The sequence below is a fragment of the Aethalodelphis obliquidens genome, unplaced genomic scaffold, assembly GCF_003676395.1.
Source record: "Aethalodelphis obliquidens isolate GAN/ISIS:26980383/991018 unplaced genomic scaffold, ASM367639v1 scaffold18, whole genome shotgun sequence".
Taxonomy (NCBI): domain Eukaryota; kingdom Metazoa; phylum Chordata; class Mammalia; order Artiodactyla; family Delphinidae; genus Aethalodelphis; species Aethalodelphis obliquidens.
Window position 1 is genome coordinate 2,973,931 of NW_020837962.1, and position 144,179 is coordinate 3,118,109.

General features: G+C 44.6%; 1 protein-coding gene across 5 annotated transcripts; it reads left to right on the forward strand.

Annotated features, from left to right (window-relative positions):
• Window positions 1-2,794: 2,794 nt before the first annotated feature.
• On the forward strand, window positions 2,795-117,248 carry CPPED1 (calcineurin like phosphoesterase domain containing 1). Of its 5 annotated transcripts, none has more exons than XM_027117355.1 (4): window positions 2,795-2,985; window positions 27,012-27,230; window positions 77,523-77,945; window positions 105,866-106,709. In XM_027117355.1, the coding sequence occupies exons 1-4, from the start codon at window positions 2,916-2,918 to the stop codon at window positions 106,000-106,002; spliced, it is 849 nt and encodes a 282-aa protein (XP_026973156.1). In that variant the 5' UTR covers window positions 2,795-2,915; the 3' UTR covers window positions 106,003-106,709. The 5 variants fall into 5 exon arrangements, with proteins under 5 accessions (XP_026973156.1, XP_026973158.1, XP_026973157.1 ...); XM_027117357.1 differs by lacking the exon at window positions 105,866-106,709 and adding an exon at window positions 79,410-79,712 and having other exon boundaries at window positions 2,796-2,985; XM_027117356.1 differs by lacking the exon at window positions 105,866-106,709 and adding an exon at window positions 79,210-79,381 and having other exon boundaries at window positions 2,796-2,985.
• Window positions 117,249-144,179: the final 26,931 nt, after the last annotated feature.

Sequence of the window (144,179 nt, forward strand, 5' to 3'; positions counted from 1 at the left end):
ACTGTCAATAGAAGGAACCGAAAAGGCAAAGAGGGGAATGGATTTTCATGTTTAAGGAACATGTTTAAGGAAGACAGTGACTGCAAAGTTAGTGGGTGAGAGGCAGGCTGGATCTCGCAGGGCCTAGAGGCCAACATGAGGACTTTTGATCCTCACTTACTCATTCCTTCCTTGAACATTTCCTGAGAATTTCCTGCTGGACCAGGCCATGGGCAGTGAGTAGGGATACAGTGATTAATAATGATGATAATAATAATGGCCAATATTCATTGAGTACTTACCATTTGCTATTAGAACTATTGTTTTAAGCACTTTTTCATTCTAGTACACTTATTTTTTTTTAATTTATTGGAGTAGAGTTGCTTTACAATGTTGTGTTAGTTTCTGCTGTACAGCAAAGTGAATCAGTTATACATATACATATATCCACTCTTCTTTAGATTTCCTTCCCATTTAGGTCACCACAGAGCATTGAATAGAGTTCCCTGTGCTATACAGTAGGCTCTCATTAGTTGTCTTTTATATATAGTAGTGTATATATGTCAATCCCAATCTCCCAATACATCTCACCCGCCCCCCACCTTGGGGTGAAAACATAAGTCGGTGTTCTACATCTGTGACTCTATTTCTGCTATGCAAGTAAGTTCATCTGTACCATTTTTGTTTTAAGCACTTTGATGCACCAACTCATTTAAGCCTCCCAGCAACTCTATGACCAAGATACTACCATTGTTTTTGTTTGACAGATAGGGAAATTGAGGCATGGAGAAACTAAGTAATTTTCAAGATCATACAACAAGCAAGTGGTAGCAGTTTGACTCCAGAACTCCTAGGCACTTATATTCTTAACCGCTATGATTTACTGCCTCTTATCTAAGATTAGAGGACAGTTCTCCCGGTCATGTTAGCCACCCAAACAATGCTTCAGATGCAGGCAGCTAGTTAAGAGAATTTCCCACACTTGGCATGTCGTAAGAACTCCCTGAGGAGTTAGAAACAGAAGCTTCTCCTGGAGATTCAGACTCAGTAGGTCCACCCTGGATTTTGTATTTTTAGCAAGTTTGACAAACGCTGGCTTAGTAGTTTAGTTCAATGGCTTTTTGCTGGACAGATTCCAGTTTGGGTGGGTGGCTGCTTCACTACTTTACTGGATGTGTGTCACCTTGTGCACACAATCTCACCCCTCTGGGCATCAGTTTCCCCTTCTGATAAATGAAGCTAATGGTAGTACCGTCTTCTAAGGCTGTGAAGTGGATTAAGTGAGCTGGTGCAAAGTGCTCAGAGCAATGCCTGATGCTTAGGGAGCAATGATGACAGTACCGTGGCACCAAGCAGGGGCTCCTGTGCCCGTGGCACAGAAAGCCACACTCTGACATCAGGTGTTTGCAGCAAAGTCAGGGTTTATTTGCAGGGCGCCAACCAAGGAACTCATACCCAGAAGACCTGAACTAGCCAATGGTTTTCAGGCAAGGGATTTTAAAGACAGTGTTAGGGGAGAGGGTCGTAGGATGTGTGATCAGCTCGTGGACTTTCTTCTGATTGGTTGGTGAGGAGGTAACGGGGTGATGTTTCTGGAATTTCAACCTTCTGGTTCCAACCAGTTTGGAGTCGAGGCTTGTGGTCAGCTTGTAGTTACCACCCTCCACCTGGGTGGGGGGTCTTGCAATCCATCAGATTGTTATCTATATCCTTCCAGAAGGAACTAGGAGTTCTGTGACTCTATTGTCTTAATCATCAACTGCTTGAGCCTGCTCTTTGGAACTCAGGAAAGGCATAGGAGTCTAAAGCCTTTTTTTCTACAAACAAGAAACAGGGGAGGGCTTCCCTGGTGGCACAGTGGTTAAGAATCCGCCTGCCAATGCAGGGGACACAGGTTCAAGGCCTGGTCCAGGAAGATCCCACATGCCGCGGAGCAACAAAGCTCGTGTGCCACAACTACTGAGTAAGCCTGAGCTCTAGAGCTCGCGAGCCACAACTACTGAAGCCCGCACGCCTAGAGCCCGTGCTCCGCAACAAGAGAAGCCACTGCAATGAGAAGCCCAACGCAGCCAAATAAATAAAGAAATAATACAATTTAAAAAAATGTTAAAAAAAAAAAAGCAACAGGGGACACAGTGGGGCTTTTGTACCCGGTAAGGCCCTACAGTGTCTTGCTTGGTTTCCATCTCCCCTTTTCTTTGACAGTCCTCAATCCTGAGGGGAACAGGGGCCAGACAAGAAAGAGAATAAAATTTGGCATAGTGAGATTAATCATAATTCAGTAAGGGAGCTCAGTTTTAGGGGGACTTGGTTTGAAATGGAATGATGGTGATGATGACTAGGGAACTGAATATGCCTCAGAACTGTGACAGAGATCACACCTGGTGGCTCGGAGGACTGTCCTGTCGAGTGCTCCAAGGACAGGGCCGGGTCCTTTGGACCGTAAGGTACGATTCCCAGATAAAATACAGGTCCCCACTTAAATTATTTCAGATAAGCCACAAAAAATTTAGACAAGCATCTCCCAAATTGCATAGCACATACTTATCATTTATTGCTTATCTGAAATTCCAATTTAACTAAGCGTCCTGTATTCTTATTTGTTAAACCTGCAGACCCCACTTTTAGGGAATGGCTGCCCCCCCCCCCCCAAACCTTGAGTCCAAAGACGCTCACTCTGCTCACGCAGGCGCCAGGCAAGTTGGCTCCCTCGCCAGGAGCCCCAGTCGATCCTAGAGGGGCCCCTCACGCTTCCGCCCGTTCAGGCAGCACTAGTGGCGCCCCGAGCGACCGAGCCCCGCGCGCCCGCCGGCCCCGTCCCGCCCCGAGCAGAGGGCGCAGCCCCCAGCCGGGCAGGCCCCAAGCGGCAGTTGGGCGGTTAGGAGTGGCGCCGCTCCCTCCTACGCAGTGGACTCCTTCGAGGCGGAAAACTTGCCATGTCGGCTGCGGAGGCGGGAGGTGTTTTCCGCAGAGCTCGGGGCAGGACCCTGGACGCGTTTTCCTCAGGTACTGCCTGCCCTTCGCCTGGGAAGGTGATGGTTTCAGGGCTGCGGAACCTTCGGCGGGAACGTTCGGTCGGGATGTGCGCCTCCAGCCGGACCCCAGCGGGGGCTGCACCCGGGGGCTGGGGACCGCAATAGAGGCCGCACCGCCCGCACTTGGGGCTTCCAGGGGCGCTTTTGAAAGAAGAGTGTCTGGGCAAGGGGTACGGTCGTGGAGTCTCGCTGGCCTTGACCAAGGTTCCCTGAGAGAAGATAGAGTGAGGCAGCAAAGCATAGTTAATAGCGTGGGCTCTGCAGTTGGACTTGGTTTCCAAGCCCTGCCTTGGACACGTTGCTCAGCGAGTATTGGTCTCAGTTTCCTCATCTGTAAAAGGGGAATAATCGCAGCGAGGTTGTGTGTGGCACAGGATAAGCGCTGGGTGCACGTGAGATGCGGTTATTTTTATTATGGCCATTCACCACGATGTAGTTTATACTCCATAATCATGGTTACCTTCTATAATATGAGTCATCCACCAAAATGTTAGCAGTGCCCATCACAACTGGAGACGGGAGGCAGAAGAGCCGTGTGAGGTTAAGTGCTTGGATTTTGGATTTAGATAATCTGCCTCGCTGTGAAAATGGGTTTGTTAATACTTACCGCATAGGGGAGGGTTAGCAGATTAAAAGGATTTCTGTATCCAAGTGCCTGATAGGCTAGGTGCTAAGTGAATGTTAGCCCTAGAGCTATAAAAGGGACCATTGTTGCCCGTTTTATTGGTCCTCCCTGCGTCTTTTGCTGCGTGGTCAAATTCCAGTTTTTGTCACCCCGGGGCAGTCACCCCAGACAGGCTGCGTGATCTGACTTGTACTCACCTTTCTTGCTTCATGCTCACCATTCTTCCCCTTGCCCAGTTCTCCTGCTTCACTGGTTTTCTTAACTCCAATTTTAAAGGTCCAAGTCCTTTATTTCCGTAGGGCTTTTGTGCTTGCTCTTTGCTCGCCTAGCTAATAGCACTTTCTGAACCTTCACACTTTATTTAAAGTTCAGTCACTTTCTCAGACAGATTTTCCCTGGCTACCCTTACTAAAGTGGGTTTCTCCTGTAACTCCTGTCCGAAAGCCTTATTCTTTTCTTTCTTTGCAGCTGTTGGTGGGGGGTGGCAAGGTTCTGGAAGAGCATGTAAGGCCAGAAATCTAGCAGAGGTGGATTTTAGAAAATAGTCTGTTGTGGTGACCATTCTCTAAATATTTTAATATGCCTTTTTCAACCTGTTTTCAAACCCAAGCTTGTGTGCCCCATGCACAGTGAGGCCAAACAAACAAAATATCAGAGTTTGGAGCAGAGAAAGGTTTATTGCAGGGCCAAGCTAGGAGAACAGGTAACTTGTACTCAAAAGACCCGAGCTCTCCCTGTAGTTTTCAGGGAAGAGGTTTTTGTTTTTGCCATGCTACGTGGCCCGTGGGATCTTAGTTCCCGAACCGGGGATTGAACCCGGGCCCCGACAGTGAAAGCACAGGGTCCTAACCACTGGACCGCCAGGGAAATCCCCAATGGAGAAGCAGGGAAGAGTTTTAAAAGGCAACATTTGGGGTGACAGCTGCAGGGTGAATGACTTTCTTCTGATTGGTTGCTGGTGAGGTAACAGGATGGTGGTCCAGGAATCTCAAGCATCAGCCTTCTGGTTCTGACCAGTCTGGGGTCTCAGCAGGTACTTACCATCCCTCACCTGGGTGGGGGCCTGCAGAACTTGAAGACTGTATCAGATTGTTAGGCACATCTCTTGAGGGAACTATAAGACTAAGGAATTAAGACTCTTTTTTTTAAAAAAAACATCTTTATTGGAGTATAATTGCTTTACAGTGGTGTGTTAGTTTCTGCTTTATAACAAAGTGAGTCAGCTATACATATACATATATCCCCATATCTCCTCCCTCTTGCGTCTCCCTCCCACCCTCCCTATCCCACCCCTCTAGGTGGTCACAAAGCACTGAGCTGATCTCCCTGTGCTATGCGGCTGCCTCCCACTAGCTATCTATTTTACATTTGGTAGTGTATATATGTTAATGCCACACTCTCACTTCTTCCCAGTTTACCCTTCCCCCTCCCCACGTCCTCACGTCCATTCTCTACGTCCGTTCTCTACTTCTGCGTCTTTATTCCTGTCCTGCCCCTAGGTTCTTCAGAACCAATTTTTTTTTTAAGATTCAATATATATATGTGTTAGCATACGGTATTTGTTTTTCTCTTTCTGACTTACTTCACTCTGTATGACAATCTCTCGGTCTATCCACCTCACTACAAATAACTCAATTTCGTTTCTTTTCATGGCTGAGTAATATTCCATTGTATATATGTGCCACATCTTCTTTATCCATTTATCTGTCGATGGACACTTAGGTTGCTTCCACGTCCTGGCTATTGTAAATAGAGCTGCAATGAACATTGTGGTACATGACTCTTTCTGAATTATGGTTTTCTCAGGTTATATGCCCAGTAGTGGGATTGCTGGGTCGTATGGTAGTTCTATTTTTAGTTTTTTAAGGAACCTCCGTCCTGTTCTCCATAGTGGCTGTATCAATTTACATCCCCACCAACAGTGCATGTGGGTTCCCTTTTCTCCACACCCTCTCCAGCATTTATCGTTTGTAGATTTTTTGGCGATGGCTGTTCTGACTGGTGTGAGGTGATACCTCAGTAGTTTTGATTTGCATTTCTCTAATGATTAGTGATGTTGAGCATCCTTTCATGTGTTTGTTGGCAATCTGTATATCTTCTTTGGAGAAATGTCTATTTATGTCTTCTGCCCATTTTTGGATTGGGTTGTTTGTTTTTTTGCTATTGAGCTGCATGAGCCGCTTATAAATTTTGGAGATTAATCCTTTGTCAGTTGCTTCATTTGCAAATATTTTCTCCCATTCTGAGGGCTGTATTTTTGTCTTGTTTATGGTTTCCTTTGCTGTGCAAAGCTTTTAAGTTTCATTAGGTCCCATTTGTTTATTTTTGTTTTAATTTCCATTTCTCTAGGAGGTAGATCAAAAAGGATCTTGCTGTGATTTATGTCATAGAGTGTTCTGCCTATATTTTCCTCTAAGAGTTTGATAGTGTCTGGCCTTACATTTAGGTCTTTAATCCATTTTGAGTTTATTTTGTGTGGTGTTAGGGAGTGTTCTAACTTCATTCTTTTACATGTATCTGTCCAGTTAGGAACTGAGACTCTGTTATAGCTGAACTATTGTTTGTTGACTGCTTTTCCTTTGTTTCTGCATTTCCTCACTTCCCTAATTAGTAACCCCTTGAATCTGCCCTTTGGAACTCAGGGAAGGTTTAGGATACTGAAGCCTTTTTCTGCAAACAAGAAATGGGAGACGTGGAAGGGCTTTTGTGCCCTGGCGGGCGCCACAGGGTCCCACTCAGTTTCAAACCAATGTGAGGTTTTGGGGATTTATCCATATTGGTCTAAGTAGCTCTAGTCTGCTCATTTTCCTGCTGGGCAGTAGCCGTTGTATCAGCATATATTGATACATTCTGTTGCTGGATATGCCGAGGATCTTCTTGCTTCTCCATATCCACTCTCTCCCTGCTCCGCCATGCCCCAGGAGGTTGACATCTTTGGGCTTCATCCAGGGGCACCTTGCCCTCTGGCCTGCTGTTGGGTTCAGCTGGTGGGAAGTCCTGACTGGAGATTAGAGGGTGGGGAAAACAATTGTCAGTGTGTTTATTCCCCTGGTTTAGTCCCTGTGGGGTTGCCTCAACCTGACTGTATTCCTTACCTGAAATTCACTGCTGCTTTCAAGGTAGGCTTTCTGCTGGAACTCTTTTCAGATGTAGTTCTGCTTTTCTGTGTTGGACTACTGAACTGTCCTTTGGTGTTTTTCGATACTCAACTCATCCCAAGTAATTAAACGCTCCTTTAGTTATCCTGATTTGAGTATGCCAGCTATTTCCTGCTGGGATCCTGATATGATGGACATTCAGTTATTTCTGTTTTCCACTCTTGGTAACGGTGCTCTTATGAACATTCTGGTACAAGCCTTCTTGTGGACACAGGGAAACATTTCTCCAGGGCATGTACCCAGAGGAGCGAAATTCTGAGTTGTAGGGTATGATCTTTTCCAGCTTTGCTAGATCTTGTCAAATCTCCTTCCAGAATGTTTGCACCAACTTATGCTCCCACTAGCGGGCTATGAGAGATCCTTGTGACTCTGCACTGTCTCTTTTCAGTTCAGGAAGTATTTACTGTGTTCCTGTTGCACTCTCTAGTATCTTGTGATGAGTAAAAAAAAGTCAAGGGGAAGGCAAGGGCTCATAATCTAAGCACAGAGCTGTGGCACAAAAAATAATTCTTGGCAACTGGTGGGCTCTGTAGGCCACTGCAGTGGGAATCGGGATTTTTTTTTAAGCTTTTTTTTCTTAATTAATTTATTTTATTTATTTTTGGCTGTGTTGGGTCTTCGTTGCTGTGCGTGGGCTTTCTCCAGTTGCGGCGAGCAGGGGCTACTCTTTGTTGCCGTGCGCGGGCTTCTCATTGCAGTGGCTTCTTTTGTTGCAGAGCACGGGCTCTAGGCGCGCGGGCTTCAGTAGTTGTGGCTCACGGGCTCTAGAGCGCAGGTTCAGTAGCTGTGGCGCACGGGCTTAGTTGCTCCGCGGCATGTGGGATCTTCCTGGACCAGGGCTCGAACCCGTGTGCCCTGCATCGGCAGGTGGATTCTTAACCACTGCACCACCAGGGAAGCCTGGGAATCGGGATTTTAAGCATTGGTCCTGGGTGATGGTGAGACTGTTAATTGAAATCAGGGAGTAAGGAGTAGGGCCAGGTTTGATGAGATTAATTTGGGAAGTGGTGGCTTTGAGTTGCGGTCAGGAAATCTGAGGCAACTTGCAGGGTGCGGCGCACAGCTGGGGATGGAGGTGTGGGTGCCACCCACAGAGAGGCAAGTAGATGATATCGCTGTAGGAGTCGGCGGCATTCCTGAGGGGCAAGGTGTGGAGTAGTGGACGGGGTGTGTGTGTGTAACCTTAGGATGTGCCATCGTTTAGGGGGTCAGAAGAAGGAAAAGACACACTGAAGGCCTCAGAGCAGGAAACAACCAGAAATTTTGGAAGATAAATCCAGGAGCCAGCCTTGGTACCAAAGTTGGGGAGGAGGGCTTAAGGCAGGGTGGTCCGCAGGCTCAGATGCTGCAGACATCTAGGTGAGTGTTAGCTGAGCAGAGGATGGCAGGTTTGTTATGTCGCCTTCAGGACAGTTTCAGTGCAGTTTGTAGGAGGAAGCCTGGTGCATGGCTTTTGAGGAATGGTGGAGATTGAGGATGTGCAGTCAGCGAAGGCAGGATTCTGTTTGGAGCCGTTTGGTGATCCAGGGTAGACATAGGGTTGTAGCAGTTTGAAGGAGGAGCAATGCTGAAGGAGGGCTGAAGGGTTTGCGGTAGTACTAATGGTGATAAGAACAGCAGGAGCATCTAACGTTTATCAGGTGTTTACGGCGTGCCAGGCACTATCCTCTGTGCTGTGTGTGGATTATCTCATGTAATCTTCAAAGTAGTGCTGTTGAGCTAGCTATTAGGGTTACCCTCTTTTTACAGTGGGAGAAAATCAATCTCAGGAAGGCTAGGCAACTTGCCCAAGGTCACATGATTGGTCGGAGATGGATCTGGGGTTGAAAAATGCAAAAGGCAGGATAATTGTTGGAGAGCAATATCTGAGGAGATGGGAAAAGCTGGCATTGAAGGCTCAGAAGAGGGGTTGGCCCTGGGAACAAATTTCTTCTTCGACCATCTCTCCCTCCTTCTATCTAACTGTTTTTCTGTCTATCCATCTATCTACCAGACGGTCCATCCACCAGTCTGTCCATCATATGTCCATCTTTTCATCTGTCTGTCCATCCATTTGTCTATTGGTTCATCCACTTGTCCACTCATCAAATGTACTAAGCACCTCCCTTGTCCCAGGCATTGTGCTAGATCCCAGAGTGCAGTGATGAGTGAAAACCAGATGTGATTCCTCACCTCTGGCCTGTAGCTACTTGGAGAGCCTACCATTAACCTGCCAATCACACAAACCATCATAAATCCCAGCTGTGGCAAGTGTCAGGGAAGTGAGGAATGTCACTTGTCAGGAAGTGAGGGGCATCTTAATAAGGCCCTGCAGGGAGGGCTCCCCTGGGGAAGGGGTGTGTCATCTGATTGCTGAAGGATGAGTAGGAGGTACCTGGGCTCTGAAGGGAGGGGGAGGACCGTTGTAGACCACAGGTGGAGCAAGTGTGAAAGTCTGACATGGTGGGACAGGAAAGGGAAGGGTGAGAGGAGAAAGAAGCCCCTGAGTCTGGAGCTGGGTGGTGCAGGATGAGACTGGAGCATGGGGAAGGGGTCATTGGGGAGGTTTTGTCTTTAAGCTGCATGTGTGAGGACACAAGGACACATGATCTGATTTCCATTTTGGAAAGAATGGTCTGGCTGCAGCAGTAACAACAGAAGAGTCTCTGCTTGCGAGGAACTTGGGGTGCAATCTGATTGGAAGCTGGAGCTCAGCCACTCGTCTTGAAGCAGCATTTCCAAGGCACACATTGTTCACTTTGAATTTGTTGACTTCCAGCAGCTGGAGGGGCGTGTGGTGGTGGTGGGGGGCTTCTGGTGGAGGTGATGGGGGCGCTGAGGTGTGAAGCTTCCTAGCCCACTGGAGCTGCCCCAGGGCTGCCGTGGGACCAGAGAGCAGGAGAGGTGCTCACCTGGAAAAGAGTGGTGTGGAGAAAAAAAAAAAAAGAGGGGGTGGAGAGAGACTCCACCCGCACGAGGGGGTGGAGAGAGACAGAGAAGATAAATTGAGATAGGAGGAGGGAAAATGACCCTGGACTTCTAGAAGTGGGGCCTGCACTTGGTCTCCTCTGTGGGTTGAGCAGCCCCAGTGGGCATGCCCAGTATGCGTCATACAGCTCAGGGCTTCTAGAGGCCTGGCCTTGGAGGGTCAGGCTCAGAACCCTTCACTAGAAGTTGAGCACCTAGTCTACCCCTGAGCTGCCTCTACTGCTGTCACTGACTTACCTGGGTCCTAGTTCCCTATTAGTGTTGCTGGTGACTTTGAGCGATCCTCTTGGAGGGTCCATGGCCAGTTCAGGCTCTGTGGGCAGGTGGTAAGCTGGTAGAGCTGCCCCAAGGGCAGGCTTGGAAGAGAAAGGAAAGGAACTGGCTTTTTCTCTCTTGCCAAAATACACATTGCCTCTCAAAGAGGTTTTGGTGAACTCAAGCAACTGTGCCTCAAATCACAACCCTGATCACCCTCACACTCCCTCCTGGAAGCCCCCTCCAGAATTAAACAGTTTGTTTCTCAAGTGAAGCTTGTCACGTAAATGAAAGAGTGCTGTCTTACCCAGCTCAGGCTGCTATAACAGAACACCATAGGCTGGATGGCTTAAAAACAACAGAAATATATTGTTCACACTCTGAAGGCTGGAAGTCCAAGGTCAAGGAACCTGCAGATTCAGTGTCTGGGGCGAACCCTCTTCCTGGTGCATAGATGGCTGTCTTTTTTTTTTCTTTTTCTTTTTTTTAAGACTTTATTTTTTAGAGCAGTTTTAGGTTCATAGCAAAATTGAGCGGAAGGTACAGAGAGTTCTCATACATCCCCTGTCCACACACGTGCACAGCCTGCCCATCATCAGCATCCCCCGCCAGAGTGGTATGTTTGTTACAACTGAACATACAGTGACACAACATAATCACCCAAAGTCCACACTTTACCTTACAGTGCACTCTTAGAGTTGTACATTTTATGTACAATGTACATGTACTGTATAATAACATGTGACCATCATTGTAGTAGATGGCTGTCTTCTTGCTGTGTCCCCCCATGGAGGAAAGCGGGAGTGAGTGATCTAGGGTCTCTTTCATAAGGGCAGTAATTCCAGTACTAAGCCCGCAGGATTTAATCACCTCCAAAGTCCCCATCTGCAAATATCATCACATTTGGGGTTAGATTTCAATGTAAGAATTTTGGGGGGACACAAACAGTCCATGGCAAGCACTTTAAGACCATTTCCCCCGATAGTTTTTGAGTAACAGTATTCCCACGCACTTCTTCCGGGAGTGTTGTATGTGAAGCCTGGCTTCAGTCATCCATTTCCTGTTAACACAACCTGCTAGGCTCTGTCAACAGATGTTTATAGAAAGTAAGTTGTACGTGTCTCACCTGAGAAGGCTCACAATCCTCAGGCATGTTCAAATATTCATTTTAATTAGGCAAATTAATAATTATATTTCCTTGACGTATCCTAATTAAGACTACTTTCTCCTAACAAATAATTGTCTTTCTGAAAAGTTTACAACATCAGTTTTGAAGAAATTCTCAAAGGGAGAAATATCAAGATAAAATATGTTTTCAAAATTACCTATCTTTTAATTGTTTTCAGGTCCTAATCAGTTTTTCCAGTTCATTTTACCACTGGAATATTTTCCCCCTTAGAGAACAGGGATCTTCAGTGGTTTACCTAAAATGATGATTTCCTTGGACATTTTAAACCTCCACAGCTGTTTCAGAGGAGCCAACTCTATTCACTGATTCTGAATGTTTCTTGGTCCCTTCTGGAAACCGTCTCGCAGAGAATAAGTGAAATCTCTAAAGAATAATGTACTTTATCCCTTCCAGGTCTCACCTAAGAACCTCTCTAGAAACAGTAGGCCTGGAAATGTTTGTTCAAGTCTGAAGAGGGTTGAAAATATTGTGGCGTAAAAAATTCAAACTTATCAATGAAGGAAATGAAATGAATGCTTTTAATTAATTTTTTAAAGTAATTAATTTATTTTTGGCTGCGTTGGGTCTTCGTTGCTGCGCACGGGCTTTCTCTAGTTGCAGCGAGTGGGGGCTACTCTTCGTTGCGGTGCGCGGGCTTCTCATTGTGGTGGCTTCTCTTGTTGCAGAGCATGGGCCCTAGGCGCATGGGCTTCAGTAGTTGTGGCTTGCGGGCTCTAGAGCGCAGGCTCAGTAGTTGTGGCACATGGGCTTAGTTGCTCCGCGGTATGTGGATTCACTAATTTCAAGTTTCACTGGTTTTTAATAAATTTACAGAGTGGTACAACATCAGAATTTTAGAAGCTCTCAGTCTCCCCCAAAAAGGATACTTTGTGTCCATTTTCAGTCTCTTTATGTTTCCAATCCCAGCACAGTCAGCTACTAATTTACCTCCCTGCTTTGCCTTTTCTGGACGTTTCATATAAATGGAATCATATAATCTGTGGTTTTTTGTGACTGGCTTCTTTCCCTTAACATAATCTTTTTAAGATTCAGCCATGTTGCAGTGTGTATCAGCACTTTGTTCCTTGTTACTGAACAGTATTCCAGTGTATGGATTACCACATTTTGTTATCCGTTTACCTGTTGGTGAACATTTCGATATTTTTTGGACATTGATGGACATTCCCCCATTTGGACACTGGCTATCATGAATAAAGCTGTTATGAACATCCACATTATAGGTCTTTTTTTTTTTTTTTTTTTGCAGTACACGGGCCTCTCACTGTTGTGGCCTCTCCCGTTGCGGAGCACAGGCTCCGGATGCACAGGCTCAGCGGCCATGGCTCAAGGGCCCAGCCGCTCCGCGGCATGTGGAATCTCCCCGGACCGGGGCACGAACCCATGTCCCCTGCATCGGCAGGCAGACTCTCAACCACTGCGCCACCAGGGAAGCCCTAGAGGTCTTTTTGTATGGACATATGTTTCATTTCTCTTGGGTAGACACCTAGGATTGGAGTTGCTAGGTCGTATAAGTAACTGTGTTTAACATTTTAAGGAACCACCAAACTTTTCCAAAGCAGCTGCACCATTTACATTCCCAGCAGCAGTGCATACAGGTTCAAATTTCTCCATATGCTCATTCACACTTGATATTGTCTGTCTTTTTGATTATAACCAAGCAAATGCGTGTGAAGTGGAATCTCACTGTGGTTTTTTTTTTAATAAATTTATTTAATTTATTTTATTTTTGGCTGTGTTGGGTCTTTATTGCTACGCGCAGGCTTTCTCTAGTTGTGGCGAGCGGGGGCTACTCTTCGTTGTGGTGCGTGGGCTTCTCACTGCAGTGTCTTCTCTTGTTGCAGAGCACGGGCTCTAGGTGCACGGGCTCAGTAGTTGTGGCTCACGGGCTCAGTAGTTGTGGCTCGCGGGCTCTAGAGCGCAGGCTCAGTAGTTGTGGTGCACGGGCTTAGTTGCTCCGCGGCATGTGGGGTCTTCCCAGACCAAGGGATCAAACCCCTGTCCCTGCATTGGCAGGCAGATTCTTAACCACTGCACCACCAGGGAAGTCCTCATTGTGGTTTTGATTTGCATTTTCCTAATGCCTAATGATGTTTAACACCTTTTCATGTGCTTGTTGGCTATTTGTAGTCTTTGAAGAAATGTCTGTTCAGATCCTTTGCCTGAGTTATTTATGTTTTTATTATTGAGTTGTAAGAGTTCTTTATGTGTTCTGGGTACAAGTCCCTTGTCAAACATATGATTTGAAAATATTTTCTCCCATTCTGTGGCTTGTCTTTTCACTTTCTTGATGATATCATTTGTAGGACCCAAGTTTTTAATTCTGATGAAGTCCCAGTTATCAACTTTTTCTTTTATTACTTGTACTTTCGATGCCATATCTAAGAAATCTTTACCTAAACCCAAATTGTGAATATTTACTCCTGTGTTTTCTTTTAAGAGTATTATAGTTGGAGCTGTTACATTTAGGTCTGGGTCCATATTGAATAAATTTTTACGTATGATGTGGAGTAAGCGTCTTATTAGAAGTTTTCCTTTTTTTTTTTTTAACTACAGTAGAAGCCTGGTAGTTTGTCAATGAATAGAAAAAATTAGCTAAAGAGGGGAATCATTAAAAAAATTACACATTTTTGACATTTCATTTTAATGTAAACTATAAATGTAAATTCAGTTACTGATCTTTTGAGGTCAGGCCAAGGTCATGTCTTGGAGCATGGGTTTACAGATGGGCCTGCCCGGGAGCCTTTCTTGCATAAACAACACCCATAGCAAATCTTTTCCAGTTTGGGTTTTTTCCCAGTGGAGCAGTCGGTTAAAAATCACCTAGAGAGCAGTCTGAGCGAAGGATTCTTCTAGCTTTACACTTTCTCATCAGATCTTTCACACTTGCCTCCCCGACACCTAATTCAATAGTATTTTATTTTTACCAGCTTGCTTTTATTGAGTCTTCCCAAAGCATCCGTCGTTGCTTTATTAGAAACAACCCTTTTTACGTTTGTATTTCTCTGGCTTACATTTTTTTTTTTTTAACATCTTTATTGGGGTACAATTGCTTTACAATGGTGTGTTAGTTTCTGCTTTATAACAAAGTGAATCAGTCATACATAAACATATGTTCCCATATGTCTTCCCTCTCGCGTCTCCCGTCTCCCTCCCTCCCACCCTCCCTATCCCACCCCTCCAGGCTGTCACAAAGCACCGATCTGGCTTACATGTTTGATTAAATTAGGCGATTTAAAACTAAGTGCTGGCATGAACAGACTCGGGGGCACCTCCTGACAGACACTCCATGAGGGGCGGGGCAGAGGTGCGTAGAGCATGGGAAGGCCATCAGCTTGCCCTGGGCCACGGTCAGAGCCTTCGTGGAGGCATGGAGAGTGTTGATGACTCCTTCACATTGGTCTAGTGGACGTCTGTTAAGAAAGTATCTTCTTCACAGAGAGGACTAACTGACAACTTTTTATATTTGTGCAGTGTGTGAGTTTTAACTTTGTCAAACCCTCCAAAGAGCAAGGGGCGGTAACACGGGGCCAGGGCATCTGGAGACTCCAGAAGCCCCAGAACTGCTGCCAGCCACTCTCAGGACCAAGAGAATGTGGAGTCAGACACCCAGGAAATATTTGTTGAGCGAAAGAACGTCCAGACTCCCCCACGTAGCCTTGTTTAAAGGAAAAGAAGAAAATTCTTTGTCAAGCTAATGGCGCAGGTCCTCATTTGTAAGAAGGAGGCCGAGTGTTGGCTAGATCTGTCTTAAGGAGCAGCCAGGATGACAAGTGCATCGATTTCATCTATGTGGGGGCGCTTTGGTGATTTCAGGCCCCAAACTAGTAAGTGGGAGGATCCAGAGGAGGACGCAGCTCTTCAGGCTTCCTGCCCTCTGGCCCCGCCCCCAGAATACAGTGGAGCAGGACGGAGCACCTCATCTTCCCCCCAGTCTGCCCCTTCCCAGTCTCCCCTAGCGCTGTCCTACCAGCAGCCTGGGAATCGCTCCTGACCTCTGCTTCGCCCTGCTCTCCGTGTCCCGGCTGCCCACAGTCCGATCCACGCACCCCCAGGGCACACCTGGGCTTCATCTACTTCGCTGCTTCCCGGCTCCCACCACCGTGAGCCCGGCCACCCCACCTACCCTGCCTCTCAGCCGGACAGTCCCAGCAGCCTCTGAGTCCCTCTTGTCCCTCCAGTCTCTTCCCTGGACAGCATCCAGAGTCATGTCTTTGAAACAAAAACTGGGTCTGTCAGCCCTTGCCGTGGCTTTTCTCTGTCCCCCTCCTCTTCCCTCTCTTCCTCATTCTTCAGGCCTGTGCTGCTTCTCCTATTCTAAGTTAGGTTCTCTGCCATTCGCCTTCACCCGTTCTTTTCCTTTATGATACTTGTTACAACTTAGAGTTGTGTCTTTACTCCTCTGACTTTGTTGTCCTTTCCTGCCCGTAGGTGATAAATTCCTTGGGGGTGGAGCAGGAAGCCCAGGCCTAGGACGGTGTCTGGCAGTAGTGGACCTTCAGTGGCCTTTCATTATGTGAATAAATGAATGAAAATGAGTACAATGCCCACAGGATCATGTGTGTGTATCCACCTAACCCACAGCTTACACACATCATGTTTTCTCTGGACAAAACCAACAGAAACCAAGGTATTGAGCCAATCAACAGGACCCTTGCAAACCACGCACCACTGGGCAGTTGGTGCCTTACTCAGAGGCACCCGCTGGGGCCGGTGCTTGTTCGCAGGCGGGTCCTTCCTCTCCTTGCCCCCTCTCGGAGCTGCATCTGCCCCAAGTAAGGGTGGCCTTCTCCTCCCATCCAGGGCCTCCGTTTGCTCAGCCTGTGCCTGCAGGGCTGCCTCTGTCCAGAGCGAGCACCTTCTTCCCGTTCTCCCCGAAGCACCACCCCCTGGGTCAGCAGCCACAGGCTCTCTTGGCAGTGAAACACGGGGAATGGCGCAAAAGTCATAGCAGACCTCCACCCAAAACATGCAGACCCTCAATGGAGTTCTGCTTTTGAAAAGTGAGAGAGGGATGGAAAATGTCTTTTTCCCCGCTTAGACGTTGTCCAGAACAGCGTTGGCCAAAGCCAGGGACGCTGAAAGCCGCCTGGCCAAGTAGTCCTGGCGCATCTGCCTTCTTACTTCTCTGAAGGGTTGCAGATAAAGATGCTGGCAGGCCCCTCATCCCCAAACGGCAAGTGTGGCAGCCAAGCTATGGCTCAGAAGCTTCTGCGTATCTCAGAATGCTACCTTTTGGGTGCATGTGGGCTGAGAAGGGGTGGGGTGAATTCACTTTGGTACTTAGGGGACGCAACTTGGAGACGCTGAGTATTTTGCTGTCGTACTGAATTATTTTGGGGGCGGAGGGGCCCTGAAGGACACTACTTTTTTAAACAGCTTCACATACCGCGCAATTCACCCTTTCAAAGTGAACGATTCGGTGGCTTTTAGTCTATTCACAGAGCTGTACCACCATTACCACAAATTTTGGAACACGTTCACCACCCCAAAAAGAAACCCCACACCCCTCAGTTGTCACCCCCCGACCCACCCCCAGCCCCCCAGCCCTAGGCAACCACTAGTGAAAGACACTGTTAACTGCTGCATTAAGTTCTGGCAGTCTTACCTTTGGGACATTTGGATTGTTAAACCAGAAGGAGTCCCAAAGCGGTGAAGATTGTTTTGCTACTGTTGTGTGTTTTTGTTTTTTAACCACTGAAATAAGATTAGTCCCCAGAGAAGATGAGGGGCATTGCTGAAGACATTTAGATTGTGATTCACTGTGCAGATTGCTGCTGTGAGAAACTGCAAAAATTGCATTTCGTTGGCGTTTGCTCTTTAGCTAGAAAGCTTCTGGGCAGCTGTAAAGCAACCCATCTTTGCCATTTTATAACCAAAGCAATATCCACAGTATATAAAGGAAAAGATGTTAAGACCAAAGCATACACACACACACACACACACACACACACACACACACACACATATACACATATATACCATCAGATATTTTCTGAGCCCCACTATGTGCTATGGGAAACAAAGAAATGGGTAAGATTTTGAGAACGCTGTCTGCTAAGACAGGGTAGGAGTTACCGTGGATAACAGTCATGGTAATAGAAGCGCACACTTGACTGCTTAGTATGTGCTAAGTCCAAATGCTTCACATGTATTAACTCAGTTAATTCTTCACAACAACCCTTTTGAGGTAGGTGAGTTATTCTTACTTTACAGATAAGGAAACTGAGGCCCTGAGAGGTTAAGGAACTTGCACCATGTCACAGAGTTGGTAAAGGGTGGAAATGGGATTTGATCCTGGCACTCAAGCCTCAGAGTCTGGGCTGTCCTGGGACAAGGTTAGGGCTTTGGGAGATGGAGGCCCAAAGTGGTACAGGGGCTTGAAGCCCTTCCCCAAGCCCACATGTCTGGGTATGATCTGTTTTATCCCCAGTATTCATATTTACCCCTGGTCTCAGGGTCTGGTCCTTGCTGTGCCCTCTGTCTGGGGTGCATCTCCCCAGCCCCCCGCCTGGCTTTGTCTCGTCCTCAGATCTCATCTCCTGTGTTGCCTCACTCCTCCATCTACCACAGAGCTCTCCCACCCAACAGTTGCTCCGTCCGTGATCACCCTGATTACTTCTGCGGTACCAAGGAGCACAGTGTGTAATGAGCTTAGTTGTTGACCTGTTTGTTGTCTGTCTCACCACCATTCTGAAGGTCTTTTCTTTTAAATTAATTAATTTATTTTTATTTATTATTTGGCTGCATTGGGTCTTCGTTGCTGCGTGCGGGCTTTCTCTAGTTGCGGCGAGTGGGGGCTGCTCTTCATTGCAGTGTGCGGGCTTCTCATTGCGGTGGCTTCTCTTGTTGCGGAGCACGGGCTCTAGGTGCGTGGGCTTCAGTAGTTGTGGCTCGGGGGCTCTAGAGCGCAGGCTCAGTAGTTGTGGCGCACGGGCTTAGTTGCTCCGCAGCACCAGGGATCGAACCCTTGTCTGCTGCATTGGCAGGCAGATTCTTAACCACTGCGCCACCAGGGAAGTCCTTGTAAGGTCTTAAGGAATGGGACCTGTGGCCTTGCCCACTAGTTGAATGTCTGGTGACTAATATGACACCCATCCTCAGAACAAACTTTCTGAATGAGGGGAAGAGTCAGAGCTGCATCCGCTTGCCCGGGAGGAGGAAGTGGCATGTGAGCTGGGCCCGGAAGGACAGACAGCACCTCAGCAGGAGGAGCTGGTACAATGGAGAGCACCCCCTGGAGGAAGGGGCGGGAAAGCATGGGGCGTGTTTGAGGAGCAGGGAAGGGTCCATGTGGTGGGATCCTGTGGTATGTCTTGTGCAGGGTTCTTCAGTCTCGCTGTTGACATGGGCTGGATTCTTTTGTGGGGCTGCCCTGTGTAATGTGGGATGTTTAGCACCATCCCGGCTTTTGTCCACTGGACGCCAGAAGCACCATCCCCCTCCCAGTGTGATATCCAGAAATGTCTCCAGACATCAGATGTGCCCTGGGGATCAAAATCATCCCCGGTTTAGAGCCACTGGTCTAGTGGGAACAGTAATCGGTACAGTTGGGAAAATTTCGGGCTGTGTTTTAGCACCAGGTGCCGGAATGAGCGAGGGGCCACTGACATCTTCATTTATCCCTTCACCAGATGTTTACTGAATGCCTCCCACCTGCCAGGGACCAAATGGTAACATGCTGACAGAATACTGGAAAGGGAAAGCAAATGTGGGCCTTTCCTTATGGAGGTTAGAAGGTAGTGGCCCTTCAGCGAGGGAGTTTGATGACCAGGGTGAGCATTTTCTAAAGAGTCACGATGGCAGTGATGGACTGAGATGGATCCGAGCAGGGAGTCCTGCATGGAGCTGTCTTGGTAGCTCCAGGTGGGGCTGGTGGACGCCTGACCCAAGACAGTGACGCTCTCAGTTGATGCTGAGTTAATTCTCTAACTTTACAGTCCAGTGGAGAACCGTGGCCTCTATAGTCCCAATTTATGTATTATTTTGAGTCAGATTCGTTAACAGGAGCCAGAACATTGAATTCTTAAACATCCTTACAATGCAGTGATGTGTTGTAGCTCTCACACTTCTTAACCACTATCTTGTGATTTTAATTCTGTCTTCCGAAAGTCAAACTAGATTTAGAAAATGAGACTCTTATTTATAAAAAGTAAATGAAGAAAGCTGTTTGTCATTGTATTCCACCTTGAATTATTTGGGGTTGCCTATAAGGTGGCAGGTTTAGCACATCATGAAAATATAAATTATTAGAGTATTAGGTGTTGATTAGTGACATGGCTGACTCCCGTAGGCCTTTTCCTAGTTGGGCGATGGAAGTAGTGATTCATTTGCTTTTGTGGGGGGGTGCGTTCGTTATAGTTAGTTATTGATTAACTGGTAAGAATGAAAGGATCAATGCGATTTCTAATTCTTGGTGTATATTAAAAAGTCAACTTTCGTTAACAATTGAAAAATGTGCCCAAAAGGTATAATAAAAGTGAGTGAGAGGAAATATATTGTCAGAGACAAATTCAAGAAAACATTTAGTTCGTGATATTAAAGGTGCAAACTGTAAAGAACAATTGCAATTTGAATGTCTGTTTTTCAGGCAAGATATTGGCACATAAACAGAATCTCATAGGAAGGCTTAATGGTAAAGAATCATGTGAATTTTAAAAGGTTTTTAAGATTCTTTTCTATGTACAGTTGCTTTGTACTCAGTAATGCTTAAAGGAGACTCACAGGCCTTTCCTGATCATGATTTAATACCAAATCCAGTGTCCTTTTTATCCCTCGATTTTGAAAGATTGTTTCTATGACAGTCTCTATCCATTAGCTGAAAATGGGAAGTGGCCAAGTCTTGTTACTCTGTATATGACGGATGAGTCAGATTTCCTTCTAAGGCCCATTTTTTCTTTAAAAAGTATTTTTCAATTAATCTTAAATTTTGATTCAGGCTATGGTAACATACTAAATTATGACAATTTATTTTGGTAGCTTGGGGCTTGTTTTCTTCCAGCTTGTCATTTGAGCAGACCTTGGCACTCCTAGCCGATGAGTCTTCTCTTTAATCTCACTTGTGTGATCACCTGCCCTGAAGTCAGGGCTCTGTGGTGTAATTGGCCTGGTTCTGCCCCTCACGCCTTGTTAGTCTTGATCAAGTTATTTACCCTTGACCTTGTGAGTCTCCTCTTCTGTACTTCTAAGCAAAATGGAAGGGTTACCGTGGATAAGGGCTTCTCATCCCAGATGTCTTCAGGGGCCAGGTGGCGAATGGGGCCAGGTGTGGACCGCAGTGAATTCCAGAGCATTCATGCCAGTAAAGGGGCAGTTACTGCTCAGTCCCAGCCAATCGTTGGCACACTCCATTTGGGCCTGGTGTGGCCAGATTTTCCATGAGAATCCAGAAAGCCAGTTGTATATATGAAACTCATGCATTTAAATTGTTGGCAACAAATTCAAAATTTTATAAACACGGCGTGTGCCAAACAGAATACACCTGCTAATCAGATCTCATCGAGAGACCTGAAGTTTGTAATGTCTTGAGGAGATCACCAGTTAGCATCCCACAGAAAATAGATGTCCTGGGCCCTTTGCTGTTGGCAGGGTCTGTGAGCACCTTGTCAGCATTATCTTTGTGTGCTGTCTCCGCACTCATCAAGATGTGCCATTTAAAGGAAACTTTTTGGAGACAAAAAATGTCTTTATGGAGGTGGGCAACTTGCAGGCAGCCTAGGGAACATTCCGTCTTCTTCATGGCTCTCTCCTCTCCAGGCCAGCCCGGCAGCACTGAGATGCTGAACAATAGAGGCTGCTGCTCATAAACTGTAACCTTGAACTTGAGCCATGACTGAGATCCCTAGCCAGGCCTCAGTATTCCCTCCTTGGTTAAATGAGAGTGTTGGTTAAAGTAACCCTGAGAATCCCTCCGGCACAATTTCCAGTTCTTTAGGGGGAAAAGGTGGGCTTGTATAAGGTGAGCCTTCAGCCTTCATAGGATGGGCTGCAACAAATGAGCTCACTCAGCTCAGTACAGGAGGGTCACGTTAAACTTGTGGTTACCTGAGATTAGTTAATTATGTTAGTTAATATTATCATCTGTGGCAGACAGGACCTGCCTCCCTGCATGAGCCCCTGCTTTTGAGCGTGGGCTGGCCTAGTGACTTGGTTGTAATGAATTGAACCTGGTAAAAGTGATGGGCAGTCACTTCTATTATCATGTTACATGAGATCGTAACTTCCGTTTCCTAGCAAACCCTCTTTCTTGCCGCCTCTGATGAACAAGTTTCCACGTTATGAGCTGCCACGTTGGAGAGGCCCACGTGTCAAGGAACAGGTGGCCTCTGGTTGACAGCCAGGAAGGAACAGGTGCCCTCAGTCCCTCAGTCCACAGCCACCTAAGTGAGCGGGGAAGCACATCCTGCCTGACCTGAGTCTTCAGATGAGACTCCAGCCCCAGCCAACACTTTGATTGCAGCTTTTGAGAGATGTTGAGCAGAAGGTCCAGCTTAGCTGTGCCCAGATTCCTGACCAACAGAAACTGTGAGATAAATCATGTGTCTTGTTTCAAGGTGCTGCATTCGTGGTGATTTGTCACATAGCAGTAGATGGCTATTACACCGTCTCTTTGAATTTGTTTAAAAAATTAACATTGAAAAAATTACATTCACTGTAGACATTCTTATTCATAGCAGATTGAAGTGTTTTAGTTAAATGAATGTATGCATTATTGTGTCTTAACACTAAGAACCATATAGGCATTATCCAGAGCTTTGTGTCAAATGTTTCAAAAGATTACAATCTGGTTTTAGCACCATCAGGGTCAGAAATGAGATCTTAATTTAAGCAACTCACTTTATTCTTTAATCCATTCATTCAAAATACTTAGTTTATCTCAAAAATTTGACCTTGGTCTTATCATAGTTGTCAATTAGAGTCCCTGACTGCATTCTTGTATCAAATTTGGACAAAGGAAAATTACCTCTCTGTTGTGCTTTTGAAAACACACATTTGTGTATGCTGCACACACACAGCTGCTAGCAGGTGCTTTCACTGTATGTCATGATGTCATGTGAAAATCTAAAGTGTTAGAACTCACTAATTAGTAATGAATTCCCTGAGTAAGTTCTTACCTGGAATCTTGGAATTCTTACCAAGAAAACTGAATTGATTTTGAAAGGTGATTTAAAGGGAGTTGATTAGACAGTAATGGATAAGACCAAGAAATGTTTAGGACCAAATACCTGAGCTGGACATAGGCAGGACGTCAGAATGAATAGGAAAATATGCAAAACAAAGTGAAACAAAAAACACAGCCACTAACAACAGCAAAACCCCTCCCAGACGTTGTTTCAATTTAGGGAAACAATCACTTTACATCTGTTTGATATAAAACACATTTAAACAGGTCCTTGATTAGTTGCATGCCAGTACTTCTCACACTTGGATTTGCATAAAATCACCTGGGAATTTGTTAAAGTGCAGCTTCTGACTCAGTAGGTCTGGGGCGGGCTTCCTAAGCTCGCAGGTGATGGTGATGTTGCTCGTCCGTTGCCACACCTTGAGGACGGAGGTGGAGGCCCAGCCCAGCCCCCTGTGCCCAAGTACGGCCTGCATAATGCTGCTCTCTCGTCATCCTCAGCTTCTCCCTCAGCCTCCATTTCCAGGTACTTCTGCTCCAAATGGGTTGTCAGTCACTTACCAGGCTGTCTCACCTTTAGGCTCTTTGACTAGGAAAATTAAAAACAAAACAAAACAACAAGCAATAAGCCACCAGACCCTTAAGTGGTTTTTAAATGCCCTGATTGTGTATCAGGTTGCTTTAGGGATGGTCCTTACCACATCTAGACTTCCACAGTTAGAGCTGCCAGCACAGTGCTTTCCCGAGTCTAAAGAGAGAAGCTGGGGCCAGACGTTTGCTCTGCCCCGGAAGGGAGGCGTCATCGTGAGCATTCTCAGGCCCTTGTAGGTGTCAGTCAGCTAATGCCTATGCCCTGTCCTTGGGGTGATTCTGGACTTCGGGGAAATAATCTAATGCAAATGTTTTTAAGCATTCGCTTTCCTAAGATAAAAGTCTGCCCTTCCGAGGGGTGGGGGAGGTATAAGTTTACAAAAGATCCCTCCATCTAGTACTAAGTCTTACCAGCCTCAAATATCTTAAATTCAGCCTTGATTAAAATTAAGATGAGGCCAAACACCACAGACTTCTGTAGCAGGAACTTTAAGAGGCTCCAGGTGCTTTTGAGAACGCAGAACCCTGAGTCATCAGGTTGCCTTTATTAGATAGATAAGGTAGATGGAACAGTGACATGGAGCTGTCATTCATTTTAGGTCAAATCTGTTTATTTTGTACCTTGTCATCATAAAATTGAGATTCTTTCTGAGATTTTACTTAGTAAACCAGTAAAAATGAAAGATTTATAATACCTCCAAGGACAACTTTTCGAGACTATGACTATTTGTGATAGGCAACTATAACTGTTAAAAGGTTCACTGTAGAAAACCTTCTAAATTCTGGTTGTTGTAGCAGATTGATTTATGCCCCAACTTTGGGGTGACAGTCATCTCCCTGATTAATTTAGCCAGTTTAAACAGCTTTGCAAACTGCCTCAGAAACATAGCTAAAAGCATTCATCAGTGCAAAATGGTTATTATTAAAGTAAAATAAATGAACAGTGCCAACAATTAACTTTAAAACTCAAATCAGAATCTCAGTTTTTTTCATGACACCAACCTTGAGCTCTTGAAGAAGTTTTGCTGACTCCTTCCTGGCCCTTTATCTTTAAGTCGGATCTGTGTAACAAATGACCCAGAAACTTGGCAGCTTGAGAAAACTAATGTGCATTATCTATCTCCCAGTTCCATCAGGCATCTGGGTGCAGCCTAGCTGGGTCCTTCTGCTGCAGGGCCTCATGAGGGTTCCGTCAAGGTGGCACCTGGGGTGTGGTCTCATCCAAAAGCTCACCTAGGGCGAATCCTCTTCCAAGTTTACTCCCATGCTTGTTGGCAGAATTTGGTTTCTTTCAGGTTGTTGCATGGGGGGGGGCGGGGGGCTCTGTTCTTCACAGGCTGTTGGCCAGAGCCCTCCCTCAGTTCCTTGCCGTGTTGGCCTTTCCAGGAGGCTACTCATCATGACAGCCTGTTCCCTCCAGGAGAAGGGCTCCGAGAGAGAGTGAGGGAGAGTGAGCAAGGTGAAAGTCAGGGTCTTTTTTTTAGCCTTCTCTCTCTCTTTTTTCAAAACCACTGTATTGAGATATGATGACATGAAATGCTGTACATATATAATGTGTACAACGCAGTGAGTTTGGGGATAAGTACAGACCTGTGAAACCATCACTGCCATCAACATCTGTCATAAACGTCCATCTCCTCCTGAAGTTTCTTCCCGCCCCCTTTACTGGTGTGTGTGATAGGAACGCTTAAGATCTTCCTTCTTAGCAAATTTTAAGTGTCCGATACAGTATTGTTAGCTACAGGTACCATCCTGTGCAGTAGATCTCCAGCACTTATCTTGCGTAATTGAAACTCTGACCCTCCCCTCCCCATTTCCCCTACCTACCCCCCAGCCCCTGGAAACCATCGTTCTACTGTCTGCTTCTATGAGTTTGACTGTTTGGATTCTGCATACAAGCTGAGGATCAGGCAGTATTTGTCTGTCTGCGACCGGCTCATTGCAGGTAGCTTAGTGTCTCCAGGTTCATCCATTTTGTCCCAAATGGCAGGATTTCCTTTTTTTAAATCTGTTGTATGTATATACCACCTTTTCTTTATCCATTCATCCACTGAGGAACATTTAGGTTGTTTCCATATCTTGGTCTAGCCAGTCTCTGAAGGCACATCCCATAACTGTACTCTGCTTATTAGAAGCAGTCCAGCCCACACTCGAGGGGAGGGGATCACACAGGATGTGAGTATCAGGACTCAGGGGTCTTGCGGGGGCGTTTTGGAGTCTTTCTGCCACATGTAGTAAGGGCTCAGTGAGTATGAGTCGGATCCGTTGCAGTGCTGGATCGCTGTCCTTGGCACTGAGATGCACACAACAGGGTTTCATTGCAGTCCTTGTTCAGGGTGAGTTTAGGTAGGTTGTGATTTGACTGAGCAGCTAGCATTTTAAGCTGTAGTTCAAGAACTGGCAGGTTAACACACATACATAATTGATTCTGGAAAGTACGGATAGGTAATTTTGTTTGTTTACATGCTTGTCTTCTTAAGTTCTGGAAGAGGAATTAAGGAAAGGAGGCCTAAAGCCTGAGATCCATTCTGAGATGATAGTAAGCTAGGCATGGTGGGTGGGAGGGTGGTCGTGGAATTTTAAAAGCTTATGTGCTACATCTAGATCTCAGCTTAAATGACCCCACCTCAGAGAGGCCTTCCCGGTGCATCCAATTTAAATTAACCATTGCTTTCGCCGTAATCCTCGCAGAGCCCTTAGCACCCTTGGCTCTGTTCTCTGCGAATTTCCTTGTTTGCTCTCTCTCCCTCTGTGAGAACTAAGCCCCCGAGAGCCAAGACCTCACCTGTCTTGGTCCACTTGTGTGTCATCAGCACCTCGCACGGGGCCCGGCAAACAGTAGGCTTTCGGTAAATACTGAATAAATGAGTGAAGTGAACACAAAGATGTGAAATGACTTCAAGGAGCTTTTGGGAAATTCTAGTATCTTCATGACTTCCAAAGGAAATGCCATTTATTCAGCTCACCTGCAAAATACGTTCATTTGTTAAAGAGAAGAAAACAGTCTCAAGGTTGTGGGGTAGTTAGTTTTGTCCCTGCAGCTGATGGCTGGTGTCCATGAGGCAAGTCACGTCACCTCTCTGGGCTGAGGATAAAATCTGGGCTGATGAGTGGGTGTGTTCAGACTGCTCTGTCCCCAGAGCCCACTCAGGCAGAGGAGGCTACGTGTTTTCAACACTGGTCAGCCCCTTGCGGTTTTGTTTGAAGAAAAGATTCTGTGGCCAAAGAAAAGTTTGAAACCCACGCACCCACTGATGGGCATTGCAGCTCTGTAAATGCAGACACTGGTGGCAGTGTTTTGGGCAGATCAGGGTGGAGACCCGTGGCCCTTGAAGCTTTGGCAGAACCAATAGGAAGAGCAGCCTGCTAGTTTACCTTCAGGTGACCTAAGTGCTTTCCAAGGACATAAAGAATGAAAGAGTCTCGTCCCCCCAGCCCTCCCCTGCAGCCTCACACCTCACCTATGCCCACATCATGCTGCCTTGGAAATGTTAGCATCATTTTTTTTTTCCATATTAAGATTTCATTTCTGGCCCCGCCTTTCCCACCAGATAGCCGGAGCTTCTGAGCTCCAAGTTTTTCTGTCACATCCCCAGAAACAGTGCAGATTGTGCCATTAAGCCTGGCGTAAACGATTTGAAAGCGCTTCACCTCGTCATTTAAACATAATACTTCTGACAGCTTTCAATTTGGGGTATTTTTAATTCTAATTAAAAAACTATTGAACATTAATAGCCTCTATATAGCGTGCCGTGGTGCCTCTGTGCTCCATTTTGGCCATCTGGCTTTTAAACAGACAGCTTGGTTGCATAGCTGTTAACGGCCCATGTGGTTTTTCCCTGGCCTTTGGGAATCACCAGGTCCAGGCATAATTAGTATAAATCAAAATCCTCTGGCTGATGACAGGAAAATGGTGTGTTTGAACAGCAGCTTATTAAAATGACCTACTTAATTTAAGAAAAATATTGTATCCACTCGCAGGGTAACCTGGGTGCTTTCCCTGACAGATCTTATAGTATTTCTTCCTTCCTCCCTCCCTTCCTTCCTTTCATTCGTTTTTTTTTTTTTTTTTTTTTTTTTTTTTTAATTAAAGAAAAGGAAAGGGAATGGAAAGGCCCGTTCTACTTCATCCAAGGTGCAGACCCACAGTTCGGACTGATGAAGGCCTGGTCCACTGGGGACTGTGACAGCGGCGGCGACGAGTGGCAGCAGGAGATCCGTCTGACTGAGCAGGCCGTCCAGGCCATCAACAAGCTGAGCCCCAAGCCCAAGTTCTTTGTTCTGTGCGGGGACCTTGTCCATGCCATGCCCGGTAAGACTGGGGTCGTCATTGTGACCTTGTCTTCTCCCCACAGCCAGAAAAAAATCATTTGTCTTAAAAGAAGACTCTATTCAGTAACGGCTCATTCTTTCTCTTCACGACGGTTGCAGTATCATCAAACATCAGAAAATACACGCTCATTTTATTTTTAGAATTTGGCAAGATTAATCACAGTAATTAGGCAGAGCTACAGTTCTTATGGTCTGAGCTTACCATGAAAAATGGAACAGTTTCCTATGTGTCACCTTTCTTCATTTCCAGGGGGCAAACTTGAACTGCTTTCAGATCCCATATCCATAAACGTAATCTTCTCCTTTCGTTTCCCTTCTTCTTGTGCTTTTATTTCTCCTGTATTTGTTAGTGCTTTTTCAGTTTCAAATGACAATCTAACTCGAACTAGATTAATTTTTTTTTTAAAGTTTGTGTTACCCTATGGGACTGTAAAGTCCAAGGGCAGATTTGGGCTTCGGGTGCGGCCGGATCCAGGGGCTCAGAGGTTGCTGTCAGGGCTTGGTCTCTTCCTCGCTCAGCCTTGCTTTCCTCTGGGTTGAATTTATTCTCATGCAGGCTCTTTCCAGGTAGTCGCTCCAGGGAGCTTTAGGTTTATGTCCTTCTTACTGAAACCACAACAGAAAGAAAGTGCCTTATTCTTTTTTTAAAAAAAATAATTAATTTATTTTTGGCTGCATTGGGTCTTTGTTGCTGTGCACGGGCTTTCTCTAGTTGTGGCGAGTGGGGGCTACTCTTCATTGCAGCGTGCAGGCTTTTCATTGTCGTGGCTTCTCTTGTTGCGGAGCATGGGCTCTAGGCACGCGGGCTTCAGTAGTTGTGGCACACGGGCTCAGTAGTAGTGGCTCACGGGCTCTAGAGTGTAGGCTCAGTAGCTGTGGCCCACGGGCTTAGTTGCTCTGCGGCGTGTGGGATCTTCCCGGACCAGGGCTCGAACCCGTGTCTCCTGCATTGGCAGGCGGATTCTTAACCACTGTGCCACCAGGGAAGCCCCTGAAAGTGCCTTATTCTTAGTGGTCCAATCAGAGTTACAGACCAGCACCCATCCAGCTCACGTAGCCCCATGAAGCCGGGGTGTGGGATCAGCTCCCCTGCAGCCAAGCGGTCAGAAGAACAGGATGGATCCCCTGAAGAAAAGTGAGATAGTAGGAACGGGAACATAACAGGTCCTTTTTAGAGCTCGCTTCCTTTATTTATTCCCCTTTCCTTTGATATCCTTCTCTCCCAGGCAAAGATAAAGCCCAGTGAGCAAGTATAAGAAAGTGGAAACCGCCCCTGCCCATCTGGGAGGCAGAGCAGGCACCCAAGACCACTCTTGTCTGTGTCTTGGTCTCTGCTTAGTGGACAGAGATGACCCAAAGACCATTGCAGAAAACACTCTAGTTGCTGTGGGTGTTTGTTTTTGGCTAACGTTACCTTGTAAACCAAGACTCTTGAGTCCTGCTATGATTTCTAATGTCTTTAGAAGCCAAGGCACTCTGCAGGAAGCCTGGGTACATTAATTCCTCCCCTCCAGGACTCACTTGTCTGGTAACCCACCTATCTAGAACAATCCCAGAGTGAACGTGTGAGGATGGAGAAGGGGCTGCTCAGAATGGCTCTCCTTGAAGTCTAGGGAGTATGGCCAGCAGGGAGAACCCTCAGATTCCAAATTTACTGCTTTTCTGTCCAGTGTTTTTTTTTTTTTCCTTTGAAAATAGAATATTATGAGACTCACTAGAATTATATAACATGTTCTTGTAGATGTTTACTGACTTGTTCTGAATTATGTTAATGTATTCAGTCATATTTCAAAATAAGGTTTAAAATAAAAGCATTCCGTGTGATGACACTGCTTCTTAAATAAAGTGTACTGAACATAAGTAAATTAAAAGATAGAGTTTTTATGATCCACCCTACCAGTTGGTCAGAAGACCTCGAAAATGTGAACTAGCAAACTTTTGAGAACTTGTTTTATATTCATTGTGACCCGAACAGAATTCTGAAGATTTGGACTGTTTTGTGGGATTGTAACTGACCCAATGAAAGGATTGTAACTGTTTTGAATATTGTGGTCTGAGGTTTAAACAAAACATTTTGAATCTAGTTACCATTTTTTTTGCATTTAATTGCATTTTTTAATATGCAGTTAGTGGCTTCCCCCTCATTTAGCTCATATGCAGGGGCAGACATTAGAAAAGTAATTATTTGCTTTGACTGCTTAGCACATTGTTAATTATCAAATGCATATATTAATAGGCAGATAAAATCGGAGAGCATACTTTTAATTCCACCATAAATAATATCTTGGGCCAAGTAGTTTTAAGTTCAAATTGGAGAAAAAGAACTTTACAAGTAATGCTTTTGTTAATGAAAGTCCGAATATGCTTTTCTGTTATAAATATCCATCATAATATTCGTTCATCTACAAACATTTATTGTGTGCAAACTAAGTGTCAGTTACAGATGCTGTGGATACGATAGTTAGAAATGAGAAACCAGCCCTTCCACGGAGCTTAGAGTCTGGTAAGGGAAGTGTAAAACCCAGGATGGTTAAGGAGTGCCGCTGGTGCCAAGGCCTGCAGGAAAAAGCCTGAGAAATGCAGGACAAGGCCCATTTAGTTTTGAAACATATGCAGTTTTCATTCTGCAGGCGTCTTTTGGGTTATCTTGGTATTTTCTTATTTTATAAAGCGTCTCTGTGGGATAAACCACATTATAAGTAGCAAATGAAGACTTGTACAAATATTGAGACCATTGATTTTCAATCCTTCACTCTTGAGCCCAGGATGACTTTCTTCAGTCCTCCTGATGTTGAGGCATCGACCCACTGATGCTGTCCCCAGGAGCCTTATTAGGTTTCGACAATTACATGAGAAGCTGGAATGTGATGATACAGTTAGAGAGCAGGAGAGTCCCTTTAGCCTTTGGAATGGGTTGGTGTGTCTGTCCCTGTTTGGTAGCAAGGGCTATAACCAAACAAAACAGATAAAGCGGGAGGAATTCTTCCCTTGATACAAAGTCTCCTTGAAGAGTTCTTTGTTTACTGACCTCCACTGGGGCAGCTGTTACATGATGTTTCAGTTGATTCAGCCCCAGGAAGTCCTCTGTTACGTAAAGTGAGGCAAGCCTGCATTAGCATTATTTCAATAGGTGGTGTATTAGTTTCCTATGGCTGCTGTAAACTATTACTATAGACTTAGTGGTCTAAAACAACACATTTATTCTCTTATAGTTCTGGAGGACAGAGTATAAAATGGGTGTGCAGGGCTGCATCCTTTCTGGGAGGTTCCAGCTTCTAGAGGCTGTGCACATGTCCTGGGTCAAGGCCCCTTCCTCTGTCTTCAAAGCCAGCAACATAGCATCTTCTCGCCTCACTGACCTTTGATTCACCCTCTCATATTCTCTTACTCCTATCCTCCTGCTTCCCTCTTATCAACACTCTTGTGATCATGTTGGCCTGTTCAGATAGCCCAGGATAATCTCTTCATCTCAAAATCCTTAACTTTATCACATCTGCAAATTCCCTTTTGCCTTGTAAGGTAACATATTCATAGACTTGGGGGACTGGTATGTGGACATCTTTGGGGGACCGTTATTCAGCCAACCACAGATTGGCAAAGGATGAATTCGGGGTCTGTTATGTGCCAGGAACTGTGCTGCTGGCTCACTCATTATGGGCTTGAAAAAGTGTCATTGTTATTTCCATTTTCCCAGGGTCACTTAGCTTGTAAGTGGTGGAGTCAGGATCTTACTCAGGTTCATCTGTTTCCAAACTTAATGCACTTCTGCTGCAGCCTTGCTACTCAAAGGCTGGTCCTCAGAGCTGTATCCAGGAGCTTGTTTGAAATGTAGGATTTCTGCCCCACCCAGACCTAATGAGACATAATCAGCATCTCAACAAGATCCGCAGATGAATCTTATGGACAATTAAGTCTGAGAAGCACTTAATAGACTGATACGCACAGTGCCTGGGTGTTTGGCTTCTCTGTGTACTACGTACCATTTTGTGTGTGTGCAAGTGGTTTGTGAAAATTCACTTTAGCTCTTAAAGATAATGGTGCTCAGCTTCAAAGGGAAATGCTTTAAGTTTGTAGGTTTTTATTTTGCTTTCTAAACAACAGTTTGAATAACTAAAGCCGAATGACCTCTGCTATGCAGGGCTTCCCAAACAGAACCTGACAGAAATATTCAGGAAAGCAGCCACACCTATATGCTTTAAAAGTATCTTTATGCAGAAAGGTCAGGAGGGCTAGCGCTGGTTCTTTGGGTCCTGTCTGTGTGCATGGTCCCTTATCTGCCATTCCAAAGTTCACAAAGCTCTGAACACCTAAACGTTTTTTGCTTAAGTTTGGAACTAACTCAGTTGGCAACAAAACTGACCTGAACTGACATGAAGCTATTTATAGTCTCTATTTATCCTACTTAGAACATTCATATATTTTGCTAGTGAAATATTACCGTGTTCCATGATGGGGTGGTGCCTGAGACCCAGCTGGAGGCATTATTTAATATGTGTCCTCTGCCTGGTATTGCTATTTTTAAGTTTGAAAAACTCCAGATTTCAAACCAGATCTGGCCCAAAGCATTTTGGATAAGAACACATGAATCTGCAGTGTTGATCATTTGGAATTTATAGATGAAGAAACCTTTCATCACCAGAAGCAGAAGGCTCTTCCTTCCTTCCCATTTAATGTCACACCCCCAAGTTCACTTGTGTACACCCATTGCACCGTGGCCACATTTTAGTTTCAAAGTTAAAAATGTTCCCAGGCATCTTATATTTGAATTTTGGGGACCATTCCTGTTGGGACCAAAGTGACTGAATATGAAAATGGAGTTGCGTTCAGAAATCATTCTGACAAATTGAAAGAGAGGGTATGTACACAAAGGTGATGTTTGCTACAGATAAGTGCAGACTAATCAATCCACTTAGGTGGAAGAATCTTCACTTCAGGGTAGAGAAGGACTGGGCTTCTGCAGATATGGCCGCAAAAGGCTGGAGATTAAGGGGATTAGTGGCATGGTGTTTAGGATGGGAGACGCTCTGCGAATGTAAAGCAGAACTGCTGAATTGTGGTTTTCCTGCAAGACCCAAGCGAGAGCTGAAAGGTTCTATTTCATCTAGTTTGGTAGCCCCTCACCTTAAATTAGATGTGAAGGGCTAGGCCAAGGTCCAGATAAGAGTAGCCCTGGCTAAATGGCCATCAGCCTCTTCCCCACTTAGATTTCTAATTCTATGATGAATGGGTAGAATTGGGAAATAAAGCAAGATGGAATGCTTTGGTACGCTGGGCTTCAGGCAGAGAATAAGCCATTTGTCCTTCTGTGTTCACACAATCCAGGAAGGTTGGTGTTTATTTTTCCCCAGCTGGGCAGGCACAAACATGTGAACGTAATTCTGGTACAAGACAGACTATGATAAGCAAAGCCTCAGAGGCACACTTTTGAAAACCAAAGCCAGGATTAAGGCTGTGGCCAGGAAAAGGCCTTACGTCTGCCCTCCAGCCTCTATGATTCACCTTCCCCCAAGCTGAATTCTAAGTTCCTAAAGGGCAGCGAGTGTGTGTATCTGTGTTGGTGTGTGTTTACATCAAGCGTCCAGCACTGTGGGCATGTGAACGGTGTGAGTGAATGCAGGTCAAGTGAATCACTGTTATGTTTCCCGGGGTCCTTAGCAAGTAGCTGGCACATGGTAGGCCCCCAGTACAAATTTCTGGATTAGATGAGTAATCAATTCATTTATTTAACAAATCTCTGTTGAGTGCTTACTCTGAGCCAGGCACTGTTCCAGATGCCTGTGCTACATAAGTGAATAGAAGAGATCAAAACCTGTGCTTGACCTAGAAATAAGGAATAGGGACGCATGGAAACATGAAAGTATTATTTTTTGTCATTCTTATCTTTTGTAGGATTCAAACTCGTGTAGCTATGGATCTGTTTTGTTATTTTATTAGCTTTTTAAATTATACGAGTAATATGTGAATACGTTCTCTTTGTAAAGATTTAAAATCTGTATCTAGAATAAACTGTAACCCCCAACCAGGTCCATCCCTTGGGGTCACCATAGTTAAAAGTATGTGTGTTGGTGAGCAACCTGGTCTTACATAAGTGTCATCATTCTGTGCACGCTGTTCTGTGCCTCGCTTTTCCCCTTGCATCCATCTGGAAAACGCTTTTACGCTGATACACAGAGGTTTATGTCAGGCTTTTAATAACTGCGGTGAGTTCCGTGGGTTGGAATCTCCTAATTGATTAGTCCTCTCTCCTCACCATCACTAGGAGTGATAATCTAAACAGTACCGCTAGCAGAGGTTCTTCTTGTGTACTCAGGTCAGCTTTTCTTTAGGCTTGAAGTCAAAATGGGTTGGCCGCACTTTCCTTCTGTACCATCTCTGCTGTGCAGCAGCATCTCTGCCTGCACTGCCCACCACACCCTAGGTACTCAGAAAGTTTCCACTGAACGGAAACCCTTTTGTCCCTATTAACAGGATTTGTTCCTGTTGTTGTTGTTGTTTTTAAAAGCAGCTCAGTTAACTCATGTTCAGTTCCTTGGCTGTATAATTAGCCTTGCATTGTTATTTTTAAGTGCATATTCCAGGCTCCAAGAAATGCCATGATTTAAAGACAATTTACCACACAGCTTAACATACAGAAACATTAAAGGGGGGGTTCTGTGGGTGCAAGAAAGTGACCCGCCTTGGTTGAAATATCACCAGGCCCTGGACTGGGCCGGGCTGCTGTCTTCAGCTCTTCCAGCAGGTTGTGTGCGGGCCGAATGTTGAGCCGTGGTGACCCGGAGCAATCAGCCAGCCCCGGGCTCCCGGGCTCCTTCACATGCATTATAAGCGCTGTTGAAGCATCCAGGCGATCAGGAACAATCAATGCCTCCCTTCTGCTGAGGCTGATTGAAAGTGGTTTGAACTAATTTACCTGATATTACTAATTAGGGAACTCTGAGCGTTACTTGCAGAGTTGTTTCTTTTTTGTTCTTGTTGTTCATGGAGAGAGGATTTTTTATTGAGATACAGTTGACATACAACATTATATTAGTTTCAGGTGTATAACATAGTGATTCAATATTTGTATATACTGTGAAAGGATCACAGTAAGTCTAGTTACCATCCATCACAATACATAGTTACAAATTTTTCTTGTGACTTTTTTTTTTAACATCTTTATTGGAGTATAATTGCTTTACAATGGTGTGTTAGTTTCTGCTTTATAACAAAGTGAATCAGCTATACGTATACATATATCCCCATATCTCCTCCCTCTTGCATCTCCCTCCCACCCTCCCTATCCCACCCCTCTAGGTGGTCACAAAGCACGGAGCTGATCTCCCTGTGCTGTGCGGCTGCTTCCACTAGCTATCTATTTTACATTTGGTAGTGTATATATGTCCATGCCACTGTTTCTGATGTGTGTGGTCTGAAGCAGCACTGCTGGGAGTGGTGATCGCCCTCCTGCCCCCGCCAGCATCTGCCACGTGGCCTCATGGCAGAGGCCCTGTGCCCGCTGCTGGGCATCTCAGCTTGTTCTGTGCCCAGACCCCTGTGGCAGCTTGCTGAAGCCTCTGGACCGCCTCTCATAATAATGTTTCTAAATGCATAAAATAAAATGCATGGGGTTTCTCAGAAACCAATTATATTGAAATATAGTCATCAAAATATTTTAAAATTTATTTGTTAGAGTAAAATGCATGCCTCTTTGTTGATCTATTGTTATATAATACAGTCTAACAGCAAGGCTAATAACTACTGTATTTTCAAAGTGGTGCTTGAGCTTAAGCAGCGTTGTGAGGTATTGCAACAACTGGAATGGAATATGAAAAATCCTCGTGATTTCTGTTGGTGGACAGAATCACAGGAGCGTGAATACCTCTGTGGCTTTCTGCCTAACTTCATAGTAGAGGGAAATGCTAAATGTCAGTTATAGGTCAGTGAAAATGTAGGCTTTTTCCCCATCTAGGTTCACAGATCCCCGTGGACTCCAGGTTAAGGGCCCTTATCCATGTGCACATGCGGATATACTCTTGTTTGACTAGTCAGAGCTTTCTCTTCATAGTCAATGTATGGATGTTATAATTGCCCACAGTATAAACTCAATGGCAGAAACTCTACCTTGAATTAAAGGCTAAAACGCTTCTTAATTGTAGCTAGGAAAATGTGGACCTCTGATTATTCCCTGAAAAGAAATGAGCTGAGTAACAGGAGCTAGTTAACAATTGTCTTTTGTAAATTTATTTACTTTATTTATTTATTTTTGGCTGCGTTGGGTCTTCGTTGCTGCGCGCGGGCTTTCTCTAGTGGTGAGCCGGGGCTACTCTTCGTTGCGGTGCGCGGGCTTCTCATTGCGGTAGCTTTTATTGTTGGGGAGCACGGGCTCTAGGCACATGGGCTCAGTAGTTGTGGCTCACGGGCTCTAGAGCGCAGGCTCAGTAATTGTGGCGCACAGGCTTAGTTGCTCCGCGGCATGTGGGATCTTCCCAGACCAGGGCTCGAACACCTGTCCCCTGCATTGGTAGGCGGATTGTTAACCACTGCGCCATCAGAGAAGTCTCTCCTGTCAGTACATTTAAAACTACTAGGCATTCTATCAGTTTCAGCGTCTTGAAGAAATTTCTCCTAGAGCCCTCTGTTTCCTGGCTCATTATTGTCTAAGCCTAACAGCTGTCATATTGGCATTTCCATCCCTGTTCTAGGGACTGACAACCTCTCTCAGGTTGGATCCCCGTTTCTTCGCTTTGTAGCAGACCATGATTGTAGAGGCCATTAGGCAAAGAACCTGTGGCAGTCTGCTCCGCGACCCCGGCCAGCCCTCTGAGTGGCGCAGGCCACTGAGCAGAACAGCTAGGGAGCTCACTTCCACCCTCCCCCACATCCTGGGGGGTTTCCTGGAGGCGGCAGAGGGATGCTACAGAAGCTTGCAGAGTCCCTGGGGCAAACCAATACAGTGTAGACAAAACCAACGTCTTTCTAGCTTGTGCTTAGCTGATTGGAATAGTTACATCTTTCCTTTCGTTGTTTTTGCTCTGAATACTCGTTTTCTGGAATTGGGACATTTCACTTCCTTAATGGGCCTATTATCTGCAACTAAATGAAATAGGAAAAAGAAGCAGGATCCCAAAGGAGTTCAATTACCAGTTAATTGGTCAAGTGATCAGAATGTGAAATGAAAAAAATAATGAGAGGTTAGAAAAGGGAGCATATTTCAGGCCAAAACTGCTGAGGATGCCTATTTTGTAACTTCCATAATTTAGACACTCACCTGCATGTCTGGAATTATGTATCACTCCCTTCAGTTCCTAAACAGTTTATTGGAAAACCATGGTAGATTCTTTTCAATATATGTTATTTGGGTTGTATAAAAAATGTATTATTCCTTTCTTTATGTATTATTTGGGTGAAATACTGCTGTCATAATCCATAAATATTCTTGTGAAGAGATTTTGTATTGATCTGTAAGGTGGCAGCTTTAGAAATTTCACTTGGATAATATACTTTCCTTAATCTTTTTTTTTCCCCAAAAATATTAAATTTTATATCATACCAAAAGCTCCTATAGTGTCAAGCAGTTCATTTTATTAATTGTATCCTAAGTTGGTTCACTGTACAGGTTCAACAGTGATTTGCTATAAATGTCTGGGAGCAGCCAGTGTAATAAGTTGTAGCTGTTAGATGCAAAGTTAAATGAATCTTGTTTAATATCATGTATAATTTAAAAACCAGTAGAACCAGATTAAGCTTGATCTGCTAGCTATGTGCTGCCGAATCACCACGTGAGTAACGTTTATGCTTGCAAAGATTTAGATCAAATGAAGTTACATGCCTCAATTAATTAGGAAAAGATAATGGAAAGGATTTGAGATGGAAAGGATTATGGCTCCATAAATTCTCTGGGACTAGATGAAAGTAAATGTTTTGAATTGAAGGTGTAAATCATTTTCTTAAGTTCCGCTCAAGGCTGCTTGTGCCACTGTGTCCCTAGCCCTAGTGTTTTCCAGCCAGATGTCCACCTGTTCCATCATCGCTGCTCGTGCCCTTGACTATTGGCAGTTGGAGTTAGGTAATTCGACCCTCATTCATTTACTCATTTGTTTGTCTGGTCAATAATAGCAAATAAATGTGGAGGGTCTGCTTATGTGCCTGGCACTGCTTAGCAAGAAACAAGCCCGGTGCCTGTCCTCAGGAAGCTTCCAGTTAGGGAGAGAGGAGGGAAGCAAAAATCTCTATAAATGAAATAAAGTAGCAGCCTTAGTGAGTGATTCCAGGCGTGGTGCGTGGCGCTGTGAGCAGATGCAGGATGCAGCCCTGATCGGTGGGTTAGCGAAGGCTGCCTTGAAACCGGAGTAATATTACGTAGCCTCTGCCCTGCTCATCGTTCAAAAAATCAAATCGAATCAAACAGTACTAAAAGGTATTCAGGAAGATAAAAGTCAGCGTTCCAGCCACCACTGACCTACTTCTTAGAGGAAACCCATGGTTATTAATTTTTCATGAAAAATGGCAGAAAATTGTCAAGCTTATGTACACTTGCATGTAGAGTGTTTTGTAAAAAGTACAAATGGAAGAAAAAAAGACACAGCATCTGTTTATGTCATTTCTATTGTCTTTCTATAGCAGGAGGTATAGACATGCGTCACTCTTTTCAGTGGACAAGATACCAGCCTGTGTTTGAACTGCCCCTGACTGGGGGGCATTTATGTTGTGCCCTGTGTTCTGCGGTGACCAGTGCACCTCTGTGTGCACAAGCAGCTGTTAAGGATGTGGCTCTGAAGTCAGCTTGCTCAGATTCACATCCTGGGTCCCTTGTTTACTAACTGGGTAACCTTGGGCAATTTACCTTATCTCTCAGGAGCTGAGTTTCCTTATCTGTAAAATGCAGATAATGATGATACTGCTTGGTAGGCTTCTCATAAAGCTTAAAGTGCTCAGAACACTGTCTGGCGTTTAATACCGTCCAGTAACTACAATTACTTCCACTAGTTAGGTTTTGTTTTTGTTTTTAATAAAAGCATTATTGAGATCTAATTCCCATATCATGTAATTCACCCATCTAAGATGTGTAATTCAGTGGCTTTTTGTTTATTCACAGCATTGTGCAGACAACACCACCATCAATTTTAGAACATTTTCATCAACCCAAAAAGAAGCCTTGTTTCATACTATTAACCACTCCTCTCCATACCCCTCCACCCCATCCTCATCCCCAGCCCTAGGCAACCACTAATTTACGTTTTGTGTTTATGGATTTGCCTGTTCTAGACATTTTGTGTAAGTGGAATCATATAATATGGGATCCTTTGTGACTGGCTTCTTTCATTGAGCATGATGTTTTCAGGGTTCATCTGTATTGTAGCAGGTGTCAGTACTTCATTCCTCTTTTATGTCTGAATAATTGTAGGGATAGATTGCATTTCATTTACCTACTTTTACTTTTTGTTGTTATTCTGTGAGATGAATTCTTAGAAATAGACTGTTGAACCAAATGTTAATATTAAGGAAAGTGGAAATTAGGCCTTTGTCCTAATATATGGTCAACTAATATATTTTATTTATTTATTTATTTATTTATGGCTGCATCGGGTTTTCGTTGCTGCGCGCGGGCTTTCCCTAGCTGCGGCGAGCGGGGGCTACTCTTCGTTGTGGTGCACCGACTTCTCATTGCGGTGGCTTCTCTTGTTGTGGAGCATGGGCTCTAGGTGCGTGGGCTTCAGTAGTTGTGGCACGTGGGCTCAGTAGTTGTGGCTCGCGGGCTCTAGAGCGCAAGCTCAGTAGTTGTGGTACACGGGCTTAGTTGCTCCGTGGCATGTGGAATCTTCCTGGACCAGGGCTCCAGCCCGTGTCCCCTGCATTGGCAGGCGATTCTTAACCACTGCACCTCCAGGGAAATCCTCAACTAATATATTTTAATTTTTATTTTTTGGCTGTGACCTGTGGCTTGTGGGATCTTACTGGACCGCCAGGGAAGTCCCTATATTTTAAAATTTTTATTCCATTACTAAATAATATCCCTACCCTGGTCACTAGGTAGAAGGGAGACGATGGGGAGTGGGCCGTCTCCCTACCTTCAGGCAAACCCCAGTTTGCCATCTCAAATAGCTGAGAGCCTATTTTTTTTAATAAGATTCTTAACTCTTCATTTTTTCACAGTTTTTTTTTTGTTGTTGCGGTACGCAGGCCTCTCACTGTGGTAGCCTCTCCCGTTGCGGAGCACAGTCTCCGGACGCGCAGGCTCAGCAGCGATGGCTCACAGGCCCAGCCGCTCCGCGGCATGTGGGATCTTCCCGGCCCAGGACACGAACCCGTGTCCCCTGCATTGGCAGGCAGAGTCTCAACCACTGCGCCACCAGGGAAGCCCCACAGTTTTTATTAAGAATATTTTTGTCTGAAAATAAAACCCAAACTTTTGGGAAATAAAGAGCAAGTTTACTAAGTTTAGTTGAGTATCTGTAGCCGCCTATTATTTCTTATGTAAGCACTTCAAAAAACAGTCTTCCTTGATTCCTTCCTTATCGTTAGGTCAACTCAGTGGCCACCAGCAACTGGGAAGAGCGTGTACTCTAAAGAGTAGGGCTCGTGGTAGTGCAGAGCCACTAAGGTAGCTGTATTATGATGAAAGAATAGTGCTTTTATCCCTTTTTCCAGATGAGCAAACTGTCAGGTCAGACAGCTTGCCCAGCTCCGCCTGCTGGGGAGGTGATGCTGGCGCTGAGGTCCATTCAGTAACTCTGAGCCTAGACTCCCTTTACTGGACCCTCAAGGAGTTACAGCCGTCCTAGAGTGAATTCCTTATCTGCTGCCCACCAACAGGCCAAGGCCGCATGAAACTAGGCAGAGAGGTGCTGGAGGGGGAGGACAAGTGTTCCCTCCTTGGGGGAATCTGATGACGGCCCTAGCTGTGCTTTTGGAGCCAAAACTACAAAATCTAAGATGGTCCGTCTCCATATTCCAGATGCAGCTCTGTAGTAGGGGTGGAGCCATGTTTCTGTGAGTGGAAACAAGTGCCGCTTAGTCGCAGTCGAGGCCATCCTGCCGGCCCTGGGCCACCGCAGCACTATCAGCTTTAGGTTACTAGGACGATGCCGCCATGAGAATTGCTCCTCTTTGTTTAATAGACCAGGGCAGCGGTACTCAAAGATGTCACATTTTAAAATTCTCCTTGTCGGTAAATTAAAAGTAGCCCCCAGAGTCCCTAATCCAGGGATCTCCAAACACTGGCACATGCTGTGGGAGCTTCGCAACACTTCTGAGCAGAACACAGTTTTGTTATTCTCAGTGACCAGGTCTGCTGCCCCGGGGCCACTGGGCCCCCAACAGCAGAAAAACAGACCATATCATTACAGCAGCCCCCAGACTCCTCTGAAGATGAACGTTGCCATCAGGTCCCAAATCTTAGCATTGCCATCTTAAACTCTTTGTTCATTCCGAAACATAGAAAATGTTTCTACCTGTGAAAGGCAAATTTAACCATCAGTTATTTAGAAAAGACAGAACAAGGCACTTGCAATGGACCTTTGTCCTTTGTCTTGACCTTCCACTACTTTGAACTGCACTTTCCCTCCGGTGTGTGTCTTGGAGGGAGGCAGAAACCACCTGCTGTGACTGAAGCCAGGTGCCCTGTTGCTCTTTCCAGCCTCCCGTGCAGCTAGGACTCAGGCTTGTGACCCCGTCCCAACCACCCAGACCCCCCTGAAGCAGATTTTGAATCTTCAGCTGTTGACACAGAGGGGGCAGGATCTGTCCCGGTGAAGGGGTTGGCAGCTGCGTCTACCTTCAGGGGGCAGCAGTGGGCGGGGTCCCAGCATTATTCGCATCCAGCATCACCATCAGCTGTGTCAGCGGGCAGCCTGGGAGCGTCTGTGCCCAGACCAGCACTTCTCCCTGGAAGCATTTTTTTTTTTTTTTTTTCCTGGAGGCATTTTTGAATGTGATTGGAGGTGCTGCCTTCTTAGCCTCGAGACCTGGTTTTCCAGCTCTCTGTAAGACTCCCAGCTACCTGATATCCTTTATAAATTGCTTCTCCATTCAGACTAGCCAGAGTCAGTTGTGTGCAACAAAGAACCTGACTGATGGAAGCTTCCACGGCACCTTCTTCTAGTGCTGCCCAGTTACCACCCTGGGGCAGATTCTGCTCTGTGCTTCTCCCCCTCAGTGTCATCATGTGAAAACCGAACCTACTCTCTTCTTAGAGCTTCCTTCTCATTGTTCCCTCAGTCATAAGGATGTGACCTTTTTGAATTCATTCTTCTTTAAAAAAATAATAATAATTTATTTACTTACTTGGCTGTTCCTGGTCTTCGTTGTGGCATGTGGGATCTTTAGTTGTGGCGTGTGGGCTCTTTTCGTTAAGGAGTGTGGGATCTAGTTCTCTGACCAGGGATCGAACCTGGGCCCCCTGCATTGGGAGTGCGGAGTCTTAACCACTGGACCACCAGGGAAGTCCCTTGAGCCATCTTTCCCTCCGCACCCAACTCCTGCCCAGTCCTGCCCAGTCCCCCTGTAGCCCTGCTCCCCCTCTGTCCTGTCAGCCCCAGACACTCACGCCAGGACTCGTGCAGCTGCCTCCTTGTGCGCTCTCTACAGTGTGGCCCCTCATCAAATGGTCCCATTCATTGCCCACCTGTTCCACCTCTTCTGTGTCATATACTCAGCCTCATCACCCATGTAGTGTTCTTATCACAAAATGGCCTCAGTCCTGCACCCCACCCTGCAGCATGCCTTCGCAGCTCTCCCATCCGGAGGTGGAGTGTGTTTCCCTTGTTCCTTTCACCTTGTGTCCACAGAGGTGCTGGTCAAGAGCACAGGCCATGTGACCTTGGCCTCCTCCTCTGTTAAATGAGACTGACAGTGGCACCCACTTTAGAGGCTAGTTGTGGAGATGAGGCGAGATGATGGACGTATTGATACAAGGGCTGGCACAACAGAGGCATTGAATAAACAGTGGCTGAACCACCCCCCCCCCACCCCCGTTACCCTCAGTCTTCATTATGCTGCCGTCGTTGCCATCCTCATCATCACACCTTCTTTTGAGATTCAGCTCCACTTCCTGTCTTAGAAGTACCAGTTTTTTAGTGATTCTTTCTGCCTTAAACTCGGTGGTCTGCTTCACTGATGTGGTTTTAAGCTCAGACCATCCTCTGCATCTGTCTGATGTGCCGTCCCATGAAGAGTCTGGGTTTTGGAGTCAGAAGATGTGACTAATTCACGCTGTGACTTTGGGTTAGTTACTCAACTGTCTAAGCCTCAGACTCTGTAAAACATGCAAAGTGATAGCTGTATCCATGCACAGGTGGGAGGATTAACTGAAATACTGACTGGGAAACACTTCGCACAGTATCTGGCACCTTATAAGCACTCCATCATTGTAATGACTGTTATGGTGCTTCTTCTTGTATTTCCTCCCAGCTTGTGAACCTCTTGAAGACAGGTTCTCTGCCATTTATCCATTTGTATCCTGGAACCTATCACAGTATCTGACACATGGCAGGTGCTCAAAGCATATTAGCTTTTTGGAAGGAGGGAGACCTGGGTTTAAAACTAAGTGTGATTGGGCTTCCCTGGTGGTGCAGTGGTTGAGAGTCCGCCTGCCGATGCAGGAGACATGGGTTCGTGCCCCGGTCCGGGAAGATCCCACATGCCGCGGAGCGGCTGGGCCCGTGAGCCATGGCCGCTGAGCCTGCGCGTCCGGAGCCTGTGCTCCGCAACGGGAGAGGCCACAGCAGTGGGAGGCCCGCGTACCGCAAAAAAAACAAAACCAAAAAACTAAGTGTCATTTATGTAGAGAACGGACATGTGGACATGATGTGGGGTGGGGGAAGGGGAGGCTGGGATGAACTGGGAGATTAGGATTGACATATGTACACTACCATGCGTAAAATAGATAGCTAGTGGGAACCTGCTGTAAAGCACAGGAACCTCAGCTTGGTGCTTTGTGACGACCTAGATGGATGGGATGTGGGGGTTGGGAGGGAGGTCCAAGAGGGAGGGGATATAGGTGTACATAGAGCTGATTCACTTCATTGTACAGCAGAAACTAACACAACATTGTAAAGCAATTATACTCCAATTAAAAAAAAAAAAGACTAGGTGTCATTTAAGAGCTATTTGGCTGTGGGCAAGGTCGCAGACTTCACTGAGCGTCTGCTTCCTTATCTGGAAGCCAGAGGAGATGGTATCTATGTTTCTGGGTTGTTTGGAGGATCAAACAAGATTGTTAATTACAGGGTCTGTGACAGACCTTGGTGGCAGCAGTAAGAGAGTGATGTCCTCGCTTGTTTTCCTTTATCCTCACTTGATGCCATGCTGGACCATGCAGTAGTACCCCGTCCTTTTTCCTGCAGGAAGTGGAAATGTGAGAAATAGAAAGGGGCTTTGTTTTTTTCTTTCTTTGACCTTGCAGCTCTTATTCAGAATATTCTGAAAGCTTACATGGAAAAACAACAGCCAAGAGAGCCCTGTGACGAAAACTGGGTATTTGATCACATGATTAGCCCAAATGACTAGTTCCTCTTCTGCCTTTCCTTGCCATAGATTTTGCTGTGCTTTGAAGCAGCCCTAGCAAGCTACCAAATTTATCTGGAAACATGGTCTTTTCAGCCAAATGCTCTGACACACCACCATCTCCTGTAAATGATGACAGTGTTTTCATCTGGCGTCATCTGACAGCATGCTAGGAGGACTTTTTAAAAGGTTGCCATTAGGACTGGTTTGGTTGATCACTAGGACTGGTTTGATCTGGATGGAATGCAGCTCGTCACCAGTGTAAACTGTTGTTCCTTCACGACATCTCTGCTGCTAAGACCCCCATGTGGAATATCAGTGCCTGGGGTCCGAGGCTCCATCTATAAAATAACCCAAGGCATTAAGTCATGTGGGCCTTTATTTTCTTTTTTGTTTTCACTTTTGAATTTGAATATTTTTTTTAAATTGAGGTATACTTGCATGTAATGTTATATTCGTTTTAGGCATACAACATAATGATTTGATACTTGCATGTATCGTGAAGTGATCCCCACAATACGTCTAGTTAACATCCTTCCCCACACATAGTCACAGTTTTTTTTCTTGTGGTGAGAACTTTTAAGATCGACTCTAACAACAACTTTCTAATATGCAGTGCAGCATTATTAACTATAATCACCATGCTGTACATTACATTCCCGAGAATTCTTTACGAGTTTTTGTTTTCAAGCGTGTTAAGGTCCTTCTGTACCATTCAGGTAGGCAAACCCTATAGGCAGACTGCAAAATATGATGCTCTTTTAGCATCCGTGGTGATGTTTGTAGTTGTACTTTAGAGTTCTGTATTGCTCCAATTTAGGGCAGCCAGCCAGGCAGCCAGCCTGGTTTGATGGGGACTATCCCAGTAATAGTACCGAAAAGTCTCCCATCCTGAGAAACCCCTCAGTTCTGGGCAAGCTGAGATGGGTGGTCATCCTCGATGTGTGACAGTAGGGTTCTCCCAGACCTAGATGGTAGTTTGTGAAGAAAAACATTTTTCAGGGCGTTGTAACTAAAAACTTCAGAAGTGAGACCTGGAAAATGGTTGATCCATGCATTTAATATAAATGTTCACCACTCTATAGGGAAAAGAACCCATCAGGGATATATTTTGGGAGAGCAGCGTAGTTGAGGTCTATAACTTCCATCTCAAGGGTTAAAGTTGTACCCTAAGCTTCCCATAATACCCTTTAATTGCTTACTTTTGTCTGATTTATTTTGTCGATGGCTGGCTTTCCTGACATTTCTCGGGAGGATCACTAGCTGTTGTTAAATAAATACGTCTCTGCTGCTGCTTCACCCGGAGCAGTTTGCACAGACGCAGCTCTGTTGCAGATCGATCCTCTCATTTGCCCCCTTTGCCCTTGTGACTTTACGTTTGGGGCTCTTATTTAAAACCACAGCTGCCTGCGTCCACAGCTTCTCAGTATGGACAGCATGCCTTCCCAATCGCCTGTTCTACAGACGTATCATTGTACGTACTTCAGAGGGTCTGCATCTGAACCCACTTCTGCTTCTTCGAGGCACCTGGCAGAGCCCCTAGTGCAAATTTCAAATATGCCACTTAACCTGGGTATTACGTCATACTGTCTGAAACATATCTTCCAAATTTGCTGCATGTGTCTAGCCATTTTCATATGATAAAGCAACAGAGAGGGAATTAATTTTACTGTATAGATATGAACCTTCTCAAAAGTATTTAGACCCATTCCCAAAGTGATCTAACTGCATAGCTGGTAGGTATATAAAAAGAGGGTCACCCTGAGAGAATTTCAGAGGTTAATCCATGAGGGTCACTGTGATCGTAGTCATAAAGATGATGCAACTTCAGTGCCAAAAGACACCCACTGGAGACCGTTTGACCCCATTTTTGCTGCCTCATGCCTGAGAGAGAGAGAGAGAGAGAAAGAGAGAGGAAGGAAGAGAGAGAAAACTGTTCATCTTAGTCTGGAATATGGCTCCTGCCCCACCACTTCCAGCGTGCAGAAGTTTTACAGCGAGTCTGACCCCACCTTTTCCTGCTGTACTTTAATACTTTCTTTAATTTGATCTACTGTGAGGTCAAAGAAGAGCTGGTATTCTCCCTCTGGGCCTCTTCCTCACAGGCAGTAGAGAAGTACCTGTGAAAATTCTATTTATAGTATAAATAGAATGCAGCAGAGGATCTCAGAGGGCCTCTGCACTTTATCCTTTTCTAAGGCCAAGAATGCACTTGTACTGTGCACCCATCCCCTCAGTTTGTTTAATCAGATTTAGAAATTGTGCTCCCCCCAACAGTGTATTGAATATGACTGCTGTTAGTCGGTGTGGGGGGAGGCTTCTCATAGGAGGAGGAACCCATCCCCCTCCCCCCGAAACCAACAAGCAGTTGCTCGTGAAAGCTACCTTGAACTAAGAGGGCTTCAATCTGGTTTTGGTTTGGCTTGAAAGCATCCTGTCAAAATGATCTAGAGACAAAGCAGGTTTTCAGACCTATATTTACTATTTCATTTGTCGTCAACACTGAGACTATGAAACCTCAAATGACTGAATTCAAAGGGCACAGTGTACCTGGGAGTGGCTCTCCGTTATTGAGATGCAATTTGAGGACCAAATATCTCTCTGTTTTCTTTTATCCGACAAAGAGTGCCACACAAAGAAAGAAAGAATCAGAGCCTTAAAGAACCTACAGCCAGAGAGGAAAGGGGTCAAGAACCCCAGGGAGGTTGCATGCACTATAAAAGAAATGACCACAATTAAACTTTCCAGTGACGCAGAGCCTCGTTCTTGGCTGTTTTGGTTCATTCTTGTCCAGGTTCTCCATGAGAACCTGTTCCACACTGGAGGAACATCCGCATTTCCTCTTTTCCTTAGATCAGTCACTAAATAGGGTTCGATTTCCCAAAGGCTAGACTCTAACCATACGGGAGTGAGGGGCTCCCACAGGGCGTGTAATCCAGGCAAAGCAAGCACAGGCTCCATGTAGAAAATAGGGCCTATGTTCAAATCAGCCTGTGCAGTGGGGACAGGATGGTGGGGTGGGCGTCGGGGATTTTGGAGAAAGAGGGAGTTTATGAGGATGTGGAAGAAAGGTGATTCTATTATAAGAAAGAGAAGCCCACTCAGACTAGCTTGAGAAAAAAATAAGCACTGAGGGTAGGGGTGGCAGGGGGTTGGGTCTCAGGAGGATTTCATGGAATCCAAGGGCAGGAGTGCATTGAGACCGTGGAAGGCAAGGAAGTGTGGGGACAGAGACAGGAAGGGCATCCGTCAGTGACTTGTGCGTCCCTGCGTCTACCTGGCCTCTGCTTTGTGGAAGACAGCTTTCTCGGCTTGGGTGCACGTACAGGATGATCCCCGTCTGCCTTCACGTTATTTCACATCTCAGCTCTTCATTGAGGTGCATCGATATCAAAAGGTCCAATTTCAGACTCCCAGAAGAGAACGTGTGATTGGCTCAGCTGGGGTCAGATGTCTCCCGACACCACCCAGCCACTGCCAGGTGCTTAAGTTCATGCTGTATAGACATGGGCGACAGGCACTTGTCCCCATAAATGTGTGCAGGTGGAGGCGGGAAGGCGGGAATGGGCTGGTGTCATCTACCAGAAGGTATCCCAGGAATCTGCTTAGAGGAGGGAGGAGGGCATTTCAGTTTGTTGCTCAAGGTTCTTTGGCTGCAAAGCACCAGAAACCCGGTGGCCAATTTAAGAAGAAAAAAATAAAAGCAATTAATGGAAAGAATAAGAGGTGGTTCACAGGATTGAAGGAAAAGCTGAAAAATAGGCATCTGGAAAGCAGAAGGAACTGACCAGCTCTGGGGAGCTGGGAAGCAGAGCTTAATGGAAGCTCTCTCCACAGCACTGCTGTCCAGGTGCCTCTGCTTATGCATTGTTCTGATCTGGGGTCTGGTGAGGGCCCTTCTCCTGGTTTGCAGACAGCCGCCTTCTCGTTAAATCCCCACATGTGGAGAGCAGAGAGGAAACACGCTCTCTCTTGGGTCAGTTCTTATCAGGGCACTAATCCCATTCATGAGACCTCTACCCTTATGATCTAATTATCTCCCAAAGCCCCCCCACCCCCAGTCTCCTAATTTCATCACATTGGGGGTTAGAATTTCAACATAGGAATTTGGCGGGGGACATAAACATTCAGTCCATAACAGCATGCTAAGAAATCCAGTAATTTTTCAGAGAAATATTTTTGGTGTTTGATAAAGTAATAGGAAAATAAGAAAAAAAGATTAAAGATAAACTCACACTGTACTGAATTTATGATAGTTCAGACAGTTCAGATTTGCTTGGAAAGCTTCATTTTGCTGTCTTCAGCTTGTAAATCTGAAAGGCAAGAGAGTTTGAAGTTGGTATTGCCACCCAGGCAGAATAAAATATATAGATAATTTTTCATACCATTCCAAACAGTCTCTCTAGTCTCTCTCTGTTTATTCATTTGTTTACCTGCCAGGGTAGCCCTCAAGTAACTGGTTTTCAGAGTTTAATAAATTTGATCTACTCAAGCTGACGCAAATTGATTTATTCCCACCAATCAGAAGACAAGGGTGGTTGAACAGAAGGCAGTTAGGGAGAATTAAGTGGGAGCTGTCAAGATTAAACAAAGCTTCCCTGTTTGTGTGGTCGAGTAATACACAACATGAGAGTTTCTTATCCTGCATGCCAGCTCATTAAAACCCGAACAGCAATTCAGGTGCCACGTTTATGTTATAAACTAACATCAAGTCGGCTTTTTAAGATCCAAAGAATGTTTTTTGCCAAAATCCAGTTACAGCCCGTGATGTTCTTTGAATAGATTTTCTTAAAGAAAGAATGAGCCTTTTCATTTTAAAATAGCACTTTAACCTCTGCTCTATTCCTGTTGATTTTTATAAACCAGAACTAGTTTATTATGAGACACTTTTATCTTCAAGGCAAAGTTGTGTTTACTCATTAATTTAGGGTGTATTGGGAATTGCTTGGAACTGGAGGTCAGGTAAAACTGGGTTTGAATTCTGGCACCACCGTCTACTAGCTTGGTGACTCTAGGAAGCTTTCTTTTTATTTCCGATTCAGTTTATTCATTGAGTTGCCTACTGTAGGCATTTCTCATATATTTTATCATCGAGCCTTCAAAATCTTACTGAGGATTAAGTATTGGGCTAAGAGTTTTAAATGAACATTTAAAAATTTGAGCATTTTAGAAAGACTGAAAAACGAAAAAGCATAAAGAACACCAAAAATAGCCTAGAGATTAATATAATGCATACGCATGTATCTACCAGCCAGCTTACAAAATAAAACATTAACAACGCTGTTGAAGCCCGCTGTGTGCCAGGTTCAGTTAGAGATAAAGGGCATGTGACAGAAAATCCAAAAGAAGTGGCAAGTATATATTTTCCTCTCGGGTAATAAGTTTCGGGGCAGGCATTCCTGGGACCCAGGCTGTTCTAGCTTTGTGCTCCTTCATCTTTAGGCTGTGGCCCTCGTTTCCATGCTTTATAGAATGGCTGCTGGAGCTACAGCCATCACATTCGAGTTCCATGAAGGAGGAAACACTGCTGGCAAAAGGGCTTTTCAGGAAGGCCCATCCAATGACTTTCATCCCAGAGACCAGAATTGTACTGGAAATAGTAATTATCAGCAGAGATCATTTTCACTGCCATCAAAGTGTAGGTTCTGCTGGTAAGAAAAGAAGGGTTATTAGGTAGGCAGCTGGCAGCTTTTCCTTGAGAGGTAAACACTATCCTAAATTAAGAGGTTTTCAAAAAATTGTCTCTTTATATTTTTGCTGTATGTGTATGTATCCCTCAGAAGTATATAGGCTTATTTTACATGTTTTTAAACTTCATGTAAATGGTATTGCATCCTGTATATGTTCTTCCACAACTTGCTTTTTTCCCTCATTCAGCTGTATGTTAAAGTCATCCACATTCACATGATCATTCTGGTTCATTTACTTTTTACTGCTGTAGAGTATTCCAGTATATGACTGTACCATAATTTACCATTATCCATTATGTTGTTGTTGGACATGTAAGATGTTTTCACCTTTTTGCTACTATATTTATTCTCTTCTATTCTATTAATCAATTAGTTGATTGATTTGTCTCCTTGCTATGGGTGTTGTTTTCATACTTCTTTGCAATTCTGGTAATTTTTAGTTGGATTCCAGACATAGTGAATTTTACCTGGTTGGATGCTAGATATTTTTATCTTCCTATAAATTTTTAAAAATAAATAAATAAATTTATTTATTTATTTATTTTGGCTGCGTTGGGTCTTCATTGCTGCGTTCGGGCTTTCTCTAGTTGCGGTGAGCGGGGGCTACTCTTCGTTAAGGTGCGCAGGCTTCTCATTGCGGTGGCTTCTCGTTGCAGAGCATGGGCTCTTAGGCGCACTGGCTTCAGTAGTTGTGGCACATGGGCTCAGTAGTTGTGGCTCATGGACTCTAGAGCGCAGGCTCAGTAGTTGTGGTGTACAGGCGTAGTGGCTCCGTGGCATGTGGGATCTTTCCGGACCAGGGCTCGAACCCGTGTCCCCTGCATTGGCAGGCAGATTCTTAACCACTGCGCCACCAGGGAAGTCCCTATAAATATTTTTGAGGAGTTCTAAGACACAGTTAAGTTATTTGGAAACAGCTAATCCTTTCAGTCTTGCTTTTAAGTTTGTTATGCAGGACCAGCGTAGAGTTTGGTTTGGGACTAATTTTGCCCCCACTACTAAAGCAAACCTCTTCAGGTCTTCTGCCCGATTGCCCATGAATTATGAGGTTTTCCCTTCTGACGGGTGGGAATGGGAATTGTTTCTGGCCCTGTGTGAGCACTGGGGATTGTTCCCACTAGTCCTTTTAAGTGTTTCTTTCCTTGGCCTGGGATAGTTTCCTCACCTGCCTTGATCAGTTCTCACCGAAGGCTCAAGTGGGGACACTCAGCAGATATCTGGGGTTCTTTGTCAATGAGACTCTCCTTGCTTGTTCTCTGCCCTGCAACTCTTGACGCCTGGACTCCCAGCTCCATTTTCTTAACCTAGGGAGACTGGGTCTACTTGGGTCTCCCTTCCCTGCAGCATGGCCTGGAAACTGTCCATGCAGTATCTGGGCAGTTGTAGGGCTCACCTCACTTGCTTCCTGTCTCTTATGGTCCCTGAGGGCCATGGCCCAGTTCACTGTCTTGAGTGCCATCAGGTCGTATAGCTTGTCCGTTGTTTTAATAGTTCCAGGCAGAAAGGTAAACCTGGTGTCTGTTCCTCCTCCTTGGATGGAAGCAGAAGTGAGTCCTCATTGTGGTTTTAATTTCCTTTTTGTAATTACTGGAGAGATTAAGCATCTTTTCACATGTTTTCTGACCACATGTTCATCTCAGCCTGTTTTTTCCATTGAAATATATATGTCTTTTTCTAGTAATTTGGAATAGTTCTTTATATATTTTACAGATTAATCTTTTATCAGCTTAAATTGGTTGTTGCTAACTTTTCTTAGATTTAATTATCTTTTCATTTTAAAAATTATATTGTTTTTTGATGAACAGAAGTTTAAAGTTTTAATATAGTCCAGTTTGTCAGTTTCCTTTAATAAGGTCAGTGTATTTTGTTTTATTTTAGTTAGGAAATGCTTCACCCTGAAGTTATTTAGATATTCTACTAATATTTTCTTCTGAAAGCTTGAAAGTTTTTGTGTATTTACGTCTTTAATTCATTTGGAACTGATTTTTGTGTGTGATAGGGATAGAGACCCAATTTATTCTATTTTTTTCCAGTTGGGATTACCAGTTGCTCCATCACTGTTTAATGAATAGTCTATCTGTGCAGAAAAGACTTAGCCCGGCAGGCCTGAGACTTCACATATGAAAGGCCTGTTCACAAGTTAGGCCCTTGGCTGGCGTCTGGGAACCTGGATTTTGGGAGGGTTCCCACCATTCCCAGACCTGATAAGAGGGCCTCACTGTGCCTGGATTGCACGAACAATGTGGTTTATGCTGAACACCCCCTGTCCTTCTGCGAGTCTGGAATGTTGGTCTGTGCCAGGCAGAGGCTCCTACGTGACCGGCCCCCAGTGAGAAGCCTGGGCGCAGGGTCTCTAACGAGCTTCCTTGATACAAACATGTCACATGTGCTGTCACAGCTCTTTGCTGGAGGAGGTGAGCACATCCTCTGTGAGTCCATTGGGAGAGGAGTCTCGGGACCTGGCACACGTCACCCCACGCACCTGATCCCTTTGCTGCTCTTGCTCTGTATGCTTTTGCTGGGATGAATCACACCGTGAGTACTAGGTGCTGAGTCCTGTAAGTCCTCCTCCCGAGTCATCAAACCCGGGGGTGGTCCTGAGGACCCCCAACACACTATCCTTTCCCTGCTGATGTTAAAATAATCCTGAGAAGCAGATATTGGGCAGTGTTCTTAACTACTGTTAAACATTCGTTTCTTTATCTAAGCATATAAGCCCCCCTTCGCTTTCAGGTGTTTATCACTCAATAAATGATCATTAATAACCGTAAGAAAGGAATAGGTAAAGTGCTATGGTAGTTTGAGAAAGGTTAAATATTCAGCTGTAAATCTTTCAGATGGGCGTATTTTATGTTTTTGCAATTAGTGAAATAAATTTTCCCATATCTATTTAAGGTTAGCAATCACAGTTATTTTTTATCATCTTGGAACATTTATAGTTCCTGTAATATCCCAAGTTAGGAATTTTCTATCTTCTTAACCTTGTCTGAGAATTTAAAATCCTATTATTCAACATGCTTCACATTTCTGCCTTTGTGTACAGCTATGGACTGAATGTGTGTGTGTCCCCCAAATTCACAGGATGAATTCCTAACCCCCAATGTGATAATATTAGGAGGTGGGTCATGAGCGTGGAGCCCTCATAATTGGGCTTAGCGTTCTTATAAAAGAGACCCCAGAGAGCTCTCTTACTCCTCTTTCCGCCATGTGAGGACATTGCCAGAAGTTAGCAACCTGCAAGAGGTTTCTCACCAGAACCCGGCCAGGCTGGCATCCTGATCTTAGACTTCCAGCTTCCAGAACTGTGAGAAATAAATTTCTGTTGTTTATGAGCCACCCAGTCTGTGGCACTTTGTTACAGCAGCTGAACTACGACTTGTCTCTATATTTCTAACATAGCAAGCCAGCTGTTCATCCAACCAGCTGCTTTTATTCATGTAATGTTTCTGTAGGTAGTAGTTCATTATTAGTTAAGCGATTTCATTAACGTGTTTTGAAAGACATGTCTACAGTTATTTAAAATATGTTTTCTACAAGTATTATGGTCATCTCTACATGTTTCTCTTCGTGTGTTTATAAGAACATCTCTATTCTGTCATGTTTTAAATACTGTTGACTTTGTTTGACCACAGATGTGAGGTAAACACACGTACAGTGATTGGCATTACATACTAGAAATTGTAAGTTGCAGCACGGTTAACTGTGAACCCTCTTATAAAATTCCAAGAGATGTCTTATTTGTCCATTCAGTGTATTTTGTCTCATAGGAATTCACACGCCCAACCTGCTTTTTGATAGTGATTCTCCCTGGTGGCTTGTATGAAGAGATCACTAGTGCCCAACTTATTTCTTCCCCTAATGAGGGGAAGCAAATAATCATGCCCGTTTCAGAAACTGCTCTGAATTGAGCTTAATGCCTTAAATCACACCGACAGCGAACGGAGTCTCTTTATCACTCTGAACGACTGCCATGTCTCTCTGATCACATGTGATTCTCTGCAGGTTTCTAGAAACAGGTCTGTCTCAATTCACTTATCCTACAGAAAAACATCCAAAGGAGGATTTATTTTTTTCTGCCCATTTTTAAAAAGTCTGATATAAAACCATTCTGAGCATCTCTGGTGCCATTTATGAGGCAGGATAGTTCTTTCTGATGACTTACTCTTCTGTTCTGCCCGCTATATTATAATTATCATCCAGCTAGTTGACCTGAAGTTATTGTTGTATTTTGTCACAATTGGGTCTTGTTATATTGCTGTGTCAGGCAGTTTTCCTGGTTTCACAATGGGAATGTTACCTAGTGCAGTGCTGGCTCCTTAGAGCTATTAAGCAAATTACTTTCAAGCATGTTGGATAAGTGTGGACCCTTAGCCTTTTCTCCTTCAGTTAGGTGAGGAAAGCTGGTATATCACTTAGGAAAGTGTTTGGCTGCAATTAGTAGACCACCCAAGTATTGGCAGCCTAAACAAATAGGGGTCTGCAGTTCAGCAGCCCACGCAGTGCCCTCAGGGACCCAGAGTATTTCTAACTTTAAGCGCCATCATCCTTAGCATGCTGGCTTTCAAATTCCTGCTTCTTACCTTGTCTCAAGTTGGCTGTATTGGCCACATATGGGTCCCCTTTTATAGCTTCCCTAGAACTATGCCCTTTGCACACACCTCTACCCTCACCCCACCCAGTGCTTGGCAGACTTCTGCTGAGGTCTCACCAGGCAGATCGGGGTCACGTGGCCATTCATGGACCCCCCAGGGAGTCTTGGAAAGCTGGAAAGAGGAATGTGCCTATTGCTGTGGACCCATCATTGCTCTTTAGCTGGGCCCAGCACGTGGTTGCCCTCAACAAAATTGGGTTTCTGTTGGCAAGGGAGGACGGAGGATGGCTACTGGGTACACAGGTGTTAGTGTTGGCCACAGATACGTATTCTCAATCTCTCTCTTTCTCTCATACACCACACCACACCCGCAGATAGATATCATACAACCACTAGAATCAAATCTGAACACGTCACCCCTCTGCGAGACTCACATAGCTTCCCTTGCTTTTAGGGAATAAAAAAATACAGAAAAACAAAAAACCCAAAACACTAAATACTTAAAATAAATACAAGGTCCAAAGAGGTCTGACCCTGCCCGTCTCCACCGTCTGATCTTGTACTGTACTTCTCCATGCTCTCTGTGCACCAGCCCACAGTCCTTTTTTAAGATCCTCATACTTTGTACTCTCCTTCCTGCCACAGGGCCTTGCACCTGCTCTTCACTCTGCTGAGAATCCTGTCCTTTACCCCCTCCTTCCTCAACATCGTCATGACCCAGTCGAGGAAGTTGCCCCTGACCACCTCAGCAGGTTCAAATGCCCTCATATATCAAGGAGAGAGTTTCAAGCACCCCCTCTTCTTCAAACACTAATAATATAGTCAGCCCTCGTTATCCACGGGGGATTTGGTCCAGGACCCCTCCCCATTTCAGATGCTCAAATCTGTAGATTCTCAATTTCCTTCTGTAAAATGATGTAGTATTTGCATATAACCTGCTAACATCCTCCAGTATACTTTCGGTCATCTCTAGATTACTTATAATACCTAATATGATGTAAATGCTATCAAAATAGTTGTAAATACAATGTAAATGCTATGTAAATAGTTGCCAGCACAGCAAATTCAAGTTTTCCTTTTTGGAACATTCTAGAATTTTTTTCCCAAATATTTTCCATCTGCAGTTGATTGAATCCATACATTTAGAACTTGTAGATTTTGAGGGCTGACTGTACATTCTAATTTTATATTTATTTGTGAGCCCTTTTTATTTTCCTTATCCTCAGTAGACAGTAAGATCCATGAGAGCAAGCACCATTGTACTCATGATTTCTATATTTAAGAATGCTTTGGTTGCAGGGTTGTTTTTTTTTTTCTTTCTTTTTTTAAGTAGCTTAAATAAGGTAGGGCTTATTTTTCTTACATAATAACAAGCCTAAAGATAGGCAGCTCCTGGCATTGATTAAGTTGCTTAACACTGTCATGATGGGGTCTCTGCCATGTTCTTGTTACTTTCTTCCTGGTTGCAAGATGGCTGCTGTAGCCCAGCCATCTCCTCCATATTTAAGAGAAGAGAGAAGGTAGGGAGACAGCTACTCTCTGTTTATGTCACCTTGTTACTTGGCCATTTCTAGCTAGAAAGGAGTCTGGAAACCACGTGTGTAGCTTTTCCAGCCTCTCTACTGGAAGTGAACAGGGAGAAAAAGGGAAGAAATGGGAGTTAGGCTAGCCCACAAGGAGTGGTCTGCCCCACCCCGGTTGCCCCAGTATTTACCAGAACAAGTACTTTGGTGTTAGTGGATGAGTAGGAAAAACCCACCTGCTTTGGTTATTTGTTCTTTTGTTCACTCATCCACTGTTCAGTGTGAGCCAGCCGTTAGCCACTCTCAGATACATTTTTCTTATTCTCATGGCAGTTCTGGCAAGGTAGACATTATTATACTTATTTTGCAATTAGAAATGGAATCTCAGGAAGAATAAATGACTGGCCTAAGGTTATGAAGCTCTGTAAGTGGCAGAACCAAGGCTCAAACCCGAACCTCCCTCACTCCCTCCCTCCATCCCTCCGGATCTCACCTTCCACGATGCTACACTGCCTCTAGGATGATTACAGCTGATCCCATGAAGACTCCTGCATTTGATTTTTTTTCTACCAGGGCGCAATGATTGTTAGCCTGACAGAGTTAAGCTTCTACATTAAAAATGTTTTGGCAAAAACAGGTCACTAATAATATTGCAGCTGTAATTTGATATTTGGGGTCTAGTGAGGTGACATTCATTCTATGAGCAGGGTTATAATTTTTAGTACAAGGCCTTGTATGGTAGGCTAGTTAATAAGCATTTACCCCATGGTTAGTCCATACTCTTTTAAGACTAAGTAATTTGCATAATCTTTTCCTGTTAAGTGGGTAAGGCACTTTGCCAGGAGCTTCTGCCCTTTATTATTCTGGAAAACCCCAGCATTCTTATTTCAGGATAAATGAAACAAGGATCATCTATATTCATGTTCACAGCTTACAGTTATGCATTTGTGAACTAAAATATGTAGAGACGTTTCATCCCTGCAAACATGTTTTTTAACGTGTGTGGTTTTTGTGATTATAAAAGTAATAGATGCTCAGTTGAAAGAAATTTGGGAAGAAGAATAATGAGAAAAATCACCCATAATTCTATACTACCCAGAGACAGTAACTATTAACATTTTTGGCATATGTCCTTCCTAATATTTTCTTAAATCTTTTTGGCACAGCTGAGTTCATACATTATTTGCAGTTTTACGTGCCGCGATTTTTCATGGAACATAAACAAACCTCCTTGTTATTATAAGCATCATTGTGAATGGCTGCATAATGTTTCTTCATTAAGAACACACCATCATTCATAATTTTTATTTAAATGCTCACTAACAATGGTAGATCCCCTTAAGTAAAAATATTTTCAATAGTATTTTTTATACTTCAAAATAGAAGCATTTTCTTGATTAGATATGCTTCAGTATCTGCCTTTTCATTTTAAGAAGGTTTGGTAAAAGTGTGTTCTGTGGTGGTTCATACTAAGGTAGGTATCGTCCTCTCTTTGCCAGTGTCCCCTTTACTCCAGCAATGTTTGTTCTCTTTCTGAATGTTCGGTGTCTTCCTCATTTTATGGTTCACTGTGATTGCTTCCTGTCTTCTTGGCCCGTTTTATATGTCTTGATTTCCTCCTGCCCAGCAGGCACTAGGGTGCTGACCTCAAGTCCAAATTTACCAAGACAGCAGTGGGAAAATGCACCCTCTGCTTGGCCATCCTCATTCCTCCTTTCCTCTTCCCAACATTTCTGTTCAAATTACCTCCAAATAGAGTGACTCACAAACACCTGAACCAGGGCCCTCAGAGCTGCAGAGTACCAAACTGACAGCTACTAGGATTCTGAGTAAGTGCAGCGCGTGTCTGGGGAGGGATACTGTAATTTCCGCGGCCGGGGCTGATGCTAAAGTTAGTATGGAGAAAATATTTTTGGTTATGTTTGTTTTGGTTTTGCAGTTCAAGCCCTGGCAAATAATGTATTCTACTCTGTGATATGATGGGTGCTACAACTATGCGAACCCATCAGATGAGTGATTTTTTTAATTTTTAGAAAAAAATGTCATCTATTTCCTTCAAAAGACATCATTTCCTCCTACGTGGAATGTGTAATTTGAGGAGTGATTTTTTTTAGCAACAAATCTGCAGGGTGTATCCCAGCCCTGTGTTATGAAGAAGAATTAAGAACTGGTACCTTGTGTTTTTCTTCCAGTTCCGAGCTCTTGCCTGGGACCTTTCATGTTCTTTCTCTCTGCCTATATGAACCTGCATATGATTGCATCACTATTGTCAAATAGCCTAAAGTGCTTCTGGAGTTTGCAAGTGGTTGTTTCCAACACAGAAATAATTGCTGCCTTATAGAGACTTGAGTCTGATGATTTCTCTGCAGATAACTCACATGTTCATTAGCAGAAAGCCTGCCAGTCTTCCAGCGGCTTTGTACATGGGAGTCCAGTTCCCGGGCCTGTTACTAACCAAGCATTGAAAAGAACTTCAAGATCCTTCCCTGTTTTGCTCTGTCGTGTGGGCATGCCTGGACTTTTCCAGGCAACTGGTCTCTTAGAGAATAGTGTGACTACAAACCAGCCATGCTTTCCTCTCTCATCGTGGGGATGAGGTTGTAGATTTGCAGGCTCGGGTGCTACAGAGGGTGGCTCGATGGTGAGCATAGAGTGGTCTGAGGCTGTCTTTACCGAAAGTGAGCACAGCCTTTGAATTGTGCATTCCTTTATTCCTGCCTTTGGCACCCCATCTGGCTCTTTATAGAAAATTATTTATAACGGAAGGGTGCCTGCCATTCCATATCCATAGCTTAAGGAACTCCTCTTCACCCTCCACTCCCCAAACATACCCTCCTTTATTGATACATGTTTGGATTATCTCATGGATGTTGTGATGTGAGCCTTGAATTGCTAACGTTTTCCAAAGGAAGAATAACCTACATCCTGACACATCTGCTAACAGGCCCTCTACTGCATCAAATACCATGTTAACAATTTATCACAGATGAGCATCAGTCATTCTTATTGTCATGATGACTTTTCCTTGGTAATTTTTATATTTAAAAAACCAGCCAGATCCTTCAGTCTTGCAGGCAGGTGTCCCCTGACACCAAGAGGATGAATACCAAGGAGTAGAAAATTCCTCACGTGTTTCCTCCAGCTGTTCCCTTCCGCTGTTTCCTATCTGGTCTCCATCTGGTGGCTTCGAGCTCCATTGCCACCTATCTCCAGTGTCCCTTTTCTTCTTGTGGCTCAGCCGGCCCCTCTGGTCCCTGCAGCCTCACATGGTTAATAGAATCCTTTGGTAAGGCAACGGTAAACTTAGACCCTCTGTTAACTTTCCATTCTTCAGAAAAGTTGTGGGCAGTAAGAGCATTGCAGCTGGAGAGTTTTGTTTGTTTTTTATTTTTTTGGAGTAGAGTTGATTTACAATGTTGTGTTAGTTTCAGGTGTACAGCAAAGCGATTCAGTTATACATATACATATGTTCATTGTTTTTCAGATTTTTACCCATATAGGTTATTACAGAATATTGAGTAGAGTTCCCTGTGCTCTACAGTAGGTCCTTGTTGATTATCTATTTTATATGTAGTAGTGTGTGTATGTTAATCCCAAGCTCCTAATTTATCCCTCCCCCACCCTTTCTCCTTTGGTAACCATAAGTTTGTTTTCAAAATCTGTGAGTCTGGGGCTTCCCTGGTGGCGCAGTGGTTGAGAGTCTGCCTGCTGATGCAGGGGACGCGGGTTCCTGCCCCGGTCCGGGAGGATCCCACATGCCGCGGAGCGGCTGCCCCCATGAGCATGGCCGCTGGGCCTGCGCGTCTGGAGCCTGTGCTCCGCGACGAGAGAGGCCACAGCAGTTTCATTTGTATCATTTTTAAAATTAGATTCCACATATGTATGATACCACGTATTTGTCTTTCTCTGTCTGATTTAGTTCACTTAGTATGATAATGTCTAGGTCCATCCCTGTTGCTACAGATGGCATTATTTAGTTCTTTTTTATTTGAAACCTCAGTCCTGAACATGCCCATCCCTGCTTAAAACCCTTCGGGGGCTGCCCATTGCTCTTGGAATCCAGCCAGGTCCCTAAGGTGGGCCACAAGGCTCTGCCTGATCTGGCGCTGCCTGCTGCACCTCCTGTCCCTCTCCCCTGAGCACTCTGGCCTCCAGCCATACCAACTGCTTTTCGCTTCCTCACTGGGCCGCGTTCCTTTGACATTCTGTTCTCACACATACTGTTCCCTCTTCCTGAAAACTGTTCCATCTTCCTCCTTTCCCTTCTTCCGGTACCTGAACTCCTGCCGATCCTCCGGTTATTTGTTGCCTTACCCTCAAGTCTTTATTCTCATGTCACCTTTTCGTTGAGATTGTCTCTGATTTTAAAATTATAATTCTTCCCATCCCCACCGGCTCTCCTTAACACCTACCCTGCCTGATTTTTTTCCATAACAGTTAGTACCATCTAACATCCTACATTTTTTTTACTTATTAAGCATACTTTTTTAAAGATTAATTAATTAATTTTGGGGGAGCTGCATTGGGTCTTTATTGCTGCACGTGGGCTTTCTGGTTGCAGTGAGCGGGGCCGGGGGCTACTCTTCGTTGCGGTGCGCGGGCTTCTCATTGCAGTTGCTTCTTCTGTTGCGAAGCATGGGCTTCAGTAGTTGTGGCATGCGGGCTCTAGAGTGCAGGTGCACGGGCTTAGTTGCTCCACGGCATGTGGGATCTTCCCAGACCCCTGCATTGGTAGGCGGATTCTTAATCACTGTGCCACCAGGGAAGTCCCTATTAACTGCACTGATAGTCTCTCTCTCTCTCCACTGCTGTGTAAGTTCCAAGAGGGCAAGAATTTTTCTTTGTTCTGTTTTCATCTCTGTTTTTGGGCCTAGCATAGTGCTGGGTCCAGAGTAGTCGTTTAGTAAATTTTTATTAAGCTGATGGGGGAGTATTAAATCTAAGTCACTCCTCCATTTTCTTTGTATGTAGTCTTCTCTCTGGGTATTTACTTTGATTCTTTTAAACACTGGAAGTTTCTAGACCACAAGAGCCAGAATCCAAAGGTATTTAAGGCTTCCCCTCATCTGTGGACAGTGCTAAGCAATATTGGGATATGTAGCCCACTGACTGGGAAGATGGTTCTCTGAAGGTCAAAGCCACCCTGGACGTAGGGGCCCCCTCCCAGCCCCCACTCTCCCATGCCTACCTCAGTGCCACAAAGTCAGAACACAGAGGTCTTCAGTCAGGCACCAAGGGCCCAGGGGCTCTTGTTTCGAAGCTGGGAAGTGGTCTGCTGTACTTATACCTCCCCCTAGGGCTGAAACGGTGGCCCATAATGTTATCCAGGCCTACCTCTCTTCCACCATTTGGTTTAATCCAAGTATAACTTTCTCTCCTCACTGGGGCCCTGAGGGGGCAGGCCCTGTTTAAACTCTTATAGAAACACTTCATCAGCCTGTGGATGGAGACTTCTCATAACACCTTTGCAAACACGCCATATTCTCTTCCCTCATTTTATTTTATTTATATAACTAACGTTTATACAGCTCGCTAGGTGCCAGGCATTGTTCTAAGTGCTTTGCAAGGATGAACGCACTTCGTCTTCATAACAGTCCTATAAAGCAGGCAGTATAATTAGACATACCACTACACTGCGTGTAATTTATCTTTGGGGAAGGGGCACCTGGATCTCGGTGCAAATTGCTTTATGGTCATAGGCTACTCATCCCCTCTCTTTTCCCAAGAGATGAAAAGGGAAAAATAATCATCGTTCCATGGAGTGCATCAGAGAAGCAGATTTTCAGGCCCATGAAAAGGAGTTGTACCCAGGGTCTCCTGGACATCTGTATACCTGTGATGGCAGTGACTCTAGTCTTCAGACATTCAGAAGACCCCACTTCTCTGCCCGTTGGCAGGGCTCACCCCACATCCTGCATTTCCCTGCCTTGACTGCTCTCTGAAGTCTGGTGCTGGGTGCGGGTGAGTGGTTGAGCACAGAAGACAGAGGAGCCCTTTCATCTCAGGCCCTGGCTGATCTCTGTCTGCCCAGAGGCTCATGTGCTTTGTGGTCTTCACGGGGTGCCCACTGTGATCTGTGACCCTCTGTGTTCAGCTTCCACCGCTTTCCTCATCTGCTCTGATGAGGGGTCATGGGGACCCTACAGACACTTCGGCGAGTTGAACTACCTTGTGGAGCCAGACATTTACATGCCTTCAGGGACAGGAAAGTGATTTTTTTAATTATAAAAATTATTGTGTAGTGGTTTATATAGGTTATAGACTTGCTATTTTATAGAAAACAAAAATAGAGTTATAATAGAAAGTTTTGCTTTTACTGATTTAGTTTTTCACCTTTGTCAGTGTTATATATGCACACAGGTTAATGAGTCAGATCGTACACAGGATGTAGTGAGAAGCATAGCTTACGACTTCTCACCTGCCCATCGGTCACTTCCCAGAGGCCACCACTATCAATGATTTTAGCTAATTTTGTTTACAATCACATACATAATTCTAAATAACATGTTTATGCTGCTATTTCTGGATCTCCTTATTGTTGCTTATTGAATTTGCATCTTCGCTAAATCCTAATTTTGGTTATATTGGTATTTAGTGTTTCTAATAGTTCATCTATATATACAGTATTTTAAACACTACTCACAGCTGAGCCATTTAATAAGCCATGATTATTTCTCCTGCAGATTTTATTTGCATTTTTAAAATAAAATTTCTTAGTTTTTTAAATGGACTGGATCAACCTCAATCTCTCCTTCAAAAGGTTTAAGTGCACATACCTTTGGAAGATATGTCAATACATTAAAAAAATATTAGGCATTCTATCAGTTTCAGCTTCTTGAAGAAATTTCTCCTAAAGCCCTCTGTTTCCTCACCGGTTATTCTCTAACAGCTGTCATCTTAGGATTTCCATTCCTATTCGAGGGACTGACTACCTCTCTCTCATGTTGGATCCTCTTTTCTTTCCTTTGTAGATGGATTATATCCTCTTGCAGCTTCTGGAGAAGAAATTATATCTGAAAATATCTTCAATCTACCCTCACATTAAATTGGTAGTTTGGTAGTTAGGCTGGGTATAGAATGTTAGGTAAGGAGTCATCGTTCTCTCATAATTTCCAAAGCTTTGCTTCCTTGCCTTTGCTCGCTCAGTATGGATATTAAGATGTTTGATTCTGTTCTGATTCTTGATCCTTTATGTGGCATTGGCAACATGTAGGATCTTCTCTTTGTATCCAGGATTCTAAAATAATGCTGTGATGTACCTTGTGTGAATCTGCTTAATCTGTTTAAAGTCATGCCTTTGGTTCTGAAATCTTTTTGAATTATTTCATTGATGATTTTCCCTGTGTGATTTTTTTCTATGGTCTCTGGTACTTGAATTCTTCGGATGCTGCACTTCCTATACTTGTCCTCAAATATTATTTCCTGTTTTTCCATTTCCTTGCATATTGTACTTTCTGAGATATTTCCTCAACTTTATCTTTTAAGCTTTCTACTGAGATTTTCATTTCTGCTACCATAGTTTTTATTTCCAAGAGCTTTTTTGGTCATTAAATGCCTTTTAAAAATAGCATCCTATGGGGCTTCCCTGGTGGCGCAGTGGTTGAGAGTCTGCCTGCTGATGCAGGGGACAGGGGTTCGTGCCCCGGTCCAGGAAGATCCCACGTGCCGCGGAGCGGCTTGGCCTGTGAGCCATGGCCGCTGGGCCTGCGCGTCCGGAGCCTGTGCTCCGCGAGGGGAGAGGCCCCAACAGTGAGAGGCCCGCGTACAGCAAAAAAAAAAAAAAAAAAAAAAAAAAAAAGCATCCTACCATTGTTTAGTGGAGGCAATATCTTCTTTTCCCTCTCTGAGAATATTAATGATAGTTTTATTTTTTCTCCAAATAGTCTGTTTCCTCCCATTTTGGTTGGTTGTTGTACACTTTCCTTAGGTGTCTTGTTGACCTGGCTGCCTGCTAGTTTAAGGGTGTAGCACACACACAAAACCAGTGCAGCACTAGAAAGCTGATTGGACCCTTTTTGTAGGAGGGCTTGTATTCTATGATCTTCACCATAGTGAAGGCTCCCCCTGTCCCCAGTATCGGTGTCTGTAGGTCTTTCTTTTTTGGCTCTTTTACTCCCATTTCCAAGGATACCTGTCACCGCAAATTCGTGGGCCTGCGAGGTTTCTGTAATGTAAAGCAGAGTTCGTTTGTTTTTCTTTGTTTTGTTTTTATAATTACCTTGTGTCCTCCTCATCAGTGCACCAAGGTATTAGGGGCTGATTAACTTTATTGCCTTTTTTTCTTTTAATTTATTATTTTTTTGGCTGCATTGGGTCTTCATTGCTGCATGCGGGCTTTTTCTGGTTGCAGCGAGCGGGGGGTTACTCTTCGTTGCGGTGCGCGGGCTTCTCGTTGCAGTGGCTTCTCTTGTTTTGGAGCATGGGCTCTAGGCGTGTGGGCTTCAGTAGTTGCAGCACGCAGGCTCAATAGTTGTGGCTCGCGGGCCCTAGAGCGTGTGAGCTTCAGTAGTTGTGGTGTGTAGGCTCAGTAGTTGAGGCGTGTGGGCTCTAGGGCGCACGGGCTTCAGTAGTTGTGGCTTGCAGGCTCTAGAATGCAGGCTCAGTAGTTGTGGCACATGGGCTTAGTTGCTTGGCGGCATGTGGGATCTTCCTGGACCAGGGTTTGAACCCGTGTCCCCTGCATTGGCAGGCGGATTCTTAACCACTGTGCCACCAGGGACATCCCAAAGCAAAGTTTTTTCTTTTCATTCACTTTCTTTACTTTTTTAAAAAAATTGAGATTTAGTATAAATAAAGTGAAATGCAATCAATGCGAAGTGAAGAGCTTGAAAATGTGAGTCCACCCTTAGCCACCACTCAGAGATGGAGAACATTTGCCACACGCCAGAATCCTCCCTCGTGTCTCTTCTCTATCAGTAACCTTTCTGTCACTATCAGTTGGTTTTGCCTGTTCTTGAACTTAATAAAAACAGAACCATACAGTATGTACTCTTCTGGCTTCTACTGTACATAATGTCGAAGATTCATCCATGTTATTGCATGTAGCAGCAATTAGTTCTTTGGTATTGCTATATAGTATCCATCTAGTTATTATATAGCTTATTTACTCATTCCACTGTTGATACGGTTATCTGGGTCATTTCTCTTTTGGGACTCCTATGAATAAAGCTGCCATAAACATTCTTGTTCATGTCTTTTAATAGACCTGTGCACTCATTTTCTTTGAGTGTATTCATGGGCGTGGAATTGCTGGGCCATCAGGAAGATGTAGGTTTAGCTTTGGTAAATACCACCAAAGTGTTTTCCAAAGTGGTTGTACCAAGCCATTTGCTTCTTGACTTTTCCCACTGCCAGATGAATATTTAACTTTATAAATCGGCTAAGCCCATTACCACTTGTCCATCTGCTTTCCAAATATCTGTGGCTGTTTTCTCTTCCCTTGTTATCTCTGTCCTGGGAAATTTACTGTCTTTGCAGTAGGATTTGTGGAAGGAATAGAGCTAAGTGTGTGTTTTCAATCCATCATCTTTAACTGGAAGCCTCTGTTGTGATTTTTTTTTTTAATTTTTAAAAATTTATTTTATTTATTTTTGGCTGCGTTGGGTCTTCGTTACTGCGCATGGGCTTTGTCTAGTTGCGGCGAGCAGGCGTTACTCTTCCTTGTGGTACGCGGGCTTCTCATTGCGGTGGCTTCTCTTGTTGCAGAGCACGGGCTCTAGGCACGTGGGCTTCAGCAGTTGTGGCTCGTGGGCTCTAGAGCTTAGGCTCAGTAGTTTTGGTGCACGGGCTTATCTGCTCCTCGGCGTGTGGGATCTTCCCGGACCAGGGATCGAACCCATGTCCCCTGCATTGGCAGGCAGATTCTTAACCACTGTGCCACGAGGGAAGCCCCTTTGTTGTGATTTTAAGATGGCTTTTAGCTCTCTCAGTCTCACCAAACATAATTATCCCTGTGTTTTTTCTGAGTCATTTCTGCTTAATGGTTTTATAAAAACGTGGTTTTGTGACTCTCAGCCTTTCACAGCTACTGTAGACATTATTTTCTGCGTTCTGCATTGTGAACACAGTAATAAGATCATTATGATTCCATGTCTTTATCATATATAGTGATTAATAACGAACACAAACTGAAGGTATAGTCTGTTAGGATTCTTTCCCTTAAATTTTTTTCTTCAGTTTGTAAAACTCTGAGTATACTATTGTATTTAGGATTTTTAAGCTGATCAGATAATGTCCAAGTCCAGGCAAATCCGAATACTATAACATTCAACCTTGTAATATCCCAATATTTAATCTCGTAATATCCCAACGTTTAACCTGTAGCATCCCAGAATTTAACCTTGTAGCATCCTAACATTTAACCTTGCAGTATCCCAGTATTTAACCTTGCAATAACCCAACATTTAACCTTGTAACATCCCAACATTTAACTTTGTGGTATCCGAACATTAACCTTGTAGTATCACAGCATTTAACCTTGCAGCATCCCAACATTTAACCTTGCAGCATCCCAACATTTAACCTTGTAGCATCCCAACATTTAATCTTGTAATATCCCAAGCGTGTATCCCAGGTGTTCCCATTGCCCTTGAAACTTCTTCACCATTTTGGTTTGTACATCAGGACCAGGAGGCACAGTGGAACTCCTAGAGCCGTGAATTGGGAGTCAGATCATGTTTTCCCAAAGAACCAGTGGTGTATGTTGACCCCCACTGACCCTCTGGGCCCCCTGTGGGGCCTCCTTCCTATGCAGAGATGGCAACTGGCAGGGCAGGATGGCAGCAAGGAGTCCCAGACATCTTTGCTGACAGTGGTGGTGACCATGAGGCAGACAAGGTGACAGGCACCCTCAGTGCCTGAGGTGCTCCCAAGCTCCCAGACTCTGGATGTCCCCGTCCATTTACCACTCAGGCTCTTCCTCAGGAGAGCTAACCCTTTGTCCTGTGCTTAAATTCCTCTTTATCCATCCCTCCTGCATCACAGAACTGGCACGACCATGTTTCTTATCCTCTGGTTACAGTTCACTTCATCTGATATGGTTTTACTCATTAGAATAGTATTAGCATGAGGAGGGACCCCAGTCAGCTGGTCAACCAGATGTGTCGCGTGTTGTGGTAAAGTAACAGGCTCGTCAGGGTGCAGTCATGCAGGTGCTAATTAGCACATGGTTAGAATTCCATGAATGAGAGCTGATATTATGTTTGTTATTGCTTCTTATAGAGTGAGCTTTTGAGTAACCAGGAGAGTTATATGCTTCACTTGGTCAAACTCAAGTAGTGACCTTGGCTTACCTGACTCTTTCTTCAGAGTCTCAAGAATATAATCAGCCTGCAGACGCTTTATCTTTATCTTCCCTGCTTCATCATATATCAGAGATATGTTATCCAAAACCACTAATTTCATACAGCTTACTTCTAATGTAACAAATAATATTTCGAAGTATAAATAACCACGATTATACCTTTATCGACCCTCTAATCAGATGCATTTAATATACTTATTACCTTACATAATACATTTCTCTCGTCTAGTATATTAAATTCCCTTATGATCATTGTTACCTATGGGTATAAATAGTGGTTAGTTTCCTATGCTAGCTGGTAAGAGAATTTTGAAGGGAAGAAAAGACACAGAATCTGGCAACAAAAACAGAAATCTCAAATGTTTTACTAGAAAGTAAACAGAGTGGCTAGGGAGAAAAGCTTGACTATAACTCTTATGTAGTTGAATTAATACATTCATCCGTGTTGTGATGAAAAAAACTAGGTTTTTGTGATTTGGCCTGAGATCTAATCACCAATTACAGTGTTATTTCTGTGACAAACCCTAGTTACATTTCAAACAGCCAGTTTATGAACGAACTTCTGCATACCATACATTTTTCTTTAATATTTATTTTGTTTATTTTATTTATTTATTTGGTTGCTCCCAGTCTTAGTTGTGGCTGGCGGGCTCCTTAGTTGTGGCACGCGAACTCTTAGTTGTGGCATGCCTGTGGGATCTAGTTCCCGGACCAGGGATCGAACCTGGGCCCCTGCATTGGGACTGCAGAGTCTTAACCACCACGCCACCAGGGAAGTCCCCAAAGTACATTTAAAAAATATATATTTATTTAATTTATTTATTTGGTTGTGCTGGGTCTTAGTTGTGGCAGGCAGCCTCCTTAGTTGCGGCATGTGGGCTCTTTAGTTGTGGCATGCAAACTCTTAGTTGCGGTGTGCATGTGGGATCTAGTTCCCTGACCAGGGAACAAACCTGGGCCCCCTGCATTGGGAGTGCAGAGTCTTAACCACTGTGCCACCAGGGAAGTCCCCCCACAGTACATTTTTAAAATGAAGACCACTCTAAGAGGTTAAAAAAAGTTTTATAGGGCTTCCCTGGTGGCGCAGTGGTTGAGAGTCCACCTGCTGATGCAGGGGACACGGGTTCGTGCCCCGGTCCGGGAGGATCCCACATGCCGCGGAGCGGCTGGGCCCGTGAGCCATGGCCGCCGAGCCTGTGCGTCTGGAGCCTGTGCTCCGCAACGGGAGAGGCCACAGCAGTGAGAGGCCTGCATACCGCAAAAAAAAAAAAAAGTTTTATAATTCTAGTGTCTTCCCCTTTTCTTTTAATACTGCTGGATGCTACAAAGGGGATAATTTATAAACTTTGCAAGTTAGTAAATCCGTACTATAATGTTCGTAAGTGCAGAATTATGATGACTTCAGAAACTGTAGAGCCTCATCTTTATTTGGAGAAATGACATTACTCCATCAGAATGGAATGCTTAAAAAGATTGGTTTTGATACCCAGAATCTCCCCTACAATTCCAGCGACCTCCCTTTGGCAGATTTGATGCTTTGGTCAAAGGATTTGCTACTCTATATTCCCTATTACCGTGACCTGCAGTGCCTGTCTGAATGATTAAACAGATTAAATGGATATATTTCAAGAATGTCTAGAATCCCCCTATATTTGGCACACATTTGGATGTACTAACCATACCTCATAAACCCAGGGGTCAAGTTGTTTATGGCTGGAAGCCTGAAGGCTATTTGTTCTTTGTTGTTACTGAATCGATGGTTCCTTGATCGGTGCTACGAGGATGGTCCTCAGCACCAAGTGGAAGCAGTGTCCTCCTCCTGATGGCTCCAGCATAGCCTCGTGTACACACGCTGAGCTTCCTGAGGAAAGGGACTGTGTCCATCTCATTCCTCACACTATCCAGGCCACCTAGCTGTGTACACATTATGTCATCGGTTTTTTTGTGTGCGTTTTTTGGCCACACTGCTCGTCATACAGGATCTTGTTCCCCAACCAGGGATCGCACCCGTGCCCCTTGCAGTGGAAGTGCGAAGTCTTAACCACTGGATTGCCAAGGAAGTCCCATGTCTTTGTTTTTTGTTTTTTTCCATTCATTGAAAGTAGATACAGCAAGTTTCCTATTGCTACTTTATACGTGGAGAAATGAGGGCAGCACACAGTTAAGTAAGAAGTGGTGTCATGGTGACAGGACTGTTGTCATGATGAAATATTATGTGTGAAGTGCTTTCCTTGGTGCCCTGGAAGATAGAAACCCTCACTGATGATAGCACGGAACATGTTTATGATTGATTGTTGCCAAAAGAGCACAGCCAGTTGGTCACAGAGTGAGATTTAGAACCGAGTCTCCCCACTCCCTGAGTCCCCAGCAGTGAGCCCCACTGATGGTCCCATTCCCAGGCCAGTCCTCCATGGCTGAGCCCTGGGCTCCACGTAGCTCAGCTCTGAGTCCTCACGCCCCGTCCCCTCCCCCTGTGACTGCAGTAAGCCTTGGTTTGCTTGCCTGTAAACAGTGGTAACAGAACAATGGGATGGATGCTATGTGAACCCCAGATAGTGTGATACCAAAAAAAAAAAAAAAGCCTCTCTTTATGCTTTAGCTTTGAAGTAATACAGATCCCTTCAGATCAAACCTTTGTCAAGAACCGTGCCATTTTAGAGCTGGTGAAGCTATTGATGAGTACAGTAAGTCCCCTGCATACGAACGAGTTCCATTCCAAGAGCGCGTCCGTTAAGTCCAGTTTGTTCGTGAGTCCAACAAAGTGAGCCTAACACAGTCGGCTATATAGTGCTGTACTGTAATAAGTTTATAAAACTTTTCACCCAAATACATGAAAAACAAACAAAAAATAAAGGCATTTTAAATTTTATAGTATAGCACCTTGAAAAGTACAGTAGTACAGTAGTACAGCTGGCACACAGGGGCTGGCATCGAGTGAACAGGCAAGAAGAGCCACTGACTGGAGGAGGGAGAGGAGGTGGGGGGTGGTAGAGCTGAAGGATGGTCAGCAGTAGGAGATGAGGGCGAGCTGCAGTTCCACTCACGCCTGACGTGGATGGCACAGGTCTGGTCCCTTGGTGGATTCAGTTCTATTGACTCTCTTGAAGAAACGATCCAGTGACGTCTGGGTCGTAGCTCTTTTTTTCTCGTCACAGATGACACGGTAGCACTGGATTGCATTCTGAACGGCTGCTGCCACCTTCATGTACTGTTCTGTGTTGGGGTCCTGTGCCTCAAAAACTAACAGTGCCTCCTCAGATAAAGAAAGTCCCCTTGCCATTTCCTGCGTCGTGAATCTCTTCAGTGCTGCAGTTACTTCCTTTTCCTCTTGTCACTCCACTCCCTCAATTAATTTCACTTTTGTTTCCATCGTTATTGCTTGGCACTTCTTAGCAGTACCAGCTACATCACGACTGCTTTTACGCTTGCTTCTGGACATCTTGGACTTGAAATAAAGATACTGTACTACTATACTCTATACACTGCTAGACAGTAAAGTACACAAAAGCACAACCACTCGTAGAGGATACACGCTCGTGACAATGTGCGCCAGACACGTGAGCTAACTTATGTGATTGGACATGCGAACACATGTTAGCATGTTTGAAAGTTCACAACTTGAAGGTTCATATGTGGGGGACTTACTGTAAGTACAAAACTCTTGGTTGCTTTTGCAAAGTGGCAGGGACACTTCAGCTGGTAAGAAGTACCATTCTGTTTCAGGCATAGTCTGGAAATATGCAAGTTGTGAATTGGGCAAGGTTTTCAGAAGATGTCTCTTGCGTAAGGTGCCACAAGGCCATCCATTGGGCCACCAAAGGGACAATGTGAGGATCAGATGGGATAAAGTAGAAGAAGATGAGATTAAGTTTATGAAACTTTGAACAGTTTGTGATCGCGAGAGGTGAATGATTCAACACGCTGGTGGCCTGGCTGAAAAAAAAAAAACTCATGCCGATGGCTGTGTGAGAACAGCTTGTCCAGGGGTGCTCGTGGCAGATGGGCCAGTCAGGAGGGTATTGCGGTCCTCTGGGCGGTGAGCTATAACCAGGGGAGAGGAAACATGGTCTTGCCGGTTCTAGGATGCGGAAAGGATGGGTAGAGAGGAATTTAAGTAGAGGAGAAAGGGTTAGCTTTCCTGGACAGGGGTTAGGATTTCAGTGTATGAATTTTGGGGGTGTGGGAGCAATTCAGTCCATAGGAGGCAGATGCTGCTACCTGTTTACAGCTTCGCAGATTGCAAGAAGCCATACGTCATGCCTTCAGTTGCCTAAAAATTGGCCACAACTCTGTTAGGAAAAGAGACTTTAGAAGACCAGAGAAACAGTGTGTGTGTGTAGAAGTTGGTTTGCAACTGGGTGGAGAAGCTGCTGGACTTCTGTTCTTGTCAGAAGGCCTGGACTGAGGAGCAAGGGTTCTAAGGCTGCCCCGCCGATAACCTGCTGCTGAAATTAGGAAGAGGAGGGATGAGAAATGGGTGTTCCATGCATATCCCAGTATCTTCCTATTAATATCTTTTTTTTTAAAGATTTTTTGATGTCCACCATTTCTTTCTTAAGTCTTTACTGAATTTGTTACAATATTCCTTTTGTTTTATGTTTTGATTCTTCGGCCCTGAGGCATGTGGGATCTTAGCTCCCCCACCAGGGATCGAAGCCGCACCCCCTGCGTTGGAAGGCTAAGTCTTAACCACTGGACCTCTAGGGAAGTCCCTCCTATTAATTTCTGTATTCAGTCAAATTAGACCAAATCCATCCACATATCTACCAAGCATCTTCACTGTGCAAAGAACATGCTGCTGGAGACCACCCATCACTTAACAGCCCAGCCTGAGGGTGCCGTGGGGAAGCCAGGGTCTGTGTGAGGTCCCAGGTGGGAGGGTACACCTAGGAGCTGGGGCAGGCAGGAGGCTCTGTGGGTGTGAAAGGATTTGACAGAGTGCAGCAGCAGCGGTCTCTCTGCCAGGAAATCCTTCCCCATCACAGGCTGAGTCACCTGCCTCCCCTGCGCCGGCCTCAGCTGGAGAAGTCGTTTGGTTTGCAAGTAACTGCTCAGCATGGACTTACTCGAGGGCCGCCTTGATTTTGTTGTTCTTTTCGCTGCTGCGGGTATTGAACTGGGAAGTCCACTCTAGATCCCCCTGAATGAGTAGCCCATTACCTCACCTGACTGTTTCTCTACTCTTCCACTATTTCATTTAACTCTTCCTGCCAGTGGTTGAGTGTGTTATCATCAGTTCTCGTTTGAGTTCTTGTGCCGTCAGGGACTGGGGAATATAGAGGTCTTATTTTCATTTACTAAGCAGCATCCTTTCCTGTCGCTTTGCTGCAGAGAACGTTGGTTTCCTTGTTTGTGTTTAAAAAAGGAAGAAAATCTTCTTACTAAAACAGTGAATAGATTAATAACCCTGTTGAAATCATTTCGCAGTATCTCTTCTTCAGACGACCTCCACAGAGGAGAGAAAATGCTGTGAAGGTCTCAGAGGTGGATGGTTCTTATAAGTAATCTGCTGGTGGGATTTTGCATCACTGTGTGTTGCTGGCTGGGGTGGGTGGTTCAAGGGAAATGGAAGCACGTGAGTTCAATGCTTGTTTCTTGTTCTATCTTTTCTGTAACCAGGCTATATTGTCCGGTGCTTTGCAGCAGCTTCTGTTTTCCTTTACCCCCAAAGGGGGAAACAAATGTGTATTATCATGATGTTTTGTGCTTGGCAGGTACGCACAAAAATTTCTGCAGTAGCTGCCTGCACTTCTGGTTGAGATATACTTTAAGTGACGCGTGGTGGTTATTTTCCCTTCAGGAGTTGGAGCCCTAGTCTGGGGGTGGAAAATGGCAATAACATGGACACCTCTGTTCTTGGAAATGAAGTAACCACTTGGGTTCTCAATAAACAATAAATTGCAGTGCGTTACAATCCTAAGAAAAGCTACATGGCCAAGAGTTCATCTCATCCTTCCAAGGGTTTTACCATTGCTTCTGAAATATTATGGCAATATTCCACGAATAGCCATCCCAGGTACATTCTGATATTTACTTTTAATGTGCCATGCCCGCAAGAGTTTAATTGTGGAATAAATGAACCGGGCGTGGGAGTTTTATCCTAGTAACAACATATAATTTTGTTTAATCATGTTGAGCTGTAAACTAAGCTTTGATAGACCTGTATAAAATGGAAAACCCAAGTTAATGTCAGAAGTTCCGAGAAGAAGAAGGTTCTTTAGCTGCAACACAAATCCCTGGGAGAGAACGCTGAGAACACAGACCCTGAACACCTCTTTGAGAAAGGCTTGCTAGCAGCTGAAGCCAAGCCACACACAGGGGTCTGATATCAGGGACAGTTAAGAAGAATCCGGAAGAGAATCCAATATTTGTTTTTTAAGGGCACAGGCTTCCTTCTCCACAGTGGAAAAAGCCACAGATGAGAAAAGCCTGGTCCCACACTGCTCTGAGCAGTCTCTCTGGGGTGCCATCCCCTGGGGAGAAAAATGATGCCAGGTACTCACCAAACCTACTGCACATCCCCTGAAGATGATGAGCCTTGCAAAGACGTCTGGGCTCGTCCAGCATCTATGTAAAGTCATCCAGTTTAGTTCAGTTCTAATGACTTTCTGATTAGAAACATAAACGTGTGTGTGTGCGTACACGCAGTGTGATGTATGTGTAATTAATATACATGCAGGCAGTTATATGTGTTTATTTTTTATTTATTTATTTTTTTGCGGTACGCGGGCCTCTCACTGTTGTGGCCTCTCCCATTGCGGAACACAGGCTCTGGACGCGCAGGCTCAGCGGCCATGGCTCACGGGCCCAGCCTCTGAGCGGCATGTGGGATCTTCCCGGACCGGGGCACGAACCCATGTCCCCTGCATCGGCAGGCGGACTCTCAACCACTGCGCCACGACGGAAGCCCCCCCCAAAAAAAGAAAAAAAAAATTCTGATATACACAAATGAGTGTGTTGAATGTAATGCAGGTGTTTTCATTAAACTTGGCTTTTTACCGTCTAGAATTTACTCCTTCACTTTGAAATTCTTACCTAAAAATTATTTATATCCCTGGAGAATGTTTTCATTCCTTTAGAAATGATTTTTTTTTTTTTTTTTTTGGCTGCACCTCACGGCTTGCAGGATCTTAGCTCCCTGACCAGGGATCGAACCCATGCCCCTGCAGTGGAAATGCGGAGTCCTAACCACTGGACCGCCAGGGAAGTCCCCAGAAATGATACACTGATTGCTCTGTGTACATGGTTGGGTTACTGATAAAGAGGGAAGAATTACTACATTCAGGTGTGGGGTGGAGGGAAGACAGATCACCTTTTCTATACCTGTTTGTACCAAATTCTGGAAATTATCTTGGTATGAATCCTTACCGCTGCCCTCTGAATTATGGGGTTATCATTCCCATTTCACACATACTGAGGCCAAGGCTCAGAGGACCCAGGTGACTCATTCAAGGCCACACAGCTTGTGAAGGGCAAGAGGCAAGGTCCAAACCCATGTGTCACAGACTCTCCCCATCCACACCTTGCCAGATGGGGGGTGGGTATAGAAAGTCTTGGAAAAGCTGCACAAGAGAGGCTTATCTTTGATTGAAGGGATCCAGGGAAGATGGGCTTCATGGTTTTTAACAGGTTATTGGGGATTATTTGTGATTTCTCCAAGAGCAGCATCCCTCTGAAGTTTGGAAACAAACATCCTGTTGGGTATAATTCACAGCTCTTCACTGTAGATTGCTTTGTAGACAGGGTCTCCTTTCCAAGGTTTGAATAAGTCTGTCTTTTTTTTTGCGGTACGCGGGCCTCTCACTGCTGTGGCCTCTCCCGTTGCGGAGCACAGGCTCCAGACGCGCAGGCTCAGCGGCCATGGCTCACGGGCCCAGCCGCTCCGCGGCCTGTGGGATCTTCCCGGACCGGGGCACGAACCTGTGTCCCCTGCATCGGCAGGCGGACTCTCAACCCCTGCGCCACCAGGGAAGCCCCTAAGTCTGTCTTTTGAGGTGCTCATTTTTAACTTTTCTGTGTATGGTCATTAGCTACTTGAACATTCTTTGTGTCTTCCTCAGTCAGTGTATGAAGCATTGTGATAAAACGTCTTTTGGAAATCAAGAATGGGAGACACTATGCACCCCAGTGTATTATAAAGTCCTTGTCCTGTGGATCAGGACTTCATAATACACTGTGACCAGGACACTGTAATGAGAGGCAGCACTCTGAACCGGAGCACCAAGTTCAGGTTCTCCAATGGGAAAAGAACAGACCAGTGGGGTCTTAGAGGGGTTTAGAGTCAACACAGATACCCACAGTCCAGGTTCAGCTAAGGAAGCAACATCAGTCAATGGCCTCTTCAAACCAGGAGCCCCAGGGCCAGCCCAGACCAGTGAGGAAGCAGATGCTGTCTGTAGGCAAATCCCCAGCGCCACCGAGGGAGAGGCTCCTGGTCCCCAGTGCTAGGCAGGACCTGCTTCTCCCCTCGCCTGAGCTCTTTCTGTGGGGCCCAGCCAGCCTTTCCCTAGTAGATTCCACTCACCCCCGAGACTGGGGTCTCCTGGAAATGCAGCCGCCTGATTGGCCTCCCCTCAATCTTCTTTAATCCTTAGGGTCCTGAGGCTAAGGATTTGTTTTTAATTCTTTTTTTAAAAATGAAAATAATACATAAGCTTTCTAAAATTTAATTCTTTTTAAAAATGAAACTGATACATAAGCTTGGAAAAAGTGAGGAAGAAAGGAAGGAACTTCACAAATATAGTATAAAAGGTTTTCAACCAAATGTGAAAGTCTCCTTCACTCCTCGCTTCTGTTTCCCAGATTTAACCAGAGTTGATAGTTTCCTTTGTATCTTTGGAGAAGTTCTATCTGTAATATATGAATATGTGTAAGCCTTTTTAAATTTATGTGTGATTTTTACTCCTCCATGTCTTACCTTTTTAATTTAGTATATATTACAGATCTTTCCAGAACATCCGTGCAGATCTACCTCTTTATTTTCTCTTCATTTATTTATTTTATTAATAATAATAAAAATAATAATAAAAATATTTCAGTGAGATATGGGTGTTCTGAACTCTTAAGTGTCTAACAACATAGCTAAAAGTAAGTGAACACCAGACTTGGCAGAATTACCAAGAGAAATCGATCGATCCATAATTAGGGTGATGACCTAACCAGGTCTTTCAGAAACTGATACAGATCAATAGGCCAAAAGCAAAGAATAATGACATAGGAGGTTTGAATCACCCCATTAACAAGTTTGATTGAGTGGAAATATGAGGGATTCTGTATTCAACAGAGTGCACATTCTGTACACACTCTCATGGGATGTTTAGAAAAGCAGGCATATACTTGCTGTAAAGGAAATCTCACTGCTAATCTTGTGGTTGTAATTTCTGAAGTGGCTTTGTCATTTCCCTCTCCTTCTTTCCTGAGTTAGTTCTACCACTTCCTATTTCACATCTGCCTATTTTCTGACCATCTAAACTGAATTCCTTTATTTCTGCTTTAGGTTCTTCCTTCTTAGCTGTAATTGCTTTGTAAAGACTTTGCTGCTTTCTTTTTAATTCATGATGGAAATGAAATGTGGGGTCTAATTTTCATCGGCTCATGGCAGCATTTTTCAGGTGAAATTTTATCATCCCTTGTGAAGGTGGGCTTCTCTCTTTCATCATTTTTCATATGCTGTCTTTGCAGGATGCTGAGCTTATTCCGCAGGACTATCAGGAATCATGTCCTTTCCCCGCTTTGCTTTTCTCAATCATGCTTAATAACATCTGATACAGATGGGTGTGCTTCTATAATTTACTTGACAGATTGTCTGACTCACTAGTTTGAAAGGAACGGTTTGCGTCTCTTTGACTCACAGCTGACCCTGGTAGCTAAATCAGTACCTTATACATAGTCAGTACTCGATAAATATTTGTTGAATAAATTAGCACCAAAAAAAAAACCAGATCTGGAATTAAATTGGTCATCTCAAAGCCCATTTATTAAGGTTTTAATACATTATTACAGGAAGCGTGGAAGCCAGGAATCTGAGGGAGGAGGGAACCCACTGTTTGTCCAAGTAATCATCTCCACACTGACTCCTGCGTGCCAGGGGGAATGTGCTTCATATTAAGGCATTGAGCCCCTGCTCTCTAACACACTGCTAGTAGAATATAAGATGCCTCTTCCGCTGTATGGGGAAGGTTTGGCAAGATACACATGCCAGTTGATGTAGCCGTTTGGACTCTAAGAATTTTTCCCATAAAAGTGGTCACACAGTCTGCACGGTCGTGTGTATGGTAAGAAAATCTTAAATAGCTGTCGTTTGAGGTTAGCGTTCAGAGCTGGGTCCATACACCTCAGGGGTGCATTTGATGACCCCTTGAAACAGGGCAGAAAAGTCACAACTATTTATATTTATTTTCTAAATAAAAGATAGAAATTCAGCTTCACTAATATTTACAATCAGAATGACTCTACACCATCGCTCAGTCAGCAGTTTGGGGTCAGATGGCCAGTTAGACACTGAATTCCCAGGGGAAGGAGGACAGAAGTTCCCACCTCACTTGTGGATTTGTTTTTAGCATACGACTGCTTTTTGCAGTTTCCATGTGTCCAGTTGAGTGGATTTCTAGATTATTCTCTAATCCGATATTATAAAGGCACAAACAGCCTCATCCGTTTCAGGACATGACCCTCACTCTTCCAGGGACATCCTGGCGGAAGGAGCAGACGGAGGACCTGCAGCGGGTGCTCAGAACCGTGGACAGCGAGATCCCACTGGTCCTTGTCAGCGGCAACCATGACGTGGGCAATGTCCCCACCCCCGAGACCATCGCGGAGTTCCAGCAGACTTGGGGAGATGACTATTTCAGCTTCTGGGTTGGGGGCGTCCTGTTCCTCGTCCTCAACTCCCAGTTCTTATACGATGCCTCCATGTGCCCTGCCTTGAAGCAGGCCCAGGACCAGTGGCTGGACCAGCAGCTGAGCATCGCAGGGCAGCGGAAGTGCCAGCACGCCATCGTCTTCCAGCACATCCCGCTGTTCCTGCAGAGCGTCGACGAGGACGACAGCTACTTCAACCTCACCAAGCTGGTGCGGAAGGAGGTGGCAGACAAGTTCTCCCGAGCAGGTAGGCCCGGGGCCCCAGGTGTCTGGGTGATCTGGAGAGGAGGTGTTCAGATCCTTCTGCTGCCCCTCTGCGGCCTGGCAAAGGGGAGAGAGGAGGGGGCTTTGGTCAGGACTGGATTCTCATCCCAGCTCTGGCACTCATGGCTGTGTGGCCTTAGATGAGCTGCCTTGCCCTCCGAGCCTCAGCTTCCTCGTCTGTAAAGTAGGAGTAGCAGAAGCAGCTCTCTCGTGGGGTGGCTGTGAGGATTCAGTGAGAAGGGGCCTGGACAGGATTAGAGTAGCCCCAAGCTGAGTACTGAAGTCACAGCTGCTCACAGCTGAGGATGGGGACCCTGCAGGTTGGGGGTTATTGGGGGGTGGGGGGGGCCGGGCGGGTCTGGTCTGAGTGTGGCTGTATGTGCCCCAGGCAAAGGAAGATGCCAGGAGTATCTTTTCTCATTTCTCTGGGAAGCAGGAACTTGCCCAAGGGCAGATGATATTTAAGAGCCAAACCCTACCAGTATTAGATGTAACCCGGGAAATCCTGGAATGTGGCTATAGGGCAGGTCCTGGAGCCTCATCAGTGTTCCTTTCGTGAGGTGGACTGAGTTCTCCTCCAAAAGTAAGAGGAGAAATCTGTTTAGTCTGATCTTAACCCTGCTGTGAATTTTAAGCTAATCACACATATGACACATACGTGAGCGCACACACACACACAGTGAGGACACTCCGTTTCTAGAGATCTCAGTTCCGCTGGCGCTGTGTGCACCGCCAGCCCACACACCTCATTCCTCCTCCTGGGAGCACCTGCAGCTTTCCTCTCACGAGAAATGGTGCGTTCTTGGCTGGTTCCCTGCGTTACCACTGCCTTGGCACGATTCCAGTTTTGACGGCTGCTGTGTCTCTTGTTTGGGTCCTAATGCCTCCTTTCAGATCTTTCCAGAGTGTACTTCATCGGGCCCCTCTAAAATATAAATGTGTTCTTTTATTTGTTAGGGGGTAGGGAGAGGGAGAGGGCCTGACCCAATAAGTAGCAAGCATTCATTAAAAAAAAATCCTGGCACTCTTTTCACCTTTGAGCATTCAATGTGTTCACATTTACTTGTGAAAAGTACAATAGGCCCTTCTGTATTTTCGAGACATTTTACAAAAAGCTTGCATAATTGGAGACGTTTTCCAACTGTTCCATGGAGATGAAGTTGGAAAACTTCTATCAAAGCCTTTGAAATTTTATGCCATGCTTGAGTTGGTGCAGAAAACCAACTTTTTTTGTTTTTGTTGACGAGGAAATGAAGTGTCAAGATGGCATCAGCACCACCACGGAGACTATTTTGTAACAGAGAATAATGCCGGAGAGAACACTTAGTGCCACTGAAATGATTCCTTTTATATCAAATGTTAAATGATGCAAGTGCCGTCCCCATGGCTGCCCTTTGCTGTCAGCCACATCCTTGAGTGGCATGGGGTTCTGGGTGTCCCACTGTAGGACGGAGCACATGCGGTCCAGGAGCAGCCCCAGATACTGAGACCTGGAGACGTTTATAAAGAGGGCGATCCCAGCTCTAACAGCACATTCTTGGGGGAATCCTGCTGCCCACCCACCAGGAACCCCAGAGGGTGACATCGCATCTGGGATGCACCAGCCACCTCCCCCGTCAGGCCTGCAGCCCTGTAAGCGCAGGGAGGATTTGTCGGCACCCCCAGAGCTGGTCTGTGTCTCGGAGGTGGGCTCCAATTGCCCCAGCTCACAGAGACTGATATCTACCACCAGAATGGCATTTTATTAATTTAAAAAAATTTTTTTAAACATCTTTATTGGAGTATAATTGCTTTACATTGGTGTGTTAGTTTCTGCTTTATAACAAAGTGAATCAGCTATGCATATACGTATATCCCCATATCTCCTCCCTCTCGCATCTCCCTCCCACCCTCCCTATCCCACCCCTCTAGGTAGTCACCAGGCACCAGGCTGATCTCGCTCTGCTGTGCGGCTGCTTCCTGTTGGCTATCTATTTTACATTTTATTAATTTAGAGCAAGGCTGAAATCCTCCCCTTAACCCTAGCAGTGCAGTCTCTTCCCGTAGGCAAAACAGCATGGGAGGCCCAGTTATAATCAGGAGGTTGCTTGCCGAGCATGAGACAGAGCAGAGGGACTAGTTTTCTTATCTGCTCTTTATTTTTCAACAGAAGTATAATTGATTTACAATACTGTGTTAGTTTCAAGTATACAACATAGTGATTCAGTATTTTTGCAGATTATGCTCCATTATAAATTATTACAAGATATTGGGTATAATTCCCTGTGTTGTACAGTACATCCTTGTTACTTATGTATTTTATATATAGTGGTTGGTATCTGTTAATTCCGTACCCCTAATTTGTCCCTTCTCCCTTCCCTCTCCCCTTTGATAACCACAAGTTTGTTTTCTATGTCTGTAAGTCTGTTTCTGTTTTGCATCTACATTCATTGGTATTATTTTTTAGATTCCACATATAAGTGATATCATATAGTATTTGTCTTTCTCTGTCTGACTTATGTCACTGGGCATAATAGTCTTTAGGTCCATCCGTGTTGCTGCAGATGGCAGTATTCCTTTTTTTATGGCTGAGTAATATTCCTGTGTGTGTGTGTGTGTGTGTGTGTGTGTATCACATCTTCTTAATCCAGTTGTCTATTGATGGGCACTTGAGTTGCTTCCATGTCTTGGCTACTGTAAATAATCTTATCAGCTCTTAATGGCCTCTGGTTCTGGAACTCTGATGGATTCTTCTCCAGTAGGGCCTCCTTGCCCAGGAAGATTGATACTTCATGTGCCTTTAATTCTGCCTCTTTAATAGCTCTCCAGCCTGTCCACTTCTTTAGGCCACCATTGCGTCTCAGCTGGGTGGCGGCAACAGCTTTCACTTGGTCCCCCTGCCCCACTCTTGCCCCATTCTGGTCCATTCTCCACTACATCCAGAGGAGTATGTAGCCCAACAGCATCTATCCTTCTGAGGCCCCTTCATACATAGGATAAGGCTGTCCTCACCCTTTGTCACTGTCTCTGCCTCTTCCATTTCATCTGGCCAAGGCCACCTCAACTTCCTGTATGAGGTGCCCCCAGCCCTGCCCCGCCAGGTTCTTCCTCAGCTTCCCTTGCTCCCAGTGCATTTGTAAGTGTCAGCCTGTCTGAAGCCCCCCTAGACTCTCAGCTCCTTGAGTGCAGGGGAGGCCTGGCTCGGGTCTTAGCCTATAATAAATGCTTCATCAGTGTTTGTGGAATGAGTGAAGGATGAACCTCTGATGCAGGCTCCTTCCCTCGGTGGCCAACCAGCCCAGCTCATTTCTCTGTTTAGCACCTACTGTGCACCTGGCACAGAGCAGACCAGGTCCCACTCGGTGGAACTCCTGGGCACAGCCTCTGTGTGGTGTGTTCCCAGTGTTGGGCACACATCATGCAGCCTCCTGGTCCTTCGGTTTTGGGTCAGGCCATGCGTGTGACTCTGCTCTGACCCACATGCTGACTTTCCAGGCTCACCCAGCAGTCAGTTGCTCTCTTCCCAAGTGGTCCCCTGCTGTTCCCATCAGGTACCACCTTCACTTATAGGCAGGTGTGCTCTTCTTGGTCACTGGCCTTAGGACCTTCCCTTAGACCTGATTGACCAGGCAAAAGCAGAGAGAAGAGTGCCCTTCCTGCAGTCACCTGTCAGTTTGAGTGGCTTCCCAAACCAGGCCCTTTGCTTAATGGCCTTTCAAACTCAGAACAAAGCATCGGCAGCGTTGGGAAGATATCGGGATCAGATGCAGTCACAGCTCCGTGGCAGCCTGAGGGGCCAGCTTGGTTTGGGAGCACAGGTAGATGGGCTCTCATGGGGAATGCAGGCCCCCACGACTCAGTAATGCCGGAGATCGCTCAGGTCACAGCCATGTCGTTCTTGAACTCATTTTGGAAAGCCGGAAGTTCAGGTGACATTCTGTGAAATTCATTAACTTAAAGACCATGACCAAATTGGGGGTGATGATGACAGATGGTATTTAATACTGCCTCCAGCTTTTTCTCCCCACAGCAATATTATTCCCTAATACTATTTCAGTCTCATTTATCTCCTTGTGCTAAAATGCCAGTACTCAAAAATATGTCAAAAACTTATCAGAATATCAGGGTAGCTTTTAATTATGATAATTGTGTTGTTATAAAATATCCTTTTAAAGAGCACATCCCTCCTCAAACTCCCATGGAGGTAACACCCAGCTTCCTTCCAGCAAGCTTAATGAATAATTCTGAATCATTGTGTGGGATGAATAAATGATTTAATAATGAGCATCAACAATCATCTCACATTGTGGCATTAATTTTCTAAACGGGATGAGGTAAATGAGGAGGAGGGCTGTTACTATACAATGGGCCACCATGTGTGTAGGGATGCGTTCTTTGAATCAAAGCCTCCAGCCTCCGAGCTCAGGTTTCCCTAGAAACAGATGCATTCTGTTTCTCCTTTTGAAGCTCAATAAAAAAACCTTCTCTGTATGATGCGAAAATGTTGTCAATAGCCAGTACAAATAAACAGTTATCGGGGCAGGACAGATGCACAGATGTGAAGCGGCACAGTTATTTTCTGTCTTCTTTGCTCTGCCTGAGGATAATCAATTTCATCACATCCACGGGATGTAGAAATTGGTTTTCCCCTTAATTCACCTGATACCTAGTTGGAGTTACAAAGACAGTAGATAATGAAATCTTGGTCGAACCTCCTGGCCATTGTCTGTATCCCTCATGCCTTTTTCAGCAGAAGGTTAATATGTGACCCAGTTAATACAGATTTCAATTTAAAAACTCAATGTTAAAAAACAAAAGTCTAGCTCTTTAACTGACCCTGTTTCCCTTGATGTCTCGATACCTTTTCTTTTTTCCATTCTCAACATAGAACTGTGTAGTAGAAAGCCCAGAGTGAATTTGGCAATTATGAAAAATGCCAGTAAGTTGATCTTTCCTGTAAAAGCTAATGAGTAATTTCACAGAATTATAGTTTCACCTCTATTTATGCTTTTAAAAAAAAAACTAGAAAGAGATCTTAGCCCATGTACCGTTATGGTTTTAGAATTTCAAAGTTTTAAAGAACAAAAAGGTCAGGTTTCCAGGGTCTACTTCACAGGAAGAATGAAACATCAAATCCTACTCCGACATCTAATATTGAGTTGTATTGAAATTATTTGTTTCCATCCTGATTCCTCCAGGAAATGGAGTCCCAGCTTTGTTCACCTCTACAAACCCAGCCCCTAGCCTAGACTATCACATAGTAGCCTCTCAATAAATAAATACGGAATTGAGTTAAACTTGATTCATATCTACTAATCAGCAGAATCACAGGTAATGTCCATGTTACCTCTGGATTGGTATTTACCAGCTGACTTTTGGATGGGAAATGCATCACCTAGATCAGGGGTCAGCAAACTTTCCCTGCAAAGGGTCAGACAGTGAACGTTTTGGGCTGTGGTCTCTGTAGCGACTGCTCAACTTGGCCTCTGTAGCATGAAAATAGCCACAAACGGTACGTAAGCAAGTGGGTGTGACTGGGTTCTGGTAAAACTTTACACTAACAGGTGGTGGGCCTGCAGGCCATAGTTTTCCCATCCTTGGCTTAAAGAGACGTTCCTGATACAGCGGGAGGCTCTTTCTCTCCTGTGAGACAACATGCACGCGTCTAATTCCAGGCTGCTTCTGATGACCCCCCTGTCACAACTGCCGACTCACCGAAGGTCTGCCCAGAAGGGGCCCCGGGTTCCTCTGTGGAGAGCATGCCTGGGTGCAGCTCATCCCGCTGGAGGCCCATGATGTGGTGAAGGTGGGAGGGCTCCTGGGGCACTGAAAATCAAACGCTTGGGTGTTTAACATGTGTTAGAAAAAAAACTATAGCTCATCAAGTGAAAGAAAAATAATAAATGACAGGTAGCGTGGGTAGTGTGCGGGTAAGGCCGAACTTGTGATGGCGGTACAAGGGGTGCCATGCTCATGAGGGTGGGCTGTAAGACCGTTTAAGGCCACAGGTCAGCGGGTGGGCTTGGCTTCAGACAGACCTGGATTCAAATCCTTTGGTGCTACTCCCCGGTGAAGCGGCTTCCTGTAATCTGCTGAACATCTTTCTGCCTTAGTTTACTCACTTGTTAAAGGAGGGTACTCGTCCCAACCTCATAGTGTTGGTGTGAGAATCAAGTAAAGGGAGGCGTGTATAAGAGCACTTAGCCCCATGCCTGGGACGTGGCACGTGCTTGATGAAGGGTGGTTTGTCGTCACCTGGCCCTGGACTGTGGTGCGAGCCCACAGCTGGCAAGTTAGCTTTACCCGGGGTCTGGCTTCTTCCTTTCATGAGAGCAGCGCTTCTCACTCCTGGTGCTGCCCGGAGCAGGCAGCGTCTTCTTGGGAGGGTGTACGTGAGGGGGCACAAAGCACGGAGAGGCACGTCGAGTCTGGGGACATGCCTGCAGTTTGCTAACATAACTTTATATATTGAAAAAGGGAGAGGAATTAGCAATTCTTTTTAGAATACAAACGAAGGAAGTGAAGCTAGACAAGAAACCTCTTGGCTTCTGGGCTACACAGGAAGGTAGGCTGTGCCTCAGAGTCTGAGGTTTTTCGGGGTGAATGAGGAATGTACACTATTTTCAGTTTTGTCGAAAGGGGTATTAGTTTAAAAGGTTGGGAAACGTTGAACTAGATGGAAAATTCCTATGGAACTTAGTGAGAGGATTTGACTCTGCGTTTATTTTTTTAAAGCACACACCTCACCAATTAATGTGCTAATAAACACACTTTGGAATGCGTAATCTCACAGTCAGATTTTTCTGAATCCAGCAAGTGGGTCCACGAGGCAGTGGCTGTTATCAGAAAACACCCTTTGTTTCTTTGTTAGTTTTTGGCCACACGGCAATGTGGGAATCTTAGTTCCCTGACCAGGGATGGAACCCGTGCCCCCTGCAGTGGAAGCGCTTAGGGACTGCCAGGGAAGTCCCAATGCTCTCTGTTTAAAATGCACTAAAAAAATCTATCTCATTGGTTCTTTTTTTAACTGACTTCCAAGTGAGAACTCAACAAACAGTCCTTTTTTTGAGCATCTGTAGAATTCAGAGTTTCTGGGGGCATGTCAGCTTGAGGAATTCTACCCTCTTTAATTTACATTTGGTCTTGAATTCATCTTCCGGGTTTGGTCTGCTGTATGTTTCAATCAGTTCACCACAAAACATCATGCTTTAGTCATTTTATGTCTGTGTTTCATTCACTGTAAACCAAGATAAAAGACCAACTACGGAAGCTACATCTGGTGCGAAGTGGTGGATTACATTTCTCACTTTGGACGTATCCTTAACAGTTGGGCTAATTAAAGTTAAAATCAAGTCCTGATAGTAACTATTTATAAATTGAGAATCTGGCATGTGTATCTGTGTGCTGCCTGTTCCCAAAGTTAAGTCAGCATTTATCCATTCAACAAATAGCCTGGGCCCTGTGCTGGGCACCCAGGGCAGCAATGCACAAAACAGAGTATTGTAGGTCACCCTCAAACTAAAAACTCAAAATCTTGTTGAAAAATCCCATTGCAGCATTTCAAAACGGAGCCACAAGTACATGGGAAACAGCAATGTCTGCTTAAGCGTATGAAGTCAAAATATTATATCTTTTCTTTCTAGGTCACATTTTAAAAATAGCAATTAGTGTCATTTTCAAGTGAGCAGTGGGATTCCTTTGTAAAATTGAAATATCCCTCGCTTAGCTAAACACTCTTTTTTTGTGTGTGTTTTTTCTTTTTTTTTTGTCTTTTTTATACTGCAGGTTCTTATTAGTCATCAGTTTTATACACATCAGTGTATACATGTCAATCCCAATCGCCCAATTCATCACACTACCATCCCCACCCCACTGCAGTTTTACCCCCTTGGTGTCCATACATTTGTTCTCTACATTTGTGTCTCAGCTTCTGCCCTGCAAACCGGTTTATCTGTACCATTTTTCTAGGCTCCACATACATGCATTAATATACGATATTTGTTTTTCTCTTTCTGACTTACTTCACTCTGTATGACAGTCTCTAGATCCATCCACGTCTCAACAAATGACTCAATTTCATTCCTTTTTATGGCTGAGTAATATTCCATTGTATATATGTACCACAACCTCTTTATCCATTCATCTGTCGATGGGCATTTAGATTGCTTCCATGACCTGGCTATTGTAAATAGTGCTGCAATGAACATTGGGGTGCATGTGTCTTTTTGAATTATGGTTTTCTCTGGGTATATGCCCAGGAGTGGGATTGCTGGGTTGTATGGTAGTTCTATTTTTAGTTTTTTAAGGAACCTCCATTCTGTTCTCCATAGTGGCTGTATCAATTTACATTCCCACTAACAGTGCAAGAGGGTTCCCTTTTCTCCACACCCTCTCCAGCATTTGTTGTTTGTAGATTTTCTAATGATGCCCATTCTAACTGGTGTGAGGTGATACCTCATTGTAGTTTTGATTTGCATTTCTCTAATGATTAGTGATGTTGAGCATCCTTTCATGTGTTTGTTGGCAATCTGTATATCTTCTTTGGAGAAATGTCTATTTAGGTCTTCTGCCCATTTTTGGATTGGGTTGTTTGCTTCTTTAATATTGAGCTGCATGAGCTGTTTATATATTTTGGAGATTAATCCTTTGTCCGTTGATTCATTTGCAAGTATTTTCTCCCATCTGAGGGTTGTCTTTTCGTCTTGTATATGGTTTCCTTTGCTGTGCAAAAGCTTTGAAGTTTCATTAGGTCCCATTTGTTTATTTTTGTTTTTATTTCCATTACTCTAGGAGGTGGATCAAAAAAGATCTTGCTATGATTTATGTCAAAGAGTGTTCTTCCTATGTTTTCCTCTAAGAGTTTTATAGTGTCCGGTCTTACATTTAGGTCTCGAATCCGTTTTGAGTTTACTTTTGTGTATGGTGTTAGGGAATGTTCTGATTTCATTCTTTTACATGTAGCTGTCCAGTTTTCCCAGCACCACTTATTGAAGAGACTGTCTTTTCTCCATTGTATATCTTTGCCTCCTTTGTCATAGATTAGTTGACCATAGGTGCGTGGGTTTATCTCTGGGCTTTCTATCTTGTTCCATTGGTCTGTGTTTCTGTTTTTGTGCCAGTACCATATTGTCTTGATTACTGTAGCTTTGTAGTGTAGTCTGAGGTCAGGGAGTCTGATTCCTTCAGCTCCATTTTTTTCCTCAAGATTGCTTTGGCTATTCGGGGTCTTTTGTGTCTCCATACAGATTTTAAGATGATTTGTTCTAGTTCCGTAAAAATGCCATTGGTAATTTGATAGGGATTGCATTGAATCTGTAGATTGCTCTGGGTAGTATAGTCATTTTCACATTTCATTGTTTCTTCCAATCCAAGAACAAGGTATATCTCTCCAGCTGTTGGTATCATCTTCAATTTCTTTCATCAGTGGCTTATAGTTTTCTGCATACAGATCTTTTGTTTCCCTAGGTAGGTTTATTCCTAGGTATTTTATTCTTTTTGTTGCAGTGGTAAATGGGAGTGTTTCCATAATTTCTCTTTCAGATTTTTCATCATTAGTGTATAGGAGTGCAAGAGATTTCCATGCATTAATTTTGTATCCTGCTACTTTACGAAATTCATTGATTAGCTCTAGGAGTTTTCTGGTGACATTTTTAGGATTCTCTATGTATAGTATCATGTCATCTGCAAACAGTGACAGTTTTACTTCTTCTTTTCCAACTTGTATTCCTTTTATTTCTTTTTCTTCTCTGATTGCCATGGCTAGGACTTCCAAAACTATGTTGAATAATAGTGGTGAGAGTGGACATCCTTGTCTCGTTCCTGATCTTTGAGGAAATGCTTTCAGCTTTTCAACATTGAGAATGATGTTTGCTGTGGGTTTGTCGTATATGGCCTTTATTATGTTGAGGTAGGTTCCCTCTATGCCCACTTTCTGGAGAGTTTTTATCATAAATGGGTGTTGAATTTTGTCAAAAGCTTTTTCTGCATCTGTTGAGATGATCATATGGTTTTTATCCTTCAGTTTGTTAATATGGTGTATCACATTGATTGATATGCATATATTGAAGAATCCTTACACCCCTGGGATAAATCCCACTTGATCATGGTGTATGATCCTTTTAATGTGCTGTTGGATTCTGTTTGCTAGTATTTTGTTGAGGATTATTGCATCTATATTCATCAGTGATACTGGTCTGTAATTTTCTTTTTTTATAGTATCTTTGTCTGGTTTTGGTGTCAGGGTGATGGTGGCCTCATAGAATGAGTTTGGGAGTGTTCCTTCCTCTGCAATTTTTTGGAAGAGTTTGAGAAGGATGGATGTTAGCTCTTCTCTGTTTGATAGAATTCACCTGTGAAGCCATCTGTTCCTGGATTTTTGTTTGTTGGAAGATTTTTAATCACAGTTTCAATTTCATTACTTTTGATTGGTCTGTTCATATATTCTGTTTCTTCCTGGTTCAGCCTTGGAAGGTTCTACCTTTCTAAGAATTTGTCCATTTCTTCCAGGTTGTCCATTTTATTGGCATAGAGTTGCTTGTAGTAGTCTCTTAGGATGCGTTGTATTTCTACGGTGTCTGTTGTAACTTCTCCTTTTTCATTTCTAATTTTATTGGTTTGAGTCCTCTCCCTCTTCTTCTTGATGTGTCTGGCTAATGGTGTATCAGTTTTGTTTATCTTCTCAAAGAACCAGCTTTTAGTTTTATTGATCTTTGCTATTGTTTTCTTTTTTCTATTTCATTTATTTCTGCTCTGATCTTTATGATTTCTTTCCTTCTACTAACTTTGGGTTTTGTTTGTTCTTCTTTCTCTAGTTCCTTTAGTTGTAAGGTTAGATTGTTTACTTGAGATTTTTCTTGTTTCTTGAGGTAGGCTTGTATAGCTATAAACTTCCCTCTTAGAACTGCTTTTGCTGCTTCCCATAGGTTTTGGATCGTCGTGTTTTCATTATTATTTGTCTCTAGGTATTTTTTGATTTCCTCTTTGATTTCTTCAGTGATCTCTTGGTTATTTAGTCACGTATTCTTTAGCCTCCATGTGTTTGTGTTTTTTACATTTTTTCCCCTGTAATTCATTTCTAATCTCATAGTGTTGTGGTCAGAAGAGATGCTTGATATGATTTCAGTTTTCTTAAATTTTCTGAGGCTTTATTTGTGACCCAAGATGTGATCTACCCTGGAGAATGTTCCGTGCGCACTTGAGAAGAAAGTGTAATCTGCTGTTTTTGGATAAAATGTCCTATAAATATCAATTAAATCTATCTGGTCTATTGTGTCATTTAAAGCTTCTGTTTATTTATTTATTTTCATTTTGGATGATCTGTCCATGGGTGTAAATGAGGTGTTAATGTCCCCCACTATTATTGTGTTACTGTCGATATCCTCTTTTATAGCTGTTAGCAGTTGTCTTATGTATTGAGGTGCTCCTATGTTGGGTGCATATATATTTATAATTGTTATATCTTCTTCTTGGATTGATCCCTTGATCATTATGTAGTGCCCTTCCTTGTCTCTTGTAACATTCTTTATTTTAAAGTCTATTTTATCTGATATGAGTATAGCTACTCCAGCTTTCTTTTGATTTCCACTTGCATGCAATATCTTTTTCCATCCCCTCACTTTCAGTCTGTATGTGTCCCTAGGTCTGAAGTGGGTCTCTTGTAGACAGCATATATATGGGTCTTGTTTTTGTATCCATTCAGCGAGCCTGTGTCTTTTGCTTGGAGCATTTAATCCATTTATGTTTAAGGTAATTGTTTAAGAGAAGTTCCTTTAGCATTTGTTGTACAGCTGGTTTGGTGGTGCTGAATTCTCTTAGCTTTTGCTTGTCTGTAAAGCTTTTGATTTCTCCATTGAATCTGAATGAGATCCTTGCCGGGTAGAGTAATGTTGGTTGTAGGTTCTTCCCTTTCTTCGCTTTAAGTATCATGCCACTCCCTTCTGGCTTGTAGAGTTTCTGCTGAGAAATCAGCTGTTAACCTTATGGGAGTTCCCTTGTATGTTATTTGTCATTTTTCACTTGCTGCTTTCAATAATTTTCCTTTGTCTTTAATTTTTGCCAATTTGATTACTATGTGTCTCGGCATGTTTCTCCTTGGATTTATCCTGTATGGGACTCTCTGCGCTTCCTGGACTTGGGTGGCTATTTCCTTTCCCATGTTAGGGAAGTTTTCGACTATAATCTCTTCAGATATTTTCTCTGGTCCTTTCTCTCTCCTCCTTCTGGGACCCCTGTAATGTGAATGTTGTTGGGTTTAATGTTGTCCCAGAGCTCTCTTAGGCTGTCTTCATTTCTTTTCATTCTTTTTGCTTTATTCTGTTCCGCAGCAGTGAGTTCCACCATTCTGTCTTCCAGGTCACTTATCTGTTCTTCTGCCTCAGTTATTCTGCTATTGATGCCTTCTAGTGTAGTTTTCATTTCAGTTATTGTATTGTTCATCTCTGTTTGTTTGTTCTTTAATTCTCTTAGGTCTTTGTTAAACATGTCTTGCATCTTCTCGACCTTTGCCTCCATTCTTTTTCCGAGGTCCTGGATCATCTTCACTATCATTATTCTGAATTCTTTTTCTGGAAGGTCGCCTATCTCCACTTCATTTAGTTGTTTTTCTGGGATTTTATCTTGTTCCTTCATCTGGTATACAGCCCTCTGCCTTTTCATCTTGTCTCTCTTTCTGTGAATGTGTTTTTTGTTCCACAGGCTGCAGGATCGTAGTTCTTCTTTCTTCTGCTGTCTGCCCTCTGGTGCTAAACACTCTTACTTCCTATACTAGTTCAAGTATTTTTTTATTTACTGGACTTGCTGTCACTTAAAAGACACTTGCCCCGACTATGGTTAACACTGTACATGAAAATTTAGAATATTGCTACGTAAAATAAGCTGGAAATTGCTTTAGTTTTGTTTTACAATTTTACTTAACAGGAATGTTTGCATATTGATGACTCATTTGGAAGTAAAAGAACGGCACCCATTTGGGTAAAGCCTCCCATGTGCCCTGTCGTCACAACCCAGGGTCCTGTGAGTACAGGTGTCTGCAGTCCAGGTGAGGAACCTGAACACACAGCAGTGAGAAACCTGAGTCCATTTCAGATTTAAATTACAGACACACGAGAGGAAGGAAAAGAACTTCTCTTATATGTCTCCTATATGCAAGGCCCTCCCCTACGCACTGGTGGAAGTGCAGGTGAGGAGTCCCTGCAGCACCGCTGCCTAGGTGGAAGGGGCCGAGTCCTGACCAGTGTGATGCTGCCTCAGCCACCAGCCTCCTGCTGGGCCACCTGCTGGGTGGGGCCTTGTGGTCCCTCTCCCTTGGGGGACTGTAACCTCACTTCCTAACCTCACTTCCTCTGGGATGCCACTGAAGGCACCTAATAGAGCAGTTTTTTTCTCCTGAAAAAGGCAGAAGATGAACAAGCTTATTGAGGGCCATGGCTAATATTCAGTTTTTTGTTTTGTTTTGTTTTATTAATTAATTTATTTTTGGCTGTGTTGGGTCTTCGTTGCTGTGCGCGGGCCTTCTCTAGTTGCGGTGAGTGGGGGCTACTCTTCATTGCAGTGCGCGGGCTTCTCATTGCAGTGGTTTATCTTGTTTCAGAACACGGGCTCTAGGCGCACGGACTTCAGTCGTTGTGGCTCGTGGGCTCTAGAGCACAGGCTCAGTAGTTGTGGCACACGGGCTTAGTTGCTCCGCAGCATGTGGGATCTTCCCGGACCAGGGCTCGAATCCGTGTCCCCCGCATTGGCAGGCGGATTCTTATCCACTGCACCACCAGGGAAGCCCAATATTCAGTTTTTTTATTCCTCACATTATTGTCAGCGGCTGCTCACATTGTCACCATAGCCTACACAGCGCCCCTCAAGGTGTTGGCGTTCTTGCCATTTTACTGACAAGCAAAGTCCTGGAGGCTGAATCACTTCTTCAGGTCACAAAGCTAGGAAGCAGGGATAGAATACCTCTGTTTTTTGTGCGCATCAGATAATCCAGTACCTTGACACAGTATCTGGTTCCTGTTAAGTGTTCAATGATGATGGTGCTCTTAGTATTATCCATCTTACTATCATCCTTTTCATTATTATCATAAAAATATTTTAGGTGACTTAACATCAGAGAAATTGATATGTAAGGAACCTATTTTCTCCCTTGCACAAGTTCACACCTCTCACCCACTGCTGGTGGCTAGAGTGTTGCCGAAGTTGGAACCCAAGTCTTTCTGACACTGTTCCTTCTACTTCTCTGCCCACCACACCAGGGTCCCACGTCCCTGAGTCAGCCCCACCATGTGCCACCTGTGGGTGCTAAAGACCCCAGGGTAACCAACTTCCTTGACTATCAGTTTTACTTTATAAGCCATTTAAAACACAATTAACTTTAGATTCACATACTAATAATATTTCCCACTTACTAAATACTATGCTACAGGTACTATTGCTCTGATTTTATAGATAGGGAAACTGAGGCACAGAGAGACACCTCAGCTTACCCAGCTTCACACAGCTCGGCTCCAGTCCCAGGGCTCTGGCTCTGACCCCTGGCCTGTTAATCATGCTTTCGGGGTAATGAGTAGAACGCACTTTGGGCAAGGTGAGAAGAGCCAGGCCAGCTTGTGTTGGGACGATTCCCACCTGCTTGCAAACCACTTCCTCTCTCTACCTGCGCTCCTTCATGGGCTGCCCCGGGGAAGGAGCTGGTCCAGCCAGCCATGGAGGCTTAGAATCACAACATCTGAAGGGGTCCTGCTGGGTGAGGGTCCAGGGAGTCCACTCAGGGTGTGGAATTCCTCTCTGGCCTCAGCAAGCAGCAGTCTTTTTTCAGAGTAAGCCCCTCACCTCATCCTCTCATCTAGAGTGGGTGGACTGTGCCTTCTGCAGACAGAGATGCTGCTTGAAACAGGAAGGGATCTGTACACCCCGCCCTACCCCCCCCCAACCCCTCTCAGACTCTGACTGGCTCCCCTGGGATACAAGTGCAAGTGGGCTCCTATCAGAGGATTATGGGCACCAGAAAAAGCTTATTTTAAAAATGGCAGCTGTAGCTCATAGAAAATAGTGATAAAATAAAAATAAAGGTTGGTTTGAGATACTATCTTGAGAAAAGAGACAAATTATGGCAATCAGTTTATTTCAACTTGTATTTGATAAAATGTTGGTTGTTATTGCAAATATGCACCAACTCTTAGGATGAACAAAGAATGAATCAAGTGGCAATTTGGTTTCCTTGGCCTAAATTGTCTGAAATAATTGTTTGACAGCATCCTGCATTTGACATTGGCAATAGCATAATTGAGGGTCATTTTTATAAGAGAAAAAATATTTTCAGGTTTCGTCAGTTTTCTCAAGGGTCTTTTTCTGAATCTATCAGTAGTCCAATCATTGCCCTTCTCTGGGACGTGTTTGCGCATGAGTGTGTGTGTGTGTGTGTATTCTGCCGGAGCCTTGTTTGTTAATGACTTCCCCCGTGATTCAGGCAGTTCCCTGGTGTCACTTTTCGTTGGCTTTATATAAAATCCTGTGTCTTTGTGGTTTAACAGAAAGCTTCCTCTGCCTAGTTGTACAGGTTGGGGGGTGGGGTTTAGTAGGGGCTTGGTTTATAAGTAATCCATTCATTAATGTTTTCTTGTTACTGAGAAGTTCTCTTTTCATACAGCTAAGATCATAGCATTTTAGAAGCATAAGATTACGTCACACAGAGCATTATCTCGTGTCATTAAAAATATTCTCCAGACCACAGATGTTTTATACCATGTAGACATACCATGTTCATTGAACTCTTTTGCCACTATTGGACACTTAAGTTATGTTTGATTTTTCTCTGTGATAAATACTACTGTTATGAAGTTCTTTGTGCACAAACAGGCCCAAATCTTAAAATAAGTACACTTACATGTTTTTTATTTATGAAATGAATGCCTGAAATTGGTCATGGTAAGGCCAGGCGTGACCTGGAGTCATGTTTTGCTGAAGAGGTTCGACACTCTGACTGGAAGAGTTATGGAGCTCTTGACCCTGGCATCGCGTGCTGCTTACGGTCACATTCATCTTTGCCTTTTGAACACATTGCATGTGTTCTCTGCATTTGGAAACTAGGGGAACAAAGATGAGTAAGCTTTGGTCTTACCCTCAAGAAGATCAATCCTAGCTTAAGCTTAAGCTCGATCCTAGGGTCAAAGTCGGGAGGGAACCAGAGAATTACAACCAATGTGTAAGCCTTAGAGTGGGTACTTCCTGACACATGAGAGATTTGTTTTTAATGTTTAAATTCCTCTCTCCATAAGTCACATTTAAAGATATGTATGTACTTTGCTTGCTACCTATTTGATAGGGGCGTGGTTTCCCTTAAGATTGTGTGAGTTGCATTGCATTTCCTTTCTCCTTCTTCCTTCATTGCCTGCCCCCACCCCGCTTCCTTCCTTTACTTTAATTCGTAACAACCTTTACTTCACGGCTGTGTCTTCATGAAGTTCCTCCATGAAATGTTTGCTTTGGGGGCACTCATTCAGTTAATCCAGTAGGTTGGAGTTTGCCTACGCTGTGCTGAGCCCGCGTATCATGGCGAAGAGTGCTTTCAAGGAAAAGAAACCTTTCTGTGTGATCGATACGTCAACGCCCAGAAGCATTGTGATTAGTGTCCCTGTTTCCTATCTTCTGATCAAGGTTACAGGACAGCTGCTCTCAACCTTGTTGAAGCTACTGACCCTCTGACCAAAGGTGCCCGTTCCTTAGAGGTGAAGCCAGGTGCCTCTGGGACAGCAGGGGCTGGTCAAAGGGGACGTGGGTTATAATTTTATACAAGTTATATAATTATAATTTTTTTTCTTAAAAACTGTAAAAGGAGATCTTACAAGATGTTAATATTTATTATTTGTGGGTGGTGAGAATATAAATGTTACATGATTTTTTTTCCTCATCTGAATCTTCTAAGTTTCTCAAAAAATGAAAAAAAATAATAAAAGAATCCCTGTAATGAAGTCAGGGTCAGGGGTTGGCAGACTGTTTCTGTAAAGGGCCAGATAGTAAATATCTTAGGCCTTGTGGGCCAAGAGGCAAAACTGAAGAGAATACAGAGGGGCTTATATAAACCTAAATGGAGCCATGTAAAAATATGGGAAGCGTTCTTAGTTCGCACCCCTTAGAAGCTAATAGACAATGAGCTGTGGTTTCCCATCCCCTGGTCTGGAAACGTAAGATCAATCTCCACTGACACTTGTATTTAGGGATAATAGTTACAGAGCCACCAATTATTTTCAAAAGATTATGCCGCTTAGCATTTTCCACACTTCGTATCTTCTACCCACAAGTGAAAGACTAAAATCTAAGGGAGGAGGAGATTTTCTTTATAGCTGACTATGTTTGGGGTCTTTAATAATAGCACACTCTGACTCTGTGGTGTGTTGTCTGTTTCTCACTTCCAAATTGCCTCCAAGTTGTCATATAGACATGGCCGAAGGTTACCCAGAGCCCTGCCCCCTCCTCTGTGCCAGGCACTGCCTTGGGTCTGTGCCTTGGGTCCTGTTGAGTGCTTGATGCTTGAGAAAGCAATTTCACAAAGGCTTAGAAAGCATGTCAAGCAGATCCCTGACAGGGGCTTCCCTGGTGGCACAGTGGTTAAGAATCCGCCTGCCAATGCAGGGGACAAGTGTTCGAGCCCTGGTCCGGGAAGATCCCACGTGCCACGGAGCAACTAAGCCTGTGTGCCGCAACTACTGAGCCTGCGCTCTAGAGCCTGCGAGCCACAACTTCTGAGCCCACGTGCCACAACTACTGAAGCCCGCGTGCCTAGAGCCCGTGCTCCACAACAAGAGAAGCCACCGCAATGAGAAGACCGTGTACCACAATGAAGAGTAGCCCCCGCTCGCCGCAACCAGAGAAAGCCCACAAGTAGCAACGAAGACCCAATGCAGCCATAAATAAATAAATAAATATATTAAAAAAAAAAAAAAAAGATGCCTGACAAGACAACACTCTGCTGGAGTCCTGTTGAACCCCACCCTATGAAGGAAACATCCTGGGACGTTTTGTATTATCTTGTAAGAGCTTCCAAAGGCCAACTTATGTCGTGTCTAAAAGCAGATCACTGGTCACTCCAAAAGACGAGTTAACTGCTCTAAAAAGGATAGGATAGTATTCGCTCCTTTTGGCTGTACGTAATCGGAAACTCCAACCTGCCCAGCTCAGAGAATAAGGAAGTTTATTATCTCGTGTGGTTCAGGCTCTCAGACAAGCCTAACTTAGGGACCAGGATCTTACTGTGATTCTGCTGTCCTGTCCCCGCCACCGCCCCCTTGCACACACACACCCAGTGTGGCCCTTTCTTTAGTTTGGACCTTCTCAGATGGCTGCTGTAGTTCTGGGCATAACGTTCAGACTTGACAACCCCCAAGAGGCAGAAAAGTGGGCTTTAAAAAAAAAAAGAAGCAACACCTTTCCCAGGATGGACCCTCAGCAGGTATCCTCCCACAGCGGCATACCGAGACCTGGCCACAGACCCTTTCCTAGCCCCGTGGGTGGTCGTAGGAAGAGAACTGCCTCCATCCTGGTTCTGCGGACGCAGCCCATGACCTGCCAGAGCAGAATCGGGATCCTCTTAGCAAAGAGGAAAAGGAAGGGCATGGATATCGGGAGGCAACCAGCACTGCTTCCCACAGCAAGGAAGGAAGGACCCACGTTTACACTTTATTTCAGAAACAGGACCGAAAAGTGTTGTGTCTGCAGGGCGCGTTAGTGAGCCCGCGCTGGGGCTCAAACACATCATCTCTGAAACTCTGTGAGGGATCTGTTAACACTCCCTTTTTAAAATTGGGGAAGCGGACGTTTATAAGGAACATGGCAATTCTTTTTTAATATCAGTAAATACTGGTACTCTGCTTTTCCTTAGATAATATTGGCAGAGGGGAGATTTGAGTTTCTCCTCCAGGACACCTGCTAAAATGCAGCTTATGAGTTGCCACAAATCTGATATATTTGTCCTCTATCCATCCATCCATCCTTCAACAGTCATTTATAGAGCAGCAGCCCTGTTCTCTTCATTCTAGGGATGGATATTTAGTTAGATAGCCTTGGTCTCTGTCCTCACAGGCCAGCAGGGGACACCAGGATGGGAGCAAGAAACCTCAGGACAAAAGTAGAGGAATGTGCAAAGCACGGGAGGAAGGAGAATCAGCCCAGTCCACCTTGGCCAGCGATGTTTTCCCCGCGGAGAGGAGCAGGCAGGGTCGTAAAGGACGAGTGAGAGTTCAGCAGGCAGATGTGGGCAGGTAGTGGGCACTCAAGACACAGGGCAGAGCATGAGCTGAGGCCGGAGCCACAGAACAGCCGGGCATGTACTGGGCCTGGCACTGGAGCTGCTTGGTGACCAGAGTGTGGCTCAGGTGTTGGATGACACGGAACAGGAGCCAGATCCGGCCCCAAGGTGATGGAGAAGCATGGAAGGGTTTTAGGTGGAGAAGTGGCACAATCGGGTTTTGCATTTGAGAAAGTCAACCTTGCCCGGTCTGTCCAGGATGTATTTTTCTTCCTTCTTTCCCTGGTTTTATTCAGGGCACCGTATGACAGGCTGGAAACACCTATAGCCCCCCTTACACCTAGTGTGGCTACATGTCCCAGTCCTGGAATTTAGCAGGTGGGGCTTCCTGGAAAGCGTTCATTGGCCCTTCCCTCTTCTTCCTGCTTGGAACTTGGACATAATGCCTGGAAGCCCTGCAGCCATCTTGCAGTCTTGAGGACAAAGCCACAAGCTGGGGATGGCAGAGCAGGACAGAAGGAGCCTGGATTCTTAGTGAAATTGTTGAGCAGCTGCACCCACCCTGACTGCCCACCTCCTGTCTGATGGACAGATCAGAGGTAAATACAAGCACACCCTTTGCTTGTTTAAGCCGCTGACAGCTGAATGTCATCCTGACACACCTGGGGGCAGAAAGGAGGGAAGAGCAGGTGGCCACAAAGACCGCCCTGAGGATGGAGAACAGAAAGGGCTGTGAGCATGTTCAGGCAGAAAAACCAATAGGATGCACAGCCCACATCCCTGGAGCAGGTGGCTGTGTGCTGGCCCAGGGAAGCCCACAAGGAGGAGCAGGCATGGGGCGGAAAGAGTGAGTTGGCAGTACTTGCAGGGACATCAGGAAGAGAGGTCCTCCGAGCAGTGGGAGAACTAAGTCTGGGCCGGGAAATGATTCGGGGTCGTCAGCAGGTGGGGTGACTGAGGTCACGACAGGCTGTGGTCATCCAGTGAGCAGAGAAGGGCATGGGCAGAGCCCAGGGAAGGCTGCTATCTAAAGGGCTCATGGAAAAGCACGCTAATTAGGCAAATGCTGTGTTCTTTAAGGCATCTCTGCCTGATTGGAATCTTTCTTTCCCCGGTTATTAAAACAGAAGCTGACTCTCCCAAGGTCCTGATATTTCGATGGCGCAGAGCTCCCCTCGTGGACCTACCTGGTCCGAGCTAGAGCCCCTTTTCCCCAGTAAGTTTCATCTTCAGCCACGCTGCTCAACATCTCCCTTCCGTGGCTTGCTGCCACCTCTGTCTACCTCCCTCCAGTATTTTTGGACGGATTTCCAATTTGATACATGAGCATGCCGTCAGTCAAAACAATCTTTTTTAATGAGCCTCTTGTCCTGACAGCTGTGTTTAAGATAGGGCATGGAAACTGGGTAATGGAAATCTGGAAAATTGTCCATTCTGGATTGAAACCTTACTGTGTGCCCCACGCTCCAGCTCACACACAAGCCTGCCATCTTCTTTTAAAAATAAAGAGGAAATTGTGGATAGCGAAAAAGATGTAATTTGTGCAAATGAAAAAAAAGATCTTCTGATCAGAATCTTAGAGAAGGATGAGAGGAAGGTATAATTATTGAGCGTCGCCTGAGTATGTCACATGCAGCTTCCTGCCGTGTGACCTTGGGCACAGCTCTGAACCTGGGGCTGGTTGGCATTTGTCCTACCTTCCAAGTGGGGGAAACGGAGGCTCAGAGAGGTGGACGCACATGCCACGCTCACAGCGTGGCAGTGGCAGGCTGGGGTTCAAGCCTTCATCTCCTGAGCCCTTGCCCCAAGCTGCCACTGCTTTTCTAGCCACCAAATATTAATATTAAGAAAATACAGCTCTCCTCTTGCATACTACACACAGGTTTTGAATTTCCAGGTCATCAGGAAAGGGGAAAATTAAAAAGTTGTTCATACTTCCCATGTAGAAGAAGAATAAAGGGGAGTGAGTCTGAAGGTGGTAGGAGCATAATTAATCCTCAGCTCCAGGTGGAGAAGCGATGCTTCACTGCAGAGTCTGGAGGCTTTGCACGCATGAGGGCAGCCAGGCATCTCCAGCCCCCGAGCGGAATTATGTCCCAGCAGCACCGCTCTGTGCCCGGGACTGGGAGCTCACGTTCTCCCAAGGCGGGAGTGCAGGCCTTGACATTCGTGAGGGGGTGTGGTGGTGAAGGTGGAGATGCGTGTGACAAACAGGAGCGGGGCCCTCCCCACCGCCTCACGTGTGGGCGTGATGACGGATCAGTGGATCTCTCTCCACCCGCTCTTCTTGGGAACTTTTTCAGCAAAACCACTCCCTTCCTGATTGAGCTGGAAATGCACAGCCCCTCGGTGTTCTCTGAGCTACTTCTCTGCCACCGAGAATTGTGGTTTCATCTCCCCACCCTCCCACCTTCTTGTAGGAGCCTTGGGAAGGGAAGAGTATCATTTTGTTGATGATTATCTAGGGGAGGTAAAAGTGGAATTTACATGGCTATTTTTTTAGGAGACGAAACTGGGGAGAAAACAAAAGAAATCTCTTCGCCTAACACCAGCTCCTACTCTATAGAGAAAAGAAATCTCTTGACCTCGGGTGAAGGGTCATTTCAATAGCTGGGCCATTACTTTCAACCCAAGCAAAACAAAAAAAGAGAGAGAGGAGAAATCCCAAGAGGAGGCTATGAAGCCTCAGGACAAGCCAGATGCTTCTCGCAGCATGTGGCCCAGACATCTGAGCAAATGCCTGAGGTGGCCAGATGTTTGTGTGTTGCATAGCACCCACAAAAGAAAGGGCGGCATGAACCCCACCCAGGCTTCCAGCGGAGGCCCAGCCCGGGAGCACCTGACCCCCTGGCAGTGAAGTCATCTCCAGCCTTCTATGGCTGCTCATGCCCTTCAGAAGATTGGGGTTCAACTCCCGTAGCAGCTAACCCCCCAAACCCCTACCCCAGGTCGAGTGGTACAGAGGCAGGGCTGCCTGGCTTGGGTGCTTTTTAACCTGAGAGAGTCTTTTCTTGCGCTGTTGATCCTGCAGCAAACAGGAATGGATGGGCCCCTCCCTGGAGAGCTGGCCATTGGGGCTGGGCAAATGGACACCTTCCTCCCTGCGGAGTCACTGCCCCAGGGCCCCCAAGGCTCTCTGAGAAGCTGCACTGAGTGTCCCCAAGTACCTGAACAGTCCCTGGAGGGCCGGAAGACTCTGAATGTCCCGACCTCCCAGTTTAAAGTATAGAATGATCATCTGACAGCCTAGATTGTACACACTACAGATACAGTTTTCAGGGTTTTATACGGCAGCTCTGAGATAGAGCCGTATGTCCTGAGGGGAACAATTAAAAGACAGATTGTTGAGTGAATAAAAGCAAGGATCAAATTCACAGATAGCATCTTCCATTTTTGTGAAATTATATGTATTTGTGAATATGTGTTTTTCTATAGACCTATATCTTACATCTGTTTTTTATAAGTACAGCCATTCAAATTATCTGGACAAGACACACGGAACTCCTAAAATGGAAAGAGAGATTTCAAGAGATTTCCCTCCTCCTTTTTTAAAGTGCCTTGTATTTTTATAATATTTGATTTTATTTTTAGCAAGCATGCCTTGTTTTTTGAAAAAAAACCTTTTTGTCCGGAAATATTTTCAAACTTACAGAAAAGTTGCAAGTAAAAAGAACACATATATACCCTTTACCCGGATTTATCTGGCATTTTACCCCAATGGCTTGATTTTTTTATTGTTTGCAATAGATATTGCAAGTATATTTTTCTGATCTGTTTGCATAGGGTATGTTGCATGCATCAATGTGTGTTTTATTTTCCCTTCCTTACACAAAAGGTAGGCTCCTATATATGCTTTCCTGCACATTATTCACATTTTTCTTTGCAATCATTCAGTATCAGTTAATGGAGATCTTCCTTGGTTTGTTTGTTTACAACTGTGAGTGTACCACAGTTTATTCAACTGCTCTCCTAAGGCATGCATTACTTTTAATTAATTTATTTATTTTTGCTGTGTTGGGTCTTCGTTTCTGTGCGAGGACTTTCTCTAGCTGTGGCAAGCAGGGGCCACTCTTCATCGCGGTGTGCGGGCCTCTCACTATCGCGGCCTCTCTTGTTGCGGAGCACAGGCTCCAGACGCGCAGGCTCAGTAGTTGTGGCTCATGGGCCTAGTTGCTCCGCGGCATGTGGGATCCTCCCAGACCAGGGCTCGAACCTGTGTCCCCTGCATTAGCAGGCAGATTCTCAACCACTGCGCCACCAGGGAAGCCCAGGCATGCATTACTTTTGAAAGCAGAAAAAGCAAAGATAACTAGTGAAATGGAAAATTTAAAACCACTGAAGAGAGCAAGCTGAGGCTCTGATAGAAAGTCTGTCGTTTTTAAAGTGGGTGGGACCATGGGAGAAGCCGGGTGGCTGGTGAGCCCTTGAGCCTCACAAGTAGAGCAGTAGTGATGGCAAGGGGTCCACACGAAGTAACTCTCTTAGGTCGCGGCCTCTGGAGGCAGAGCCTGAGACTGGGATTGGAGGACACGTGAGGGAACAAGGAAGTAACAACGGACAGGGCAGGCGACAGAGCTAAGAAGGATATGTGCTCAGCTGGAGTCAGACTTCAGCCTGATCCTGCAGGAGCTCCAGAGCAGGGATCTCACCAGAGGTGGTCCCACCTTGAGTGGTGGTGGTGGTGGGGGACTCCCCCATCCCCCATATACGGTGATGTACTTTGAGAATGTTGAAGAGTTCAAATTAATGCATAGAATGGGTCTTGTTCCTGGTGCTTGGCCTGTAGGAGATCTTCAGCAAATGATAGCTAATACTATTATAGTCATTCTTCCCTTTTTTCCTTTTATTTTTTTCATGACAGCTTTATTGACATACCATACCATTAACATACAATTCACTTATTTAAGATGTCCAGTTCAGTGGTTTTTAGTATATTCACAGAGTTGTGCATCCACCACCAGAGTCAATCTTAAAACATTTTCATGACCCTATAAAGAAATCCTATCCCATTAGCGGTCACTGCCCCATTTCCTCCCCAACCCCTTCCTCCCTCCCTGCCCTAGAAATCTACTTTCTGCCTCTGTAGATGTGCCGGTTCTGGACATGTCATGTAAATGGAGTCACACTATATATGGTTTGGGGCCTGGCCTTTTGCACGCTCCTGTTGTTCCGTCGTGGGCTGTGCCCCACCCCCACCCCCAGCCCTCAAGGGGAGGTCACCACTTGCGTGCCATGGCTTCGGTGCAGTCATTCAGGTCTCCAGAGAAGGGCAGCTGTGAGCCATTAGCAGCCAACCTGCCCAGCAGCTGGCGGACGGACACACCAGCCTGTGAAGGAGCCTAGTGGGGACGCCATTAGAGTCCCGCAGAGTAAATCGTGTGAATGGGCTTCGTTAAGAGTGAAATGAAAGGGATTACCCAGCATAATAGAATAACAGCAGCAGTTACTCAGAAGTTCTGGGTAAACAGAAACGTATGTTGTCCTGGGCAGTGTCCCTTTTTAACCTCTTCAAGGCTCTTCCTCGAAAGATCAAGCAGGGAATGGAATCTCGGTGACCAAACTCTCACACCCTTGGTGGGAATTTTAATTGGTTCATTTTCTGAAGGATCATTTGACAGTTATTTCAAAAGCCTAAACTATGGGAATATGAAAGACTAAATGATTCCCCTAAGATCAGGACTCCTGTTTTACATCTTATTGGAGGTTCCAGCCATTACAAAAAGCAAGAAAAAGCATAAGGTTCAAAAGAAGTAAAGCTGTCCCTATTTGCAGATGATATGATTGTTTACTTAGAAAATCGTAGGAATCTACAAAACAATCTCTAGAACTAAAAAATGAATTTAACAAGGTCCCCAGATATAAACTTAATAGACAAAAATCAGTTGTATTCTTAATACAGTTATGTACAATATATACGAGCAGCAAACAATTGTCAAGTAAAATTGTAAAAATAATTCAATTTACAGTAGCACCAAAAACCATAAAATGCCTAGGAATAACAAAAAATATCTTAAGTTCTTTACCCTAAAAATTATAAAACATTACAGAGAGTAATTAAAGACCTAAGTAAATGAAAAGATAGACCACGTTCATGGATCAGAAGACTTGTTAATATGGCATTTTCCCCAGATTGATCTATAGAGTCAACATAATACCAATCAGAATTCCTGCAGTTTTATTTTGGGTAGAAATCCACAAGCTGATTCTAAAATTTCTATGGAAATGCAAAGTACCTATAATAGAAGAACAGTTTTGAAAAAGAAGAACAAAGTTGAAAGACCTATCCTATCTGATTTCAAGATTAACTATGAACCTACAGTGATCAAGACTGTTAGGCATTTGGTATTAAAAGATAAATGGATCAGTGGAACAGAAAAGAGAGTTCAGAAATAGACCCAAATTTATATGGTTAATCAATTTTCATCAAAAGTGCTGAGGCAGTTCTGGAAACAACTTCCAGTGTCCGTCAACAGTTGAATGGGTAAACAAATCATGGGATATCTATACAATGGAATAGTTCTCAGCAATGAAAAAATGAACTGTTGATACATGGATGAATCTTTCAAAATTAATGCTTCCATGATTCTTTCATGAAATCTTTAAAAAGTATGCTGGATGAAAGACACCAGAACCACCCCCCACCCCCGAAAGGTGCATACTGTGCGATTACATTTATATAAAATCCAAATTAATCTATAGGAACAAAAATCAAGTTGGTGGTTGCCTGGGACAGGAGGGAGGGAGGGAGTGACTCCAGAGGAGCACCAGGAAACTGGCAGTGATGGGTGCATTCATGACCTTGATCTTGGTGATGGTTTCCAGGAGTGTACATATGTTAAAACTGATCCAGTATGCACAGTTTATGGTTCTTCAGTTATACCTTAAGCTGTACCCAAAAGGGGGAGGTGTGTTTTGACCCAGCAGTTCAACCTCCTTGTAAACCTTGGAAACTGATGACCCTGGAGCCAGCCTTTTTTGTCTACTTGTATATGTGGTGTAGTTATCATTTTTGCTCTGCAAAAGTGCCTTGTTGTATTTGTGCCTTGTTGTATGATATTCATAATTAAGAACTTCTATTAAAGAAATATTCAGTGCTTTAGTTAATTAATATAAAAATGGCTTTCATTCATTTGGTGCCTACTGTGTGCCAGGCACAGCAGAGCTGTTTCTCACAATAGCAGCTTTGCAGAGTAGCTGTTATTATCCCCATTTTATAGATGATGAAACTAAGGCCATTCAGTTAAAAAGTACCAATGCTGGAATTGGATTTCCACATCTGCCCCACACTGTTCAATATAGGCTCTAAGTGTAAGATGCACAGTGAATTTTCAAGAACTTGAGATGGGCTGTAAGTGTAAAATACACACTGAATTTTCAAGAACTTAGTGTGGAAGTAAGGATGTAAAATTAGTAATATCTTATATACTGAATAGATGTTGAAATGATAATATTTTAGATACATTGGGTTAAATAAAATACATAACTAAAATTAATTTCACCTGTTATTTCTTTACTTTTTTTAATGGAGTTGCTAGAAAATTCAAAAATTACACGTGAGGCTCACATTACATTTCTTTTTGACCAGTGCCATCTCAGAGCTCTTTCCACATCATGTTGTCTATGTGAGAGACAACTAGGAGGTTAATTCAACAGTGTATATTTATATTTATTGAGTGTAAAATGTATGCTGGTTAAATTTTATAGTTTCCCTTATTGGTGCATTTGTTTACTCTGTAAGTCCATTAGCTACTTAATTTCAAGCAAAAATTGTCAGCAAACAATTTTTTCCATATTTCAGGTCTGGATTACTTTTTTAGATGGAAGGATGTGAACACTCTTAGTTTAAGGTAGATACAGAAGTCTCTGACCATCAGGACAGGTGCTCCTGTTTATAGAATAATTGACCAGTTTTGTGTTCTTTAAAGCAGTGTTCTCTTTTGGGCAAATATGCTGGTGTCTTCTGGTTGGAATGGCATCCATAGTTTTATAAACTAAACTACAAATTACTTTGTCCTTTGTTGTTTACTTTATCTGGGAGAAGCACAGAAGCTTCCAATTTTTGAAGAATCAAGAAATCGTGACTGACCTTTGATCACCCAAATGTATTTTTTAAGTTGGTATACTTTTCCCCCATTACTGGGGGTGGCCCTCCTTCTAGTTTTGTAAATAAAGTTTTATTGGATCACACACATGTGTTCACACACTTTCTACGGCTGCTTCCATGTCACAAAGGAAGGCAGAGTTGAGTAGTTGCAACAGAGACTGAATAGCCTAAAATATTTACTATCTGGCCCTTTACGGAAAAGGTTGGCAGACCCCGGGTCAATTAAGTTACAGGTGATCCTCAAAAGGAGGTCCATGGGGCTTCCCTGGTGGCGCAGTGGTTGAGAGTCCGCCTGCCGATGCAGGGGACACAGGTTCGTGTCCCGATCCGGGAAGATCCCACATGCCACGGAGCGGCTGGGCCCGTGAGCCATGGCCACTGAACCTGCGCGTCTGGAGCCTGTGGCCTCCGGGAGAGGCCACAACAGTGAGAGGCCCGCGTACCGCAAAAAAAAATAAAAATAAAAATAAAAAAACATGTAAAGTAGCTCAGAACAACGTCTGGCAGATGGTGCACACTCCATAAGTAATGCTGCTGCTGCTGCTGCTTGTTATTATTATTACTACCCTAATCATGACCTCCCGTCAAGTCCCAGGTCAGGCACAAGCAAAGAACTGGAAGAAGCTGAGGGTGTGTTTAGGTCGAAGCCACCCTCTCCAGGAAGCCTTCTTACTGGGCCCCAGCATCATCCGTGATCTGTGGCACTTTGGACCTCCAGGGTGGTAGACAGAGCATCTACTTCTGAGTCAGTCTGATCTAGGTAACAAATCCTAGCTGTGTGACCCTGGACAAGTTACTTAACCTCTCTGTGCCTGATCCCATCATCTGTAAAAGGGGACAGTATCTTCCTCGTGGGGGTCCTTACGAGGCTTACCTGAGATGATGCACGTGCAAAGTGCTCAGCTCAGAGCAGATATTCTGTAAATAAAACACCGCTAAACCGTGTTATTTTTACTTTCTGCATTTTATTATGAAAGCACTTTACAGTACTACCCAGCTGTAGACTTTAAGCTCTTGATTGCTAGGAATGGTTGATCTGGGTGCCCCGCTAGGCTCCACCAACACCTGGCATCGAGAGGGAGCTCTGCAAATGTTTATTGCCTCGAATTGACTGAAGAAACAGCATTCTGCCTCAGCCGAAGAACGGGGAGCAGGCCGTTGCCTTTCTCCACAGTCCCTGGCAGCCATGGGCCATGGACACTTAGGCATCTGGAAAGATACCTGCCAGGAAAATTCTGAGCCTGATTATACTGGAATCTATAACTCCCAAATTGGCAACTCAAAATCGTAATTTAATATGAAGAATGTCATACTGAATGAGTCAGGTGGGCCTTAACTCCGATATTGGATCAGCAGCTGACGTTCCAGCCCTGCCTAAGAAACATCTGCTTCTCCCCCTTTGCCTCACAGCCATCCCAGGCCACTGGCCGCCAGCAGGGATCACCGTCTCCAGGCCTGCCTCTTGGCTGCCTGCTGAGGAAATTCCTTACCTGCAGGAGGGATTATTTATGCCTGCTTTCTGTGTGTTCACACCAACCTTTTCCTTTTTAAAATTTTCCTTTTCTTTTTTTCTTTTATGAGTCCCATATTTTTCCTTACCACTGAGACAGAATAAATTGAGTGTGACTAATGATTTGTGACACAAGTTTCACTGCTACAGCTGGCAGTGTAAAGATGCCAAGCATTTTCATAAGTGTATACTCAGGATAAAAGAAAAAACTGCCCAATTAGAATCTGTTCACACTTTCCAAGCCTAAGTAACACTAAAGACATTAAGGACATCAGTTTTTAAGCACCAAATTGTACCGGGGTGCATCCCGATTTCCTGGTTGATTTGAGGCACATTTCTGATATTAGAATATTAAATTATATGGAGATTGTATCCCAATCCTCTGATTGATTTGAAATGAATTTGAATCAGGACAGCTTAAAAATTGCTTTTATAGCATCTTTATGACTTGATACCATGGAGAAATAAATATGAAGCTAATGCCACGGAGGGCGTACTCTTGATGCAGGGGCTGTCTCTGCTGCGGATTTTCCTGGTGGTAATTTAAGGAGATGCTTGTCACCTCCTTACAGCAGTTCATAATTTAAAAACAATCTATACGTGATACTCAATTAAGGCACCATAGAGGCATGTCGGCCACAGATGACTGATGAACAGTCTGAGTGGAAATTCTGCACAACTCTTGAAAACACCACTAAACACCACTAAAATTAATCTCCCATCAGGAAAACCATGATTTATTAATATAGTCTCTACCGCTATCGAGTTGTGAATCAACGCGTCCCCAAGTAGAGGACTTCCCTTGTGGCGCAGTGGTTAAGAATCCTCCTGCCAATGCAGGGGACACGGGTTCGAGCCCTGGTCCGGGAAGATCCCACGTGCCGCGGAGCAACTAAGCCTGTGCGCCACAACTACTGAGCCTGTGCTCTAGAGGCTGTGAGCCACAACTACCGAGTCCGCAAGCCACAACTACTGAGTCTGCGTGTCACAACTACTGAAGCCCGTGTGCCTAGAGCCCGTGCTCCACAACAAGAGAAGCCACCGCAATGAGAAGCCCGCGCACCGCAACGAAGAGTAGCCCCCACTCGCTGCAACTAGAGAAAACCCACGCGCAGCAGCGAAGACCCAACAGAGCCAAAAATGAAATTAATTAATTATTTTTTAAAAAGCTAGTAGAAAACCAACATAAGTAAAACTTCTTGCAAGTCCTGGTGGCAGGGCCTGGACGTTGCAAGGCCAGCTGGTCATGTCTGCGTCCCACTCCAGCAGGGGAGCCTCGGGGAATGATGAGCACCTGCTGTTTACTGGGCACACGTTGCCAGCATCCGAGCTGTCATCCAAACCTCTCTGCCACCCATGAGACAGGTGGTATTATTGTCTTACAAATGAGGAAGTCGAGGTTCACAAAGGTCAGTAACCTGCCCAAGGTCCCAAAGGGCAGAACCTGAGTCTGCAAGAACCTGAGCTCTTACATCCGAGTACCATGGTTCTGATCCTGGCTGCCCTGATTTCTAACTGAGTAGCTTTGCCTTGGTTCCTTAACTTCTCCGTGCCTAGTCTTCTCATCTGTAAAATGGAGATGACTCCTGTGTCCCTAGGACAAAGGTCTATTGGGAGGATTCAGGAGATGGTGGATTAAAAAGTCCTTAGGGGGCTTCCCTGGTGGCGCAGTGGTTGAGAGTCCGCCTGCCGATGCAGGGGACACGGGTTCGTGCCCCAGTCCGGGAGGATCCCACATGCCGCGGAGTGGCTGGGCCCGTGAGCCATGGCCGCTGAGCCTGCACGTCCGGAGCCCATGCTCCGCACGGGAGAGGCCACAGCAGTGAGAGGCCCGCGTACTGCAAAAATAAATAAATAAAAAATTCTTAGGGTCCTGCTGCTGCTACCCTCGACCCACTCTGCCTCAGTGTTTGCCCTTCTTTGGGACAGAATCAGGAGACATTTTTGGGGTTCAGAACTCCTGGACTTCCCAGGAGGTGGGAAGTAGAAACTCCCACTACCAAATACCAGGCTCCTGGGTCCGGTTCCAACCCAAGAGGAGGCTCCCTCACTTCCCACCTGAGTCTCATCCCTGTGTTTTGCTTTTCCCTGGGCCAACTGGGAATATCTCAGAGCCTTGAACTCTGCACCAGAACCCAGGAGAGTGGAGAGTCTTTCATACGTCCCTACTTTGAGACAGACTTTAGCCTCCTGCCTGACCATCCCGTTGTAAGTTTATCACATGGTCATTGCCTGATTTCCTGTTCAGGACTCCGAAATGTCAAGTTCCTCATTGTACTGGGCAGGGGGGAGGTGGGGATCTCTTTTACCAGAAGCAAGAAGATTCTGAACACAACAGCTCTGCTTGCCGACAGCTCTTTCTTTATTTCTAGTCTTCTTTAGGCTTCTTTGCTCATCTAAAAATCCTCATCTGGTCACATTTCTGTGACTTGGGACATTATCAGTAGATGATGAGCCCCCGGGGACCTGGGACGGGAAATGGATGGGACACGCTGATGGCAGAGAAGCCCAGCTCTCCACAGTCCACCGAGACCCCTTCCGAAAGGTCTGCCGGTCACTTGCACAGTCCCCGTTAACACTCCTGTCTCTGCGAATGCCAACAAATAACGGCATGAAATCTAAACATAAATGAGTTTTCACAGCTAATTACGGCTAATGCGAGCAACTTTCAAAATTGCCAAACATTCCTTCCAGAATAGTACATTTTGCAACTATGAATTAGGCCTAAAGAGCCAAATTTCATAAACATAATTTAGCATACAGCCAAATAATAATACTAAGTGCTTTCCGACCGGCCGTTAGCAGCTCCCCGAGGTGGGTCTAATCGCACACTCTCCCATTTGGGCGTCTGACGGCACAGGCCGTAAGGCTCGGAAACCCCAGGAAGGCAGTGGAGGAAGCAGTCATTTTCACGGCCCTCCAGCCTGAGTGATCAGGAGCTGTTCACTTCCCCAACTTAACGGCGATACACCCAACCCAGCGGTTCCAGCTGTAGCTTTTAGCCACACAGCTCCGGCCCTGGTGTGGCAGCACCTCCGTCCCTCCTGTCATCATTCTTTCCCAGTGCACGTCACCTTGATGTTTGTTTGTGATCGCCAAATCAATGCATGATCACTGCAAACATTATAGTAATAAAAACATAGAAAGTGATGCCCGCCCTTGCTAATCCCACCCCACCACCCTGGTGGTGAAATCACCTGTGTGAGTTTAGTGTCTGTTTCTCCCCCATTCAGCTGGGGGTACAAACTCAAGCACACACCCTCTTATACGGGCGTTATCTTTATTTTACAAAAACAGGATCACACAACACTTCTTTTTACATCTTGCTGTTCATACTTAATAATATATTTGGTGCCTTTCAGTGCCAGTACATGTAAATCAACCTCTTTTTTTTTTTTTTAAATACACACACTATAATTTATCCAGTCTCCCATAAACGAATATTACAAACAGTGCCTCTGTGAGCACTGTTTATTTGTCCCCACAAACACACCTACATCTGTGGGCTCTTCTCTGGGTATCTCTGAAGGATAAATTTATATGAAAATGGTGGTGTTGGGTCAAGGGGAATGCACAGCAAAATGTCAGAACCTAATAGCACCTAATTACCCTCTGAAATGAGTTGTATCTGTTTGCATCCTAATAACAGTCAATGGAAATAGCTGTTTCTCTCCACCCTTGGCTGTTTTAAGTAGGGAAACCTGGGTCATCTTCCGTTCCATTCCTAGCCATGGTCCAGGGCTGGCAGACCCACACCTGCCCGCAGGTGGGTCTCAGTTCTTGCTGCTGGAGAGTGGCTGTAGTCTCCAGAGCTCTGTTCTAAGTCTCCCAGAACCCTACTAACAAGAAGGGTTAAACAATTTGATCGTATTTCCTTCATACCTTTTTTGAATTACTGTCAAATGTAGAACAGTTCTCTCACCACGAGGGTCCCTCCTGTAGCCACACCCACTCCCAGCCCCCTTCATCCCTGTCCCTAACTCCTAGCAACTATATCTATAATTTTTGTCACTTTAAGAATGTTATGTAAGTGGAATCATACTGTATGGAACCTTTTGAGTTGGCTTTTTAAAATCAGCATAATCTCCTTGATATCCACTCAAGACGTGGCATGTGTCAATAGTTGATTCCTTTTTATTGCTGAGTAGTATTCCATTGGTGTGGGTGCCTCTTGACTGTGACCATTTCTTAGACTTTGCTTATTTTTGATGACCTTTACAGTTTTGAGAAGTACTGGTCGGGTATTCTATAGAATGTCTATTGGGATCTGTCTGATGTCTTTTTCATGCCAGAATTATGGGTTTAAGGGAGGAAGACCACACAGGTCAATTACTGTTTTAATCCCAGTCATATCAAGGTACATACCATCAACCTGACGTATCATCACTGTTGATGTTCGTCAGTTTCTCCACTGTAAAGTTACTTTTTTTAAAAAAAAAAAAACCCTCTTTATACTTTACTCTTTGAAGGAAGTCGCTATGCACAGCCCATACCTAAGGGGTAGGGAGTTAATACTCCACCTCCTTAAAGGAGGAATTTCCACATAAATTATCTGTTAGTCTTCTGTATGGGATGTTTGTCTCTTTTCCCCACATTTATTCAATCAGTTATTTGTATTAGTATAGACTCGTGGCTTTTTAAATAAATTTCCTGGCCCAGTCTTACAGACACCCATTTCTCCAAGGATCCATAGTTCCTTTTGTTGGAGAATAGAAGTAGAAACCAAGATGTGGCTGCTACGTGTGCTCCCTGCTAGCATGTGTCCTTGCTCCTAGGCACTTGCACCTGACAGAGCAAGAAATGTGTGTCTCTCTGCTAACCTGTGTACATACACATCTATATATATTTCCAGATGTCAGCAGGGTTTACACGTTAAGGTAAACACAAGTTCATACTGATGTCTCCAACTCTAATCCATTACCACATGGATCATTCTAGCCTCCTCCCCTTCCCATATGGGTTTAAAAAAAAAAACAATCTTTTTTTATTGAGCTGTATAATTCACATACCGTACAATTTACTCCAAAATTCAGTGGCTTTAATATATTCACAAGACTGTGCAACCATTGCCACTGTCTAATTCCAGACCATTTTTACCATTCTGCAAAGAAACCCTGTGCTCATTAGCAGTCATTCCCACTCCCTCTTTCCCCTCTTCACCCAGCAACCACTAATATACTTTCTTTCGCTGTGGATTTGCCCATTCGGGACATTTCTTATCAATGGAGTCATACAATATGTGGCCTTCTGCATCTGACTTCTTTAACTCGGCATAATGTTTTGAGAAGTGGTAAACTCTTAGTCTTTATACGTCCAAACATGTATCTGTTTTGCCCTTAAACTTGAATGATGGTTTAGCTAGGTACAAAATTTGAGGTTCACAAGTACTTGCCTTCAGCATTTTGAAAGTATTACTCCCTGATTCTTTTATGGCTGAGATGTCTGCTACCTGTCTAATTGTCATCCCTTTATAGTACTTTTGCCATGATATCTTTTTTTTTTTTTTTTTTTTTTGGCTGTGTTGGGTCTTCGTTGCAGTGCGCGGGCTTCTCATTGCCGTGGCTTCTCCTGCTGCGGAGCACGGGTTCTAGGCGCACGGGCCTCAGCAGTTGTGGCATACGTGCTCAGCAGCTGTGGCTCGTGGGCTCTGGAACGCAGGCTCAGCAGCTGTGGCTCACGGGCCCAGCTGCTCTGCGGCATGTGGGATCCTCCCGGACCAGGGCTCGAACCCGTGTCCCCTATATTGGCAGGAAGATTCTTAACCACTGCACCACCAGGGAAGTCCCACCATGATATCTTTTTAAGACTTTTCTTTCTGATGCTCCATAATTTTACCATGGCATATGTCAGTATAAATTGATTTTTATTTATCCTATTAGTACTTTTCATTTGAAGACCCATATGTTCCTCCTTTCTGGAAAATTCCAAATAACCCATCCTTTGGGTTCTTTGAACTTCTCATTCTTATTGCTTATGTCTGGGTGTCTGTGTTGTTTTCTGATTCAGCTCCACACTTCTACCTTTTCATTCACTAATTCCCTGTCTGATTCGTGTCTAGTCTAGAATTTATCCCATTTATTGAGGGTTTTGTTTTAAAATTTTAATTCATGTGTTTTATGTCCACCATTTCTAAATTTCCATTACCAACCCTTCTCATTCAATTCATGCCCGTTTCGTTTCACAACATCTTGTTCTTTTTAATGGATATTTGTCCTTTATTGAGTACGTTTGATATCCTAAACATTTATTTTAAGTATTTCTCAGACAGTTTATATCATTGATTTCCCCTGAAGTGAATTCATATTCCCGATTGAAGAGTTTGAAGACTGTCTTACTTAGCATGAAATTTTCACGGATGGTGGAATTTTTTATTTCAGGTTCAGTTTGGTTAAGTGGTATTTGCAGTGGGGGAGGCGGTGGTTTTTCCCTCACTTTTCCTGTTGACCGACTTCTCCCTGTGCAGGGGTTTCGGCCCCCATCGGGGACCAGGCCTCACGATAGTGCTTTAGAGTCCTGGCCCTCCAGTCATCCTGCGAAACCGTGTTTCGGTTTCTTGACTTGAACCTGTGTCTGTCCTTCCTCCCTCGACCCGTGGGTTGCTATAAGCCTTCACCCAGTGCTGTGCTGGAGACAGCTCCTACCAACACATGAAAACCAATGATTAAGTGTTAGAGAATTGTGTGAGTTGGTTGTTAAACAGCCATTGTTAGAATTTAATTATACAAACTCATCATTAAGTAAATTATATTAAGACGCAAAGGTAATAAATACTCATACTCGACACTTAACCATTTTCTAATTATCTTGCTCCGTATTATTCTCACCCCTGCTCTTTGGCTGTGGACAGCTCTCGTATGTGTGTTGGGAACACTCCGTGGTGGTGGGTGTGCTCCTGGGCATCTCTTGACCACTCTGGTTCAGTGACATCACGTTGGTCATTTGAAATCGGCCATCGTGAGAATGTTAACTCCATGGAAATGAGTAAACATTACAAATCAGGTCCTTTTTTTTTTTTTCTGGAGTGCTTGTACCAGGGTGTACCAGCCCACCACCACCCTGGAACAGGGCAGCGGTGGTTTTCTTCAGTCTCCTTCCATAAACGGAGGTATTAACACCACCCCTGTTTCCAGCCGGGAGCCAGCCTTTATTGCCTCATCTCAGAGAAGGTGCTTTCAATCTTGATTATCTTGTAAGAGTTCAACTCTCACTCATTACTCTGCCTTCCTGCTTTTTTTCTGGTCCATAGAGCTATTTATTTTGGTATTGAAGCTATCTCTGTCCTTTGGGGTTTTTTTTTATATTTTATCCTTCATAGGTCTAAGTTTGGAGAGGAGGAGGTACATTAAATGTTGACCATGCTGTGCTATCTTGATTAGAACTCCATAAACATTATTTTTTTTTCAAAAAGATTTTAATATAGCTGTCAGTAATCTTGATGCTAGACAAAAAATGATTACATATACCATAGTATATGATTTACGCTTTTAAAAATTCTTTGAGGTGTACTTTCCACGTCCTAAGATGAATAAGATACACCAGAAGTCCTTTAGATGCCTGTTGGCTAACCAGCAAGTCCAGTCCTGGGTGGCTGATCTCTGCGACACTAAGCAACCAGTGATAAGTTAAAACAGCTTTTCCTAGAGTCAGGACTCCTGGCTGGGGGTAAGAATAGCTTTGCACATACAAAATACCAGAAGGACATTTAAAACAGAGGAGATGTTACCTACTAAATCCCATCTCCGTTTTCACAATGAGAACACTGCAGCTTCCAAAATAAAGCTGTATCCTATGAACAATGAATCACAGTGGGCATTTGAATTGGGTGTCAATTATAGAGATTTGAAGGAGTGCTTGTAAATAGCTTGTTCTCTCGTGGTGTGGAACATGTACCTTCTCCTTGCTGCATACATGTCTTCACGTTTTGTTATTTCACTGGCCCTATCTTTGGCTCCTGGACTCAGAGATTCCTGAGAAATATGAAGGAATTAATGAGTAAAAAGTATCTGTTTAAAAGAGAGGGACAAGTCCACCTCCTTATCCCTTCTCCTATTTCAAACCTTTTTCTCCTTCCATCCAGCTATTCCTTTATTTTATTTATTTTTTAATATCTTTATTGGAGTATAATTGCTTCACAATGATGTGTTAGTTTCTGCTGTATCACAATGTGAATCAACTATACATATACATATGTTCCCATATCTCCTCCCTCTTGCGTCTCCCTCCCACCCTCCCTATCCCACCCCTCTAGGTGGACACAAAGCACCAAGCTGATCTCCCTGTGCTATGCGGCTGCTTCCCACTAGCTATCTATTTTACATTTGGTAGTGTATATATGTCCATGCCACTCTCTCACTTCATCCCAGCTAACCCTTCCCCCTCCCCGTGTCCTCAAGTGCATTCTCTATGTCTGTGTCTTTATTGCTGTTCTGCCCCTAGGTTCTTCAGAACCTTTTTTTTTTTAGATTCCATATATATTTGTTAGCATATGGTATTTGTTTTTCTCTTTCTGACTTACTTCACTCTGTGTGACAGACTCTAGGTCCATCCACCTCACTACAAGATGTGCCACATCTTCTTTTATCCATTCATCTGTTGATGGACACATAGTTTGCTTCCATGCCCTGACTATTGTAAATAGAGCTGCAATGAACATTGTGGTACATGACTCTTTTTTTTTTTTTTTTTTTTGCGGTACGCAGGCCTCTCACTGCTGTGGCCTCTCCCGCTGCGGAGCACAGGCTCCGGACGCGCAGGCTCAGCGGCCATGGCTCACGGGCCTAGCCGCTCTGCAGCATGTGGGATCTTCCCGGACCGGGACATGAACCCCTGTCCCCTGCATCGGCGGGCGGATTCTCAACCACTGTGCCACCAGGGAAGCCCACATGACTCTTTTTGAACTATGGTTTTCTCCAGGTATGTGCCCAGCAGTGAGATTGCTGGATCATATGGTAGTTCTATTTTTAGTCTTTTAAGGACCCTCCATACTGTTCTCCATAGTGGTTGTATCAGTTTACATCCCCACCAACAGCGCAAGAGGGTTCCCTTTTCTCCACACCCTCTCCAGCATTTATTATTTGTAGACTTTTTGATGATGACTGTTCTGACTGGTGTGAGGTGATACCTCACTGTAGTTTTGATTTGCATTTCGCTGATGATTAGTGATGTTGAGCATCCTTTCATGTGTTTGTTGGCAATCTGTATATCTTCTCTGGAGAAATGTCTATTTAGGTCTTCTGCCCATTTTTGGATTGGGTTGTTTGTTGTTTTGATATTGAGCTGCTTGTAAATTTTTGAGATTAATCCTTTGTCAGTTTCTTCGTTTGCAAATATTTTCTCCCATTCTCAGGATTGTCTTTTTGTCTTGTTTATGGTTTCCTTTGCTGTGCAAAAAGCTTTGAAGTTTCATTAGGTCCCATTTGTTTATTTTTGTTTTTATTTCCATTTCTCTAGGAGGTGGGTCAAAAAGGATCTTGCTGTGATTTATGTCATAGAGTGTTCTGCCTATGTTTTCCTCTAAGAGTTTTATAGTGTCTGGCCTTACATTTAGGTCTTTAATCCATTTTGAGTTTATTTTTGTGTGTGGTATTAGGGAGTGTTCTAATTTCATTCTTTTACACATAGCTGTCCAGTTTTCCCAGCACCACTTATTGAAGAGACTATCTTTTCTCCATTGTATATTCTTGCCTCCTTTATCAAAGATAAGGTGACCTTATGTGTGTGGGTTTATCTCTGGGCTTTCTATCCTGTTCCATTGATCTATATTTCTGAGTTACAAGAAACAGGTTAATAATGTATTATATATATATGAGTTATCCTTGAAAAGATTGTGGATGTCACATATGCTGCCTTCTTATTTATCATATGCTGAATAATATTATGCATTTACTATAATAATATGTGTTGTTCACAGAAGAAACCACTGGAGCCCCCAAGTTACCTAAATGGAAATCCTTGGCCCCCTAATGTTTTTTCCCTTCCCTGCAGGTATCAAAGCTGTGTTCTCAGGCCACTACCACAGAAATGCCGGGGGCACCTACCAGGACCTCGACATGGTGGTATCATCTGCCATTGGATGCCAGCTGGGCAAAGACACCCACGGGCTCCGAGTCGTGGTGGTCACCGCTGAGAAGATCGTCCATCGATACTACAGTTTAGATGAGCTGAGTGAGAAGGGAATAGAAGACGATCTGATGGATTTGTTGAAGAAACAATGATTGCCGATTATGATTTATTCACTTTTCACTTCTACTATTTTTTCATTTTGGAAGAAACAGCAGCTGCACACAACCCCATATTGAAATAAAAAAGTGTACCAGGCAGATTTGTGAATTTATGTCCTTTCGCTTCAATGAGAGAGCTAGGTCCTGTCGTAAATGATATTTAAAATAGAACTGCCCTCCCTATTGCAAAAGAGAGGGGAGGAGCCTGGGTATGAAAGAATAAATGATATTATTAGAATCTCTCTGCATGGGTGATTGAATAAGTTCTCCTAATGATGTGTCTCTCAACTCTGCTCTGAATTAGATGGTTTTCTGGCATCATATGGTAAATGTCAACCTATCGATCTCAGTCACACCCTGATATCCAAGTGTGATCTCTGATGATTCTTTGAACAAAATTCATCTGATTATAGTAAACCGTGGTCACAACTCCCAAAATGCTAGGCAAAACGAAGATCATCTCCTTTCCTTCCTAACAAAACAAATAATTGTGTTCCGTTACCAGAGCCAGAAACTCATCTGGCTGAGGAGCTGAGTAGCCGACATTTACTATTAAAATCTGGGACATCTGTCACGGCCGATGATGAAGCGGATACAAGTCAAAGCTCGAGTTTACCTTCATGGCGGCTAGAAAAGTCATCTTTGCACATAAATCGTCCACATTCAAAAACCTCATTCCGGAGACTAGAACCAAAGCCCTAAAAGGCCGCCTCTGCAGTCATGGGCAGCACGTCTGATTCACTCACGTTCGCATTCGCTGCTGCAGTAACTCCCTCCGCAGGTGGATGTTCTCGTGTGATCGGAATCATCCTCCGTTTATGAGACTCTTAGCTCTGTCTACTTTGACAGAAAACATGGGAATTGATGCAGAGTTCTTCAGAAACCAAGCAGAAATTCCTGTGGGGCAAAAACAGTGCTTTCAGCCACGTTATCTAAATTGGCACCAATTTTGATTAGATGCGCTGGTGCAGGATCCCTTGACCAAGGAGCGTGGATGGGTTAAAATCAGCATTGTCTTTGTTTAATCTACCTCGCTGCTGCTTCTCTGCGGCTCCTGACCACTGCGTAATTTTATCCATGCCGCCTTTTCCAGCAGTCATCCTGGTGGACAGGGAGCCTGGGTACTCGCCATCCTGCCAGGAAAACTTCACAGCGTTATGCAGTAGCATTCAGTCATTCTAACAAAACAAAACAAAAACAAAAAACTGGTTGCAAATGAACTGCAAAGTCCATTAAATTAAAAGACTTTCATGTTAAAAAGCTTCAGTCAGTGTAGCAAAACCATGTGAAATTAAATAGAAAGATAACTGGATATATAAATTCATAAGGAACAAAAGACAAGAAGTTAATTTTACTACAGATCGGTGACACACCATAGCTCATTGTTATGTGGCAAGAAATTAAAAATTTTCAAAATTAGAATGCTCCTGTTTTAGAGTTCTGCTGCATTCTTGCTTCGCATTTGTCTTTCTTTACAACAGATGGGGATAGAAGAGATCAAGAAGGGGAATTCAGTAAGAGGCGTAACGAATAAGCCATGCGTTTGAGGCCTGGGATGTGGTAACTTCAGAATCGGACATGAGCAATGTGAACCAGGACCATCAGTGCGGATGTGGGTCTCCTGGGGGAAATGGGGAGAGTTTAATCACCACGGACTGGAGCTCTCTTTGTCACGTCACCTGTGCAAAATGCTCTAGACTGTGGCACTTGGGTTTGGGGAAGGATATGGGAATAATTAAAAGTAATTGAAATGAAACTTCTAAATCTCCTTCTCCAAAAACCTAATAAGGAAGATAATTGATTCAAGACACAGCAAGAATATGCTACGAATAGGGAATCCTATGAAATTCTCACCATTTTTAAAGTAACCAAACAGCAGTATTCCCCAATGGTGATAGGTTCAGAAAGCAGTTAGGAAATGATAGTGTATCATTCTGATAATAATTACCAATGCGTTCACTTATGAGTCCTTTTTCTTTAAAAAAAAAAAAAAGACATATATTTTTTAAGTGCCTTATACTGGGATAAACAATAAAACACACCATGATCATAAGTGCTATGGTTTCGAATGTTTATTAGGTGCTAAGTACTGTTTTAAGTCCTTTGGCTCAGAGAGGTGGGGCCGCTTGGCCAAGGTCACTCACCTCACCAGTGGAGAGCGAAGGATTGAGATACAAACAGTCCAGCTGTTGAGCCTACGCTCCCTGACATTATCCTCTTTCCCGGAAAACGTTTTTCACAGGTGAGAGGTTCGTACCCGCTCTTGGCAACACGGCACCCAGTTAGCTGGAGGCCCTGGGACTTCATCCCAGCGTTTGTAAAGCCTAGGCAAGGCCCAGAAGCCCCTTCTCTGACACCAGGTTCAGGGTGGCAAAAGCCTGTCCAAGGAGCAGGTCGTTCCAGGCAGAGAATTTTCACTGGAGGAGATTGAAAAGCTGAATTGAACCGTAATGGGCCGCAGGACACAGCTCTGGCCACAACAGTAAACACTTCATCAGATGAAGCTTCCTTCCTTGTTTATAGTTTTTACCCCAGCAGGTAGGAAGCCAGCATCTCTCTCAGGGCAGAGAGGGCCACCTAATGCTCCCCCACTCCAATTAATCATTTTAATTGGGGAAAAAATAAGGGGCTGCTAATGGAGGAAGCTTATTTAAAGTGATCTAGAACTGGACTGTCAGGACTCAAGGGTGGGTTTGTGAGTAGCAGGTGGGGAGATGATCATCTAACTGCATTTGGTTTTTACAATAAGTAAGTTGATCTCAAGTCTTCAGTCATGTTTACCCCCAAGTTGGAGAACAGGGGGAAAAAATGTAGTAAACTTCATGGCACTAACAAACAGAACATTTCATAATATCCTGATTTTTCAGCATTGCTAGTTAGTCAGTCCCTAATAGAGGGTTATGAGGCAAACACTAGTTTTAAGCCTGACTAATGACACTAGGATTGGGAAAAGGATCTAAAAAAGAGTGGACATATATGTATATATATAACTGATTCACTTTGCTGTACAGCAGAAACTAACACAACACTGTAAATCAACTATACTCTGATAAAAATTACAGTATGGAGGTTCCTTAAAAAACTAAAAATAGAACTACCATATGACCCAGCAATCCCACTACTGGGCATATACCCTGAGAAAACCATAATTCAAAAAGAGACATGTACCACAATGTTCATTGAAGCACTATTTACAATAGCCAGGACATGGAAGCAACCTAAATGTCCATCATTGGATGAATGGATAAAGAAGATGTGGCACATATATACAATGGAATATTACACAGCCATAAAAAGAAACGAAATTGAGTTACTTGTAGTGTGGTGGATGGACCTAGAGTCTGTCATACCGAGTGAAGTAAGTCAGAAAGAGAAAAACAAATACCGTATGCTAACAGTTCTATTAAAAGCATATATATATATATGGAATCTAAAAAAAAAAAAGGTACTGATGAACGTAGTTGCAGGGCAGGAATAAGGAGGTAGACATAGAAAATGGACTCGAGGACATGGGGTGGGAGGGCGAAGCTGGGGTGAAGTGAGAGTAGCATTGACATATATGCACTACCCAATGTAAAATAGTTGGCTGATGGGAAGCAGCAGCATAGCACAGGGAGATCAGCTCGGTGCTTTGTGATGACCTAGAGGGGTGGGATAGGGAGGGTGGGAGGGAGACACAAGAGGGAGGGGATATGGGGACATGTGTATGCATATGGCTGATAAGCCTTGTGCAACAGAAACTAACACAGTATAGTGAAGCAATTATACTCCAGTAAAGATCTATTAAAAACACAAAAGGTACATGCACCCCTGTGTTCATAGCAGCACTATAAAAAATAAACAAAAAAAACACTAGGACCATTTACCTTATGTACCTGCAAAAGATACTGAGTTACATATAACTGTAGAATCTATATACACATAATACAGTTTAATATTATAGTCTGTCTTCTAATGTGAAATCTTTTGAGAAAAGGTAGCAAAAACATCATTTGCACTTACTTGAACTCTTAATACTTATTCCCCAAGTAGTGTCTAAAACAGTTTTGTGCAGTCATGAAATTAAGTAACAATATAGTATTGAGCTAAGGGGAAAAAAGATTTAGGAATAAATTGTCAAGGCAAGTTCTGTTAAAAGCTCTCTGTAATAGACACCAGGGATTTCTTGTTCAGATAACCTTAGCAGTTCTGGTTGCACATGCAAGAGATAGTACTTGACAGGTAATCCTGGTTTTTTAATAATTTCATAAAATGCTGTCTTACACCATTGGAGAGCTCTTAGGTGTGTTTATATGTAGGCACAATGGAGGGTTTTTTTCTTGGAATAATAAATGATTTCTAGCATCTTTCTAGAAAACATTTTACTGACTAAATTATCTTTTGCCTTCAATGGATTTTATTTCTTTTTCTTATTTTAATGTTAGTGACTATACCCATACACACACATATATACAGATTGGTTTTTTTCTCTAGATAACACCTAAAACAACAATGTAAGTAAAAAACCTATGTAAATAAATTGTATTGAATGTGAATATTCACAAGTTACCTTTTATTATTCTGTTCTGATATTTGTCTTTAAAAAGTAATTTTCTTCATTAATAGGGCTTTGCATCTCACTTACAACAAAGTCCAGACTCCTTCCTACGACTTCCCAGGCCCCTCCCACTCTGCCCCAGCCCCGCCCGTATCTCTCAGCGTCGGCTCTGCCACCCTGCCCTTGCTGACCGTCCCACTGCCCTGTGCACTTCCTGTTTCCTCTGATGGGAATTGGCTTCCTATTATTTTGACCTCAGCTCAGAAGTCCTCAGAGTATCCTTCCTTCCCCACCTGTCTGCGGTTATGTTCCTCAGCCCCAGGCATCACCTCCCCACTCCCTTGTTTACTTTCTTCATAGCACGTCACTAAGAAATTCGCTTGTTTTTCTTGATCTTTATATCCCCCCCGCCACGCCCAGCCCCGAATGCAAGCTTCGGAACAGCAGGGACCTTGTCTGTCTCATCCGCCATTCTTCCCAATGCCTAGAACCCTGCCTGGGACAGAGGAGCTGCTCAATGAATACTTATACCATGAATGTGGAATAAATAAGTAAAGATAGATAGCAATACTAATTATCAACATTAACACAATACAGGGAAGGGAAAGAGGCCACATTCCTAAGCCTTGTGGTAGTTCTTTGGGAATCGTCCTCAAAGTTAGGTATTGTCAACAGGTCAGTAAATAACAGCAGCAGTGTTATCTTTGGTTCTCCACTCCCAGTGAAGAAATTGGGGATAAAGAGAGAAGTGTTCTTGACTCTTAGTAATTCTAAGCCCTGCTCGCTGAATGAATGCTGTGCCAGTAACCAACGCAGGTGAGCCCAGAGAAGGGACTGATTTTAGACTAAAGGTTGTATGGGAATATATGAAGGAGATGGCTGGAAATACAAGTGTGGGACTCAGAAGTGAACAATACACCTTGGAAGTGATACCCAGAGAGACTATGTGAATGAATGAGATTCCTGAGAAAATTTAGCAGCACTGGAAGAGACCTAAGGACAGAACCTTAAAACAGACCTTTAGGGAACATCTTCGTTTCAGCACGAGAAGAGAAAGATGGAAGCCACGGAAGGAGTGAAGGGGAATCTTTCTGAAAAGTTGAGACTGGTGCACACTGAGTAAACAGAAAAAGGAATGGGCTCCACTTGGAGCTGAGTGCTTTTCCCCTGCAGACCAGCACTGCTGCAGATAACTATAGACTCAAAAAGCCTACTTGGTGATTTGGAGAGTGAACAAAAACCAGGAGCTCAAAACTTCCCCTCTCCCTGTTCCACTTTGTCCTGAGAGCAAACCACAGTTGTAGAGCAACACAACTGGGATGGATAAAGTGTTTCCCCAAAACCCACCATCTCTTTGCCCAGAGAAGCCAGGGAAGAAGCCCAGGTCACTGGAGAGTGAGGAATCCCAGAGAGGTGGGAATGGAAATCCCCTGATTTTCTATGTGAACTTCACACAAATCTCTGGCTTACCTCTAAGTGTACATGAGCAGGATAGAGCAGCAAAAGCTTAAAGAATGGAACTGAGATTTGAACTACTGCTTAAGGCAAGCAACAGAGAACTTACAACTTAAGTAATCAAGTTAACTTCCTGCTAAAGCAAAAACCTCAACATTCAGGGGAATATAACAGAATTCCAATTCTCCACAATATGACGTGCACGATTCCCAGGATACAACCCAAATCACTTGATGTACAAAAAAAACAAAACAAGAAAATTTGATTCACTCACAAAGGAAAAGGCAGTCAACCTCAAGATACCCCAGATGTTGGAATTATCACACTAGGGTAGTAAAGCAGCTATGATAACAATGCTCAATGAAATAAAGTTAAAAAACATGCTTTAAATGAATGAATATAAAGGATATCTCACATGAGAAATAGAATGTATAAAAATAATCAAATGGATGGGCTTCCTTGGTAGTGCAGTGGTTGAGAGTCCGCCTGCCGATGCAGGGGACGCGGGTTCGTGCCCCGGTCCAGGAAGATCCCACACGCCGCAGAGCGGCTGGGCCCGTGAGCCATGGCCGCTGAGCCTGCGTGTCCAGAGCCTGTGCTCCGCAACGGGAGAGGCCGCAGCAGTGGGAGGCCCGCGTACCGCAAAAAAAAAAAAAACACAAAATAATAATAACAATCAAATGGAAATTTCAGAACTGAAAAAATACAATATCTGAAATTGAAGAATTCCCTGGATGGGTTTAATATCACAGTGGGGATGGGTGAACATGAAGATAGATGAATAGACACCAACCAGTTTAAAGAGAAAGAGAAAAAGGGTTGGAAAAAATTAAGCCTCAGGGGCCTGTGGGACAATGTCAAAATGTCTAATATACAGCTAATATGAGTCCCCCAAAAGAAAGGAATCATGGAGCAGAAAATTATGTGGAGAAACTAAAGCCAACAACTTCCCATATTTGGTAAAAGACAAAAGTTTACAAATTCCAGCTGCTCAGCAAACACAGAAAACATGAGCCATAAAATATTGCCATATTGGACTTTATAAAAGCTTCTGCTCTTCAAAAGACATCGCTAAGAAAATGGTAGGCAAGCCACAGGTGGGAAGGATATATTGACAACACATTTATCACATAAAAGGCTTGTGTCCAGAGTATGTAAAGAACTCTTACAGCTCAATTTTTAAAACGCTAATGAAAAAGCTGGGGAAAATATTTGAACAGACACTTAGCAAAAGAAAATACATGAATGGCCAACAAACACATGAAAAATGCTCATCATCACAGCCAACATGCAAGCACAAATTAAAACTACAATGAGATGCCATCTGTCACTCACCCAAATGGAAAAGATTAATACCAAATGTTAGTGAGAATTCGGTACAACTCTGTGATATTGCGATTCATAATAAGAAATATGGATTTGGTCTCATCCCTGTCCCTGGCAGAGTTCTTAAAACCCTTGGAATTTCCTAAACGCTAAGAGAGATGAGGATGCCTTTTGTTATTCCTAAGAAACCCCTTTCTGCCACACCTGAATTTAGGTTAATGGGAGCAGACTAGAGGGTTGGAACTTTCAGGCCCATTGCCCATCCTCAGGGGAGGGCCAAGAGGCTGGAAATTGAATTAATCACCAGCAAATGATGATTTAAGCAATCATGCCATGTAACAAAGTTTCCATAAAAACCCGAAGGATGGATTCCTGGAGCTTCCAGGGTGATGGTGCTGGAAGTGGCACATCTGGAGAGAGCATGGACGCTCTGCCCCTTCCCACACACACCATGCCCTGTGCATCTCTCATCCAAGTACTAACCAGCCTGACCTTTTGTAAATTCCAAGATCAGATGAGATTAGGCGGGTTCAGGGTAGTATAGCTGTAGATTGCCCTATGCATCTCTTCATCTGGCTGTTCCTGAGTTATATCCTTTTGTAATAAACCGATGATCTAGTAAGTAAAATGTTTCCCTGAGTTCTGTGAGCTCTCTAGCAAATTCATTTAACCCTACAAGGGCATTGTGGGAACCTCCACTTTAGAGCTGAGGAGTCAGAAGCACACATGACAACCTGGACTTGCATCTAAAGTGGGGCATGGGGCAGTCTTGTGGGACTGAACCCTTAACCTTTGGGATCTGATGTGATCTCTAGGTAGATAATCTCAGAGTTGAGGTACATTGTAGTACACCCAGCCCGTGTTGCAGAATTGCTTGGTGTGGGGAAAAGAAACCCACACGTATGGTGAGCCTAAATACCAGAAGTGAAGTATTCCGTGAATGGTGAGTAAAGAAAAACCAGCCTTTTTCCTGTCCACTAACTCATATACATTCTTGGCAAGAATATTAAATGGTACAACCATGTTAGAAAAGAGTTTGACAGTTTCTTAAAAATGAAAGTCCACCATGTGACCCAGCAGTTCCACTCCTAGGTATTGACCCAGGAAGAATGTAGGCTATTTCCACCAAAAATTTGTCCATAGCAGCTTATTTGTAATAATAACCCCAAACTAGAAACAACCCAAATGTCCCTCAATAACTGAATGAATGAGTAAAATGTGGTACATTCCTACGATGGGATACTATTCAGCATTAAAAGGGAACTGAAGTCGGTGGTTTTGAGATGTTCCATCAGCTCAACCTGTCAGGTCTGTATGTCGAGGATGCCGTCGTGACTCCTATTGACAAGGTGGCTGCCCAGCTCCAAGCATCACATCCTTATAGAACTGTGTTCAAAGACAGGAAGACAGGGCTGGTGGGGTGGGTCTTTACCTACAGAGTTGCTTTTTTCTATCTGAGAGGAAAGTGTCTCCTGGAGACCCCAACAAAGTCTCCATAGGTCCCCTTGGCCAGAACCAGAAATGCCAACAATACAACCCAACAGCCGTCACTGATCACAAAAAATACGGGGAGGATAAGGACCGTTGGTGACTATGAACGCTCGCCTCACTGAGTACATGGATGCCACACCACAAATTGCTGAAAAAATGAATAGTGAGAAAGAAAAGGGAATCCACAAAGACCAGTTATTCCAGGGATCTCGGGAGGGGAGTAGACTGAGAGCAAAGTGGAGAAAGCGTGAGCTGAGCATGTTAACAGAGGAAGCAGCAGTCAAGAGAAGGAGGGTGAAGACGGACATGGGAAAGGAAATTACTGGTGGAACAGGGATATTCATTGGAAGAGGAGCACAGCCTTGGCCGTGAGACAGGAGGGAGGAGGATGGAGAGGGTGGTGACCCTAAGAGTGGAGGAGCCTTGGGGTTGGTTGGTTGATGGACTGGTTGGTTGGTTGATTGACAGGCATATTCTGTGCCCCGAGAATGCGTTTCTCGGAGGTGCTCTGTGCTTGTGCTTCACTGTGAAGAGGTGAGACTTTCTGGATTTATGCTCAGTTCACCTCTCTGTCTTGTCGGGCAAGGACCACCGTCTGCATAGACTGGTGACCATCTGGCTTTCACAGGATCTCTGCCCTGGGTAGATCCTATGGGATGTGTTTTAGACATTGAAGGAGAGCACATTCAGGGTGTGGCTTACTCCCGGGCCTATCAAAGTCTCCCCTTGGGCTCTGAAGATGTTCTTTCAAGATTTCATGGAGAAATTCATCCATTTCATCTCTTATAGAATGTCTTCGAAAGACCGGATTTGCTTTTTGTGGAAACTACCAAACTGGAACATTGTATCCCTAAACCACCTATTTTCGCTGTCACAGATTACCTGAAAAGCCATGTAAATGACATTGTACGGTACTTACCATGTAGACCTGCACCTTGCTGGTCTCCCTTGTTTGTCAGAAAAGATCATGAGCCCCTGGGGACAGGACGGCCTCTTGTTGTCCGCTGAGTGGAGAGCAGTGAGACAATTTAAATATTGATGTTTCCTGCATCCCGGGCAGCCCTCTCTGCTCCCTTCTGTCCTTGGGAAGCATAAGCACCAATAGCATCAGTTGCCACTTTTGTGATGACAATTCCCACATAAGCCATTTCTAAGATGAGACGACTTCTAAGCCCATGTCACATCCTCCAAATGCCAAGCATAACAGAGACCCAGAGAGGGCTCAGGCACGCCATCTCCAGAACTGAATCCATCTCCTTTCTGAAACCACTTTCTCTTCTGTTGTTCCCTGTTTTGACAGGCGCCAACACCCCCACCCCCCACCCCCACCCTCTGCCGTGAATCAGGAACCCAGCTTCTCCCTCTGCATCTGCCCTGTGTCCAATCTCTCACGACTCCTAACACCCCAGTGCCCCCCCAGATCCTCGGCGCAGTGGTTGACAGCCCCGAAGGCAGACTTTGAACCCAAATCCCGTCTGGGCCACTAGTGGTTGCCCAACTTTGGGTGTTTTAAGCCCCTGCAAACCTTCACATCCTTATCTGTAGGATAATAATGGTATGTGGGTGAGGATTAAGTGAAACAGTGCATGTCAAGCTCGTTGGCAGGCACACAGTGGGCATTCAGTGAATGGCATCCCCATAGCCACGGCTTCCATCCAGGTCACTGAACCATTGCCGCAGCCTCCCAGCCCATCTCCCTGCCTCCAGTATGTCTTTCCAGGCCAGGGAGGAAAACGTGTTAATGGGACAGAGTCAGCGCATCTGGGCTTGAGTCCTGGCTCTGCTACTCACTCTCTGTGGCCTTGGGCGCGTAAGGTCCTATTTGGGGAACTTAGTTCCTTTATCTTTAAAATGGGTACAATATAATACCTTCCCCATAAAGATGAAATTAGCTTATTCTTTAATGTGTTAGCCTGTTAGATACAGAATGTGCGCCTGTAGAGAGTAACCATGCTAACCATCATCAAACTTCACAGTTTGACTCCCCACCCCGACCCCAGCACACAGCCCAGTAGTGCATCACGAAGGGCCCACACCACCCCAACCCCTCCTGTGCTGAGCCTCCTAGAGTGACTGCTTAAAAATAGATTTATAGGGGCTTCCCTGGTGGCGCAGTGGTTAAGAATCCGCCTGCCAGTGCAGGGGACACGGGTCCAATCCCTGGTCCGGGAAGATCCCACATGCTGTGGAACAACTAAGCCCGTGTGCCACAACTACTGAGCTGCGCTGTAGAGCACTTGAACCACAATTAGTGAAGCCCACACGCCTAGAGCCCGTGCTCTGCAACAAGAGAAGCCACCGCAATGAGAAGCCTGCGCACAGCAACGAACAGTAGCCCCCTCTCACTGCAACTAGAGACGGCCCGCGCGCAGCAACAAAGACCCAACGCAGCCAAAAATAAACCAATAAAATAAATAAATTTTAAAAGTAATAATAAATAAAATAAAAATAGATTTATATTCCTGAATTCCCAGGATAACATCGTTGGTGATCATTACATCAGGCAGTGAGGATGGGCATGGCACTGGGGAAGGGCAGAGGGAAGGCAAGAGCAATGACTAGCAGAGCAGCAGTCGGTGTTTTTACAATTCAGCCTCGAAAGGAAAAAAGAAAGCGCCCTCTGGTCGGTGGGGGAGGGGGGAGCCGAGGCAGGGGGACGCCAGCTAAGTGGCCCGTCACTCTTCTAACACTCTTCTAATCGCTTCATGTGCCTGAGCTCACTGAATGCTGGAAACAACCCCTCTAAAGTAAGTACTTTTATTATCCCCATTTTACAGAAAAGGAAGTGAAAGCACAGAAACGTTAAGGAACTTGCCCAGGATCACACAGCTCATAAGTGGCGGAGCTGGGAACCCAAACCCAGCCGTGTGTTTCCGGAACCCATGACCCCTACACTGTCCCAGGTCTCAAAGTGGTCCTCCGGGGGCTGGCAGGGGGGGCAAGCCTCCAGCCCCCTGCAGTGGAAGGAGGACCGTGTTACCAAACAGGACCCCAGCCTGTCCTCGGACGTGCAAGTCCTTCTGCTTATCTTGGAGTCAGCCTGGAAAGCAAATTCTTCCCATGCTAAAAGTATGTCTCCTCTGACACATGGAACCAAGTTTATCCATTTAACTGTTTGATTTAGTTAGGTATTTTTTTCCTCTCTCCAACAAATTCTAGCAATAAGGTCACACATTCCCCCAAAGATCTCCAGCAGAGGGGGTTTCTGGGCCAACCCCACTCGCCTATGGAGACACTGCAGCTCCGGGCGCAGATGAAAGTTTCATTAGCTTTATTCACTTCTCCCGCCGTAATTGGCCAGCACAGTCTAAATGCTGATGTCACGACTAATTAGTGGCGGCCTCTGCCCTCCTGGCCGCAGTTTCCCATCTGGCTTGTTTGTGTGCAGGGAGCAACGTCTTTATGAACTAGCTCTCCTATGGAGATGCTCTAATTATCATTGAAGAAAACAAGCTTTTTGATGTTGTGTAGACAGTTCAGCATCATCTCCCCAACAGGGCTGCTAATTGTAACACCCTTTCAGTGCATGATGTGTTTTTCTGAAGGTGATAACACCAGATCCTGGAGAACTAGAAATTAGGAGCTCATCTCTGCTTCTCTGTCCTGGACACCTCACCGATCTTGGCTCAGGTTGGGTCCTTCACGGGCTCTAACACCAATTGTCTGCTTTGGGGTGAATTTTGCCAAGCATCAGAAATTCGGATCAAACCACCAATGCAATCATCGTGCCCCTGGGTACCATTTATCGTCATGAAATTGAACCCAGCAGAAAGGAAACCCATCCAACACCTAAAGGATTAGAGCATATACAAATAGTAATTGATACTGATAAATTTCACAATGTGCTTTTCTCTGAAAAGGAAAAAGAGCAGGGGACTCATTTGAATTCCCCTGTGGCAGGGTTCCATTGAGTTTTGAAGGAGTAAGGATTTTTATCAAAGTTAACTACAGTCTGAGAACATCAGTCTGGCAATAGCACTGTCTGCTAGACAGCAGTGGGTAGATATGGAATAAAGCAAATACAGCAAAACTTTAATGGTAGAACCTAGGTGGTGGGTATATTCATGTTCACTGCAAGACCTTTACAACATTTCATTATATTTGAAAATTTTTTTTATTGGAGTATAATTTCTTTACAATGTTGTGTTAGTTTCTGCCGCACAGTGAAGTGAATCAGCCATACACATACCCACACGCCCTCCTTCTTGGACCTCACCCTCCATCCCCCACATCTAGGTCATCACAGAGCACTGAGCTGAGTTCCCTGTGCTATACAGCAGGTTCCCACTAGCTATCTGTTTTACACATGGTAGTGTATTTATGTCAATCCTAATCTCCCAGTTCATCCCACCCTCCTCTACCCCCCGGGTCCACATGTCCATTCTCTATGTCTGCCTTTGTATTCCTACCCTGCAGATAGGTTCATCTGTACCATTTTTCTAGATTCCACATATATGCATTAATATACGGTATTTGTTTTTCTCTTTCTGACTTACTTCACCCTGTATGACAGACTCTAGGTCCATCCACGTCTCTACAAATGACCCAATTTCATTTCTTTTTATGGTTGATTAATATTCATTGCAGCAGTATTTATAATAGCCGGGACATGGAAACAACCTAAATGTCCATCGACAGATGAATGGATAAAGAAGATATATTTGAAAATTTTTCATTTAAAAATATTGAGAAAAAAGGTATCAGAACCCAAATCTCTTTCACCCCATTAAGGAACTTAACAGCTATCAGAAAGCATTTGCTAGACAGCAGGCTCTGGGCTCTGACTTTACATACACATCCTATTTCATTTTCATAAGAACCTTATGAAGCCATTGCTCTTATACTCAGCTTACAGGTGCAGAAACCGAGGCTTTAGATGATAACTTGTCCAGAGTCTGCAGATGGTGGATGTCAGAGCAAATATTTAAAGTCCAGTTTTCTCCCCATTCTGTTCTTCTGCCCACAACAAGAATGGGAACTGGCTGCACTGGAAGGTCACCACCTGCCTCGCTGTCTTAGTTTTGGCTGCTGTAACCAATTAACACCGACTGGGTGGCTTAAACAACAGACATTTAGTTCTCATAGTTCTGGAGGCTGGAAAGTCTAAGATCAAGGTGCTGGCAGATCTGGTGTCTGATGAGGGACCGCTTGCTAGTTTGTGGATGGCTACCTTTTCGTTGTGTCCTCACATGGCAGAGAGCAGAGAAAGGAAGCAGGCTCTCTCCTATCTCTTTATAAGGGCACTAATCCCAATCATGAGGGCTCCACCCTAGTGATCTAATCACCTCCCAATGGCCCCATCATCAAATACCATCACCTTGGGGGTTAGGACTTCAACATAGGGATTTGCAAGGGTGGCGGAGACACAAACATTCAGTCCACAGCACTCACCTGTAACATTCATCTAGGCCAGTTGTTCTTAGCCTTCCTTTCGAGAATTTGATGCCATGTAGAATCCCTCCATCTTCCAAGGCACATCTGTACATCATTTTACACACAAGACTAATGGGTTCATGGCCTCCCTGAGGCCCGTCCATGGGCCTGAGAAGCCCCAAACCCCTTTGCTCATGACTGAATTCCCTCTACTCCACCACACATCTCTGTGTTCCAAACTTCCCCACCCTTGCTCCGTTTCCCCTTCCTACTCATCAAATCCCCCTGGAATGTAAGTTCCCTGAGGACAGGACACTGTCCCCTTCTCCACTGTATCTCCTTTGCCTAGACCAGCACCTGCCCAGAGTAGGTGCTCAAGAAGTGTTTGTTGATTGAAAAATTCCAAAAAATATTTGTTGAGCCTTCCTACAGACTCTGGAGATAGAGTGGTGAGTAGTCACAGCCGTGGTCTCCATGCTCACAGAACTATCAGAATGTGTTAGTAATTTACTGCTGTGTAACAAATCACCCCAAAACTTACCAGCTCAAAGCAATAAACATTTATTATCTCACATTTTCTGAAGGTTGGGGATATAGGAGCAGCTCTGCTGAGTGGTTCTTTTTCTTCTTTTAATATTTATTTATTTTATTTTTGGCTGCATCGGGTCTTAGTTGCAGCACGTGGGATCTTTTTGTTGCTGCACACGGGCTCTTAGTTGCGGTGTGCAGGCTTCTCTCTACTTGTGGCATATGGGCTCCTCTCCAGTTGTGGTGTGCAGGCTCCAGAGTGCGTGGGCTCAGTAGTTGTGGCGTGTGGGCTTAGTTGCCCCGTGGCATGTGGGATCTTAGTTCCTTGTCCAGGGATTGAAACCTTGTCCCCTGCATTGGAAGGTGGATTCTTAACCACTGGACCACCAGGGAAGTCCCCTGCTGAGTGGTTCTGGCTCAGTCTGTCATGAGGTTGTTGTCAAGCTGTTGTCTGGGACAGCAATTATCTGAAAGCTGTGGAATTTACTTCCAAGCTCACTCATGTGGCTCTTGGCAGGCCTCAACTTTTTTTTACAAATTTATTTATTTATTTTAAAATTTTTGGCTGCACTGGATCTTCGTTGCTACGCATGGGCTTTCTCTAGTTGCGGCAAGTGGGGGCTACTCTTGGTTGTGGTGCATGGGCTTCTCATTGCAGTGGCTTCTATTGTTGCGGAGCCTGGGCTCTAGGCATGTGGGCTTCAGTAGCTGTGGCACACGGGCTTCAGTAGCTGTGGCTCGCGGACTCTAGAGCGCAGACTCAGTAGCTGTGGTGCATGGGCTTAGCTACTCCGTAGCATGTGGGATCTTCCCGGACGAGGGCTCGAACCTATGTCCCCTGCATTGGCAGGCGGATTCTTAGCCACTGCACCACCAGGGAAGCACCAGGCCTCAACTTTTTGCTGGCTGTTGATCAGAGGCCCTAGTCCTCAACACATGGGTCTCTCCATAGGCTGTCTGGAGGGTCCTTTTGACAGGGTGGCTGGCACCCCCCAAAGTAAGTGACCCAAGAGAAAGAGAATCCCCAAGAGGGAAGCCTTAGTCTTTTAAAACCTAATCTTGAAGGTGGCCTACCATCACTTCTGCCATATGCTATTGGTCACAGAATCCAATCCTGGTACCTTTCGGGAATAGACCCCACAAGGTGTGAATACCAGGAAGTTGAGAGTATTGGAGGCTGTCTTGGAGGCTGGCCACCACAGTCGTGGTGACAGTAATCAAATATCACACTAATGAATATACAATTGAAAACTGAGGTGTGTGCTCTGAAAGTACAGACCCTGGTTTTGTGAAAGGAATAACATGAGGTCTAACTCAGACATAGGTGGGGGTCAGGGGTGGCACTTGGACAACGGCCTCTGGGATGGCAGGAGATGATTAGTAAGAGAAATGGAGAAAGGAAACAGGTGCCTCAGACCATTCATTCTCCATCTTGGCTGCTCACTGGAGTCATCTTAGGAGATGTTAAAAATACTGATGCCAAGAATGTAGCTCCAAAGACTCTAAAAGGTCTTTGGAAGTGAAGCCTGGGCATCGGGATTTTTTTTTTAACTTTCCATATCGATTGTAATGTTCAGCCACGTTTGAGAACCCCTGTTCTAGGATAGGGGACCTGAAAGGCTGGGATGGCTGGAGGACAGAGAGGAAGTGACATAGGAGAGGTGGGCAGATGCTGGACCACGTGGGGCCTCCGAGAACACGTTAGGGAGGTTGGTCTTGGAAAGTATGAGGATGGTGTGGGAGATTGAAATGATCCAATTTGCAGTTTGAAAAGATCACTCTGGCTCAGGGTGGAGACTGGATTCGGGGGGGCGGGGCAGAGCTCAAATGTCCATGGGGATGCCATCTGGGGATGTTCAGACAATGGTCCCGCCTATGACAGAGGATGAGGACTTGGACAGAGACATGGCAGGCCGAGTCAGATGTTCTATGTCACCAATTCTTATGATCCAATCAAAATATTTTATTTCATTAACGGGAAACTGACTTCAGAGAGGTGATGAGGCTTATTCAAGGTAATTCAACAATAGGAAAAAGCAGAAGGAAAGAGAAGCCAAGTGGGCCCTGAGAATCCAGTGTTGTGGTCCACATGATAAAGAAGATAAGAGAGGGAAAAAAAGAAAAAGAAAACAATGATTAGACTATCAGACTAAGATAAAAGACACATCAAAAACACACAGGCTCCCCAGTGAGAGGATCAAAAGGTTACCAGTAATTTAACAAACAGATGGTGTAATTATAAAGCTGTCAGAAATGGCAGCCGGGGTCAGCCCCATGACCCGTCCCTCCATTCCCGGCAGGGACACTGGGGGAGAGCTGGGGAAGAGCTGTCAGCCTTCCTGGTGCTCTGGGGAGGATGCTACTCCACACCCTCCTTCCCTTCCCCACAGTGGCACCTTTGGCTTCCTCTCCAAGACAGCTGAAGCCTGTGACAGCCTGTCCCACCTCTGCAGTCACATATTAAAAAGCTATTTCCAGCATCCCACTTTTATCCACACATTAAACAGAAGGGGTCCTTCCCTTTCCCATTGGTAATGACCCCCTGCCTCTCAGGAGGTGGCTTTTCGGTGTCCTTCCGGAGAAGAAGAGAAGGTGACTCACATCTCACAAGCCTGAAATCATTAGTTTCGGGACAAATGCACGTAGATGTGGGTAAATGCTTTAAAGTTAATCCCTGTAGTCAATAGTCTCTACATTTATCAGGAAAGAAGTAGACGGTACAAGGTTTTAAAAGGAACACAGAGACCAGAGACAAATATTTCCATTGCGTCGTGAGTTAGATCATTAAGTGGGCACTAAGTTCTACTGAAGGTTTAGGGAAGAATGTATAATTCTGGAATGTTAGAGCAAGGAAGACCCTGTAAGAAAATCTAGTCTAGCAATGGCCAGTAAGGGGCACTCTTTCCATCATCTCCCCTCTCACACCTGTGCCAGACATTTACTCCTACCAGGGGTGGTCCTGTGACTCCTTTTAACCACGTGAAATATGGCAGAAGTAACAGCATGCCAGTTCTGGATCCAAGAAGCCCAAGTCATACGAAAAAGACCACATGAGGAGAGAGAGAAGAGTGCCAACCCTCCAGCTGTCCCCTCCAAGGCACCACACGCGCGAGTGAGGTCATCTTGTCAGAACCACCATAGCTGCCATTGCACTGCAACTGCATGAGACCAGGTGAGAGCAGCTGAAGAACCACCCAGCTGAGCACAGCCTCCCCACAGATAAGCAAATAATGGGAGTGCATTTTACTGAGGAGGAAAGTGAGGCATAGAGAGGTTCAGTAAATTCCTTGAAAAACTTAATTGTGATATGAAGGGTGCATTGGTATTAACAGGGGAGACCACTCCAAACACAGGGACTGTGGAGGTTCTATAGCAGGAGGGAACCATGTCATGCAAGGAACACCATGGGGATAGTGGCATTTGATGAGGTGGGCAGCACCCAGTGATTGGTCCAGGCATGGGCATGTGGGTTCTAGATACTTTGGCCATAAGCATCTTTGCCATAGACACATCTTTGCCATTGCTTTGCTGCAGCAATTTTTCCATAAACATTTTTGCCGAGTAAGCAATTGGCTGTAAGGCAATTTTGCTGTAAGAGATAAAATAATGAAAAATAAAAGAGGGACATTAAAGAGGACATGATGAAACATGAGAAATGATTAACAAAATTAAAAAGACTTTATCATGAACTACAAAATATTTGAATACATTTAAAATGTGCATGGATTCATGGCAGTAGTGTGCAAAAAAACTGATTTTATTTTGTGGGTTGTACCAAAGCAGCTGTCTTCCAAGTCTTTTGTTCATAATATTATGCTTTTTTGTTGTTGTTTTTTGCTTGTTGATTTGTTTCCTTATGCAGCATCATGCATTTTTGCTAAAATTTCTTCCTTCATTGAGAAGTATCAGTTTCCCAATACTAGGATGCATATTTGTAATGCAACACAAAAACCTTCTACACTGTTTGTGTTCTTGGCGTATGGTCATATATTCATCGATAGACATTCCATAGTTCTGTGGGACATGCGGGTTCAACTCTGGTCCTTCAAAGGCCCTCGGTCTCTTTCTCCTTTGATGTGTGTATTTCAAAATAAGAAACCAACTCTTGGGCAAATCCTCCTCATCAGTCAGCTCAGTAACGCCACCAATAACGTCACTGATGGAAGAAGTGCTAAAACATTTCAACCAGTTGAAAACCAAACTGTCAAAACACACTGTCAACCAGTTATTTTATCTTTGGTGGCAAAATTGCCTGATGGCCATTTAGTTATGTGGTGAAACGTTTGCAGCAAAAATGGTTGAGGCAAAGATGTCTACAGCAAAGAAGCTTAGGGTGAAATTTTGAGGCCTGGGGCATGTGACCCAGTTCTGGCCAATGAGATGTAAGGTGAATTCTGCAGGGGCTCTGGGGAAAGAGTTTCCTCCTTGGTTAAAAGGAAGGATGTGTTCCAAGGGAACCCCTCCCTCCCTGCCCGCTTTTGGGCATCATGAGGTTGTGGCGTTTGTGCAATCCTCGGAGGGAGGTAAAACAAAACAAAACAAAAATTGCAGGGAAACTACCCCAGAGTCCATGTGGATATCGTCAAAGGGCTGAATGAAGCACTTTGGAACCACCTACCCCCAGGCTGCTCATTCAAGGACAGAATAAATGTCTTTGTTGTTTGGGACACTTTTAGCCAGGCATTCTGTTACTTGCAGCCCAAAAGTATTGCACTGTTTTTTCAGAAGAGAACTGGAGGACTGGCCAAGGGGAAACAAACAGCTGGGTGCCTGACTACCAAGCCAATGCCCTCAGCAGCCCTCCCACTCAGAAAAGCCCATGACTCAGAACTTGGTCCAGGCAGAGAGGAAGCTTTGCGAGATCATAGGGTCACGTGTACCTGGCCCCTACACACTGCAGCATCTCTTAGCCTGCAAACGAGCTGTGTTCCTGTGATGCCACCTGTGATCTGTTGTTTGAGTTTTGTGAACTATTCTAGCAAATGATGGAACCCAAGGAAGGGGTCATGGGAACCTCCTATTTGCAGCCAAGTCGGACAGACTTTGTGGGTAACCTGGGGACGTACTACTTTTGATCGTTGTCTGAAGTTGTTGGGGACAGTCGTGTGGGATGGATCCTTTAATCTGTAGGGTCTGCACTAACTCTGAGTAGTATCAGAAGTGGATTGTAGCATACCTAGCTGGTGTTGCAGAGAATTGCCTGATACGTGAAAAACCCACACATCTGGTGTTAGAAGCAAAATGTGGTAGCAGTGAGGGAGCAGGGGAGAAACGCAGCGGTGCTTTTCCCAGAAGCCTCCTCTTCATCCCAGCCCACTGCTCGGGTCCTCTCTGAACCTTCATTTCCTCATCCATAAAATATAAATAATCAGAGCTACCTCATAGGATTGTAATCAAAATTAAAGAAGATAAATCTGGAAGCATTTTGAAGAAAAAAAAAGCTATTAAAAATTATGTATGACCCTGTTCCTGTTAAACTGTGAGCAAAGAGCACTTCACCTTAAGAATTGTTTTAATCCCCAGTTCTTAGCAAAGGATTTGGCACAGGCTAGGGTGCTTGATAAATGTTTGTTAATGAAATAAATAGTTGATATTTGGTGAGCTCTTATTAGAGATTATCTCATTTAATACTTACAGCCCCTTAAGACAGATAGATATTATAATTTTTTTCTTTTATTGGCCACGCCTAGTGGCTAGCAGGATCTCAGTTCCCCGATCAGGGATTGAACCTGGGCCACGGCAGTGAAAGCGCCGAATCCTAACCACTAGGCCACCAGGGAACTCAGATAGATATTAGTATTAATGCCATCTTACAGATGAGGAAAGGAAGGCTCAGAGAAGCTGGGTCACTTTCCCAAAGTCATACAGTAAGTGGTGGAAGCAGGCCTTAAACCCTGCTGTCTCTGCCCTCTGTGCTTATACCTATAACCACCACATTAGACTGGACACGGGGTCGGCTTCAAGGCACGGGAGCGACTTCCTAAACCAGGAGGAGGAGTCAAGAGTTTGAAAGGACAAGTGGGCTACATGGAGGTGGCGGGAAGAAGCCAAGTGATCTGGGAGCTGATCTGGAAACTTCCGGATTGGACCTGTGCTTCCGAGTTGGCAGGGCAGGGGCTCTGCCTTCGACACGCTCATCACGCAAACCGCCCCCTGCAATGGGGGCTGGTGACAGATGCAGCGCGACCCAGCAGACACCCCTTGCTCACCCACTTTAATTAGGAGGAGGTGTCAAGACCCATTAGGATCACCTGGGAATTCCATGCTGGGACCAGCACCTGCGCACACTCCAAAACTCTGCCTTCCCACTCCAGCTAGTGTTTCATCAACATTTATTCATTCATGCATTCATTCCTTTATTGCTAGTATTTTTTTAAGTATTAATCATTTTTATTTTTTTATTGAAGTGTAGTTGATTTACAATGTTGTGTTAGCTTCAGGTGTACAGCAAAGTGACTCAGTTATATATATATATTCTTTTTCAGATTCATTTCCATTATAAGTTATTACAAGATTTTGAATATAGTTCCCTGTAATTTTTTTGAATCAAGCAGATAATACAGCCACATGGTAAAATTGTCAAACAGCACAAGAAGATATACGACAAAAAGTAGATCCCCCTTTCACGCCAGACCTCTGAGGCCCCCTCCTCCCAACCATGGCTATTTTAAGTTTCTTGTGTGTCCTTCCAGAAATGTCTTATGCATACACAAATGTGCAAATGTTATTGTCTCCAATTTTTAAAAACATATACACAGGAGCCCGCCTGCCGCAACTAAGGAGCCTGAGTGCTGCAACTAAGACCTGGTGTAACGAAAAAAAAAAAACAAAACCACATACACACAATGTTTCCCAGTTCATAAGGCATTTTGGACATCTCCGAATAACACCACATGACGAACTGTTACATTCTTTTCATGGCTGCCCAGCACCCCATGACGTCTTGATTTCCAGGTCATCTGATGATATTTATGTTATGCCCGATCATTTGTTATTACAAGTGATTCTTCAATGAGCTCTTTAGATCATCCGTCTTTGACTGATGTCAGAATATCCATAGGAAACCAATTCCTAGTCATGGAAATGCTGGGTCAATGGCTAAGTGTATTTTTAATTTCAGTAGATATCACCACCCAATGCAATGTCACCAACTCACTCTTTCCCCAAAATGTGTGAGAGTCTCTGGGGCAGGATCCACTTCACTCCATTTCCTAATATGTGGGTCCAGCTTGTCTCTTTGAGATTCCACAAACGTTCCCTCAGCCCCTGCTAGGTGTCCACCTCTACCTAGATCCTCTAACACAAGTTATTAACCAGGATTATGAGGCAGGCTGGCCTTTAAAAGATTTTTTTAAAATATCATTTGGATAATATAAATAATGCATGCTCATATAAGTGATTGAATAGACCTCCTAACAGTGAAGGGACATGTTTACAACATGATAGTAAATAGCAAATATAGAATGCCAACAGTGATTCTTAAACTCGGGTCTGTATCAGCATCCCTGGGATCTAGTTAAAAATACAGACATCAGGACCCCAGCCCTACAGGTCCTGACTCAGTAGACTTGGGATAGGGCCAGGGGAAAAATCTGTATTTTTAACAAGCTCACCAAGAGATGCTGTACATTCTTAAAATGTTATATATCCACTATAATCTCAAATATGATCAAAGAACAAAAAATGGGGTTCATCAAAGAGTGAACAATGCTTATCTCTGGGTGGAGTGAGTCTGAGCTAGTTTCTTCTCGGCGCTTTGCTGTGTTTTCCAAATTTTCCAACTCAGAAACTCTGATGTTCAGAAAATAAAAGGATGCTCTAGAAATCTGTCCCCACCTTTTCTCCCTCCCTCCACTATTTCTTTCCTTCCTGATTCATCCTAGATTGAAGAAGACTAGAAGGGTGTGAAACTTGGTTATAATACCTGATCCTGGATTGGATGGGTTTGTCGTAAAGAACATCATCGGGGCAATTATCAAAATGTGCATAAAGGGTGAGAGGCGTATGGGAGTTCTTTGTTATAATTGTGCAACTTTTATGTAAGTTGAAAGCTCCAAGACTGTATGGAAGCATCTCACCATCACCTTGGTGAGATAATAAAGCTTTTCTGTAGCTTGAATTCTAAAGCATCATAATATGCCTCCATACTTAAAAAAAAAAAGTCTCATATTGGGTCTTTCTGGAATACCTTATTGATGGAAGTCCATGAATCTTCCGCCATAAAAAATATTTATCAAAGTCAGGAAATTAACATTGATGTGGTACCATTATCCAATCCATGGATCAATTTTCCCAATAATGTCTTTTACATACAAAATTTTTTTGTTGTTTTTTTGCGGTACGCGGGCCTCTCACTGTTGTGGCCTCTCCCATTGCGGAGCACAGGCTCCGGACGCGCAGGCTCAGTGGCCATGGCTCACGGGCCCAGCCGCTCCGCGGCATGTGGGATCTTCCCGGACCGGGGCACGAACCCGCGTCTCCTGCATCGGCAGGCGGACTCTCAACCACTGCACCACCAGGGAAGCCCTACATACAAATTTTTAAAGTGTATTTTCTCATTCAGGATCCAACCCAGGATTATATATTGCATTTGGTGGTCATGTCTCTTTAATCGCCTTTCATCTAGAATGTTCCTGAGCCTTTCTTTGCTTTTCAGGACCCTGACATTTTGCAGAGTACAAGCCAATTATCGTGTAGAATGTTCCTCGATTTGGGTTTGCCTGACGTTTTCTCATTGTTAGATTCAGGTAATGCAGCTTTGGCAGGAATGCCCCAACCTGATCTTGTGTTTTTCTTTGCAGGTCAGAGGAGGAGACTCACGGTGTGGTTCGTCTCATCCTGATGTCCTTAACTTTGATCGCCCAATTTAGGTGGTGCCTGCTGGTTTTCTCCACTGTCGAGTGGGCTACTCCTGCCTTTGTAACCAACCAGGAATCTGTGGGGAGTTATTTTGAGACCATATGACTATCCTTTTCCTTATCAAACTTTCACTCTTTCATTTTAGCTTCCACTGACAGTTCTCCACTGAAACAAGTATTATGATGGTTGCCAAATCTTACCTCATTGTTGAAAGGATTAAAAGCAAGTATATATCAAAGGACTTGACCTACTAGTTATTTTCTTTAACAAATTTATTTATTTATTTTGACTGCATTGGGTCTTTGTAGCTGCGCATGGGCTTTCTCTAGTTGCAGTGAGCAGGGCCTACTATTCGTTGCAGTGCGTGGGCCTCTCATTGCGGTGGCTTCTCTTGCTGCGGAGCATGGGCTCTAGGTGGCGCAGGCTTCAGTAGTTGCAGCACACAGGTGCAGTAGTTGCGGCACGCGGGCCTTAGGGCGCAGGGGCTTCAGTTGTTTTGGCGTGCGGGCTCAGTAGTTGTGGCTTGCAGGCTCTAGAGCGCAGGCTTCAGTAGTTGTGGCACACGGGCTTAGTTGCTCCGCAGCATGTGGGATCTTCCCGGACCAGGGCTCAAACCAGTATCCCCTGCATTGGCAGGCTGATACTTAACCACTGCGCCACCAGGGAAGTCCTTGACCTACTAGTTATATTTCAAGGAAAATCGTGTTGTATGTCAATTATATCTCAATAAAGCTGGGGGAGAAAAAGGGAAAATATCTCAAGGAAGCAATATAAGATGTGAACAAAGATTTGGGTACAAAGATTTTCATGGCAACATTGTTAATAAGAGCAAAATTGGAAAGTCAAGCACTATAGTAAATTGATATCAAGAAATATGAGGCATTCATTTAAAGCAAGTTTTTCAAGAGATTTTCACCACCGAATGCTAAGTAATGAGAGCTAAGGTATCAAACTACATTTGGCTAAATGCAGTTTGGTATCCTAACTTGGATCCTAGAACAGAAAAAGGATGTCAGTGGAAGAGCTGGTGAAATTCAGATAAAGTCTGTAGTTGAGTTAATAACTGTGTACCAATATTAAATTCTTGGTTTTAATAAATGTATCATGGTATGTAGGATATTAATATTAGGGGGAACTGGGTCTGGGCTATACCGGAACTCTCTATACTATCTTAGCAACTTTTCTGGAAATCTAAAAGAATTCCAAAATAAAAACTCCATTTAAAAAATTGGGAGTGATGGATCTGTTCATTATCTTCTTCGTGGTGGTGGTTCCATGAGTGTATACACATGTGAAAACATTTTAAATTACACACATTAAATATGTGCAGTTTATTATATGCTAATTATACCTTGATCAAGCTTCTTTTTTTTTTTTAAGAAAAATGGTATTTGGTAAACTCTCCATTATGGTAAAATACAGGCATTAGGAAAAATACTGGCTGGAAATAAATCAAAATGATGTTGGTATCTGTAGCTAGTGGGATTATAGGTGACTATCATTTTATTTTTATAATTTGATGTAATTTGCAAGACGTGCAAGACTTGAATAAACAGAGGGAACCACTATTTTTAAAAGGGGTGGTTTGTAATAATAAAGCTTTGCTTCTTTGTCTGTGAAGCCTCTGGCTCCTGGTAAGAGCTGATGCCATTCCCCACCTATGCTCCTTAAGACAATGCAAATAAATAAAACCTGAAGAAAGAAGAAACCCCCCCACCCCCCACCCCTCACAGCCGGGGCCCCTCAGATGGCCCGGTAGTAAAGAGCCTGAAAACATGCACCTAACGCTGGAGATCTCAGAGCAGTGGTCCTGAGTTCCCTGAGTGTGTCGGGTTGCTTATGACAATGTGGGCCCCCAGTCCCCACCAGCAGCGGTCGTGACTCGGTGGGTTTGGGGTGGGGGTGGGGGCGGGGGCGTGGCCGGGAATCGGGTGAATCTGACCCAGGTGATGGAGATCGGGCCCTGGGGCTTGAGAAACCAGCCACGAGTTGGCCCGAGGGTCGGCCCGGGGCTCCACCAGGTGTGGGCCATATTACCCGGCTTGCCTTAAAGCCCACGTGACCCCAGCCCGTTGTGGCTGGGCCTTCCGGATCTCCCGCAGGCCCTGGAGGATGTCTCTGGAAGCCAGAGAGGTGAGTACCCCCTCCCTCCATCCACAGGGGCACACGGGTGGGGCTGGGGCAGCTCCGTGGACCTCAGACGTGTGTCTGTGACCCCGGGGACCCGGCCTTGGGAGCTTTCACTCAACTTCCGGACGCAACTCACTGCTGGAGGGTAGGGAGGAGAGGGGAAGGCGGGTGTGGTGGGGTGGCCGAGGGGACAAAGGCTAGCCTGTGCTGGTGACGGGCAAGCGGAGGAGAACCCCTGGCACCTGTGACACTGCAGGGACAGGCAGGGACAGAATTGCTGGGAGAGGGAGGAGGGACCGGAGGCCCCATGCTGGATATGAAGGCTTTTTAAACAGTAAGCTCCGCCCTGGGCCCTGTTGTTAGAGAGAGAGGAGGGGTGCGCGGAAAAGAGAGCAGCAGCCCTGTCCCTTTGTCCCCTGCACTGGCTGCGACCTAATTAGGAAGCAGCTGAGATTGCTGTGCTGGGAGCAGCTGCCCCCTCCCAGGTAATAACTCAGCCTTGGGGACACAGTTTCTACGTCCCTAGCTCCTGCAGCACCTGTGTCTCCACCTGGCTCCCCTCTCTCTCCTTGACTGGGAGGTCCTCCCAGGAGGAGCCTGAGGCTTCGTGCAGCAGCCTAGCTGGGGATGGAGCAGGGCCCTGGGCAGGGAGTGGGTATCATAAGTCCAAGAGTGGCCTTCCTGTTCATCTGCAGGCGTGGAGGTGGGCACAGAGAATCCAGTTAAAGGACAGATTTTCATGGTCTGGTGGTGGCAACTGACCATCCCAAGATAGCTTGAGAGAAAAGGGCTAGAGCTGCCCAAAGAAGGCACCCCAAGCCCAGCCTGGGAGGTCAGGGAGGGTTTCCTGGAGGGGGGTAGACAAGCAGGGGTTGGCCCCTCGGAGGCAGAAATCAAGGTGGAGGTGGGAAGAATCCTCAAAGATGCTGATTCTCAAAGTGTGGTCCCCGGATCAGCAGTCGCAGCATCGCCCCGGAGATTGTTAGAAATGGCCTCCTGACAAACTGAGGGTGGGGCCCAGCCCTCTGGATTTTAACAAACCCTCCAGGTGATGCGGATGCCCAGGACGTCTGAGAAGCAGTGTCACCTAGTTACTTAGCAACTGAAATGTCACAGCTCAGATAATCCCACCTTCCTGTCTAGACCACAGCAGGTCTGGGTGCTCCAGGCCCTGAAGCTCGTACGATTTGGTGGGCCTCTTTAAGAAAAGATTGTGGAATCATAGATGCAAAATCAGTTACTGGGTTTCGGAAGGGGCCCTTGCCAGTGAGGGAAGCTGAAACATCATTAGCCTCGTGTTAAGCTTGCCTCTGGATGGACAGCTCTCAGTGTCGGCAGAGGGAAGGTAGATGCTGGAAGCAGAAAGCACAGGACCCTTTAACCCACCAGTTGGCCCGTGGTTTTGCCCTGGTGGAGAAATTCTGCGTGGCTTACGTAGACGGTCAGGAAGATGCCTTGTTGCTTGCTTACCACA

Coding starts and splice junctions, on each gene's coding strand:
- CPPED1 (XM_027117354.1), top strand. CDS start 2,916: ATGTCGGCTGCGGAGGCGGGAGGTGTTTTCCGCAGAGCTCGGGGCAGG. Junction 27,231..77,522: donor CCTTGTCCATGCCATGCCCG/GTAAGACTGGGG, acceptor TCACTCTTCCAG/GGACATCCTGGCGGAAGGAG. Junction 77,946..116,770: donor AGACAAGTTCTCCCGAGCAG/GTAGGCCCGGGG, acceptor CCTTCCCTGCAG/GTATCAAAGCTGTGTTCTCA.